We start from the raw sequence: 101,308 nt of genomic DNA, 5'->3' as shown, positions 1-101,308 counted from the left end.
AATGCCTTTTTCCCTGACAAAATATAAACTTGATACCGGTACGTAACATTTTTTTTAATTCAAAACTTTTGAAATAACTGTCTATATGCAACGCTCATTATCACGGTCGAAGCTATTAAATATTGTATGTTTAAATATTCCACAGTCATGGTTTGGCAGTGCAGTATTGATCTCAATGCGCTCCCAGTGAGAGCGAAAGCAGGCCTCGTGCTCGTCGCGCGCGCGTCCGCTGCAGGGGGCGTGAGCGCGCGCGGGGGAGCGTCCCTGCAGCAGAGCTGAGCAAGCGGCGCGCGCCGCGCGTGCCCCGCAGCCGAGAGGAGAGAGGAGCGTGCGAGAGAGCGTCGAGGAGCGTTCACGGAACCAGCGAAGATGGACGGAGTGGGATCGTTCGGAGCGGGCCGCGCCGGGTCCACTGTCGACCCAATCAGCTTCGCCAAACAGCCGCAGACCATCCTCAGAGTTTTGTCGTGGGTGAGACGTGTCTCTTTGGATTTTCAAATTGTGATTTATGATGCTGCTGCTTGTGTGCCCGTGCGCGTGGATTATGTGTTATCGTAGCTGCGCGAGCCTCGTGACGTTCCTACTACAAATGGAGATGATTATAAAAACACCCCCCAAAAAATTATCTGATGAATGTTCTGTTCTGGGGTGTGTTCATGCAGAGGATGAAACCAAGGCCCAGTTATTTTCCAGCATTTTCCCTATTACAGACGTTAAAGGGACACAGATACAACATAATATTATTTTTTTGTTTTTTTTTTTTTTTTTTTTGATCCAGCAAACCATAATTGTGCTGCGTCAGAATGAGCCAAACCATTCATGATTCACTTCTCTTTATTTGTAACCTTTAAATGATCGTATCATCACCATCTCGTTCGGCGAAATTGGCCGCTTTTCTCCCCGAAACGTCGTCTGTCGTCCCGACTGTGATTGGCCAGCGAACGTCGCTGCGCGCGCGCACGCACAGACCCACGAGCTCGCTTCGTGCGTGGGCCCGTCGCTTAAAAGGGAAGCGTCATCTCGGGGGGGGTGGGGGCACAGGTCTTCTCCCTTCCAACACCACCACCACCGATGTAAATATTAAAGTCACGAGGCTGTTTACCTATCTATCTATCTATCTATCTATCTATCTATCTATCTATCTATATCTATCTATCTATCTATCTATCTATCTATCTATCTATCTATCTATCTATCTATCTATCTATCTATCTATCTATCTATCTATCTATCTATCTATCTATCTATCTATCTATCTATCTATCTATCCTGTTGACAAGCCGCAATGTTTGCCACAAAGACAGCTTCCGGATTTTTCTCATGTGTTCCAACAGACAAGTGGAATGAAAGTCACCCCCCCCACCATCCATCCCTCCCTCCGTCCATTATTAGTTGGCGATGCATCACGATGAAGTGCATCTGACGTCGCAGGCAACTCTCCCAAACAATGGCTCCAACGTGTACGAGGTCGTTAAATGGAGCGTTCCCGTCAGTCACGATACACGAGTCCAAAATACCTTCTTGTGAGCCACATAACATTCGTAATAACACAGTCGTTAAAAGTATATCTGGTACAGTTCTTTTTTTATTTTTTTGCAGGTGCATTGCTTTGCTGCAAACGCACCAAGTCACTATAGACCCCCCTACCTGTGTATCTAAGCAGATTAGAAGCACACATGTGATCCCGACTCCGACATTCTCCCTTTTGTGTGTCCTTCCAGCGTCATATGACCCGCGGCGCCATGTGGGTGTGCATGCGTGTCACATGGCCCTGTTCTGCCATCCACTGTTATTCAGGCGAGGGGATGAAAAACACAGTTTAAAAAAAAAGAAAGGACTGTTGCGGATCACTACGAGGAGGAAGATGATTAACGTGATAGAATTTGCGGTGGCAACTTGTTATGCTTTTCAAATACATTCAAGCGCAAACGCACACGCACGCGACGCCTCAGGATTGTTTGATTCTCGAGGAGAAGCGAAGCATCAAAACTCTCCGGTTGGTCGTAGCAGAACGCTGTTTTGCAGTAATAATAATGTATTTATGTTACTTGGCACCAATGGAAAATTAGAAGTTATCTTCCATGAATCAAGACAGAATTGAACGAATCAAACGTTTATACACATCGGACTTGCGATTCTATAATGTGACGAGAAAAACTCATCACGTGATCTTACACTCCTTCTGTATCGCACCTACGTACGTTTTATTTACATTGTCCTCATGTCTCACCCCCCCCCCCTCGTGCAGATCTTCTCGCTGGTGGTCTTCGCCTCCATCGTGAACGAGGGCTACGTGAACATAGGCAGCGAGCGTCTGTACTGCATCTTCAACAAAAACGCAGACGCGTGCAACTACGGCGTGTTCGTGGGCCTGGTGGGCCTGCTGGCCTGCTCCTTCTTCCTGCTCCTCGACTACAAATTCTCTTCTATCAGCTCCGTCAAAGACCGCAAGAAGGCCGTCATGCTCGAGATCGGCTTCTCAGGTGAGGACGCACGGAAAGCCGTCACCTCCGAGAACCCTTGAGGTCAGGACCCGGGCCGGTTCTTCACTTTTACAGTAGATGCCTACAATAGCTTGGGGTTTCCTCTTCAAAGGCACACAAAGCCGTCGTACTTCCTTGTTTCCGATCAGTGAAGTGACACACCACGAGATATCAAGCGAACGGAACGCTTTCAAGTCAGAATGAAGAAACGTCAGCTGACGAGCTCTCCCCGCCGTGTGATCCTCTCACTACAAAGCAGCTCTGTCTGTGTTTTCCTGGCAGGTTTCTGGGCCTTCTTGTACTTTGTAAGTTTCTGCTTCCTGGCCAACCAGTGGTCTCGAACGACGAGCGACGAGCTGCCCCTCAACCAGGGCGCCGACGCAGCTCGGGCCGCGATTGCCTTCTCTTTCTTCTCCATCATCACTTGGGTAAGAATATGAAAGTAGAATCATGCGGGTTTTTTTTCCCCCAACCGCCTACAATTAAGAAAATAAGTATTTGAACACCATGCTATATTGCAAGTTCCCCCGCTTAGAAATCATGGAGGGGTCTGAAATTTTTATTGTAGGTGCATGTCCACTGTGAGAGATCATCTGAAACGAAAAATCCATAAATCACAATGTATGATTTTTTTTAACGATTTATTTGTGTGATACAGCTGCAAATAACTATTTGAACACCTGAGAAAACAAATGTTAATATTTGATACAGTAGCCTTTGTTCGCAATTACAGAGGTCAAATGTTTCCTGTAGTTGCCCACCAGGTTTGCATACACTGCAGGAGGGATTTTGACCCAGTCCTCCACACCGATCTTCTCTAGATCAGACAGGTTTCTGGGCTGTGCCTGAGAAACATGGAGTTTCCACTCCCTCCAAAGATTTTCTCATGGGTCTAGGTCTGGAGACTGACGATGCCATGCCAGAACCTTGATATGCTTCTTACGGAGCCACTCCTTGGTTTTCCTGGCTGTGTGCTTCGGGTCATTGTCATGTTGAAAGACGCAGCCAAGTCCTGTCTTGTAGTCCTGGGCTGATTCCTCACCTTTCTAAGGATCATAGAGACCCCACGAGGTGATATCTTGCATGGGGGTCCACTCCGATTGAGATTGACCGTCATCTTTAGCTTCTTCCATTTTCTAATGATTGCTCCAACAATGGACTTTTTTCCACCAAGTTGCTTGGCAATTTCTCCGTAGCCCTTTCCAGCCGTGTGGAGTTGTGCAATTTTTTCTCTGGTGTCTTTGGACAGCTCTTTGGTCTTGGCCATGTTACAAGTTTGAGTCTTAGATTGTATGGGGTGGACAGGTGTCTTTATGCAGCTAACAACCTCATACAGATGCATCTGATTCAGGATAATACGTGGAGTGGAGGTAGAGTTTTAAAGGCAAACTAACAGGTATTTGAGGGTCAGAATTCTGGATGATAGACAGGTGTTCAAATACTTATTTGCAGCTGTATCACACAAATAAATCGTTTAAAAAAATCATGCATTGTGATTTCTGGATTTTTCTTTTTAAATTCTCTCTCTCACAGTGGACATGCACCTATGATGAAAATTTCAGGCCCATCCATGATTTCTAAGTGGGAGAACTTGCAAAATACTTATTTTCTTCACTTTATGTGTGATGCCTGATCTGAGGTGTGCTGTGGAAACTTAAACAATTTCACTCAAAAGAAGCAGCTATTATTTAACATTATGAAATTATCACTGACATACAAACATCACCCACTTTCAGCACTGCCTAGAATATCCATCTATCCATTTTCTGAGTCACTTATCCTGACGAGGGTCGCGGGTGTGCCTAACCATATGCCAGCTGTCATCGGGCAGGAGGCGGGGTACGCCCTGGACTGGTCGCCGGCCAATCGCTGGGCACGTGGAGACAGACAGCAGGCACACTAATGAACAAAAATAAAATGGATGCAACAAATATCACAGGACTCACGATAATGTAAATATCATAATAATACCGACCCCATTAAAGAGGAGAGTAGACCGTGCTTGGCCCGCGGGCCGCACTCTTCTCACCCCTGCTGTAAATTGCATGTGAACGGTTGTTTTCGTTTTTTTTTTTAATGTTTTTGTGTCCCGCGACTGGCTGTTGAGCACGGAACGCCGTCCCCCGCCTCTCGCCCAAAGTCAGCTCCTTCACGCTCCCAACGAGGAGTTAGACCGCGTCAAGGATCACGAGTGGCACCGGTCCGCCGCTTCTAAGTGTACCCGTCCCACTGTGCTTTCAGGCTGGTCTCACCGTGCGCGCGGTGCAGAAGTACCTGCTGGGTACTGACATGACCCTGTTCACCTCGGAGCACCTGGACGGCGCAGCACCCACCCAGCCGTGCCCATCCAACTCACCGGGGGGAGGGGGCACCACCGAGCCTACGGAGACCTACCAAAACCCTCCGTTTACAGAGAACAATGCGGCGCCCACTTACCAGGTTCCCATTTACTAGATAGGGAAAGGTGACGCGGCGGCTCCCTGCGGTCAGCGCGGGCAGAATTTTCAGTGAGGTTACAAGAATAATCAGGTTTTGTTTCCTCCTCTTGTTGTTTACGTGAACATTCCAGCTTTATCTGCGCTTTTCTAGACTCACCTTCACGCAGATTAGGAAAAGAATAACGACTGAAAACGGGAGGAGGGAGCGTAGAAGACGAGGCCGTTTCGCAGTATTCACACCCAAAATAGGATCTCATCACGTAAAGCGACAAAAAGCACCTTCACTTGAAGTCCAAACTATTCCCTCTCATGCCAAACAGTTCTGGGGAATGTTTTTTTGTTTACTCCATGTCAATGTGTGTGTTTTTTTTTTTTTTTTTACTTTTCCTCCCTCTGCGGTTTAACAGCGACGATGCGTATCCAATCTGCATGTTTCCAAATGTAGAGATAGCAACTCAAGTGCCATATTGTACTGACAGTGACTTAAACCGAGTAGATGTACACAAACCCATCATCATCATCATCATCATCATCATCATCATCATCATCATCATCATCATCATTACCACGACGACAATGTTTTTGTGACTAAGTGCAATATCTCACGTTGTCATGCAGATTGCTGTGTACAATACTGTACTGTGCTTTCAATAGATTTACTTTGCGGTGACGCAACTAAGTGAACCTCCGTTCTGTTCAAATATCACGATGATATTTGGGAGGGGGGCGGGGAGGGGGGGAAATAATGTGACCTGTAATCAGTACAAATTAATACAGTTATTTATGTTTGTTTCAAGCAAGTGCAATCTTGAAATTGTGGAAATTGATTTGGAATTGGCTTATTGTACATTATAGACAGTGGATGTCAAAAGTCAACACACCCCTGTTCAAATGCCAAGTGTTTGTGAGATAATGGACAATGGACCTTTTTGATGGCAACCTTAAGCTCCGCCCCCTTAGCCATGTCCTACAAGCTTCCAAAATGGCGATTGAACACAACATGTTTGAAGTCAATTCTCTATCACGTATTCCAAATAATATTGAGGTATGTTTTTTTTTTTTTTTTGCCAAATGCGTCAGACTTGTCCAAGAGAGTTCTACAGAGAGGTCTCAACTATTTCACGCAAGGACATGTACATGGAATTAAGATTTTGAACAGAGCACGACGCAATGTCAGAGTTACACCGAAACGTTGGCGATCAATGGAAAAAAGTTTGATGCCTCACAAACTTCATATTGAAATCCAACAGGATAAAATAGTGGAATCGTACTTCGCATGTAAAGCAGGGTGAGTACTTTTCACTTGGAAAGATCACGAGTAATATCATTGTAGTCTTTATAAGTGAGCGGGTGTATTCACTTGACTTGGCTCGTAATGGAACCCAGTGCTCTGTCTTAAAAGTCTGATGTAATACAAATGGGCAAATAGACATTTTTCTTGAATGACATGGCGCATTTACGTATCACTAACCCGACTCTTTGACATAAAACATGACACGCTTCATTCAGCAGGGCACTGATACACTAACAAAGTGAAAGTCGTTCTCCTGCAATGTATAAAGCACTGATAATAATTGAATCAAACTCAGGAGAAGATATTTCTCCCTCATGTACCTTCGAACATACAGCCTTGTGTTTGTTGATTTTGTCCACATTTAGTTGTACGTGCGCCCTTCTGCGAACCTGAATCCATCGTAGACACTTCGTCAACTGTGTTTTAGGCTTTGGAAAAGGAATCAACTGGGCTCCTTGTAACCTAGCAGGATATCTTTCGTCAGAATTGTATGTTCCCCAAGCACATATGAGGACCATTTTCTTCGTAACATTAACTTTTCCAAATGCACGCGACTGACAACTGGCATTGCTGCTGGGACAATATGGCGAGAGGAGCTTGTCAAGCCAGGAATTAAGACAATGCGGCTTTCTGATTGGCTATTATTGTACGAATGATTGACAGGTCGGAAAGGTCCAAAGCGTTACAGGTGCAAACATACAGGTTTTAGGTCTAATTTATTTTGGTGTCATTTTTTTCAACAGGGGTGTGTGCACTTTACATCAACTTTAAATAATTTAAATTAAAATAAGCCAAAGTAGATTCGTGATATCACAAGGAAAAAATTATTTCAGTAGTTCAATTCAAAAAAGGAATTTCATGTTATTTAAAATCACAACTCAGTGTAGACTACTTTGTGATTTCAGTTTTTTTTATAATGTTGATGATATACTTATTCTTTTTAATACAAAAATTAGGTATGAATTACTAAAATATTATAGCGACATGTTTCATAAATCTATAATATGAGAGGATTTCATGATTTCACTTTTTGATGTTTTTTTCTTCTATGATCTTCCAATTTTTGGAGCTCTACTTGTACGTAGCCATCGTAACAAAATGGTACGTTTTGAACTGGTTATATGTCACATTACGTTTGGCGTAGAGTTGATTTTTATTTTCACTTTCCACGCATCCATCGTTGCTCAATCACGGGCTCCGTCTCCAATGACACACGCACACTATTCAGCTTTGAATTGTACTCATGAACCTCAGGCAAATTTGACTTGTAGAATTTGAATTCTATTCAAGCTTGATATGAATATTTATTCTTGACGTGGATGTAATGGTGAAAAAAAAATACAAAAAAAAAAAAAACCATCATCCTCCCTGACTGGGATGGACTCCACCCAAATGCACGTGTATGATTTGTTTACCAGCGAATGTACGCGGTGTGTCATTTGAGACGGCGTCCTTTGTTGGATGTTGTCCCGAGTGAGTCGAAAAAAAATCTTTTGTACGTCAGGTGTGTTTGAGTTTACTTTTTAGAAGCTGCCAAACTGCCCTATGTTCTTAAGAATATTTTCTTGATTTTGAACACATTTACTGTTATCTGTTTACGGGGGGGTCGCGAGAGGATGGAGTGTGGTCACATGCCAAATCTCTGTTGGGGTTCTGTTGCCACGGCGAAAGGGTGCTAAAGTCTGACCCTGACCCCTGGCGCGGCCAGAAAATCTGTCCGAGGGTGGCCGCGACCTCTGGCCAACCACGTAGCTCCGCCAGTCATGTGTGTATGCTTGGATGTGAACGAGTTCAATATGTCGCTGCTTTCCACACTTCTTTTCAAGAATAAGTTTTAGGACTACGGAAGGACATTGCTGCAATAATCTTCATGTTCCCCAAACTAGAACCGTTCTCCCAAATTGAAGGTTTTACCCTGCTAGTGCAGAAGCCTTGCCTATGCTGAAGTTGCTCCTGTGAAACAGCGCCCTCTGCTGAACAGTCCTGATAACTGGTACAACTAGGTCTCTAGGTTAAAAGTAACCATAATAGGAAAATGCATGATATTGTATGGAACTAACAATGTAAAATGACAACAAGAGCCATGAATTTACTCATTTTGGTTATGATGCATATGAATTTGCCGCATCCCAAAAATGATGCTGTCAATCACTAGTGCACGACGCTGCTCTGTTAGCTTCAGGGCAGGGAGGGGGGTTACTGTCCCACAGTGGTTTATTTCCTGTAAGGCTCTGCGATGAAAATGGGACACAGACTCTTTTAGTGGCGCAGCCCAATGACTCTTTATTCAATTTTCAGCGTCACTAATGTGACAATCACATCAATTGTGGTCCGAGGAAAGCAAACAAATGACCAGTGAGGTCAACGGCGCACAAAGACGCTCAAGAGGGCATTTATAGTCATGTCAGTTTTTGAGACACATTTAAAAAAAATAATAATAATAATCTGTGGCCTTCGTTCGGTAAATTGCGTCGTGTTCTACTTCCTGGAAGGATTCAGGTCGGACTTTGACATAATGATTCACCAACTTGTCAGGGGAAAGTTCGTTTTTGGTCAAATTATAGGCACTCCTGTATCTACTAGCATTATTTCCCGGCATTGTTAGAAACGGATGAAAGACGCCAAAATGAAAAAGCATTAATTTTCCCAGGTTCTAATGCCATGGCCTGATTTCAACTGCCACGCCCGCAGCATCTCAGAATGGATCGAGTGGCTTTATTTTTCACGATTTTGAAGCCTCAATTTAAATATTAGGCGATTTATTTATTTATTTTATTATTGAAATTGAGCAGGGTTGTTCACAACACTCTTCTCTGTAAAGTGTCAATTTAAAAAGAACACATTTTCCCTTTATAGGGATATAAATTGTTTTAAAAAGAATGTCTATGTCCAAATAAAGGCTTCTGCTTGAAGGGATTCTTTCCTCATCTGCAATTGAGTATATAATTCCCCCGGTTATGATTAATTGATGCCCTAACTTGTCAAACAGCTAGTGTTATCAGTTTTGCTGTTAAAATATCAACGTGCAGTGGCATGATGCTTGAATTTATTAACCTGTGTGGTTCTTTGCAAGATTATTTCCATGCTCACATAGGGTGGAAATTAATTTAGTAGCCAGTGTAGAAGAAGCAGTACAGAAATGCAAAGTGTGTGTGTGTGTGTGTGTGTGAGTGGTGGGGAGGTGGGTGACTAATGCTTGGGTCAGGTTGTATTGTTACTCTCTTTTTCAGTCCATGTGATAGACTAAAAAAAAATAAGTCCAACAGTCTCTGTGTTTTGTGCTCTGGCCCATGGACACTGCTCAAGTGTTGCTTGACAATTCAGTATATTAATTTAAGTAAATACAACATGGATGTAATGCTGTCATGTTTTCCTTTTGAGGAAAAATATACTATACAGTATATATATATATATATATATATATATATATATATATATATATATATATATATATATATATGAAAAATGATTATGAACCAGAATGAGCTCTTATTCAGAAACACTTTCAGCACTCCTAAATGGGCCACGGACACAAAAAATGAAAGTCTGTGATCATGCTGTAGTTTTGTTGGACTGAAACATAATAAAATTAATGATATGTAGTAACGCTGGTGCTGTCAATTGTGAGGGTTGCAGTATAATTCTTTGCATGGATGTTATGATTTTTTTTCCGTCAAATTGATGATAAAATTCAAAAGTCCATAAATTAACAAGTGAGTTTTCATTTTAGCGTGCTGCCCATTTTGATGTCGGGTTCTTTTTTGTTGTTGTTGTTGTTGTTTTGACAGTGTTTGACTTCTTCTGTGTAAAAAAAAAAAAATAAAAAAAATAAGAAAGAAAATGAAAAATGTCGTGTACAGTCAAGTATCACCTGTCTATTTCCGGAATGTCTCTGGACTACAGTCTGAGCATCACTCCCAATAATTAATAATAAAAAAAGACAACTAAAAATATGTTTTGATATTGCTTCTTTCCCCAAGTTAGGTTGCTGCATAAATTGAAGAGTTATATATTGACCAGCCACAACACTGACATAATGATATTCAAAACAAGAGCTATATCAACATATTCGGCCCTTATGAAGATAATGTTCAATTCTGATTGACACTGACAGAAATTGACTCATTTTTTTGACCATTTTTACCGGGTTTTTGGTTGGCGACCAGTTCAGGGTATCTCACATACACAACCAGACTGGAAGTAGTGAAAAAAAAAAAAAAAAAAAGAGTACAAAAGTTAAAAATTTCTGTTGGGAATAAATTAATTCAGTATCATGGGAGACATATTGGAATTTAGTATGGAAGTAAATATAAAAATGCCACTGAAATTTGTATTTTTGTATAGCTATTTTGAGTACATTTAAAAATCCAGTTATTTCAATGTGATCACATTTTTAAAAGCTGTATTTCTTTCTTTTCAATGTTAACAAATTCGACATATAAAAAAAAAAAAAATCAACCTTTTAAAATCCAAATGCAATATTTTCAGTCTCCTGAGAATAAACTGGCTAAAATTTGCTGTTTGAAATTCAAGGTCTAAATTCAGTGTAAAAAAAGGCAAGGTTACTTCAGGTCAGACATTAGCAAAGGATGTCAGAACCCAAGACCCAGCCAATCCAGTTACGCTTTCTTGGTATGTAATGTCACGTGATTAAGAAAGCATAACTGGATTGGCTGGGTGTTGGGTTCTGACCTGAAGTAACCCCGCCTGGTGGCACAGAGTGAATTTTAGACAGCGAATTGGAGCCAGTTGAATATCAGGAGACTGAAAATATTGTTTGAATTTTGAAAGGTAGATTTTTTTTTTTATATGCCAAATTTGTGAACATTGGAAAATTTAACTGAAATACAGCTATTGAATATGTGATCACTTTGAAAAAATAATGCGGATTTTAAAATGTAGTCAAACTATGAATACAAAAATACAATGTAAAACTTTCAGTGGCATTTTTAATTCAAATCCTAGTGGCACATATTTACTTCCATAATTTAGGTAGCCACTGGTAGAAACAAACACAGGAACACGTGTCGAGAGAATGGACTTTAATGGCGCCAGACAGAAAATAAAAAGAGCAGCAGTAGCAGCTCAAGGATGTACTACATAATTTGTCATGAAGTTGTTTAGTTTGACACGCAGCACTGCAAGCTGCAGGTCCTGTGAGAAGATGAACATGAGCACAACGGCACCGGAGGAGGGTAAGTGGCGGAGCGGGGGTCACAGTCCCCGGCCCATCAAGTGTTGAAATAAATATTCACGTGTGAAAAGATGAACCTGAAACAAAACTGTGCTATTATTAACCTTGGTGAGGTATATTATGTACTCATTCAAAAGTAACTCGATAAACCAAAGATGGAGAATAAACAGGCAGAAAACAGTTCATTTGATTTTGTTCGTTTAGATATAAATCTTGTCCAACCCGGGACCAATTTTGTCAATCATTCTCCAAGTACATACAAGAAAAAAGGGGAGCTTGGAATATAAAAAAAAAATAAATTGTCATACTTTTAGTCCGAGTGCACTCAAGTTCATAAACATCATTTAAAAAAAAAAACAGCTATCTCCAGGCCCTATAGTGTGCCTTTTATTTCATATTTAGAACCCACTGCACCTGAGTTAAGAGACAGAAGGCTTGGTTGCATTTGTTGTGCTCTCGCAGGCACGCTAGTAGCAGGTACATCCCACCCCTATGGCCTAACAAAAAATGAAACTTCTAACCAATTACATTTAGTTATATAAACATTCCATCATGTATAAGCTGGGATCAAAATACTGCCGTAGTAGGCGGCTGTGATGGCAGTCGGTGCCTTCTATAAATGTGCCCGTAAGTGAACTCCAAATGGTTATTACACAAGTCAACTAATTTGTCTTGAGATCTTTTTTAAAACTGATTGAGGGTCATTTTGAGGTGCTGAGAAAAATATCACATTGACTTTTTCAGCCGTGACCTCATTAATGATTTTGAATAAGAAATCATTAGTAAAGTTTTTTTTTTTAAGGTACGGTTTGGTAATACACAAATGCTTGCGCTATCTCAATGTTATCATTTATATTGTGACAATGTAAAATTTTGAAACAGATTTTAAGAAGAAACATGGAAGTTATGATTTGCCTTCAAGGGCCACATAAAACCATGTGGTGGGCCAGATCTGGCCCCCGCGCCTTGATTTTGACACCTGTGCTTTAGGTTCAAATTATCAGGTTCATACCCTGAACTTTGAAGATGGAACAATCAATCAACAGGTGCTTATTTTTTTAATCAATATCTAGTACTTAACTGACAGTAAGTAATGTTGGTAAATTTGATTAATAAACTTAACTTGACAAAGACCTCATTTGAAAAAGAAAATTATCATTTTTGGACTCAGCAATGCAAAAACATCCCAAATGTATAGGGGAAAAAAAAAAACAACTTATCCCCAAAGTGTTTTTTTTTTTAAAACCCAGTGCTATATAATCCACAACTCAAATGTACTACTGTTAAGTCATAATGACTTTATTTATGATGACAATTTTTATTTTTTTAATTGCAAACGCCCCCTGTAAATATTTGAACAGAAAAAAAACAACTTTGTTCTGCATATAGTCCAAAGTGTATGAAGCTCAACAGCGACATTAACACAGTGATCTAAATAATTTAAATGAGATCAGCTTTCAATTTTGCACCAGCCATCCCAACTTGAAAATATGAAATGAAAATAATGTGAAAATAGGATCTGTCATGTTCATAAAAAGGAGTAATTCATCTGGGGGGGCTTTTCATTAGCATTAGATTCTTCAAGTAGGTCATCAGGTCGTGTCTGCTGTCCTATTGAAATAAACCAACGGTGGTGGTTTGGAGACTGCCATTGGACAGACAATTGAACTCTGAACCTTTCCGTTGTGGCGTTCATCATGAACTACATCGTCCCTCGTTTGAGCCACGCTCCACTGCTGCCGTCCTCCACGCTAGCAGCTGCCGACAAGAGTCATCAACCGAGTACGCATTGGCATCACAGCGCTAGCTGATAATTCGGCTTATGGACTGCAAAGAAGGGAACTCGTCGTTGTCCCTCATGTGCAGCGTCTTGTGGGAGTTGAAATCCTTGAGTGCGAGCACCTGTCTGCACGTGGGGCACACCTGGCAGTCCAGCTCGACGGCGGCGTTGGTGTTAGCCTGCGTGCTTGGAGTCTGCCATACGCTTTTTTTATTCTTGCTTTTCTTTGCTCCGCCGCCCGTTCCCGACTGTTTCTCCAGAGCCTTGCAGTCCCCGTGCGCCGTCAGGAGCTCCTGCTGCTTGACGGTGTCCGGTAGCAGCACCAGCAGCTCGTTGAAGATGCGGTTGAAGTCGTCACCCAGCAAGTCCTTGCAGCTGCGGTGGTACTGGGCTGCGGGAAGAACCCCCTGGAAACACATTGACGGCGTCGGAAGGTGAACGGGACAGCCAAACACGTGAATATAAACACAAAAGCAGAGTAAATCAGATAAGATAGAATAAGAGAATTGCACTGTAGACCACAGGTGTCAAACTCAAGGCCCGGGGGGCCAGATCTGGCCCGCCACATGATTTTATGTGGCCCGTGAAGCCAAATTGAGGGTGTAAATTTCTACAATTCTTGTAAAAATCTGTACCAATATTTCAATAAGTCACATCATAAATGATAAAGTTGAGATATTACAAGCAATTTTGTATTACCAAGCGTGAATAGTTGAAAAACACATTTCTGGTTCCAAAACTAGTTCATAAATTGATGATGTAAATATGATGACTTAAGGAAACCGGAACAACAATGTGGCCCGCGGCAAAAAACGAGTTTGACACCCCTGCTGTCGACCATCGCTGCAGATTTTCACCTATAGAAGGTTTATCTGGAATGTATCACCCACAGTAAACTGGGGTTAAATGGGGTCACGTGGAACGTCATGTGACCAAACCTTAAAACAGGTCGGCGGACTTCCTGTGTTGCTTACATAAAAACATTCATTTCATTCTTCTTTTATCACTTATGTCACCCATTTTCCTGGTCCGCAGCAAGTTGGCAATTTCCTGCCCTGACTGACAAATATTTGGACTTAGGAGGTTCCATTGTCCTAAATCTTGAGTCACTTCAAGTACCTGTCTAAATTGTGCAGAATAGTTCTTGAACTGATTGAACTTGGACTCATCATCGTGGAGGTACTTCCTAATGGACTGGATCAGCTCCAGATTCCTTTGATGGAAGTCTTCTGGAACCAGGTAACCACTGTTTGATGTTTTCGGGAGGCTGTAGGAAGTGAAGGGGAGGGTGTGGGCAAGATTGTAAAGCGCATTACAATAAAGATGTGACAATGTCTAAAAGGCAGGGTGACAAGGGTGGTCTTACAGGTTTACTGCCAGAGGAGGAGCTTCTACCACATTACTGTTGAGGGGGATCCCAGTGAAGCCTGGAGGAGGCTTAGTGGCCATCAGTCCCAGGCCAGGTGGAGGTGGGGGCACCAAGGATGGAGGAGAAGTTGACTTCGTTGGGAATGATGTCTTGAACCCTGCAAAGCAGAACATTCCGTTTTACTACAAGCCTGAAATACATGTGAATCAACCTCAATTTAGCATCTTTTGGGATTTCATTTTCCTACTGCGATCGCCATACAGGCCTGTCCATTTACATCAGTCCTGACCGACAAAGGTTCAAGGTTCGGAACAGCATGCAATGAACACACTACTTCCTTATCTTTGCTCCAATCTGATTCTCTGCTGAGTTTCCATTTGCTCTTTCATGCTATTTCAACGCAATCAGTCGAGGATGACAGCCAACACAAACAGTCTGAGGTCTGGTTTGAGGTTTCTTCTCTAAATTGAGTTTTTCCCTTGCCTCGCTGATCTAACACTAGCTCATGTGCACTTCAGTTGGTCTCAATGTAGCAAGGTGACAAGCTGCCATTTTTGTGGAATTTGGGGAAAAAAAACATGGAACAAGCACTTCAAATGCCACTAACATCCTACATTAAAACATTCAAAGCCCCCCCCAAAAAATAAAAACATTGCTCTTCACACCACTAATGTTCCATTTGTACTAGTTAAGTGGAGTTTTTAGGGAAAGAGACGCCGTTCGAAACGCCACGGTAATTTTGACGCATCGGAATTTCGGCCCATACAAGTGACTGGTTTGAGATTTGAATGAAATGAGACGGACAGAAGTTTTACTTTAATTTGAAGGCACCCCCGCCCCCCAACATAAAAAAGAAAAATCTCCATTATTTAACTTTCATGCGTTTTACTCGTGGAAGTTGATGTTCCAATCAGACTCATACATTTTGGACAAACTGTCATTTTTGGCTAATCTTGTCATAATTAGTCAAAGTGTTGTTCTCGACCTGCTCCACATGTAAGTTGAATTGAGATAAACTCTTGTGAACTAGCACATGACGTCACGCTTGTTCACCCGGGAACTTGACCGCCATTGTTGCAGACAAGCAGTCAACTGACCATCGTCATCATGCCAGATTTTTTGTTGCGTCTATGGATGTGGAAATCGTGGAAACAGAGACATTGGGAAGCGATTATTCCGTGTTCCAAAGATTAGATTGCATGAAGGAGAAGATACAATGGAGTTAGTGGAAAAAAAACGGCAACAAAAGTGGCTCGCAAATATACGACGTACAGATCTGAACGAAGCTCGAGTACACGAGGCAAATGGTTATTTGAAAGTCTGTTCTGATCATTTTCTAAGCGTCGCTGAGGAGAGTATACGGATCGCTATCTTCACAGAGTTTGATTTTCTCTACATATCTAGCTTTGGCGACATCATCGAGTGAATTAAAGCAGGCAGAAAACATCCGCCGCTCGCCGATTACACAAGGGTCTGTGGACGTTGCCCTGGTGATGTCATCTGCACCGCCTAGCTTGTCTGTAGAAATGGCGGCGATTATCACCTAATTGCAACCCAAGAATAAATAAAATTGAATTCCAACTTTTTTTTCTTTCACAAAATATCAAACAGCAAAGAGTTACTCTTTCATACCAATTATTGTGATATGAATGGGAAAACATTCATCCCTTCCGATCCCAGATAGTGTATCTCAAGAGAATCCACTTTCCATAGATATTCTTCCTAAACTTGGGTGACAAGTTCCATGTAGCAAAGTCAATTGAAACAACTTTTTAATTTAGAAAGCAGTCATGAAAACACATTTTGTACCTGGAGGTGGCTTCTTGGGCTTAAGGGCCGGGAAGTCTTCTTCTTGTTCTGCAGGAGCGTCTATGCTGGGCTGTGGCGGTGTCGTGGCCGTCTCCTTAATAATTGCTGGTTTCTCATTGAAGCCATTGACCAATCGGCTCGGCGCTGAGCCCGCTACAGCACTTGAGGGCTTGTTCCTTGTTTTTTGAGGAACATTCTCTTTTTGGGCTGTCGTTTCCACCGAAAGTGTCTTTGAAGGAGCCGGTGGCCCTGGTGTTGAAGAGTTAGGCGGAGAAGACGTGTTCTTTTGTTTTTTCTTTTTGCTGGCTTTAGTGGGAGGGAGGTCAGCGCTAGGGGACGGGGTGGGAGGGCTGACGATCGCAGGAGAGGGTTTGCCGCCACTTCCCTTAACAGTCAGCAGAGACGAGATGTCGAGCATGGTGGGCACCGAGCGGAACTGCTGCTGCGTCATCCCTTCGCTCTCGTCGTCGTCGTCGGAGGAAAGAGAGGAGAGCATGGAACCGGCTTTTCCGTTCTCCCCTACTTTCTTTCTTCTCCTTGACGAGGAGTTGGAAGAGGTCAGGAGTTGGGGGTGAGAGGACGCAGAGGAGAGCGGAGGGGGCGGTCTGGAGGAAGGAGGGGGCTGAGCTGCGGGCCGGGCTGGAGCGGAGTGAGTGGACCACGCAGAGTTCTTACTCGAAGCAGATTTAAGGGGCTGAATTTTGGATACAAGAGCAGGGAAATCCTCCTCTTGAAAAGAAGATGACTTTTTGGGTTGGGCGGGGTAAGATGGCGTCATGGGGGCTGCCACCTTAACTACTGACAGGCTGGGGAAGTCATCTTCCTTCAAAGTCCTGGGAGCTGAGGGTACCACCGGTGTGGAGGATTTCAAACTGTAACCACAACAAAAACAGTTGAACCCAGTTCACATCGTGGATGCAGTTTGTACTGTGTTGTGTTCTTTTACATGGCCAGCGGAGCGGCAGCTCCCAATGCCGGAAAGTCGTCTTCTTCCTCTGTTGGATTTAAACTCCTCATTGTCCTTACTGCAAAAAGGTGACAACAACTTCACTTATTGTGGATTCAGTGCATTGTTGATTTTTATATGGCTCAGTGCAGTACAGCACAGATGCATTGCACATCTCTACTGCAGTTTCGTTAATTGGCCATTTAATTTTTGGGTGGCAGAAATGACTCGCGTAAGTCAAAGAGGCTTTCGTTCTTTGGAAGAAAAAATAAAAACCCTTACTGAGTAGACTCAACTCATACATTTCGCAAGTCGCCTAATTCCTTGAGTATACAAAGAACATAACTGGAATGCCACACTTTAAAACACAAGACAGTTTAAATAAAATAAGACGAGTAAATTAAAAAATACATTCATTTCTACCATTTATTTTGTCTCATGAATGTCTGAAAGTTTAATGCTAACGCACACCACAACATGCCATAGACAAGCTAACAAAACTAGCTTTGATTCTGTGGGGATTATACACATTGCAACAACGTTCACAGAAGTCTATTATGTTCTGCGAAAAACATCCACATGTAGTGTGTCTGTAAGCACAAAAGTGCTCAATGTTGTCTCTGTGCGCGCTACGATTGGCTGACAGCCAGTACATGTGCCCCTATACGGCACTATATAATGCTGATTTTCTTACTAAAACCCACATTATATAGATAGGGGGGTGTGGGGTTGCTCATCTTAATGGTATTTTCATTTATTTCAATGAGGACTCATTTGAGAGGTCAGTATTTTGATTTGCGACCCTGATTGTGGTATGCATTATACTCCTAAATTAAGGCATCAATGGGATTTAACGCATTTAAAATGGGCATCAATATTTGTGAATTTTCGCTATTAGTGGTCGGGCCCTGTCCCTATGCCCCGCATCCACTGTACTTCTCAAGCCTTGTAAAATGCAACATTAAACAATAATAATTTCAAGCACCGGTGCAAACCCTGTGAATACTTGTAAATAAAGCAAAGGATGTTGTTTACCTGGAGGTTTGCTCGTTGGTTTGATTGGTCCAGTCCTGGGAATTGGCTCATCAGATTCCATTCTCTCCGTCCTTTCTTCCCGATAGTGTTTGGGAGCACTCCTCTCCAGTCCTGCCATTCGGTCCTCTTGTCGACGCATCAGCATGGACGCCCGCATAGCGGCTACCACCTCTCTATCCTCTTCCTCACTACACAGGGGAGCATGATACAAAACAACCCTATGAATGAATGTTCACAAGTAATTTGTTTATATATATATATATGACATGATAGAGAGAGAGAGTGAGAGTGAGAGAGAGAGTGAGAGAGGGAGAGAGAGAGAGAGAGAGAGAGAGAGAGATCATGAAAAATAAAAGTGAGCGATAAAATGCGTGATCTACAGATACGCCTAATTGTATTAACAGTTGTCAATTATATAATATTTGAGAAATTTACATCCAACTTAACCTTTGTGTTTCCTGGTTTGGATATGCGCCTGGATATTTTTTGCTCCTATCGTAACAGAGTGCACAGCACTTTGCCAGGAACGTCCAATTTCTGTATGTGTTCTGTTGGACATGTTGATACAGTTTTCGTTCCTTTCTGCACGGTTACAATTTTTTCAAGCCATACCCATATGAAGCAGTTTTTTACCCCTTATCAATTTCCCTGGCATGATCTTCATCTTTTCGATCCAAGACTTTCGCCATACTGACAAACGTGGAGACCGCTCGATAACATATGCATACGTATGTCTATAAGTTAGAACTATGCCGTAGTAAACAGAATGCTTCTCTATGAAATGATAAAAGCAGAGTGAAAATACCGATGAAATACTGCCAAAATGCTGCCAGAAATCAGAATGTTGTCATTATTATAAACACCAAATTTAATACAAACAGATAGCAATGCCGTTTTCCGCTATCACAGCTGTGACTAATTTCACGACGAGCGTTGCCGATAGATGCTGGCAGCCGGTCTTGATCAGAGCCTTGCCCCGCGTCAAGCCGTACCCTGCCCCCTGTATATACACATTTCACAAAAATGACATTTTCATCTGAAAAAACTCGCAATTCCGCAAATCCATAGAAAATTCTCATCCCTGTTATATACAAAAACCTGCGTCTCAGTTGTGGCTGCCCATCTATCTAGTGTGAAATCAAGCACCCATGTAAATAAATCTTCTGTCCATTTCTTAAAATGCGTCTGAGAGCGAGTTGTTCTGCACTTCCGCCTCACTGATACGTAAACACTTCCGATCGCTTCCAGTGGGTGACACTCATCTCTTATGAACACACCTCACGAGTTTACACTCACCGAGAGTACCGCCAGCTTTTCTGTCCCCCCTGTGGTCTTCCTCTTGCTCCACGTTGATGACGAGCTTCCTCATAATCCTCACCTGTCACAATGCCTGAAAGAAAACATACAGTTTGACTTCACGTACTACCGAAAGTTCCGTTGTATCACAATAGTCCCGGGTCGAACCTTCATTTCTCCTCTGATGTCTTGGGGCCAAGTTGAACTGCAGGTCAATGTGGCGGTTTTGACGGGCCTCGGCGCGGTTCTTGCTGTGCGCCGAAGCCTTGTGTGCCTTGTAGTCGATCTCGGTGCGGAATGCATGGGTGAACTGCTCGGTGGCGCAGAAGCCCTCCTCACACAGGTAGTGACTTTCTCTGAAGTGCTCACTCAAGTACTGGTAATCGCTGTTGACACAGTATTTTAAACTGTAACTTCAACTACAACTTTCAGGATTTTATTCACAAGACAAAGAAGCGATGATGAATTTGCACACTTCACGGCCGGGCAGGCCTGCATGCTGTCCCACCTGTAATATTCTTGGGAGCCGTCAGCGTCGCAGAAGTGGCAGAAGTAGTGATCCTTTCTCAAGTGTTTGAGGAGCTCGTCGTTGTCCAGGTAGCGGTCATCACAGAACTTGCAGAGCGGGTGTCCCCTGTGACTGGTGTCGTCCGGGTCCCCGTGCGCTCGATGACGCGCGAGTTCTTTGCGGTTGTACCACTTGCGCTCGTGGGAAAAGATCTGAGGGACGGCGGGAGTTTAAGGTTCACTGATACCACTGGAAGTTGATAGGGCTTTTACAAACTCTAATGCTTTGCAGTGATGATTCATGGTGTTTTGATAGGAAAAAAAAAAGTACTACAAAGCAAGAGAATTGTACATCTTTTTCGTAGTTATTTTGAAAATTTTCTGTGGGAAGTTTCACAGATAGCAAACAATTCTGTAATTAAGAGCCAAAGTGATTGGATTCTGCCAATTTCTTGAACATATGTAGGCTACTTATAAAGTAAAATAGGCATGAAAATAATGCACTTCAAAATAAAATATTCTTTAAGTTCGACATGACTGTTAAGCTCACGACTACAGTATATTTAAATAGATATACAGTTACACTTTGCACACATGACGCAATACATCAGTTTCATTTCTTTTCTACTGAGGCTATTACAAACTGTCCGAAAAGAATTTCACATCAACATTGTGACAAATATTTTATCTGTGCAGCAATTTTTCTATCTTGAAAACAAGGTTACAAATCTCAGGAGCTTGTTTAACCGCTAAACTGTTGTCAATTTCTAAAATTTGTTATATCAATGGGGCATGTAGAACCATTTGATGTAATATCTTTTATTGTCTAAAATTATTTTAAATACAAATACAAACAATTTAAACTTCCATGTTCTGCCATTGGGCGGCACCGTGGGCTCAGCTCGGAAAGCGTTGGCTTTACAGTTCAGAGGTTTCGGGTTCAATCCCAGATTTCCATGTGTGGAGTTTGCATGTTCTTCCCGTGCCTGCGTGGGTTTCCTCCGGGCACTCCGGTTTCCTCCCACATCCCAAAAACATGCAACATTAATTGCATGTTAATCCTCGGTGTGATTGTGAGTGCGCCTGTCTGTCTCCATGTGCCCTGCGATTTGCTGGCAACCAGTTCAGGGTGTACCCCGGCTCCTGCTTGTTGACAGCTGGGATAGGCTCCAGCACTCCCCGCGACCCTCGTGAGGGTAAGCGGCAAAGAAAATGAATCGATGGATGGATGGATGTTCTGCCACTCGTGATTCTGTACTATTACTGATGTTTTAGCTTTCCACCATAGGATCGTTTCAATGTAAGGGTACTTTGTACAGGTGGAGTAGTCCGGTGTAGTACTGGAGTCCAAATTTTGATTTTGTGACATTGCTTTCCACAACTGTTTTTTTTTTTGGGGGGGGGGTGTAGCTGGTTTACGTCAACATTGAAATCTGGAAATATACAATTATGTTGTTCTTGTGTTATATATATATATGCAGGGAAAAAAAGTTTTCACCAGTATTGCACTTAGCTCGAAATGAAATTTTTGTTGTTGTTTTAAACCAACAAAATGTTTTAAAGTTGCTCTAATCAGTGGGAACTCTTAAAAAAATATACATCAAGAAAATCTAAACGTGTTCTAAATATAACTGTGACCAAAATAATTTATTTTTGAAAACCTTTACTAATAAACTCTTCCCAACTCCACAATCTATTTTAAAACAGAACCTAAAGGTTTCACTCAGTCAGTATTTGTGTCTGGTGGTGCGCCAACAGTGACAATACCTTCAGATGCTTTGTGCAGAGCTTGCAACAGAAAAGCTCGTGCTGCTTTCTCATGTGCTGCTCCAGTTCCACAAACCTGGAGAACACCTTAGCTTCAGGACAGCACGGACACTGAGGCAACAGCAAGTGCCTGAGAAAACACAAATGTGGATAAACCGACACTGCTCAATGTCCCACTTGGCTTAACAAGAAGGAAGCCACGTCGAATCCATCATTAGCAGTCGAAGGAACACAAGCTGACCTGTACTGAGCGTGGATCTTCTCATCGCCAAAGTAGATGTCATGCATCTTTTCACAGGGGAACTGATGATGTGGCAGAGAAGAAAATGCCTGTGCGGACTTCACAAACACCACCTGATAAACATAATCGTTGAGAAATGTACATTTTATATTCACTTTATTGGAAGATTTAATTGACACTGATTTCTAAGCAGTTGCTGAAAATGTATTTCATTAGAGACCTTGTGTGACATATGAGGACTTCACCGTTATGAAAAGGGCCATTTTAGTGTGGCATTGTCCAGCTTGGGGGTGAAAGCCCATTGAGCTGATTGAATAGACAGTGATTGGAGCGAAGAACGGAATGACAGGTTGACAAATTTTGGAAACGCATGCATGCATACACAAACGTCAAGTATGTTTGGCTAGCACGGGACCACCATTTATGCGTACAGTAAAGATACACAAGCAAAGATTGGACTGTCATTGTCAGCGGCGCTAACAGGAGAGGAGAAAACAGCCAGGTTGGCTACTGGTTGTGTTTTCCAAACCACGAGTGGCTAACTGCTAGCAGGCTAACAACATATATAACTTATGACTGTTGTCAACGTAGTTTTGTGTATTGTTCTTCCCCGGTGACAATTATTATCCAAAATGTGTTCTTTCGAATCGTTCGTGACAAGTAGAGGTTTTCAAATATTCACTCGCAGGACGTCACGGCCTTGCTAGCACGACCAAAGCGGCGTCCTGGAGCCACAATAGCGTAGGAATCCGCACCTTGTCGAGCTCCTCCCGGCAGACGGCGCAGTACTTCTGCTCGCACAGAACCCTCATTTTGGTGGAGCAGCGGTAACACACCGGGTGGTCGCATTTTCCGAAGGCGAAGATGTCGATTTCTTGGCAGCAAAGAACGCAGTGCTTTTCAGCCTCCTTGGGGTTTGTTGGATCCATGGTCGTGTAAAAAATGGAAAAATTGCTCAATGGGTCCCTCGGTCGCCGCTTCCTGTAATGCTTACGTAATTGTGAAAGTCTAAGATAGTGACGTGCAACTTTACGTATGATCTGTATGTCATGTGGATGAACTGTTAACCACTCACAGGGGTGGTGCTGTGTGACTTTACATTACGTGTGAATCAGCGCACGCTATTCCACGTGGGAGACAAAATGCTGAGTGCGCCTTCATCCGGGTTTGTGCATTCGCTTTTATTTCTTGGTTCCCCCACCCCGAGCAGAAATAATAATAATAATAATAATAAAAAGACGTAACTGCTATTAAATAAGTATACTTTCGTTCAGTTCAAGTTCAAATTCAGTAGAAATTATAAATGGCATGAAAAGAAAATCATTTATATTGCAAATCATTCCACCCATTCCCCGTTGTGCTGTGGTGGTGCTCTGCAATGGGCATGATCACACGTGATTTGAATCCTGTCCAATCAAAGCGGCTCGTCTCATTCCACTTAAAATGCAGTGTGGTACAAGCACATTGAAAGTCTTTGGCATGGCAGAAGAATAATCCAATTTGCACATGCAAACTACAATTGTATTTATACATACACATACATATTTATACATATACTGTAAACATGTATACCGAACTGCAAACCTCCACATGAGGGGGGTGTAAAGGGGCCCACAAATATCTCTACCTTGAAGTGGGCATTTGGAGATGGCTCCACTCCCACACCAACTAGTGGGATGACTAAAAATATAATAATAATCATGCAATTTTTTCTGATGGTACAAGTATATTGGCTTCCTCCCACATTCTAGAACTGTGTATGTTAGTTTCATTGAATGTTCTAAATTGGCTTGAATGTGAATTGTTCTTTGTGCACATGTGGGTTGTGATTGTCACGTCATTATCCAAGCCGCTTATCCTCACTAGGGTTGTGGGAAAGTTGGATTCTATCCCAGCTAGCTCGTTGGACTACACCCTAAACTGGTCGGCAGTCAGTCACAGGGTAGATATTGACACCATCACTGAGTGGGAATCGATCCCACGCTGGCTGCACCAAAGGCAGGCGTGTGTACCACTTTGGCCTGTCATTGATTGGCGACTAATCCAAAGTGTACCCACCCTCTCGCCCAGTCAGCTCACCCGTGACCCTAATGATTCAAAACGGATGGATGAAACGTACACTAGAAGGTTCTGCCATGTAACTCATCGCAAACCTCTCGACTCCAGGAAGGCACCCATCTTTTCAACAGATGCTGGACGTCAATCTTTGTCCCTCCCCCGCCCAAACAAAAAAATAAAAATCCTTTTATCAATGTTGAAATTCTCAACAGCTTTTTAAAGCACCAAGATGCATACACAGCTCTTTCTTTTTTGGATTTATTTTGCTTTTATGTATGCACAGACGCAGGAGAGGCTCTCCAATTTCATTTCACAGTACAGTTTCGATCATTCATTCCTTCATACACAAGCAACATCTGCTGCGCAAGCATTATGGGTCGCCGTAATGACCTCTACCACAGAGGAAGGGTACGAGTCATTGCGAGGGTACCTTTAGAGATCTGATTTTCAAAATCAAGGCATGGGATTTTTGGTAAATGTAAATTCCCATCTCGTGATCTAGGAGAGGTTGGTTACAATCGTACATCGAGTGCCTAAGTACAGTTATGCGTGAGTGAGGCTCCATGGTTGCAGTTGGATCTTCTTAGCGTTTGCGATGGCTGCTCAGTCCCATGACGCGGAAAGTGCAGCTGGCGATCTTCTCATAGAGAAGGAACATGAGGGCCGCAGTCAGCACCGTCTGCAGCAGCTTGGCCTCCAGGCCTTTAAAGAGACCCAACAGACCAAATTTCCTGTGGAAGGGAACAGTGACTACACCCCAAAAAATCCGAGACTCGTTCATGATTGTAGAAAATTATTGTAGCGTGGTTCTGATTGATGTGTTATTTAACATCATATATCAGGCATGAGGATATCGGCAAGTATGGTAACCGATCTTTCGGTTCCGGTGATTTTTGTCCTGGGAAACGGTGGGAAACGATTTTTCGGTTCCCATGAGAATAAAGCCTTTGAGCATTTTGTCTTTTACGCTTAGCAACCGACATGTTTGACTAGCATTTGAGGGACCCAGATATGAATAACTCGACCTTGCGCATGCGTAGCGCAGAAGCGGAAACCGGTGCTGTTTGTAAACCACATTGACAAAGCTGGGCGTTTTAATCATTAAAAATAAAGGGGTTCATGTAGGTTTGTTTTATACAGATTGTTGTATTTCCTTGAGAACTTGTTTTACATTCCACACATGGGCGAATTTTATTAAAAGTAAGCCCTGAGATCTGGGAAACGGACTTTCAGTTCCGTGTTTTCTCAGGCTGGGTAACGACACGGTAACGGAACGATCGTTTCCGTGAAATGCTCATGCCTGATATACTGTATACTGTGACATTGTTAAATGAAGTCCGCTGTGCTCGCACCTCACTCTGTTGACTAGCAGACACTTGACGGTCATCAGGCTGGACATCAGCGTTGACTTGTTTGTTGATTTGTTGAACTGACCGAACTGTTGAATTAAAAAGAATAAATGGGAATTTGTCTCCTGCAAATAACTATAATCAAGGATCTCAATAGTTTAGACTAGCACTCAACTGATTTCCTTCTGCGTCCAATAAAATAAAATGTATTAAAACCATCCATCCATTTTCTTCGCCGCTTATCCTCATGAGGGTCACGGGGAGTGCTGGAGCCTATCGCAGCTGTCAAGGGGCAGGAGGCGGGGTACACCCTGAACTGGTCGCCAGCCAATCGCAGGGCACATAGAGACAAAGAGCCGCACTCACAATCACACCTAGGGGCAATTTAGAGTGTCCAATTAATGTTGCATGGTTTTGGGATGTGGGAGGAAATCGGAGTGCCCGGAGGAAACCCACGCAGGCACGGGGAGAATGTGGAAACTCCACACAGGCGGGGCTGGTATTGAACTCGGGAGCTCAGAACTGTGAGGTCAACGCTTTACCAGCTGATCCACCGTGCCGGCATAATAAGACCATAAAAAGGGAAATAAATTGGAAACTGAAGTGATGAAATATTTCAACACTTTGATTTCGTAAAAACTAAAATTGTCCAATCTGAATTGTCATAAAATCCATAAACTGGAGGTTTACGCTTGAAATTAAATTTCAAATTTCATAAATGGCAAAGAAGGCGGCACGGTGTGGTCAGCTGGAAAGCAATGGCCTCACAGTTCTGAGGTCCCTGGTGCAATACCGAATCCGCCTGTGTGGAGTTTGCATGTTCTCCTCGTGCCTGCGTGGATTTTCTCCGGGCGCTTCGGTTTCCTCCCACATCCCAAAATCATGCAACATTAATTGGACACTCTAAATTACCCATAGGAGTGATTGTGAGTGCGGCCTTTGTCTGTTTCCATGGAGACATGCATGTGCCCTGCGATTGGCTGGCAACCAGTTCAGGGTGTACCCCGCCTCCTGGCCGTTGAGAGCTGCGACAGGCTCCAGCACTCCCTGCGACCCTCGTGAGGATAAGTGGCGAAGAAGATAGATGGATGGATGGATAAATGCCAAAGAAAAGATATGGATTTTTTTGTCTTTAGATTTCAGCGACTTTGTTCAGCTCTTTTAGTGAGGTCAAAGGTTGAGAAATGTAAACATATCACAAATTTATAGAACTGACAGACGTGCACGACACCTACCCTGAGAATTGACTGTATGGTCTGCAGCGGGTAAGTCAAAGTGGTGGCAACAGCTTTGGCCACTGCGCCAATCATGAAAACTTCAAAAGATGCAAGCTGAGGGGGAAAAGAAAGACAATGGATACAAAGTCTACACACCCTTCTCTAAATGGCAAGTTTTTGTGACACACAAAAAATGACACCATTCAGCCATTAAAGTAACCCCTAAACACCTCTAACTGTAAAAACCTGCATTTTACAAGTCCTGAGTTGATCATGCAGATTTGCAAAAACGACTTATTTCTCACCCTCAGTTTGCGCTTTGATCATAAAAGCTGCGTCTGAGCCACTAGACCAAAAGAGATTTCCACACTCTAGTTTGATCAGAGGTACTACCGACATTCCCCTTGACGTTCGCTTAATCCTCGCAGGGACCACGCGAGCGGAATTAGTAAGGTTCACTTGATGCATCCAGACAATGATGCCCACATTTATTTCATGGTAATGAGGAGGTGCGGCGCTAGTAATTCAGATAATCGCATTCAGACGCAGAAATGGATTGGAAGTGAAAAAGTGAAGCTGTGTTGGTGTGTTCTGTGGTCCCCCACCTCCCTGGGAACTCCTTTCCTCAGTTGCCTCTTCAGACCTTCATAAATCATGAACTGGATGGCAGGGTTGAGGACCAGCAGCAGGGAAGGAAAGGTGCCGTTCCACAGCGCCCCGACACCCTCGTCGTGGAGGATCTGCGCGAATGCATCTGTCGAAACGTTGGTGAAAATCTGTGACAACCGGAGGGTGAAAGTAGCGATGCGTGGCATGATCAGATTTTGTTTACCCAAAATGCCTCGGTAGTTGGTGGGTTGAATGTCTGTGTTGTGAAACTTGGAGCCCTGAAGCTTCAGTCGGGTGTTGACGACCCACAATGGAGTGGTTAGTACTACATTTACAACACCTGAAGGAGACACAAAGAATTAAAGGTCAAGTGTCATCCCTGTAAACATTCTAAAATAGATATTGAAATGCAAAATACATAATATTATTCACTTCAATGTCCATACGAAAAAATAAATATGAGTGGAGAGCGAGTCATCCATGCGCAAAGTGCAAATCTCATTCGACATCCAAGTGGTCGCCATATTGACTGCATCTACTGCCTATGACGTCACCCTGGACATTCGCCATTGAAAACACGCTGTGGCCCCTATTATGGGACACGGCCCTTCAGACACGAAAGCTCTTTTTGAAGAAGAGAACATCTCACAATTGAGTGAAGTTTCCGGGGGAATATTACCCTATTGTTTCGAGCCATATTTAGATGATATGCGGATCGCGGCCAAACCACCACCCCGCCAGATCCACCTATGGGCGGCGGTGGTAAAAACAACGGCGCCCGCCAACGACGACAACGCCGCGGCCAAACCGCCTCCCCGTCCGATCCACTTCCGCGGCGGCGATGAACCACCGCGGCCCTCATCGACAAGACCGGCAGCTGGCTCGGCCCTGTCGACAAGGCCGGTGGGGATCCACAAGGCCTGCTGAGCCCGTCCTTCAGCAGGTGCTGCACGGAAAAATCAGCCATTTCATGACAGTGGCACTTTAAGTACCATAGTTACTCAAATGGTGGTCAAATTACTCAACTGTTGAGTACCACCGAGTCAGTAGAGGCAAGGGTGGGCTTTATTTGTACAAAAACATTTTTTTAAATGGTTAGCACATCTGCCTGGAGGGATGGATTTATTTCACCCTCCGTCATTTACCAAGGCTTTATTTCTTGCCATTTTTATGGGCAGTACTTGTCTTTGCCCAAGGTGTAATAAATGCATTAAAAATATTCTCTCAAATAGCTTGCTAATCATTTTTCTGATTGCAATATTATTGCATTTTTTTGGGAGTTCCTAATTCTTATCAAGTCAAAAATGAAATTAGCTATAGTTAAACAATTTGTGCTCCATGCTGCATAGAGGAGCATGTTCTCATTTGTCTTTTCTCGATTATAAAATGTTCTCATGTAAGCAATCTTGTGGCACTTTTTTTTTTCCTGAGTGTGATTAGTCGAGGCAAAACAGAGGCCACAGATTCAGTGACACGTCATCGTGGCGTACGGATGGAAGAAAATGGCCGATTTGATCCGTTACCTGCAGCAATGCCGAGCAGCAAGTCCGTGCGAGGTGCTGACTGATGGGCCTTCAGCCAGCTTGCCTTGAGGCTGTGGAAGCAGTAGAAGTAGACAAAGTTGGAGCAGCACAGGCTGCAGATGACTGGGAACCAACCTCTGTACGGCGCTAGTCTGCAAAAAAGGGACACAAACAACAACACACAAAACAATCTTCACAGCATATTCCCAGCTTGTGAATCTCTTTGGTAAATCTGAGTTTCTGTACTTGTTTGTTTATAAAGTTTGTGCCCTGCGATTGGCTGGTGACCAATTCCGGGTATGCCCACCTCCCTCCCAAAATCAGACGGGATATTCTATAGCTCACCCGTGACTCTACTGCGGAGAAGCATCACAGAAAATAGATGCTAACCTTATTTGGGTTCATGAGAGCAGTAAAATACTGTAGTATAGATAAATGTAAAAGACGGTAAGCAAGTGGATTGCACAACTGCCACACAGTTGAGGTTCGGATGTCACCTCCTGGCTTCTTGTCGGGAGTTTGCATTTTCTTCCTGTAACTGTATGTGGACTTCCCCCCAAAACATGCACCAGTGCAAGGTGAACAATACCTCACCAAAATTTAGCCGGGACAGGCTCACCCGTGACTCTAATAAGGAAAAACAGTGGAGAAAATGCCTGGATTGGTTGTGCTTCCATTGAGTCACTCACAGTCCTTCCTCCTTGATTATTTCTGCTAGAATGGCTGGAGTTGACAAGGCTCTCCTCTTCTCGTCCACTACAACACAATCAGACAACTTATAAACCAGCACACTAACGGGTTTTAGTCCATTTAAGACTTGCTTACCTTGAAGCCTGAGTCTGGCAGTATCCAGAGGGAAGAATACTGTCATGGCTGTCACACTTCCCTGAAACGAGTTGCTACGAGTGATAAGCATCACGTTGATATTACATTCATACTCTGACTGCATTGAAATGAGTGAAATTAAACACCACCTTGGACATAAACACCCACAAAAACTGCTTTTCGAACGTTTCTCTATCAGTTGCGAGTGGAGAGTAAATTTAAGAATCAGTTTTGTGTGTCAATATGAGTTGCAAATCGCTATACTGTAGTGATTTGCCTTCAGGGGTAGTCAAACGTGTTCGAGCTAACTTACCATCGCTCCGGACACAGCATGCACCAAACCCTCATAGGATAAAACCTCGAAAGTCATTTTCAACGAATTATCAGCGAATTTCCACACACTAACAAAAAGAAACTAGGTAGACACATTCGTCTAAAATAGAGGCGCAACCTCTTGTGCAGTCAACTAACGAGCCACTGCACTGCAGTCCTTCCTGTGGCTTGTCTCGTCCAGCGCAGAGGAACTGTGGGTAATGTAGTTCCGTGACTGAAAGAAAGCCGAATCTTGATACAGTAAAGCCTCGGTTTTCGAACGTCCCCGTTTTCGAACAAATCGGGTTTCGAACGAAAATTTCGAGATTTTTTTTGCTTCTGTTTTCGAACGAAAATCGGTACTCGGAGGCCCCCCAACAAAACTGGGAAATAATAATAATAATAACATGGCCAGACCAGCTGACCCACAACTTGCTTTGTTGTGAATTCCCACGCCGCTGGAAAAAAAACCCGTAAATAACATTGTGTCCGGCACAAGCAGTTGACCCACCCACAACGCGTTTTGTTATTGTCAATTCAAAGGCCCCCTGAAAAAAAAAATGGAAATAACAAAACGCACAGTGCAATCAGCACACTTTTGCTATTCTGTATAATGCAGCCTCTGTACACAGATGTGTCCCAGTAGTGACTGTTTTTCTTCTCATCATCTTGTAATAACCCCCAATCATGGCTCCAAAAAAATGCTTTTTTTCCTCCCCTCATTATTGATTGTTTAAAGTTATTCTGCAGGTATTTTAATAAAAAAAGTTTACAAGGCTACAGATACGGCAATGCACTCCCAGCCTAGCGTACTCTACTATTAAAGCATACATTTTAAGCAAAAAAAAAAATTTCTTAAATAATTTTACTGTATAAAGTATTTAAACTATACATGTATTTCTACTACGCAGTTTATTCTCAGGAAAAGCTTTAAAAAATACTTTAAAAAGCCCAATTTTTTGGGGCTTGGAACGCATGAATTCATTTTCCATTCATTGTATTGGGAAACATCGATTCGGTTTCCGAACAATTCACTTTTAGAACAGTTTTCTGGAACGCATTGTGGCCGAGAACAGAGGCATCACTGTACTTGTTTTTTATTCACACGGAAAAAATAAATATTTTTCAATGTGGTTTATTTTTAGCTCATATTTAATGGTTTTTATGTATATACGACAAGCTGCCGCGGTACTAGCATTTCAGTTAGTAAAAGAAAATACAATATGGTACAATTGTTGCCATAAACAATGGACAAAATGTTAGGATGAAATCAACCAATTGAAATCCACTTCTATGGCTTTCTGTGACTCTCCCAGTCCAATGTTTTCAAAAGTTTAAGTTTACAGGCTGTCGGTTCTCCAACCTCACATCGATATATGCACTAACTTCTCTGATTTCATCATGCTTATTTCTTAAAATCAAATTTTAAAAATATTATTTTTATACTTGGGGGTTATTTGAATTGGGTGTGGAAAATGCATACATGCTCAACGGGGTTTCTCCAGGATGAAGAACTGGAATGAAGAAATAAATACTTGATGATAAGAAACAACACTATGAGACTCCAGCCCAATCCCGGAGCCATTCTTCACACTGCCGCTTCTGCTCCTCACTCTCCTCTTTCTGTCTCTTGTTCCTCCTCTCCTCTTCCTTCTGTCTCTCTTGGTCTCTTTGCGTCTCCTTCACCCGTCTGCGCTCGTCCAGCTTGCCCTCCAGCAGGGCGTCCAGGGTGGCCTTCAGGGGTCGCATGGAGCGCTGCGGCAGCCACTTTGGGTCCACCGACGGCAGAAAAGGGTCTCCCGCGCGCACGATCACGGGTTCAGGGTCCAGGGGGATGTGGAGGAGGTGGGCGTGCAACATCATGCGGAAGGGGCCGTCGTCGGCTCCCGAGCTGTAGGTGAAGTCCCCGACTATGGGGTGGCCTATTGCACTGCAGTGGACCCTTAGCTGGTGAGTTCGACCTGCCGCACGCATCCATATGAGTTACAACACATCTTTCACTGGTACTTTACAAAGTTCATTATGTCAGCAAGGAAATTATTATTTGACCTGTGAGCGGCTGCAGCAGCACTTTGGTGACACGGTCTCCGTCATACAAGCCGTACTCCAAGACTGTCAGCGCAGTCTGGCATGGTTTTGCATTCTCACAACCTGATAAGAGACAGATAAGGGAATATTTAACAAAAAAAAAAAAAAAACAACAACATGAATACTGTATCGCCTCTATATAATGTCTTTTGTAAAATCACCTGAAAGAGGTAGCGACATTTAGTGGAGCAAAGTGGCAGCAACTAAATATTTTTCCTTGCAGATTATTTACATATGTCACTAACCCGTAACCCGTGTCCATCCATCCATTTTATTTGCTGCTTATCCTCACGAGGGTCGCGGGGAGTGCTGGAGCCTAACCCAGCAGTCAACGGGCAGGAGGCGGGGTAACACCCTGAACTGGTTGCCAGCCAATCGCAGGGCCGATAGAGACAAACAGCCGCACTCACAATCACACCTCGGGGCAATTTAGTGTCCAATTAATGTTGCATGTTTTTGAGATGTGGGAGGAAACTGGAGTGCCCAGAGAAAACCCACGCTAGCACGGGGAGAACATGCAAACTCCACATAGGCGGGGCCAGGATCAAACCCGGGTCCTCAGAACTGTGAGTCCAATCCCCACCGTGCCGCTTAATGAACCTTTTATGAGACGAAAATAACTTTGCAGTGTTGGAAAAAATATATCATTGCATGGCTTATAACTAGTAGTAATAGTCGTAGTATTTGGCAAAGAATCTACTTATTCATGTACAGGTTGCAATGCACCTCTGCAAAAACCCTGCATAGCATTTATTATTCATGTGTGTTAATATATAGGATACACAGATAGTGATGGGATTTTTTACCCGTATGGGCTATTTTACCAGAACTCTCTCTTAAAGGCACTTGACTTAAAATGTAGTAGCAATTTGATACTTTTCATATTATCATAGGTGGCACAGTGGATCAGCTGGCAAAGCGTTGACCTCACAGTTCTAAGGTCCCAGTTTCGATCCTGGATCCACCTGTGTGGGGTTTGCATGTACTCTCCGTGCCTGCGTGGGTTTCCTCCGGGCACTCCAGTTTCCTCCCACATCCCAAAAACACGCAACATTAATTGGACACTCGAAATTGCCCCTTGGTGTGATTGTGAGTGTGGCTGTTTGTCTCCATGTGCCCTGCGATTGGCTGGCAACCAGTTCAGGGTGTACCCCACCTCCTGCCCGTTGACAGCTGGGATAGGCTCCAGCACTGCCCGCGACCCTCGTGAGGATAAGCGGTGAAGAAAATGGATGGATGGATGATATTATTATTGTAATGCAGCTACTGTCTACTTGCTGTGGCTAAAAAACAAAAACAAAAAAACCCACGACAGGACAAATAAACTCTTTTTTATGGTGTTATTATACTATGCCATAAAGGATCAAGCAGCAATACTTTTTTAAAAAATAATAATTTCCATTTACTCATCTTCCAAGCATACCATCTGTTCCCTCAATACACATCATATGTGTTTTTCCCTCTGAAGTGTTCTTGCCAATGGAAAAGTTCAGGGTTTGTATCTCTTCTTCCACGAATCCACGAACCTACAAACACAACAAAGGTACATAGAGACAGCCGTACGACAAAGTGCGATGCGAAAGTGTAAAATACTGCGTGTGTACCAGAGCGAGGTAGGCCTTGGTGACCGTGCGCTCCTTAAAGCAGCGATACGCCTGGCCAGCTGCAGCCTTATTGAGGGCCACGCAGAGGACTCCGCTGGTCGAGAAATCCAACTGGTGACAGAATCTGGTCAGGAGAGAAGTAAAATGTTAATTCTAACAACCAAACATTCATTTGCAGTGTGACTGGACACATTTGGCTATACATTCAGACTCCTGTCATTGTTTCTAATGCTTTACCTGAATCCATAGTAGGTGTTGGGATCTGCCAGTTCAGGAAAGTGATGGCGAAGTTGAGCCTGAACTGTGGTTTTTTCATACCACATCTTGCTATCAATGCGGATGTCCCAATGCTTGTCCACCACGATGTAGTCATCACTTTTAAAGAGGACGCGGAGACTCTCCACACTGGCCGGCTCCATGATGGAGCTTCACAAAGCACACCACACAAACACTCTTGTGTACCTCTGCCACATTCTTGTGTTACAAATACGTACATACTGTACGATGATGTCGAGGTTAGCTTTTTATGTGCGTGTATTTCGCTAACTTGTTAAATTTTCTGCTGTAAAATTACCTATAGAACAAATAAAGAAATTTTTGGGATATTTTGAGAATTACATACCTAAAAACTAAAAAAAAAAAAAAAAATTCAAAGTACCGGCTGTGAAATGAAGTTTAACGTGAAGAACAAAAAATAATTTTAAAGCAATCAACAAATTCAAATATGCGGGACATAACATTTCCGAACAATGAAAAACTATATGAATTTTACAGCCCTGTTTAGGAACTACTGGAAGCAGGAGTGAGCTAACATCATTTGATAAAGTATCAAAAGATATAATGTATTGGTATTACGCCACAAACTAATGTAAATCGTGTTTTTAAAATTGCATTTACCAAACTTGAAATCCTCACGGCATCGTTACTAGCACGGGTGGACGCTGGTGGATGTATTGTACTGTACTTCCGTTTGTGATTCTACTCTAGCTAACGTGACTAAGCGATGTGGCGCCACCTAGTGTACTGGAAAGCAGGATAATTTAAAATTTCCACTTCCGCAAAAATTAATATAAAATACAAAAATAAGGGAATTTTGATTAAATGTAATTGTTGATTAAGAAAGAGGTTTTTTGTTTGTAATATATTTACAATAGTTTATTTTAGTCACAAGCACATTGGAGTATTCACTCCAGGATCACGAAAACGCTCTTCTATGAGTGCATGGTAGTGCAAATGATTGGGTTTGTCTAGATGTGCCCTATGACTAGCTGAGAACCAGTCCACGGTGTACACCACCGCAACTCTTGTCCACAGTCAGTTTGAATAGGCTCCAACTCACCAATAACACTGAAGAGGACAAATGCTTACAAAATGGATAGTAGCTCCTGATTACTTCATCGAGGCTACGCAATCAAGGCTTCAGGTTCACCTTTTATCCACTTGAAAAAAAGCCACCATTGAATTACATCCATCCATCCATTTTCTTAGCCGCTTATTCTCACGAGGGTCGCAGGGAGTGTTGGATCATATCCCAGCTGTCAATGGGTAGGAGGCGGGGTACACCCCAAACTGCTTGCCAGTCAAACGCAGGGCACATAAGAGACAAACAGCCACACTCACAATCACACATAGGGGGAATTAAAAGTGTCCAATTAATGTTGCATGTTTTTTGGGATGTGGGAGGAAACCGGAGTGCCCGGAGAAAAACCATGCAAGCACGGGGAGAACATGCAATCTCCACACAGGCGGTGCCGGGATCGTACCTGGGTCTTCAGAACTGTGAGGCCAATGCTTTCCAGCTGAGCACACCGTGCCGCCTTCTTTGCCATTTATGAAATTTGAAATTTAATTTCAAGCGTAAACGTACTGAAGATTATCCCGTCACTCAGTATGACCTTGTACATGTTGCATAACATTTCAGAGGAAATTAATTAATGCAATAAGCAGGAAGGTAACCTCTAAACCTGGGCACATGCACATGCACGAGAGTGCATGTGACAATACAGAGCCAAATCGCTTTTATTTTTTTGTGAGATGACACTGACACAGAGATCTAACTGTTTCAGGTGATCCTTTTCAAGTGCATTTTAACATCTTTCCACAGATTGATGCTTAAGGAGGGGTTAAAAGAACAATTTTCTCCTTTTTCTGATGGTTTTCCTGGATTTCGCTGACTTCCATATGCACTTGGACTGGGAATTGGAATCCTTTGTTTTTTGCAGTTCCAAGACTTTAAAAAAAAGTCACATTTTGTCCTTGTCGACCAAAGATTAATAAGCAAGGGTTTCCGCAACATTGCAAAGACCACGATATCTTAAAGCTCTCATGCCTTTGGCGATGCTTGTCATCATGTTGAATGCATAACAAGTCCTTCCTGCAGGCTCGCTGCGAGGGGCCTATCATGACTTCAGACTGGGGACTCCTGCTGCTATTGGCTCGACGCTTTCCTCCATTTGGCCGTGCTTGCCCACCGCAGCCATCCGCAGCAACAACGCCACTGCACAGAAGCAGCCCAAAAAGGAGTTCTGGGTCACTGGAGAGTAGGACGTCACTTTACTTGTATACTTGCTGTACAGTAAGATCATCTGAAGTGTGTCAGTATGAGGTAGATTATCATGTGACAAGACAGCAATAATTACATGAATGTTATTTGCATATAATTATAGCCTAATAGAGAATTTCTACATTTTTTGCTATCGTATTTTGTGATGTTTACTATTTGTTCTTTAATATGTTATCTTAAGATAGCTAATAAGATATTGTCGGAGACCTTGAGTGTGTCTTTTGGCGTCATGCAAATACATAAATGTGTTTGTTGTTTTCACTTGCCTTTATTAAAAGATACAGCATACAAGATTTGACACCAATATTGAACATATCAGCGACCAATACAGTTGACTTGAGCGCTGCTGTTCATCTTGCCCTGCTTTAAAGAAGATCCATTTGAGTACTGCACCATATCTGTAGTCAACCTTCAACTTCTGGATATGCCACAGTGTTTGTTTTTTTTTCAACCACATTTTTTACAATTAAATTGTATAAAAACAAAGAGATTCTCTCTCATTAAACCATGCAACAACAAAACATGTCCACGTTTACAGTAATTATTTCGATGACACCAAGTTGAATGAGTTCATTGGTCATTATGTGCATCAAAAATGACAACATCCCAACACATCAGTCAGTTTTTATACTGGGAATGAATAAATCACACCTAAATCTATGTCTCCTATATACAGTACATAATCTCATTTTTTTCATCCTCCATACTCACCAATATTATGTACATCAGTAGAATCAAACAAGATCTAATTGCCTTTCACACACTGCAACCTACAAGCACAACATAATACATTGTAGTGTTAAATTAATACCACCATATGAAGTGAATTTATCTTTTTTTCTCTTATTAAAAGCAGGATTTTGGATGCAGCTCTTACATTGGACACCCTTTTGATAATGTCCGTGTAACTTCACAGCAAACGTTCACATCTTGTGTCCTAACTTACACATCGGCTCTCTTACTTGAATGGGGAATAAGCATCAAATCCTAAAACATGCGTTTCTTTCGACAGTAAACATAGTCCAACTTTTTTCGTTTTAGTCTTTCAATGGTCCAAAAAGCTTTGAAAACACCTGAAAGAACAGCTTTAAAAGCAAAACATCTTGCAAAAAAAAGTGTACATTGTGAGGGGAGCTCATCCTGAAAATGTTCAGCACTAGTCATTCCTACTACACATAATGTGGTAGATCAAATTTTATACTAATCTACTGTATATTAAATATAATTTTAAGAATAATTACCTTTAATGAGTGTAATTAATTATAAAAGTATTTAATATTTTAGCACAATGTTGAGACAGAGGTATTTGTGCATGTCTCTACATTTTGCGTGTTTCTTTTTTGGATGCTGTTAAATGTTTTATGTGGTATTTTGTGCTGCACCCCGGTGCACCAAACCTGGATATTACGACTTATAAAATTTATGACGTAATAAAGAGACCGTATAGGCCGCTGAAAACAAGCGCAACAATAGCGTCTTTTCATTTTTCATGGACTTTCTTTTTTTGCTCGCAGTTTGGTAACATTCGCTGTTGCTAGGTGATGGGGAAAAAGGACCATGGCTTTTCATAGTCTTACCATATGGATATTTCACAATATTTTGAATGCAAAGACAAAAGCAAACCGAAGGAGCTACAGTTCTCTTAGTGTCCCTTTGAGAGTTGCGTACGTTTACGCGGATAAGAGAACAAGAAGAAAAGCATCCTGTTTTACAAAGATGCTCTTTGGGTGACAAGAGAGGAGGAAAGGGAGGAGAGTCGAGGAGTGAGAATAAAGAAGAAGAGCGGCCCTACTCATCCAAGTCCTTCTTGATCTCGAGGTTCCAGTCCCAGGCCGAGTAGACGTTCTTGTCGTCGTCAGTGAAGTGCGACTTGATCTGATAGAGACCACGTGACACCAGGCCTTGAGGCGTCTCTTCAGCAGGGAACACAAACTCATGTTCGTTCTCACGAGGGCAGTAACTGCCCATCATGTAGGACACCTTGTCGACTGCAGGCACATCGAAAGTGGAAAGTCAGAAAAAAAAAATGCCACAGAGAACATGTGGATTCTGCGCTTGGACGACACGCACAAATCACATATCCTGGATCTCACTTAAAGACCCTAGAAAGTGAATTCAGAAGAGGAAAACTGAAAACGTGCCAAGACTGAAAACTATTTAGTACTCAGGTGTGGAGATACAGCAATAAATAGCTTTTCACCATTTCAGTCTTACAAATTATTGGGGTGTGGTATGCACTGGTATACACACACTTTGGCTCAGGAATGAGTTGTCCTCTCCCCTAACAGGTAAAAACTTGTCTTTGTTCATATAAGTTGTTAACCAGCAAAATTGTAAATTACCGTAATTTCCGGCCTACAGAGTGCATCTATTTACAAGCCGTCGAGTACTTTTGTAAAGGAAATACCTTTTCGTACATACATATGCCGCAACTGTCTAAAATCCACAAGTGCCCATTTTGAAACCCACACTGAAACACAAAATATTTACAAAGATGGTACACATAAAAATGCTAACAGTGCCGTTTAAAATAAAATTTACCAGTAAATATCACGGAGACACGCCATTAACACAGCAGCAACATGCTAGCACAGTGCTAACGCTAACGCAGTGCTAACAGGTCCGGTAAAAGTTACTTCCTCGGCACATATATTCCACCGGTCTCATTCTTACCTGTTCCACTCGAGTGCACCTTTGCGGCCATTAGGAAAAAAGCACAAATTAGCCGCATCACCTCATAAACCGCAGGGTTGAAAGAGTGGGAAAAAAGTTGCGGCTTGTAGGCCGGAAATTGCGGTAAACGCATTGAACATTGAGGGACAGAGCCAAAAATGAGTGTATTGGACCATCGGGGGGGAGGAATCACCACACAAAAAGTGATTAAGTATTAATGCGCTGGGATGGAAAAACTCTAAGCCTTCAGTGAGTTGTGAGGCATACAATATCCTGCATTGTATTATTTTTAATATTGACCCACAAAAACATGGTGCAATTGTCACGAGAGAATCAGCTGGCTCCAGAGAAGAGGAAATATGCACAATAAAGAGTGAGTGTGGTTTTTTGGAAAGCCTGGAGGCAATGATAAGATTTTTTTAGGGAACATTTCCTCCATTCCTCACCAAATATCTCCTCTATTCTGTTTTTGCACTCAGGCTAACGCTTTAAAAGTATCACTCTGTTGGAATTGTCATGTTGTTTTTGGGTTTTATTCACTGAGTGTTCTTTTTTTGCCCGTGTTTGAAATGAGCTGTTTTGTTGCTGATACTCAAAGAGTCAAAAGTGAATGTGGAAAGTATGGTTCTGCTTTTCTCCTAATGAAGCCACATTTAGCACACATTACAATTTGTCTGCATTCCCTAACGTTCATTGTGTGAAAATGCCAAAAAGTGATTTGAATGAGTAAATATTGTCTGTGTAAAGCGCTAGTGCGCATTTTTCTTCTCCCTTGTGAGATGTCACATCAGTTTTGCTTCGAATATTATTCAGACTTGTTTGAGTTAAAGGGCAAAATCACGAGTGAAGTGAACTTACTTTTTAGTCCTTTTCTGAAACTCACATGATGGTACTTCAAGCCAGCGACAATTTCTTTGTTTACCTGCAAAACCATACATTGTATACATATTTTACTTGACTTCATCACTCATAATTTCAAATTAACAAGAAATAGCCTGAACATAATCGTTGTGGAAATTGCTTTTGTGTTCATTGAGCAATGGATAAAAAGCTTATCTTTCAAAGGCAGACTACTCATTGATGTTGAGCGCTGCACGAGTATTTGTAGATAAATTGTTTTGGAGGTCTTGTAACAGTTCCTCTGGTGTCTTTTTGTTTGTTAATGTTTTTTTTTTCTTTTTTTTAGAATTGTGTAGCGTGCCAGATCAAATACTATTACGGTGCATTCATAGGTTACTCACCGGAGCCGACTCAATGTTTTTTGGCACAACATGGACCAACGGGAGGATGCATACACAAAAAAAGTTGTATTATATGTGCAAAAACTAGAAGAAATAAACACTTAAAATCCAACTGACACCACAAGCAAGATTTTTAGTATGTTTTTAATTTAAAAAAAAAAAAAAAGACAGCCGGAATGGACCCATCCGTTTTTTCACCACACAACATGATTCTGACGTATATGGTTTTTTGTAACTCTCGCCATGAAAATCCTCTCGAGGGATGTGTTTTGGAGAAGAAGCAGGAAGTGACATTATTTGCAGATACCCACTCTGGCGGGTTTGTGTGTTTATGCCAGTTTTACTTGCGGGAAGGTAGCTCTTTGTTCCTTTGTGTTGGCCAAAAAAACGGCTTGTTGTATTGCTGGATCTTGCTCAAACACTCGGAAGGATGCATTCACTCTTCACACTTTTCAAAAAGACCCGGTTTGTCGTGGAAAATAGATTGCACGGGTGCAAAGGATGAGAACTTTTTTAGTTCCAAATGACAGGTTGATGTGTAAAGCTATGAAAAAAAATGGTTTGGGGGGACAATGTAATGTAATACTTCTTTCAGCAAGCGACTACAACGCTCGGGGTGGCTCGTCGTGGCGCCAGGCTGCGGTGGCTTGTTGTGGCCGGGCCGCTTTACGGCGTTGTTGTCGCTCGCGGCTGAGTGCGCCGCATACTGTCATACATACTGTCGGGGAGTCTGTTGTTAGTTAGAAGTGATCCGCATATCAACTAAACATGGCTCGAAACAATAAAGTAATATTGCCCCGGTCACTTCACTCGACTGTGAGATGTTCTCTTCTTCCGTGTCAGAAGGGGCGTCGGGAAAAATCCCAAAATCTCTGTTGTTCCTCTCCCATAGCAGGTGCCACTATGTGTTTTCAATGGCGAATGTTCCAGGATGACATCTGTTGATGACGTTGCAGGCAATATGGGTACCATTCCGATGTCGAGTGAGACTTCCGCAACTTTGCACATGGATGACACGCTCTCCGCTCATATGTATTTTTTTCGCATAGGCATTGAAGTGAATAACGTTATATATATTTTTCATTACAATATCCATTTTACAATGTTTATAAGCATGTCAGTTGGACTTTAAGTATCCAGAGCAGGCTTTACCTTGGTATTTTACACAAAAAAAAACATAAAGACCTGAGACCACTTGTGACAATAAATTGTGATTGCAGCAGTTCATCTGATTTTTTTTAGAATGATGTCACACAAATTGAGCTCGAGAAATTTGTATTCTTTTCCATCATTTTTTTTAAATTGGTTTTTGAGTGGCATGTGCTCCACAAAAATGGGATGAAATTCAGTCTCTGAAATCCCGTCAATACAATGCAAACATAAGACGCTGAGGTCCAGCAGGTGTCGTCACAGGCGTGCAGCTCGGTGCTTGTGTTAAAGTCCACAACGTTAGGAACATTTAGAGCCGCGGTACGTCATCAATTTGGGCCTACCTGGCTCTCAAGTATGTCTTTCCTCTTACCTTAAAGTGTATTTTGAGCCTGTATTTGACTGCTTCCTTTAAGGCAAAGGTCTTCTCCTTCTGGCTGGTCACATCCCCTGGACAAACACATGACATCAGCTGTAAAAAGTGTCTCACTCATGTAGAAAAGTGTGATCGCATCATAGTGACAACATGCTGGTGACTCACTGTGTGATCACACTGCCGCTGAGTAAAGGCCTCATAAATGCTTTGACTTGGCATCCAACCACCTACTGTACAACTGGGCTACATACTGCAACATTTCATGTCAATTGATTTTTTCTTCAGTCCAATTTCATTTAAATTCATGGCCAAAGTTTGATGTGTGTAGTACTGTATTTATTTATAGCCTTGCTCTAGTCCCATCTACCATATGTGTTATTCACTACTCCTCTTTTGTTCTGCATAAAAGGGGAAGTTAACTTTGTTTCACCATGGCCTTCAACTGGCTTCATGCTGATGCAGGGAGGAAGTTTTAGAAGCCATCAGAAATGGATTCACTGCTTAATTCTTTTATATCTCAGTTTAAATCGGAGCATTGGTCCTGAGTGCTTCCTAATGGAGAGTGAAGCAGGAAGTATGATCGCGGAATGAGGCGAATAAAAACAGCGGGGATGTGTTGAGAACACATGCACACACACACACACACACACACACACACCACACACACACACACACACACACACACACACACACACATCCAGACACACACTCTCTCTCTCTCTCTCATAAATTGCACAGGGTCGTGCATGTTAAAGGTTTCATATTAAAAATAGATCTCCTAGTGACACATCCATCTATTTAAGTAAAATTATACACACACTATTCTTCTGCGATTTCATGCCAAACCTGCTGAATCACTGCTCCAATTGTTCTCATTCCAAAGTATTGAATGATTGGAGGCTGAGGTGAATTCTGGCACATTTACCGTATCCCTTCGCCTCCCTTCAATTCTCTCCCTCTCTCCATACATTACTTCTCTCAGGAGACACAGAGAGAGCTGCTGTGAAAATAGGTCACACTGTCTACCCGATCTCTTCAGACATAACTGTACACTACATACAAACACAAATGCATACTGGTCGTGTGCACTTCATATACAGTCCCCCCCAAAAGTATTGGAACACCTTTGTTTTTGTTGTATAGTGAAGAAAATTTGGGTTTCAGACCAAAAGATGAATATGAGGGAGTAGGTTACATCTAGATGTGTTAAACCAGTGATTCCCAAGCAGTGTGCCGGTGTAGATTAGTGTGCAGTGAGTGCTCTCCAGGTGTGCCGTGGGAAGTTATCCAATTTTATGTAATTGTTAAAAAAACATTTATTTCCAAGAAATAATGTATCTTTATTCATCTATTCATTCCAGTGAGGCACAATGACAGATAGAACAAAACAATCATCTTCTATTAGATGGCAGGAAGTACATACAGTAATTAATTGATCCATTTTTGGTGACATGTACTTTTGTTGGTGTGTCGGGATTTTTCCATTGTAAAATATGTGCCTTGGCTCTAGAAAGGTTGGAAATCACTGTGTTAAACAACTTAGGACAGAGCACCTTTTGTTTGAAGCCACCCACTTTTCAAGTGAGCAAAAGTATTGGAACAGACATTATTAAATTAACTTAACGTGCATAACATTTAACCCCTTTACTTACAATAACTGCATCAAGCCTACAATCCATTCATTGAGTTCACCAGGGTGTTGCATTCTTCATTCCAAATGATTTTCCAGGCAGGAAAAACTGCAGCCCTTTTCAGTTCTCGTTTGTTTCAGGGGGTTTCTCCCTTCAGTCTGCATGCTCAATTTGGTTAAGGTCCAGTGATTGACTTGGCCATTCCAAGACCTTCTAATTTTTCAGCCCTGATGAAGTCGTTTGCTGTGTTGGCAGTTTGTTTTGGGTCATTGTCTTGTAGCATAATGAAGCTTCTGCCGCTTAATTTGGAGAGGTTTTTTCGGTAAACTGGCACACAAAATGGTTTTATAGACTTCAGAATCCATTCTGCTCCTACCATTATGAGTTCCATCATCAATAAAGACAGGTGAGGCCCTTCTGAAAGAAGTCATGGAGTCTTTTAAGTCTTCTCTGCCCTATGGAGATTGGCAAACCGTTTGGCGATAAAAAAAAAATGCATCCAAACTAATCATGACAAGCTGCATCAGTCAACAAGACAATGACCTAAGAGCCAACACAACAAAGGACTTGATCGGGTGGGAAAAGTGGGAGGTCTTAGACTGGCCTAGTCAATCAGCAGACCTTAACCTAATAGAGCATGCATTTTACCTCCTACAGAGGAGACTGAAGGTTAAACCCCCAGAAACAAACATGAAGCGAAAAAGGCTGCAGTAAGGGCCTGGAAAAGCCCATTTGGTGAAGTCGGTGGGTCACAGGGTTGATGCAATTACTGCAATTAAGGGTTATGCCACCAAACATTAAATGTTCTCCACTTTAACTTAATCATGTCTGTTATATGGCGGTGCAGTGTCCGACTGGTTAGCACGTCTGCCTCACAGTTTTGAGGACCTGGTTTTAAACACCTGGAGCTGGTCGAAAGTTCTCAGTAAGCTACAGTAGTATTAGTTGTTCTTTGAACAAGATAAATAAAATATGCTCGTGAGAGTTGCTATGTTTCTGTCTACGTGTTGCTCCATCATTTCTGTTCAATAGCACCGCAACACCAATGTGATATTTTCGCTCTTCTATGGCGTTTTGCAGTATTTGTTAGTATTAGGTTCATCTAACTTACCTAAAGCAGACATATTTGTTTTGAATACAATAAACATAATCATCTAAGTTAAATGTTTAGGTTGACAGTAAACTTCAATAGGGTGGTAACAAACACCTTGAAGCCTCTTTTGTGAGGAATTACTTACTCTCTGCTAAGCTGCTGCTTGTTGTTGTGAAGTGAGCTTAGTTGAGTTGAGTACACAACCACCAAACAGCACTCATTTCAAATTATTGCTTGCAAGTGAATGTTGCTGGGATAGGCTCCAGCACGCCCACAACCCTAGTGAGCCTAAGCGGTACAGAAAATGGATGGATGGAAAAAAACAAAACCAAAAAAATATATATATATTTATATATAGGCTAAACAACAGCTTGTAAGTCAAAAACTCCCAAGTTAGACCACTCATACAGTAAGTATCCGAAGACATTACCGGATCTAATTTCTTACGCTGAATCAATTTTTACAGAAACATGTGTACTTCAAAATATATTTCATGCCCAACCTCTATGTGTGAATTACCTCGTATTGAGAGTCGCACCGCCGTAACATTTGCATCTAGATGTGCAGTGCAATAATTTCCAGATTGTACAATTTAGCAAACGTTACATTGCACATGACAGGATGCATGTTTGGAAGCATCAATGTGCATGACAGGAAATTGTTTAATACAAAGTCGTTATTGCTTTGCAAATACAACTGAGGAAATGTGTGAATGTAAAAAATCCTATTTCAAGCAAATCCATACACTTGTACAGTTCATGAATACATGCATGAATGCAACACAAACACAAACCTTACACTACCTCCCTGGCTGCTGCCTCTGCTTGTGCCCAGGGGAAAATGTCAATAATGCCCTCTAAGCAAACATTTAGCTCTCTCAGTAGCTCTCCGTCTCCCTCTCTTTCTCGTTCTCTGGACACACCCAATGCAGACATTCGGCTAATGAACACAGCATAATTTGGTGAGATGCCTTGCCCTACGGCAGCCAAATGATTTGTGCATCCATGTTGCCAGCAGAGTGTAGCAAAGGTAACTAATCAGAAAAGCCAGTATTGAGGAAGGGAAGGACTTCATAGTTCACCTGTTAGGTTGATGGTGATCGGTCCAGGAGCCTCATCCAATAATAGGGTCAGTTTGGTCACCTGGACATTCGGGCCTGACAAGTCTGCAGAATATCACATGTTGTACATTAAATCAATATTTTCCTCATACTTTGGAGTTGTAATACAAACACCAATTCCAGTGAAATTAGGGCATTGAGTAAAACGGAAATAAAAACTGAATTCAATGATTTGCAAATTATTTTCAACTTATAGTCAATTGAATACACTGCAAGGACAAGATATTAAATGTTCAAAACTGATGAGCATTTTAATTTATTTATTTTGAAAATATTCTCTCATTTTGAATTTGATCCCTGAAACACATTCCCCAAAAAGTTGAGACAGGGGCAACAAAAGAGGAATGCGTCAAAGAAATACATGTTTAGAAGATTCCATAGATGAAATGTTTAACTGGAAACAGGTGAGTGTGATGGTCCAGTATGAAAAGAGCATCCCCAAAATGCTTTAGTTGTACACAATCAAGGATTGGGCGAGGGTCATCAGTTTTTGAACAACTGCAAAGAAAATAGTCTAACAGATAAAGAAGATTTTTCAATGTATATTTGCAAGAAATGTAGGGATTTCATCATCTATGGCTCATATGATCATCATCAAAACTTTCAGAGAATCTGAAGAAATCTCTGCATGTACTTGTGAGTGGCATGACCGAAAACCAATATTGAATGGCTCTGACCTTTTCTCTCTCAGGCGGCACTGCATCAAAAACAGGCATCATTGTGTAAAGGATATCGGCATGCGGGCTCGGGAAAAATTCAGAAAACCATTGTTATTTAATACAGCTTGTCGCTACATGTACAAATCCACCTCAAAACTCCACAATGGAAAACGAAAGCCATATACCAACAACACCCAAAAACATCTTCTCTTCCTTCTCTTGGTCCGAGTTCATCTAAAATGGACTGATGCAGAGTGGAAACATGTGCTGTGGTCTGAAGAGTCCACATTTGAAATTCTTTTTGAGATCATGTCTGTCATGTCCTCACAAAGACAGGAAAAGGACCATCTGGATTGTTTTCAGCACAAAGTTCAAAAGGCATCATCTGTAAAGGTATGCGGGTGTGTTAGTGCCAATGGCATTGGTAACTCGCACATCTGTGAATGCACCATTAATGGTGAAAGGTACATAAAGATTTTGGAGCAACATATACTGGCATCCCATCCGAGCAATGTTTTTTTTTTCTCCAGAGATGTCCTTGCTTATTTGAGCAAGACAATGCCAGGGCACATTCAGCTCTTGTTTCAAGAGCATGGCTTTGAATAAAAGAGTGCGAGTACTCGACTGACCTCCCAGCAGTCCCGACTCGTCTCAACGAGAAAATGTGTGAATACGACCAGATCTCCTGGACTGCTGAGGAACTTGATTTGTACATCAAGCAAGAATGAGAAAGAATTCCACCAACAAAACAGTTTGAACAATAAATATCTCAACTTTGTTTTGCTTTTAATTGGATATCATAAAAAATAAAGGATTTGCAATCCAAGTACACTGCATACTGAGCGTTGTGTTTGGTTATGTTGCAGTCGGTGATCTTCTTCTGATATCAGTTGTCAGCCTGACTGTGCATTATGAAATGCTGCTGAGCTAGCAGATCTCTGTGGATGTGTGTGTGTAATCAGAACTTGATGACTTCAACTGTATCTATGCATGCGAGTTATTGGATTGATTGAATTAGAGCTGCAGAAACTTGGCCACAGGGATGACGCATGCTTTCCTCGTGTAACGACACATGCGTACTCCACACGTAACACACACCTGCCATGAGTGGCCGGACCCCCAGCAGTGTCTGCTTGTATTTCACCAGACTCTCATCATCTTTGTCCAAATCCTGAATCTCCTGCAAAGTCTTCTGAGCTGGAGGATTGTAGTTGAGGTTCCTGTCATCTTCTTCCTCCTCCAACTGCAATTCCCTCTTGTCCACCAGGAATCCTTTCACAAACGAGGACGGCAATTAGGGCAAAGATCAATGAATGGCATTGGAGGAAAACTAAAATCAAATTTCCCCTAGTAACAGAAACACTTTCACACGAGCAATGCAGTATGTGAGAGGATTTCAGTATATAGATTTTAGAGCATTTCAGTATGCGTGAGAGCATTTCGGGATACCGAATTTTCCTAGAGGATTTAACTATGATATATGAGAGGATTTTATTATGACGTATGTAAGTAGAGTGTTATACTTGTGTATAAAAAAAAAGCATCCCCATGAGGCACAGTTGTTCACAAGCAAGAATGGGGCAAGGTTCACCACTTGTGAAAAACTACATGAGCAAATAGTCCAACAGTTTAAGAGCATTAGTCAAAGAGGTATATAAGGATTTGTTTTAGCAGTAATGGGCGTTTCAGTACTGTGTGTGAGTGAAAAACAAGATCAGTAGCGTATGTGTTTCATTATTGTCTGCGAGTATTGTTCAGTAGTGTGTAAGAGCGTAATATGTGTGACCGGTAGAAATATGTGTGTGAGGTAATCCTGAATTGTAACTCACATTCCCTTTGACATTTGCTTCACATGGTGTATTTGTCTTCTCCCTCGTACATTCTCAACTGTAAAAACATTATATTACATCTGGAGTTTGCATGTTCTCCTCGTGCCTGCGTGGGTTTTCTCCAGGGACTCCGGTTTCCTCCCACATACAAAAACATGAATTAATTGGAGACTCGAAATTGGGCTGTATTCAAATCTCGCTAGAGTTTTGAACACTTTGCAAACCCTTCCATTAAAATATGACCCACTAAAATATGGATTCATTTCAAAACTTGTCATGTGTGTCTTGTTATTCCTTAGCTATTCATTGGAATATGTTATATATTTATGGAAATATTAGGAGAGAAAAGATTAGTTGTTATATTTCTAAATTTCCAACATTTTATTTATCCCCAATGGACAACATAGATATTGTGATGTATTGTAGTTAGTTTTCTTACAATGTTTCAGTTATTACCATGTTACCATGGGTGTATTATGACACCATCATTAGTGTTTGTAGAAAAAAAAAATCCTGTAATATTCGTATTGTATTGTGTTTCTCTGAGATCCCATTGCAGTGAAGCAATGAGTCTGTGTGATCATTTGAGGCAATAAAGCGTGACATAAATTCACACATTCCCTATACTGCGTGCACAACAGGATTGAGACAACGTGCTGTTTACTCTTGTGTCTCAGTTGTGATGTCATCACACATCAGCTCAGTTTGTAGAGGTAGATGGATGACGGTAAGAAAACACACATCCACATACGCACGTGCAACTCTGCAGTGCCTGCTTACAGCAGCACCACACCCATTCTGAGCCAAACACGCTAGCCTTTGTCCGTCGCCATGGCAACCCTTTCAACTCCCTTCACGGTGACATCATCGCTTTCGTTTCACTTCTCTTGAGATGTGACTGTATGTACACAGTGGCGACATTAATTCTCACTTGAAGTCAAAGTCACGCAGCCATCATTTATATCGATACCATGAGTCATGTGCAGGGTCGCTGGGAGGAGGGGGAGGGGTGGTAAGGACAAGAGGTGGGAAAGCCCACCTGCCTATCAAATGGCTGACACAAAAAACACACCCAAGATGATTGACATTTCTTGGTCATAGTGTGAGGAAGCAGACTGAATTCCTGATTTCTAGCTAAATTTACACATATTCATTTGAATTTATTTTAAAGGATAAATTTTTACGTGCTTTCAAACAGAACCCAGACAAATTGATTTAAAAAGGTATCCATTTGGTTTGGGAATGTCTATTTTGGGAAAACCATCTAAAAACACACCTGAGGGAAAAGGATGGGGTTCAGAATCTGTCAGACATATTTAATCACCCAAGTATGTGTTTTATTCCTATCCATCCATCAATCTTCTGAGCCGCTTGTCCTCACAAAGGGTGCTTGAGCGCTGGAGCCTATCCCAGCTATCAATGGGCAGGAGGAGGACTACACCCTGAACTGGTTGTCAGCCAATCGCAGGGGACATGGAGACAGACGACAGTCACACTCACAATCACACCTAGGGGCAATTTAGAGTCTCCAGTTTATCCATGACTTTGGGATGTGGAGGAGGAAACTAGAGCACCTGGAGTAAACCCACACAGCCAAGGAGAAAACACGCTAACTCACAAAAATCACAAAATCACCCTGGGTAACAGAAGACTTAAGGATCAAAATACATATGAGACCGCGAGTCTGTTACATCAATATTTTATAGATTAAATGCAGTTAATTGGATATGAATCTAATGTTACCTTTACATTGAATTACATACCAAACTTTTCCACCCATCTGTACCTATTCATACACGTTCTCTGCAGAGTTAATGTGTTTTGGGTTTTAAAATCATGTTCTCCTATTTGGTCTCCGGGCTGCTGACCTGGCACACTGACTTTACCACTTCTCATTTATTTTTAAAAAGCAGGCTTTTACAGAAATTCTGTCTGGTGTATTTTTATATTGCATTTACTAAATCATACACTTTTAATCTTTGTCATGCCTAAAAAATATTCCAACATTTTCCCATTTGGAAAAATCCATCAAAGTTGTGTATTCATAACTTTACGAAGTTTTTGTTATACAACGGTTGCATGAGATTCCTTTGACTGTGTAAGTGAACCAAATTAAGTGTCCAATCGCTTGTATGTGTTCAATCAGTTACGGTTAACGGTAGAAAGTAAAGTTGTGTAATTTACACATTTCTACACCAAGAAAAGATACAATGAAAAGCACAGACAAAACACTTGTATGAATTATTTAGGTGGTGATTTGGCCATCTTTGGGTACTTTCTAAGCGCAGAAAACATAATTACTGAAGTAGAGGTCACTCACAGTAATTCTTTGTCACCCGCAGAATGGGGGTCGGAATTTCCAAGTGCCCACGTGTACCAAAATGACTGTTTCGAATTGCAGCAACACTGTTCACTTGCTGCCGTTCTTGCCAAATCAAGTCATCCAAGCCAAGAAGGGGGAGTGCTTGGTTGCATGACAAATTAGGAGACTGAGTGAGTGCTGCTGCCGGCATTTCTACTTAAATCAACATCTTGTGGAAAGTCAACACACAGTTTGGCAGGCAACAGATGGCTTTAGGGGGAGGAGTGTGAGAGATGGTGCTCAAGAGAAAGCAGAAACACAGAACACTAATTGCAATGATACACGTTAAAAGTATTCTCGGTATCAATGCATTATATATATCACTAGCTCAGATAATAGGTCCATAATCTAATGAACATACAATGAAGCCGGCAAGGCGGAACACGATGCCATTACTCGTCACTCGTTGACTTTTAAACTGTTTTATTCCAACACAAATGTCCTCATACGAAATAATGTAAAGTTAATTAATTTGCTTCGGGGTAAATCTTTAACCATCATAAACCACTAATTATGTGTGTGGAGGATACTTTAATTAAAATTTGAAATCATTGTGTGAAGAGACGTTCAGCATTGTAAAAGACAAAGTAAAACTGCTCATCCTTTGCAAGCGTTTGAGAAACAGTAATGGCGAGACAGCAGGAAAGTATTTGAAGAGCAATAATGTTATTTAGTTGTGTTTTATAGACATCGCTGCTATTAATATGAAAATAAATCCAACACTCCTGTGATCCTTGTGAGGATAAGTGGTCCAGATGATGGATGGATAAATCATGAATCAACATGGCGTCTGTTTGATAAAATCTAGGCATGTAAATTGATTAACTGCAGTGCTCTTTCATACTGAGTAGCCAGAAATGGTCCTAGAAAATGATGTTAATTGAGGCTGAAATGTTTATCATCAAGTGTATCTTTCCATCAGTGGTGGCATCAAACTGTCAAACTATCTTTCAAAAGAATTACTAGGTGACATGAAGATGAGATGATGAAGTAAGCAGAACATATGTTTCCCAATTTGTATTTGTACGTGATTTTTTTTTCTCCAGTTTATGATGTTTTGAGGCCGAGGCAACATCACTGCTCATTTCTAAATCCATAACAAGGCCTTTGGGGAAAATCTACTGCTTACTACACATTGAAACGATGCAAAAGAGGAATCAAAAAGCATTCAAAGCAAATAGTAACAGCTCGTAGCACAATAAGGATCAGATTAAGAGGAGACAACAATCATTGGAACCAGTGTACTTCCTGGCAATGTGGCCTTCCCTGAAACAAGAACACCACAGTGAAGCTGCTGAATGCCAGCCTGTAGATGCCTTATCAGCCTTTCCATCTACATGCTTCTGAGCTGAGTGACATACAACTCACTCACATGGCATGATTGACATACAGTACTCCGGCCTCTCTTTATTACACAAACCCCAAACACACGCACGCAGTTCAATAGGCTGTTATTGTTATGGGCGCACTTGTCGATACTGTTTACGACTAGGAGGGAAATGCAGCCGGTTCTTGCTTGGTGTTTAAATTAGTTTTTAGCAGCGATACATAAGACTGGTATGAGACAAAGCTAGTGCCTGGGGACAGTGTAGTTAAAATTTTGCATTTGATAGAGTTGAATGAGTCCCTCATGGTCTCAGGGCTGGATCTGTTTATGAATTTTAAATTGAAACTAAGTGTTGCTTTTAGATTTCACAGACGTTAAGCAAACATTGGATGTGATGTCTGTACGTGTTTCGTCTGAGTGATGTACTTTGGGAAAGGATTAATGAGTAAAATATGCAGGTTATGCACTGTAATCCAACAATATAGGTGATAGCGAGGGAAAGATAAGCGGGAATAGGAAAGAAAATGAGGCCAAGAAAAATCATGGAGAATGGGGAAAAAATGTGGGTGGGGATTTTCTTCATAATTATCATGTAAAATGATTGAGGGAGGTAGTGGGGAGGCAAAAAAAGGGTGGGGCTCAATGTGATAAAAGAAATTGAAGGGGGAGAAAAGGAGGAATTGAATACACTTCAGGATGCTTGGGTGAAAAATAGCAACTATATAACTCTTATAATAACTCTCCTTTTTTTGCTGCATCATGCTAGTTATAACCACCGAATGAATGATCTGTGCTTCAGTCTCAAAAGTGCCATCTTCTAAAGCATGTCTGTGGTTTTTACTGCAAGCTAATGTCTTTAGTGGCTCCGTGCGGCCGCACAAAGCCTTATGGGTACAGAGCATTAAATGCAAACATCAGTATGCAAAGATGCTCACAATAACTCTGGCAATATGATGACCAGATGGCACAATATAACGAGACTTTTCAGCTATAGGTTTTATTAAAGCTGAAGTCCAGTCATCCATTTTCGATGCCAGTGGTCTTAATTAGGCTCACACAGGAGGGCTGACGCTTATCCCAGTTGACTTTGGGCATACAACCTTGCCAATCACAGGGCACACACAGAAAAACATTCACATGGAAATTTACAGCTTATAATGTTCATGTTTATGAAATGTGGAGGAAGCTGGAGTACCTGGGGTAAACCTGCGTAAGCACGGCCACGGAGAGAACATGCAATTACTACATACTAAAGCTGGAGTTCTGATTCGAACCCTGAACGTCAAAATGTGCTGACCATGATTCAGCTGCCTGAAGCTGAAGTCCATCAGCCAAATTAAAATCCAGGTCGTCGGCCACTGAAACTATTAGCACTGTAGCATAGTAAAATACTCATTCGTTGTCAGTTAGCAGATATTTTGGTTGTGTCCCAGTCACCTATTGAATTGATTACTTTATTGTTGTTTTATGATAAATGACAGGAGGAAAAAAAATACACTACAGTAATACTCTAAATTCAGCATGTTATTCAACAACCAGCATGAAGATACATGTAGTAGGCCCTGAGATGAGTATTAGATGCCTCATTAGTGTCAATGAATGTCTAAAAATAAAGCATGATACAACAAAAGAAATATATGAATATACTAGTGGAACTACCATTGGTGGAACTATAGTACGTTTGTTAGCAAGCTCGCAACTGCTTCAAAGTTTTGAGGTTCCGATCCGGTATCAGTCTTTCTGCTGTGGAGTTACCATTTTTTCCCCTTGTGCTTTTGAAGGTTTTCTCCAGGTACTCCCTTTTTCCAACACATTCCACCCCAAAAAGCATGAAAGTAAATTGAAGACTTGATTCCTAAATTGATTCAAAACTCCTGCAACCCTAGTGGGTTAGGAAATAGCTTAATGAATGGAAATACATTGAAAGTTGAAACAAAAGATTGAGTCTGACAAGAGCAGATTGACTGAAGAACAAAGCTTGTGGAAATATTAAAAATACCAGTATAGGATTTTTTTGTATTGGACTCTACATAATATGTACATAATTCACAAAGGGCTACATAACAAAAACCAACACAAGGCATGGAACTTCCATCCATCCATTTTCTTTGCCGCTTATCCTCACAAGGGTCGCAGGGAGTATTGGAGCCTATCCCAGCTGTTAACGGGCAGGAGGCGGGGCACACCCTGAACTGGTTGTCAGTCAATCGCAGGGCATATTGAGACAAACAGCTGCACTCACAATCACACCTAGGGACAATTTAGAGTGTCCAATTAATGTTGCATGTTTTTGGGATCTGGGAGGAAACCGGAGTGCTTGGAGAAAACCCACCTAGGAGGAAAACAAGCTTGGCGGGTCCGGGATTGAACCCGGGACCTCAGAACTGTGAGGCCAACGCCTTCCAGCTGAGCCACTGTGGGCATGGAATTTATTTAAATTGAGTCTCCTTTGATCAATTTCTCTTCTAGGGTCTGAGCTTTCTCTGTCGTACTTTTGACATAACCAGATGCGTTCATTCACTTTCTCTTTTTTTTTTTTTTACTTCACATACACCTTCGCGTCCCTTACTCACACTTTTGAATGGGGGAAACCCCAGAACCTTTCGCCATCTGTCACAGTTCAGCACTACTGCAGAGAGGCCATCAAACACACACGCATACACAAAAACACAAGAGTGGCTTCAGAAGTTGGTGACATCATTTGTGTGGTGGATACGCTGTGTCATCACATTCACACACACACGAAAAAGAATGATTTACACCCAAAACAAGTTCCATTCAGAGGAAAAAAAAATGCAACTTCCCATACATACATTTCAAGACGATTCAATGTTGGTCTGAAGTGACGGAAACATAAATGTGGCTGTGTAGGCAGAACCACAATGATGCAGGGAGACAAACACATTCACACACGTGATCAATAGCTATTGATTTGCTATCTTTGGCTTGTCTTGGCAGCGTTTCATGTCGGACATAAAAATGTCCACACCCGCCACGATTGAGACATATGGCGCTGCGCGTGCACACGCTCCCACGGAGAGCATACATGCACGCCCTTTAAACATGGACAAGAGCGCATGGTACACAACAGATACAACATAATTAGGAAGTTGTCTTTAATAAATAGCTTGAATCACTTTGAATCTGGGAAGTTTACTATACTAGTTAGAGACCACACACACACACACACACACACACACCCTGTCGCCACCCCCCCCTTCCCCCCACCCATACACACACGCATGCACCCTCACACTTCCATGGCCTCACCTCTGTAGCACATAGTTAGCCACAGCAGCTCCAGCATCTGACCCCCAAACTCACACGCGTCCAATCCCAGCATGTTGCCTGCCTGCGGGGGCTTCTCTCAATGTGAAAAACTGGCTTGGGAAGAACCGGAGAAAGATGGGAACCTCCACAGGTAGCCCGACAAAAAGTAAAGCATCCGCTGAAGTGTTGGAAGGAAAAGAACGGGGTCAGGCGAGCACCCCCCCCCCCCCCTGAGTCGAATACAACAAAGGGTAGGTTTTGGAGAGGAAAACGGATAGATGTAAGAGAGAGCGAGAGACAGGCAGAGTGAGAAAGGGAGAGCGGAAGCAAGAGAGCGAGAGAGAGAGAGAGAGAGAGAGAGAGAGAGAGAGAGAGAGAGGCATGGAGGTTATCCTTGGGTGTGGATTCGATGGGATGTGTGTGTGAGAGAGCGAGCGAGAGAGAAAGAAAGAGAGAGTGGAAGAAGGGGGGTGAGGCAGCTTTCCACACTTCTTTCCATTGGTTCTTTCCGTGTGTGCAGCTCAGTGACAAAAATGAAAGAAATACATCCAGTATCAAAAGTGGTAGATGATTTTTAGTGTGTGTATACTGCGGTACTATGTGTAAATGTGTGATATTCAGACGCTGGCTATCGATTCGTAGCTGTGCAACCACCTCCACCCCACCCCCACCCCCTCTGCATGCCTCCCACCCCCCATCGTTCACGGTACCTCTGTCATGAGCCCCGAGACTGCAATGAGCTCATCCTTTAACCCCCCCTCCCCTCACCTCTTTACACCTCATTCCCTCTCACGCACTCTTCCATTCTTCTGACTTCCTTCTTCATATTTTATTATCACGCAAGGTGTCCTCTCCCTCCGTCCACCCATTTGTCACCCCGTCATCACAGTCTCTTTTCATCCCACAGCTTCTTTATCTCCTTCTGGGTGACCACACCCTGGTGCACCCACAACTCTTGAGTCTTTCCTCATCCTCCGATTTTCATCCACAAAGACGGAAGGGGTTACATCTGGGATAAGATTCTGGGTATTGCTGAACAATATCGGTCTAAAACAATAAGTACTCTTCATAACATTAATTTTTGTAACATAAAATAAGGCAAACTCAGCCCCAATAAATTCTTATACATACTATATTGTTTCTACTTGTAAAACAGCACAATACTATAGGCTCACCAGGCAGATTACAAAAACAGGAACAGGGCTGCAGTGGCTATAAAAAGTATACACACCCTGTTCAAACGCCAGGTTTTTGTGGTATAAAAGACCTTTGACCGAGATACATGAAAAAAAATATATATATATCCACCATTAATGATACCTACAATGTATAAAACTCAACTGATTCACCTTTTTCCAGTTTTAAGCAGGAAGGTCAAAATAAGTGAAATAAACTTGTATGTAATTGACTAAGACCATCCATCCATCTTCTTAGCTGCTAATCCTCACAAGGGTCACAGGCAGTGCTGGAGCCTATCCCTGCTGTCAATGGGCAGGAGGCAGGGTACACTTTGAACTGGTTGCTAGCCAATCACAGGGCACATAGAGACAAACAACAGACGCACTCACAATCACACCTATGGGCAATTTTGAGTGTCCGATTGAATGTTGCATGATTTTGGGATGTGGGAGGAAACCAGAGTGCCCAGAGAAAACCCACGCAGGCACGGTGAGAACATGAAAACTCCACACAGGTGGGACCGGGATCGAAACCTGACCTCACAACTGTGAGGCCAACGCTTTAGATTGACTAAGTCTTGATGTTTAAATTGCTGCCTTCTTGGCCAGGTCTCTGTTCCAAAAGAGATGATCTGTTGTAGTGGTCCTTTACCTGGCTAGTCAAAATTAAATAAATCTAAAAAAATAGATCTGTTGGCACAACAATGCACTCACTCTTTAAAGTGACACGTGACCCTGTCCAACTTTTAGGTGAATAAAAACAAAATACAGGTATGCCTTAGAGAAACATTATTTGCACTAGCCAGTAAAATAACTAAATAAAGAAGCCGTTTGATGACCTGACTTATTGGTAAAGTGTGTGTGTGTGTGTGTGTGTGTGTGAGAGTGAGAGGGAGCGTTTCAGGGTGTAGTCCACCTTTCACCCGAAGTCAGATGGGGTAGGCTTGAGCCCCTCACGACTAACTCGGATAAGTGGTGTTGAGAATGGATGGATGAATAGCAGCGTTTTTTTAAATGATTGTAAGAGCGTCAGATAAGTGCTGGCCACTCAGGTCTTCCAAATGCAATCCCTTGCTCAATTTTGGATGAGATTCACGAGTTCATACCTCAGACAATGACAAAGGTCCATATTCGGCCCAGACTGCATTCTTCCACCAAATTATTTTAAAATGCATCTTGCGGTATCAACGTGATCTTTATCACATTGCCTTACCCTGTAAAACGACAATAACAATGGTGAAACACCCTATTAGTGGTAGAAATACAACTGCATTGTGAGGTGCAAAGCAAACATAAACCTAGCTCTGGATCTGAAGACCACAGCAGATTCCGCCAATGAAAAACATTCCCCCCAAAACCTATGTGTGCCAAATCAATATCTTAAAAATAGTTCACGACAATGAAAATTGTGATAGAACAGCCTCTCTCCATCAATTGCCCTTTCAGTGGCAGCAGTGACTTTCTCTCCTGTCTGTTTTAAAGCAAGCAGACCATAAAACTATTATATTCCTATTACTTTATGGAAATATAAATCAGAGGCAGCAGTGGTCCCAGGTGGGGGGCCCCCCCATCTATAAAAATGTGTGCCTGAACTCAGGAGCCTGGATAGTGTCATAAAGAGTGTGTCAGTGTAAAGGGCCCTGGGGCTTACCAGTACATTATCAGAATTTTCTTCATCAAACAGGACAAAACGGTTAAAGTACCAGAACGGGGCGAAACTTGCCATTGCTCTTAACTCGAGAATAAAAATTTAACAGCTGACTAAAATAGACCATCGGATGTGAAAAATCTTACTGGGAATAAATGCAAACAGTGGATATTTCCATAGACCATTGGTTCTATAGGGCCAGGGTGGGGCCCACGTTTCTATTGTGGCAAATTTATCACACACACTTATTGAAATTAAGAACAATAAATATTTATTTCATTTAAAAATAACTGCTGAATATATTATACTTTTAATCGCTATTCGAAATGGGTATGCCTTACCGCCAAAAGCATATTGCTAACACTGATGTCCACTAGCCAGAGGGTGCGATACGCTGTTTACTGAGCAATCCTGTAGCTTTCGTCCAAGTCGGATTTCCTGTCGCCTAGCTAATATGTTTTATGTGGGAACTTGGTAAACCCCTGCACTATACCGAAATAATTTGAATACACAAATGTTTATACTATGGAGAATGTTGAGTTTCAGTTAATCTAACGTGAACGTTTTTGGAATCTGGGCAGAAAATGGAGGACTCAACATGTTAAGTATGCTAATGTATTTTGTTAGCGTTTACAAAATAATGCCCCCCCCCCAAAAAAAAAATTGAGGTACAAAGTAATTAGTTACCTCAACGGAGCACAGGTTTTTGTTGACAGAATTCATTCTCAAATAATTATTCATACGTCTAAAATATTTGACTGTATTAGTACTTTCATGAATATCCAAACATTTTTAGTGAGACGAACGTTTCTTTATTGTACCTGTTTCACTCAGGCGAATCTAAGGACACCCCCTGAACCCAGTCCTGGAGTGGACCCCAATTTATATCCCCATTGACAACACAGCATATAAAAGAAAATTACCTGTACGTGTATTGTTTTAGTTTTATCTTGCAATAAACATGGATATTGTTCTTGATGAAATTTGGATTTCTCAGTGATTCCTTTCAACCCAAGTCACATTGTGTAAACCATTCGGTTCTTTACCGACACCTAGTGGAGACGACGGATAGTGATTGAGAAACGTTCACAATTTACCACGCCTCAACATTGGACGCCACGCAAATAATGCTTCTTGGCGTTGATCCTTCTCCAAACTAAATAAAAGGTGTACTGACTTTGAGCTGCTGTGTCAATGTCATGTTGTACGACTGGCACTCGACCACTGACCATGTGAAAGTTGCAATGAAAATTGCATTGTGGTCATAAAGGGATACTTTGCAGGAAAGCTGTGAGGTTTAAGTGGCATGGGGGTGTGGGATGATGCACCAACAGCGGCCGGAATGGAGACGCAGAGGGATCAATTCATTCTGTTGTTCATAAGTATTATAAAACAAATCACTTACAATATATAATTTTATTACACAAAGCCTAATCCAGTAGTTATAAAATAAAACGTGGCCTTTATTTTGAATACAGAGAACTGTACAACTCAAAAGTCATAATCATAAAAATAAAGGAGCTAACAGTGATGACAGACAATGGAGGAACAATATTTACTAACGAGGGTAAATATTAAAAATGAAGATGGATATTTGCATTGTGCACAGTATCAATAGACAAGGATTGCTTAGGTAATAAACTAAGATAACATTCATTTTGGGCTTCCTGTGTCACAATTTTTCAGTAGTAGCCACAGTACAAACATCTGTTGGTGATAAAAAAAAAAAAAATTATAAATCAAACGTAAGGGTGATTTTTTTTTCTTCTCCCCCTCTCCTCCCCAAAGACAGAATTACATGGAAAACAGAAGGGCAAAAAGATTAAAGAAGGAGCGCATACCTGATCTCAAGCGAAGACTGCATCACAAACCAGGCAGAAAAGGGGCAAATAATCAATTAGCTACACTTTTCTTTAAAAACACATATTACATAGATTTGTTATTTTTCTCGCTTTTGCACAAAAGTAAAACAAGAAATAAATAACAGAATTCTTTCAGTGCAAACAACAGAACAGAGTGAATTGCGCAACAAAATGAAATGAACAACTATTGTATGTCCTTTCCGTACCATGTAACTTCAGAATTTCAACATCTAAAATGAATGTAGTGCACATAAGCATTGGAATAAATTACTCGACCTGTATTTAGTCTGCATCACGACCACTTTGTCATCATCCCTTCACTACAGATTTACCAAATGTGGAAATATTATGAAGAATTTACTTCAAGCAAAATCGTCTGTGTATGGTGAAAACAAACGTCAACTATATTGAACATGTTGGACCAAAACAGAAGATCCGACCAATCTAGTGCGAGGCTGAGCGTGACGACAACTCAAAGCATGTGCAGAGGGAGTTACTGTATTATTTTAACTCAGAGTTCAAGGAAGACACACGGGGCTCTTTGGTGATCAAGCCCCTGCTTGTTTGTAGATATATTTGGTTGTTGTGGTAATCTTCATTGACCATCACATTAGGCACTTGTCATGGTTGGGCTACGGGAATGCGTTATGGCACTATTCTTTGTGTTTGTGTGTGCGCGCACTATGTCTGAGCCAGTTGAAGCTCTTCGAGTCCATGTTTGCCCAGGTGGTATCTGGCTAAGTCTTTCCTGGTCACCAAGCCAACCACCTGCAGATGGCAAATGAACAAACATTCCGGTCAATCAGTAACCCAAATAAATATATATATATATATCCTGACACGGGCACTGTTACCAAGAGCGAAAATAAACACATTAGAGAATAAGAGGACATTCAGTGGCATTCAAACCTCCAAGGCCAAACAATCATGCGAGAGGGCACTAAATTCTTCTCTCCTGTGTAAAACTTTAGATGTTTGTAAAAATATTCCTTATAATCAGTAAATAAACCAGCAAACCAAATTGTAAATTTCAACAATTGTTGACAGGATAATGCTGTATTCTAGTCCTGTGGGTGGCAGTCAAGTGCAGTGCGTAGTGGTTGACAACTGCTAAATAACAAATTTATTGCTTTTTATGTTAATTGTGAATTGACATGTTTTATCCTTCACACTAGATGCTCGCATTGGTGTCAACACCATTGCAAACGACGTGTGACTGTATAAAAGCGCACACAGTTGTGGCAAGAGCCTGCTTCATTGTGTTCTGTGAAAAATGCAAAGAGATCAAAAAAAAAAAAAGTCAGGTCAGGTAATTTTTTTTCCCCCCCTTGCAATTTGGCTGGCAACCAGGCCAGGGTGTTCACGGCCTCTTATCCAAATTCAGCTGGGATAAACTCCAGCTCAGGGATAACGGTTACAGAAAATGGCTCCAAGGACGTTTTTACACCAGGCCACGAAACACTTTGATTGGATGAGTTTTTTTTTATTATTATTGTTAGCATACAAACCGCATCCGAACACACATGAAAACAGCCACTCACATTTGAAAAATGTACGGGTGTCGTCAGTCATGCCCACAGATATAATGTTACGCGTGTGGTCCACCAGTCATGCCCGCAGATATAAAGTTGCATGTGTGTGTTCTGTTTGGAACTATGAGTGTACCCCTTTAAGAGCGGAGGGGGGGGGGGTGTCAGGTAAACTCGGAAGTAGAAGTAGGCTGAGCAGCATAGACCGTGTACTTCCGTGTTTAAAAAAAAAAAAAAAAAAGTCAGGCTGTGGTTCACTGCGCTGGATCGGTTTTCATGTGCACTGAGAGTGTGCGAGAATTGCGCGGTGGCGTAGCTTAGAGGGAAAATTGGTCAAGACTACACAAAATAAGCAATGTCTTTCAATATCTATAGATTTCCACTTGTACCAAATTTTACGTGCATGATTTTTCGTGCTCGACTGTGCAGATTTGCGACTACGATGGTCCGCAGGCGCATACATTCCCATCAAATCCCAGTGACGGTGAAAATATAATAATAATAATATAAGGGAAAATTCTCTATGCTTACCCTGTTCTCATCATCCACCACAACCAGGTGCCTGAGACCAAGCGCTCTGACCAATTTAAAAACACGAGGAAGAGATGTTTCCTGCAAATAAAACCAACTCTCTAAATCCCACTGCATTAATTAACTCAGTGTAGCAGCAAACTAACACACATGCCACACAATATGCAGTTGTGTGTGTTACCTGTGGAACAGTGTAGGGTGTTGGGTTCATGAACTCGGAGAGATCCATCATACACTCTCGTTCATCCTGGGAGACGTGGATGCTCTGGATGGGGGGGAATCGGGGGTAGGCGTCCCTGAAGTCCTTCAGCTGAAGCCTTCTCTGGGTCAGCCGTGAGCGAGCCAGCTCCACAAACACCTGCGAAAAAAGAGCGGGAATTAGCAACAGTCAATTCTCCACAATGCTGATGCCTGTGAAAATATGTCCCGGTTAAGAAGCAAACCACCTGCCTGCCTCCTGCCACTGACCTTGTGCTTGAGGAGAACGATGAGCTGCGAGCGAAGGATGAGTCCGCAGAGCTTTGCTGGCTAAAAAGAGAGAAGTCAAAGAATTCATTTTGAGAGCCAGCAGCCACATTGGAAATACTGTCCTGGGATTATGTGTCACGAGTGACTAGTTGATGTTTTGCTCCATGCAAGGATTAGCAAGGGAATAGCAGCAACGTGCCCGTTTTAGTGGACCCTGGGAAGTCAAACACAACGTATTCCAGATGCTGTTCAACCTTTGATTTGTTCAAACGTTAATGTTATTTATAATAATAGTAACAGAATTTAACAAGTCCAGATGTTGAACTTTAGCCACCACATGACTTAAATACTGTAGTGGTATATGTTTAAACTAACATTTTAATATGACTATGACTATTATGTAAGTGCAAAATGGAGTTACCATACGTCTTCCAATCATGGCCAGAAGCATTTTGTTAATCAATTGGAGAGAGTAATGTTTAGTGGTATGGCATTTATTAGCCAGGATGCATTTGCACAAATACATTTTTAAAGTAATATTTAACCTTTTCCACAAAAACATGATTGAATGGTAATATTGCACATTTAATATGCATAGGAAAATATTTATATATCATATAAAAGTTTCATAATGACATGACTGGTACACTGTGATGATGCAGAATCATCATATTGAAGTGGCATCCATAAGTATGGCAGTCACTATTTAAGAAAAGCCATACACATACGCAATTGATAATCCTAATTTAAAAAAAAAAAATAAACACACTAACTCAAAGGGGGAACATATCAGAAGCTCCCATACCTCTTCACCGGAATCCCCTTCCATCACCACCACAGGGAAACCATTGTGATTGGTCGATGTGTTGCTAAGGATGTCAACAATGGTTCCAACCTTCTCAACCTTGTTTAAACAGGTGACAGGAGAACTCATGACTTCTCTAAAATAATTTGAAAAAAAGTCAGGTGAGATCATTTAGGACTGACGGTGTGAACTTAGCATCGTTTATTCGTCATTATAGTAACAGGAAGTTACCGAGCTGTTAGCCAGTGTGAAGTGGCAGGAGCCTCCCAGTGAAGGAAGGGAATGCTCTGCAGCTTAATGTGGATATCATAAAGGCCCTAAAGGGGAAAAAAAGCTGAATATTCCATCAACTGCGTTCCATAAACACACAATAGTAATTGTGCATTTTTGAGTCTCACAGTACAATTAACAGCATGTATACAAACAGACATCAAGCTAACTTTGAAACTGGAAAAAATGTAACTTACAAAAAAAAGCACAAGTGATGGTAAGGCACTAAGTCTTTGCATACCTCCACAAAGTAGTCTCCCACGATCTTGGCCGTCATCAATACTAGCATGATGGGAAGGCCGTATGTGACGTTTCCTGTTGCCTCCACCATGATGACGGTCAAACTGAGAGTCATCCTCACAATGCCACCTGCACAACACAACGCTACCTGGTCAAGTGAAGACACTTTTGCATTCAACATTAAGACAACAATTGCAGATCAAGTGGAACTTGTGCGTGCTTGCTACTCTCGCTCATTAAAAGTTACATTTCCTCACCTAACTGAGCTGCAGCTCCAATCAAGGCATATTTACCAGGATCAGCCCAGATCTAAACAAACACATTAGTATTATAAAGAGAGTACTGTTTTCTGTAACCACAAAGAATTTTAATTTGGAAAAAAAAAGTATGGATTAATTTGTAGTTATCTGATTTAATATTATTGGTCACTGCGGAAAAAGAGGTCCTTTGTAGACGTGCACATACCGATCCAGAGGCTGAAATGGCAGACAGCAGAATTCCGCACAGTCTTCCCCAAGCTGCCCCGATAAGCAGAGATGGAATGAAAACTCCGGCAGACACAGTGAGGCCGTACGTCCAACAGGCCAGGAAGAAGTATGTGAGCGTGAACAAGCCTAGCGTCAGCGGGTTGTAGGACCCTTTAATTGAGAGAGAAGAATATTCAAAACTTTCTTTTGTCACATATTAGTGAAGCCTTAGTAACAGCCATCACAACTATTTACCTGGCTGGTTGTGGAAAAGGCTACGGACACTTCTCTCTGGAGTGTTAAAGAAGGCTGTTGCCATGGCGTTATATTCCCCATCTGCACAAAAGAGCTGCAGGGAATATGAGAAGACAAAAACGACAACAGCTTTTTTTTTGTCCTCTGTTTGAGCTTCATCCCCCATTAAAACACACAGTTGCTTTGTTATTTGACCGCACGAATTGCAACTCCATACTGGTTAGTTGAGAGCTTTGTTGCACGGTTAGTAATGAAATTTCTTTGATGTTAACATTGGATAAGAAATAAATCTAAAGGATACAAACAGTTAAGTAAATAGCGTGGTTACTTCTCTAAGGCTTATGATGACTTAGAGAGTGAAAGACAAAAAGACTAAAATGATGAGAAAATCTGATTGAAGCAAACAAGATGCATATTCAATGTCTTAACATGCAGAGGAAATTAATAAAATCCTGAAAATTACAAATGTGTAAAAAAAAAAAAAGACGTTACATTAGATGTCTGATTTCGTAATCATCTTGTGAATCTGATTCTGCATGTGTCATTTTATTTTTGTGGCAAAAACACTTTTTGGGGATTTTAGAACAATCAGTGATGGAATGTCGAAATGTCTGCGTGTGCGCATTCACCTGCAAAGGGTACTCCTCCGTGTGCTCAGGGCCGAGAGGCTGGCAATCGTTGGAGAAGTAAATCATCGTGAATGACACTGTCGCGGTCACCGCAGCGACCAACATAGCCTCCATCACTTGCAGACAAGGCCGATGGACGTACCTGATGCGCATACACACGCGCACAGAAGATCATGCTGTGGTTTTTATACACAAATGTATTTATTGATGCTTGTCTGTTAGCATTGATGAATTCTTAGATCATTCTTTTATTGCGTCTTATAACTGGGACAACTCAATTGACAAAAAATATTTTTTCACTTTTTCAGTCTTTTTTATTTTAATAGAGGCAAGTTTATTGACAGATTTAGAAAGAGATCGATTGTGACAAATTTATTCTAAATGGCAACATGCCAGTTATATGAGTGTGCACACTTTTGGAATCCCATTATCTATTGTTGTTTATTTTTATTCTCTTTTCAATAAGGTACTAATGGTCAAGGCACAATCATGGTGGAAAAACGTTTGAAATGTCTTATCTTGGTCTCATTTTTATAAACAAAAAAACCTGGCATTTGAACAAGGGTGTACAGGTTTTTTATAACCATTGAACATAATGAGCGGTTATGATTGTTCTTCCCAGGAATTACCATACCTAAATACCACACCTTGTTTGCAATTAAAGATAAATACACAGTGCCCTGGGTTTCACCAGTTTTGCTCCAATGGCTGCAGCGTAACCCAAATTTGTACACCAGTCTATCAATAATCTATGATAACATGCGTGATACTGTATTCTTACAAGGCTGCCCAAACTACAGTAGCTCAATGCGCTCTATCCGTAATATCATATATGTCAGGACTGTCATACAATGAAGAACCCAGAATTAATTAACTTTTATGTGAAAAATTTATTTTTATGTGTGTTAGGTTTGTTCTCTGTTGTGTTTCAAAATACCTCCTTAAATTGTCTTTTGTAATTGATGAGAATTATATTTAAGATCACCATAGATAGCGTAGGGTTACATGGACAAAATAGTACCGTAATGTACCTTTACATATCTTATATTTGCTGCCAAGTCAACAGCACAGCACAAGAAGTGTTTTTCCAGAACTCCTTTCCCATCCAGAATGAGCTTTTCTGTTCTTAGACTGCAACTACTATTTTACACTTAAAGGTACAAGATTCCAAATGATGTATGTGTGAACAACAAAAACTGCTCTGCACAGGGACATATTTTTTATTACTCCTGTCAAGACACAAAACAATAATACATGCGTCATCTGCCATTTTGGTGTTGCCTAATGCAATATCATTTATATTTCTCACCTTATCCTGAAGATGGTCAGCCAGTAGTTGAGAACGTTGAACAGCGCTCCCAGAAGCCCACCTGCATGGGAAAACGTCACAATGAAATACTTTACAAACTTGAGACTTCACACATGAAAAGGTTAAGAGGAGTGTTACACACCAAAGTACAAAAAAAGATTGTTGCAAAGCAGGAATACAACATTTTTACCTATAGCACCCATAGCGATGAACAATGGAATTTCATAGAGGTAGTAGGCCACACTCTGAGAAAATAACAAAATCATATTATTTACTCTAATGCAACAACATAAAGCTGAAAAAAAACATATAAAATTTAGATTTTTGACATTTAGGTGCTTACATCATTCTCAAATCGTCCAAAGTTGATAAGACCGGGATTGGAAAGATCACCTGGGTTGTTGTGATAGATACTGAGGAAGAAGTTCAGGGTGAAGGTGGAGATCATGGAGGCAAAGAACTGCAGATGAAAAGGGAAGATGTCACAAAAATGAAGATAAACAGAACAGGATATATTTGCTAAGTGCAGACGCTGTTCTAATCTACCCATGAAGACTTACAGTGCTGTGAAAAAGTATGGTAAATTCACTTGGATTACATTTGTCTGATAGTTCCATTTCTTTGATGATCTTGAACATTAAAGTCTGGAAACTAAACAAAAACGGAAAATTTGAGAAGGGGGTCGGGCTATACTTTTTTAACGGCACTGTATATCCAGCTTTATTTGCGGAAAAATATTTGTGAGAATGCTAACTGATTGTTTTAGAGATGACTGCCAAGTGTGAGCATTTGAAATATGTTGGTATTTTTTACTTTGTTCATACTTCACTGCACTATTGGGAAATCTTGATCTTTGTGTGACTTACTATCCTCCATGTGAGCATCTGGTTCCAGAAAGAAGCTCCTTCTTCAAGAGAGAAGAGAACCCCACCTGGCGACCCAAGAAAGAAAATCTCATTGATTTTGTCAAATCATTTCCACCCACTGCTAAAGTGTGGTTGTGAAGCATTTTGGTTACTTAAAGGGGAACTCCACTAATTGAGAATAACAATGTATCAGATAGGGCATGTCATTGGTGCTTTAACTTTAAAATAAAGATTTTCATCAGATATCATTTAAGGTTGTTTATATCGGCAATTTTCAAAGTTCCTGGTTTCTGAGATTTTAGGAGTCAGATGAGCGGATGTGATGTGTCATGTGCTTGGTTACGCTCCTACACAGTTATTGTGAGCGCTGATTTCACGGATTTATCCTCATCTGATGAAGAAATATAAGTACTGGAGTACGGGAAGACGGAGGAATATGTCCATACAGATTTCAACCTGTGGCTGTAAATAATGTTGAATATTCAGATGGGTCTTCGGACGGGAATGACATGGAGTCTGAGTACTCGGAGGCCTACGCACGGGACATAAGTCCGTAAACCAAGGCCCCCGGAACTCCAGGCCGGCAGCCGCGGATGGTTGTCCGGACGGGAATGACGCGGAGTCTGACGGGCGAGGTCCCTGCAGCAGGCTGCAAGCTGAGCTTCGGCGACCGGGCAGGTCGTTAGCCGAGCTTCGGCGGCCGGGGAAGCCGTCAGCTGAGCTTTGGCAGTGGAGCTCACTCGTCAGACTCTTTGTCATTACCATTGTGACTCTACTGATTCTCACTAGATGGCTCAGAGAGCTAATATTTATTAATATTGAGATGGCTCCTTTTTAATATGAACCACGCCCATTTCGGTTAGCTTGATTTTACCAACTGGTGCTCCAAAAGCAGCCGAGACTCCAGCAGCAGCTCCGGCAGAAACAAAGTCTCGTTTTTCTGTATCTCTGCGGAAGTATTCAAATATCTGCAATCACACATGAAAATATTTCCAACACACACTCAAATTAAAACATAAGTTGTGGCATGGCGTAAAAACAAAAACATACGCTTTCATGCCCACACACTCACCTTGAAGTCTTTTTTTAAAGAGGTGCTTCGGCCCTGGGAGACTCCTGCAGCTACAACTGCACCAGAGTGGATCATTGGCCCTTCCTAAAGGATTGTGGGTAAAAGTGACAGGCCATCACTATACAGTTGACGGTATACATATTAAACACAAATAAGGTACTACGAAGGAAGTGTGTACCAACTCTAAGTGAGCCAATGCATTTTTTTAATGTTTGGCCCCCCCAAGACTAAAAACATAACTGTGGTTTATCATACCAGATTCAATTTCTCTAGCCACACCCACCCCTGATACTTCCAAACCTGCTCTCAATCAAATGACTTAAATAGAACTTGTCTGGCTGACAAAGGAAGTAGTCCAAAAGATCCTCAAAAGCTAGACGCAATGCCAAGATCTAAAAAAAAATTGGGATTAAACGAGGAAAGAAATTGAAATCAATGTGAAAAAGGATATAAAGCCAATTTTAGAGCATTGGGATACCGGCTAACTGGAGTGATACTTTTGAAGAAAATATATCTTGGAAAATTTGTCATCAAGACAGGCCTAGAAAATAGCATTACAGTAATACATTCATTTAAAACAACCTTAGTAACAATGATGTGTCAGAGGAAGAAAGAGGAGACCATCTCAAGATGTTAAATTGTTCATTAATTTTAAGAGACTATCCATCCATCCATTTTCTTTGCCACTTATCCTCACGAGGGTCGCAGGGAATGCTGGAGCCTAACCCAGCTGTCAACGGGTAGGAGGCGGGGTACACCGTGAAGTGGTCGCCAGCCAATCGCAGGCCATATAGAGACAAACAGTCGCACTCACAATAACATAAAATAAGGGAAACTCAGCCCCAATAAATTCTTATACATACTATATTGTAAAACAGCACAATACTATAGGCTCACCAGGCAGATTACAAAAACAGGAACAGGGCCGCAGTCGCTATAAAAAGTATACACACCCAGTTCAAATGCCAGGTTTTTGTGGTATAAAAGACCTTTGACTGAGATACATGAAAAATAAATAAATAAATAAATAAATAAAAAATTATATATATATATATATATATATATATATATATATATCTCCACCATTAATGATACCTACAATGTATAAAAGTCAACTGATTCACCTTTTTCCAGTTTTAAGCAGGAAGGTCAAAATAAGTGAAATAAACTTGTATGTAATTGACTAAGACCATCCATCCATCTTCTTAGCTGCTAATCCTCACAAGGGTCACAGGCAGTGCTGGAGCCTATCCCTGCTGTCAATGGGCAGGAGGCAGGGTACACTTTGAACTGGTTGCAATCAATCACAGGGCACATAGAGACAAACAACAGACGCACTCACAATCACACCTATGGGCAATTTCGAGTGTCCAATTAATGTTGCATGTTTTTGGGGTGTTGGAGGAAACCGGAGTGCCTGGAGAAAACCCACACAGGCACGGGGACAACATGCAAACTCCACACAGGTGGGACCGGGATCGAACCCGGGTCCTCAGAACTGCCAATGCTTTACCAGCTGCCGCCTTTTTAGGGGCTAGAGTGACTAAAATCTTTATTAACAACATGCATAAATGTTTTGATGTTACATTCACAAACGGTAATTGACCTTTTCGGGTGAGTTCTGTGGAGTGTTAATGACTATGATGTCTCGTTCATGTGACAAACATTTACATTTTCACATGGTTTCCTACTTCTGAAGGTTTCTTACCTTTCCAACAGCAAGTCCACCCACTACTGAGCAAATGACACCACACACTTTCACCACCAGAGTCTGACAAAGAAAACACAACAAATTACATAAAATGTTTGCTTGTCTTTTAGCTTTCTTTTTTAAAACGGTTCTCAAAACTGCTCGTGTGTGTACCTTGAGTCGAACCACTCGAGGGACCTTGACTCCGTTTAGGTAACATTTTATTTGTGGAATACCACTTCCAGCTGCTATAGGCTTCATATAGTGAATAGAAGAATGTGATTAGATGAGTTATCATTTCATCTCTTATTTTTAATCCCACGCTTACCTCAAAAAATGCAACTATGATTGCTCCCACCATGACAAAGACGGAGTTTAGGACTGCCCAAAGGATGAGAGAGAGAGACAGCCCGCCCACTTCTGTAAATCTATCAATATCTGTAAAGGTCAACGGTCAAGGAATGATGTGCTTGAACTTGAGCTGAGAACTCAATGCCTATCAAAATGAGTAGTAACCAGTCACTCACATTTGAAAAATGTAAGGGTGTGGTCAGTTATGTCCACAGAAATAAAGTTACAGGTGTGGTCCACCAGTCATGCACGCAGATATAAAGTTACGGATGTGTGTCCTGTTTGTAATTATGAGTGTACCCCTTTAAGAGCGTAGGGGGGCGGTGTCACTTAAAGAAGTAGAAACGGGGGAACGTCAGGCTGTGGTTCAATGTCCTGGATCGGTTTTCATGTACGCTGAGAGTGTGCGACAAGTGCGCAATGTCGCAGATTAGAGGAAACATTGGTCAAGACTACACAAAATAAGCAATATCTTTCAATATCTATGTATTTCTACTCATAACAAATTTTACACACGTGATTTTTCGTGCTTGACTGTGCAGATTTGCAAGTGCGATGGCGCGCCCGTCAAATCACAGTGACTGAGTAACCATCAAATCTTAACCACTGAATTGATCAAAATGTATCTTTTACAAAGTATTAGGATACTTTCTTTAACAACTTGGTATTTGATTCCAGCCAGCTGCTCTACGACGATGTCAATAAAACAGGCAATGAGGCCTGTCAAAAACCCGATCAGACCGCAGACCACCCAGCGGCTGATCTCCAAACACCGAAAACCCTTGAACGAGACGAGAAAATTAGGGTAGATTCACACATCATGAGCTACGTCACCAAAAATAAGGAGACAAATGCACAAATGTTTGAAAAAATGTCTAATTCAGCAACTGGTGTATCAAAATTTAATTGATTGTGCGCGTGTGCCTAATGAAGTGACATCATTCTAAGAGGGGTTCCAACCCACTCACCAAGTAACTCATACGCCTTTCCTCCTCCAGAAAGAGCTGGTTCTCTATGTTATCGTAGTCAAGACTCTAAAAACACGAATAAATGTCAATAAACTATTATACAAGTGAAAACAAATGAATAGACTACAATTTTGTCTTATTCCTATACCATGTCATGAAATGAAGTCACACAAAAATTACTTTAATCCTACTAAATGGTGATTACATCAAAAAGTCAATTTTGCAAAAATCCTGATGACTTCTGCAAGAATTCTTAAAAAAAACAAAAAAAAAAAACACCTTACCTCATATTTGAGTGATAGCAGCTTCTCATTGTGAGGGATTTCTTTGGGACGCTCCCGATAGGACCCCTACAAGGGACAGGGGAGAATTAATTATCTTTCGGTGATGTCCCCCTTTAGGTTCATTATTCATGTACTATCTGGGGATTTCTTTGATATGCTGTAATGTATTTTGCGGTTAAGATTAAAAATATATTATAAAAAGACATTTATAAAAATTCAACTACTGAGCCCATCAGGGGGCCAAAATAGTCACCTGGTAATCTTTGCATTGATTAAATCAATGAAAAACATACAAATTTAAGGTAGAAAAATGTGAATTTTGACAAAAGCAGTAGACAGGAGTCTCACAAATTTGTGACTGAGAAACATGAAGCTAAGAATCTCATGCATCTATTATCTTCACTCTTTGAAGTATACGACTGATGTTCTACTCCACTAAATGATCAAGTCACGCCTCAGGACAGTCATGTGACCCTCAAATGCAACTCGCTGTATCAGGCGCTCATATCCATGTATTTTTAAATTATATTCCTCCATTTCTGCATTACAATAAACAAGGTATCTGCTGGTTTAAGAAAGCCCAATTTATGGCCACTTTGATCAAATTCAAGCCATTCACAAAATATCCCCACATTACAAACCATTTTTGCCCACAACATACCGTTCAACTCCTCATTATTCCATGCAACAAAAAAAAAACATTTATCAATCAATATTTGATTTTGTTTCAAAAGATAATTGACACTTTAATTTTCTGTCTATGTAGAAAAAAATATATAGATTGTGTCCTCAATGTACTGGGATAAAAGTACTTAAGTCATAAAAATTGACTACCTTACTCATATGATCACATTTTCAAATACATTTTAGGCGCACACTTGAAAACCCCCTTACCAGATTTAAATGTTCTCAACACACGATCAAAAAGATTTCATGTTACTTGAGACCAATAAAAGAGTGAGAGAGAGATGCTACAGGATAGACCAAGTGACATTTTACCTCATCTGATGTGATCTCTTCTTCCAAATCCACATTGCTGAGTCTTCCTATTTGAAAAACAGTGCCTCTTCCAGACAGCTACACAGCAAAGACATCAGAAATAAATAGTAAATGGACTACTCTTTTACAGCACTTTATCTAAGAAATACATCTATGCATGAATGGGTTACAAACACACACACACACACACACACACACACACACACATCTCAGGGCATCTCAAAACATCACGATAATAATACAATACATGCCTTTTCTTCTGTAGTTTGCTATTTGATTGCATATTTTAAGCAATGATGGTCGTATTCAAGTTGAGCCTCACTGACAGACGTACGAATTTGAACGGAAAAACGCTGAAATAGTTGAGTTCAGTGTGGTTCCACCTTTAGTGAGGTCAACGCGTGACATGAATAGCTCTGGTCGAAGTACGTCTCATTTTCCAGTGTTGAGACGTAAGAGGAACCGATGACTACAATGGAGCAGATCAGCAATGACAATGAATTAAATGCCGACAATTATGCACCATTTAATTTTATCATTAATTGAGCTGAGTAATCATCTCAATGCCTCTTACTCTCACTCTTATGTTGATAGAAAAACTGACATATCAAGACCATCTGCAACACTTTGGAAAGATTTTAACAGTATTATACTGCTCATTTACAATAAAGGATCAACCCAAGCAGACATGATAACCACTAGAAACCATAAAAATTCTTTCACCAAAAACATTTTAAGAAAATTTATTTTCCAGATTTTTGTCAATAGAAAACCCTTTCCGAATTAAAGAATATATCCAACCATCCATTTTCTTAGCCGCTTATCCTCACAAGGGTCAAAAGAATATATCCAACCATCCATTTTCTTAGCCGCTTATCCTCACAAGGGTCATGGGGAGTGCCGGAGCCAATCCCACCTGTCAACGGGCAGGAGGCAGGGTACACCCTGAACTGGTTGCCAGCCAATCGCAGGGCACATTGAGACAAATACCCACCTCACAATCACACCTTGGGGCAATTTAGAGTGTCCAATTAATATTGCAAGTTTTTGGGATGCGGGATGAAACTGGAGTGCCCAGAAAAAAACCCACGCAGGCACAGGGGAGAACATGCAAACTCCACACAGGCGGGTCCGGGATTGAACCCAGGACCTCAGAAGTGTGAGGCCAACGCTTCACCAGCTGATTCACCGTGCCGCCGTAAAGAATATAAACACAGATTTTTTTTTTTTATCATGAAAGCAATTACATTTTAAAGTTTTACACAAGATTAACAGACACCAAAATATTTACAGATGGCATTGGAGTGTGCAATTTAATGTTGCATCATTTAATGATAAACAAATTTGGGTATTAATTGTGGTTACAGTAATCTATAAAAGCGCTCATTTTTTGGAATGGTGAAAAAAATCCTATACTGTATATGTAACAGGTGAATAAAAATCCAAATTTGGTCCGGATTTATTTTTGTTTTCGTGGGTCACAGATAATGATGCCACGGCCTGGATCTGGACCCCGGGCCAGGAGATTGACCCCGGTGGACTACGCAGTCAAAAACATTTTCTCATTTGAACAACTCTGAAGATAAACGAGGCTAAAAGAACAATTCAAAGTATAATCAGTGTTAAAAAAAAAAATCCTCTTCTGACATCGGTGTCACGCTATCGTTTTGGAATTCATAAAGCTTAATAGACAGCCCCATCCAACGATGTATAATTCGGTTTGGGTACCACGCTTACGGCGTTGAAGGCACACAAAACGCTGACAAAATTGTCCAGATACGTTGCGGAATCACATCATGTGTGTCCGCAAATCCTGTCAGCTGTTAGCTTAGCATGCGAGCTGTTGTGTACGAACCTCTCTGGAGTGTTGACGCTTGTCGGAACCGTTGAGCAGCGGCGTCTCTTCGCCAGCGGCACCGGACTCGTCAGCTCGGCTCGACCACGACACTTTCTTTGTAATGTTCGCCATGGCGGCTCCCCCGGTACCTCCGACGGTTGTTGCGCTACTTCATGAATCGCAATAAACGGCAAACGAGAGCCATTTTCCTCTTTAGTTCCCCATGACCATCATTCCTGTAACTCGTGAGTCGTGACGCTTTACTAAGGGTCGCGTGCCGGACCAAAAATGTCCATTACTCGCAGTGGATGAGGGATCTTGTAGTTCACTAAAATGAGGAAAAACAAGTCCGTCAGTCACCTTTTTTTAAAAATTATTTTACATACCTGTGACATTTTCCCAAAGGAAATGAAGTTAAGTGAATCAATCTGCTACACCCCGAAAAAAATGAAATTATTTTGTATTTTTAAAATATTAAAATACTATTGTATACATTCTGAAACCGATAATAAGGAAATCTACACATATCACAAAATGCAATTACAGTATTTTGTATGTACTGTAGCAGGAACGCGCAAACATACACCCCAAGTGGTGCTCAAACACTTCCCCTTTTGTGATTTAGTTGCAGCAACCCTAAACTGAAGGATGGTGACTCCAAGGCCACCCTCGACCAAAGGGTGTCCACCCCCCACGTGTCGGTAATACTGTAATCGGGAAAATACACTCTGGTTGAAGTTTGAGTATCCTAGTCTTTAAAGATTATTATTATTATATATATTTTTTTTACAATTCCTCTCAACATCCAGCTGCAGAGGCCCCGTAGCTCAGTGGTTAGAGCACTGGTTTGGTAAACCAGGGGTTGTGGGTTCATATCCCACTGGGGCCTCCACTCCCTGAGAAGGGTTGCGTCAGGAAGGGCATCCGGCGTAAAAATTGTGCCAAACGTATATATGCGTCCATCTGAGATGATACGCTGTGGCGACCCCGAAAGGGACAAGCCGAAAGAAACACACACACCTCTCAACATCCAGCTCATTTTCCTCACTTTAGCATTGCAATTTCCCCTTTAATTTGCTGGATTTTTAATGTTCTTTCTGTGACCTCTTTAATTAATCCCCCGGATATCGTAGCACTCCCCTTGGCATTTATTCCCAACATTTTAGTGTGTAATCCAAACTGTTTTCACATGGTTATTATTCTTTTTCCCTCCTATCAACCGCAATCATCTCTTCCAGAATACACGTGAGTTCCTTTTCAATGTGTGAACGTTTCCCAGTCATGAGTGTAAATGTGGTAATGTGGTGGTAAAAATGATTTAGTGGATTTAGCAACTGTACTTTTTGCCCCTTGGCTCGACCAGGGGAATTTGCTTCTTTCACTTTCAATTTGAATGGCTCTATTTTTTTGGAATGGCACAATTCCATGCCATTTCTTCCACTTTTAGAGCACATATTTGTTAGGATACATACACAAAACAAGCATCACACACTGGAGCAGGAGTGAAGAACTGTTGCTGTTTAAACTGTATTTTTTACCTTTTTTGTGTGTGTAGTTTTTGCTTTGTTTGTATTATTTTTTTTTTATGAAAAAACAACAAAGTCAGTGTGATTGGCCCAAGGTCAGCCATGGAATATCATGGGCTGTTGACATAAATGGATGCAAGGAACAACAGAAATAATTAACCTAGTAAAAATGAAAAACATTTTCCTTTTTAAAATATTATACATTTACCCCCTAGAAGGCATACACTGAGTCAGAGTTTGGTGATTGAGAAATTGGCGGCACAAATTCCACTTGGTTGTCATTTCCAAAAGTCCAGTGTTGACTGACTTCCTACTTTCAGTTTTAATCTGCCTGCTTCACCAGGAGCCGGTGTGTTCTCATTTCTTCGCAAACTGTACACTGCACACCTCTCAACAAGTTCTTTACTTGTAAATATTGCTAATTTTTATACAATTTATATTGGCTACTTCATCATATTTGTGATTAAGTCTACAGTTGTGCAGTCCTCCTGTGCCGACATGGATGAAGAAAGTCCTCTCCTGAACACAAGAAACTCATCACTGGAGCCCACGGTAAGAGATACAAAACTCACAACTATTAAAAATATTAAGTGAAAAATGCTCATTCAAAGTAGGCTAAAATACAGCATCCTATATAAATCTTATTCATATGGGAACAGGTCTTCATGGATAGGTGCCAAAGTGCTCATGTCTAATGATAATAGATGAAAAAGGCTAAAATGCATCTACTATGTTGACAACCTGCATAAGTCCTTAGAGGTCCACTGCCATGAAATGCATGATTTTTAGTATGTTATTAATGGGGGGGAAAAAGGCAGCAGGAATGGACCCATCCGTTTTTTTCACAAAACATGATTTTGACGTATATGGCTTTTTTGTCACTACCGCCATGAAAATCCTCTCAAGGGATTGGTTTTCGAGAAGAAGCAGGAAGTGACGTTAGTAGCAGACGCCCACTCAGGCGGTCTGGTATGTTTCTAATAGTTTTACTTGATGGAAGGTAGCTCTTTGTTCCTTTGTGTTATCCAAAATGCTGGCTCGTTGTATTGCTGGCTATTGTTTGAACACTCGGGAGGATGGATTCATTCTTCATACTTTTTAAAAAGATGCGGTTCACCGTGAAAAATGGACTGTATGGGTGCAAAGGACGAGATCTACCCGTCGGCACCGAGCACGGCTGTCTGGGAGTCTGTTGTTAGTTAGATATGAGCCGCATATCATCTAAATATGGCTCGGTCACTTCACTCGATTGTGAGATGTTCTCTTCTTTGAAAAGAACTTCCTTGTCCCACGGTAGGTGGCACAGCGTGTTTTCAATGGCGAATGTCCCAGTGTGACGTAATGGACAGATGCTGCAGGCAATATGGGTACCACTTGGATATCGAATAACACTTCCGCAAGTTTGCGCACGGATGACGCGCTCTCCAACATTTTGTTCCTCAGTAGAATGGTACCAAAAAAATGCTTCAACTGCTAACAGCAAGTGTAATGAATGTCATCAAAGTTTTAACTCATCCACTTCTCTCCGTTCCAGATGAGCAAATCCAAACTGTTACTGGCTGTTTTTGCGGCCGTCTTGGGGAACTTCAATTTTGGCTATTCCCTGGTCTATCCGTCCCCCGTCCTGCCAGTGCTCCAGGGTCCTGATGCGGATCCCAGGCTGAGGATGGACACCTCCCAGGCTGCATTGTTTGGCTCAGTCTACATGCTGGGCATGGCCGTAGGCGGCCTCGGGGCCATGCTGCTTAACGACCTCATTGGGAGAAAGTTAAGCATAATGGTGTCAGCCGTGCCTTCTGCTATTGGGTTAGATATTACATTTGTATTTGAAAGGATAGGATAGTTGAGGCACATTTGAATGTAGAACTGGAGAGAGCAGAGTACCAAATCATATACACCCTACTCCATTTTTTAATGTGGGCCCAGAACATTTACATGATTAATTTATACTCGCTTTCCCAAAAATGCAATTTCGTTTTCTATTAACCTAACATTTTTTGGTACCGAAAAAAAACATGAAAACTCCTCAGAACACTGACGCTGTTGTGCTCACCACTCACTTAACAAGTTGCTATATTTATTCATATTTATCATTATTTTTCATTAATTTATATAATGATGAATTTGGTTGATTTTATTTATTATAAATACTTTTGACATGCGTTATACATTTAACACTTTTTTGTATTTATTGTATTGGATAAATGGTTGGTGGCTTAAACGAATGCAATATAATAATCTTAATAGTAATACTGCACCCATTTATCTCTACTATACTGCTTATCCTTATCAAGTTCATGGGTGAGTAAATTAATATTTTACTATTAAAATCAAGTCATGTATTTTACAAGTATTTTTATTTCATTTTTAAATTAATCCAATTCATGATTGCCTCATTGACCTTTTGATTTAAAAACATATTTTGTATAACACTTTAATAGTTGGTTGGTTAAATTTTATTAAATTAATCATAAATAATACAATTCAGAGGTCCCGTAGCTCAGTGGTTAGAGCACTGGTTTGGTAAACCAGGGGTTGTGGATTCGTATCCCACTGGGGCCTCCACTCCCTGAGAAGGGTTGCGTCAGGAAGGGCATCCGGTGTAAAAATTGTGCCAAATATATATTTGCGTTCATCTGAGATGACACGCTGTGGCGACCCCAAAAGGGACAAGCCGAAAGAAACTTTATAAATAATACAATTCAAGCAGTGTCATATTTTTATTAAAATTAACAATTTCATCTGTTTTACCTTCACATTGTAATTTTTTTTAACCTTGTTGATAAATGACTGAGATGTCCCTTCATTTAAAAATTCGAATGTGGCCTTTGCGTATAAACGTTTGCCCACATCTGCTTCAGAACATGAACATATTTTATTTTCACTTTTCCATGACAAAACATGAACATATTTTATTTTCACTTTTCCATGACAAATCAGAACCTTTCTCCAGCTTCACCATGTTGCATGTTATGTTAATCGAACACGCAGACACATTTCATGAATATGTAGCCATCATGGCATATGTGATTGAATTGTTAACGTGTCTTTCAGCTCCCTGCTGCTGGGAGGGGCTGTGGAATTATGGATGCTCCACCTTGGCCGTTTCCTCACAGGTCTCGCCGGGGGGGTGACAGCGGCATCCATTCCTGTAGGTTACCATGGTTACATTGGCTTCATTTTCACCCCATTCATGCAGTTTGGTAAATGTTTGACCCCAGTAATGATGCGCATGCATGGGCATCATTGTTGCTTCCCCACAGCAAAACAAACAGATTATTCATGTGATCACATGCAGTCGTGTGTTCTGGTGAATTTCCATCACAGTGATTTGTAAATGTGTGCATTTCTGTTCCAGGTTTACATCTCAGAGATCTCCCATAAATCACTGAGAGGAGCACTCGGAACCTGCCCTCAGATTACTGCTGTATTTGGAGCCCTGGCACTCTACGCTTTGGGTAAAGCTTTACATAAAAGTATCCAATGCAAATTAAAAAAAAAAAGTTTCTATAGTGCACTAGAACTTCATCGGACATCTTTATACGTACTTGTCTAACTATTCAACGTTTTCCCACTGCTGTTCAAGGATCTTAACGGCAAAAAGTTCGTTTGTACCTTAAATGGACCAAAACAATTCCAAGGACGTTTACTTCGATGCCTTTCTGTGACTCTTTCAGCCTCTCTTTGTCTCTGTTGCAACCTGCTGATGACACTCTGTTGATCGGCTTTTCTTCTTGGATGGGACAATGTATTTTAATAAAACACTCTACCCAAAGTATATGATTAATTTCCATACCATAGTCTCCCAAAGAATAAAGATATAGCACGTTGGCAATAACCCATTAAATACGAAAGTATCTAAAAGCAAATACGATACAGGTGAAGTAAAAAAAAAAAAAAAAAAAAAAAAAAAAAAATCACAATTTTCACCAGGGTCAAAGTGTGACCAAAGTTTGGTTCAAATCAGTTACTGTCTATTTCTTCAAAAATGTGATTAATTGCAAGAAAAAGAGTAATAATAATAATTCTCATGATAACATGGTCTTTTGCAGTGGTGGCTATTCTGGGCCTAAAAATAATGTTGTCAAAAGGTGAACAGCATGATGAAGAGAATCATTAAATACCAACTCTAGTTGAATTGGGAAATGTATTACAATTTATTTTATCTATTACCTTTTTGTAAATTTTGCCATTCAGCTCTATTAAAAAAACAAGGTGTGCAAAAAGTACAGAAACATTGAAGAGCTACAGGATGGACATTCATCCGGAAGTTTAGATAAGGTCAAACTGCATTCCCCCCTAAAAGTTGTCATGCATTTCAGGTTCATCCTGAAATTTTACACGAAAGGTATTTATTTTATGGTGTACTGTACAGGTCTGGTGTTACCGTGGCGGTGGCTTGCAGTGGCAGGAGGCGTGCCAGCATTGCTGATGGTTGTGCTGCTATTCTTCATGCCCTACTCCCCCCGGAGGCTCCTCTCCCTGGGCAGAGAGGAGCAGGCCGAGTCTACTCTTCGCTGGCTGAGGGGCGCTGACTATGACATCCAGAGCGAGCTCGACACCATCAAGGTGAGAAGTAGAATAACAATGTCCAAGGGGACCAGAAGCAAGATAAGCTGTATAGAAAATGGATGGATAAATGATTCAGAACCAAGGTATCTTCCATTTAAAAAATTATAATTGAAAAAACATGTGAAACGAGTCGCTGATGGTGTAGTGGTACACAGGCCTGACTTTGGTGCGGGGAGCGTGGGTTCAGTGATGGTGTCACTATGTCCCCTATAACTTGACTGGGGACATGCTCAGGGTGTAGTCAGCGCTACACCTTCAGTTAGCCGGGATAGGCTCCTGTGACCCTTGTGTGGATAAGCGGCTTGGAATATTTAATAGAGCTATCCATCAGCTTTATTAAATCTGTCCTTTTTTTTTTAGCCATTAATACATACATTTCACAGTATTTTTCAAAGCCTCTACAGGTGCACAAAAAACTTAATTTGTATATAATGAATAAGGCAGATTGAGGGTTGTCAGACTAATTTTCTTTTTGACAATATCAATATTAAAGTCCTCACATACCTTTTCATTCCATGTTGAATAAAGTAATCTGCAGCTAAAAGACAAAATTTGAGTTAACACACACGAAAAAATTAAATTGTTCAGGAAAAAAATTAGGGTGATACAGTAAATTTAAAAAAAACAATAATATTAAAAACAAAGTCATGGTATAATGCAGTTTTCTAATTTTAAGACAAAAAAGTTGTATGAGAATATGTGTAATTTTATGAAAATATGTATACGTGAGGTGGCACGGTAGCTCAGCTGGTAAAGCGTTGGCCTTACAGTTCTGAGGACCCGGGTTCAATTCCGGCCCCACCTGTGTGGAGTTTGCATGTTCTCCCCGTGCCTGCATGGGTTTTCTCCGGGCACTCCGGTTTCCTCCCACATCCCAAAAACATGCAACATTAACTGGACACTCTAAATTGCCCCTAGATGTGATTGTGAGTGCGGTTGTTTGTCTCTATGTGCCCTGCGATTGGCTGGCAACCTCCTGCCCGTTGATAGGCTCCAGCACTCCCCCCGACCCTCGTGAGGATAAGCAGCAAAGAAAATGGCTGGATGGATGTATACGTGAGGGAATCATAGCAAGAAAAACCTCAGTTCCCCAGAATAAAGTTGGATTGCGAGCAGCATGAGAATAAGAGACACAATCGCATTTGGATCAGTTCTTGACTTTCAGCATTCCCAAGCACTCACCGTATATGTACTTGCATGTGTTCTTCAATGCAGCGCAGCATCAGTCTGCAGAGCCGCGTCACGTGGTCCCAGCTGGCCATGCCCATCTATTACCGGCCAATCCTCATCTCTGTGGGGATGCGTTTCCTGCAACAGCTGACTGGCATCAGCCCCATTCTGGTCTACCTGGAGCCCATCTTTTCTCAGAGTAATGTTTCCCTCGAGCCCAGGTGTGAAATGTTACCTGACTCGTTCGCTCTGCGCGACATATCATTATCCTTAATTAGTGACCATTTTTCACATACTGTAATTAGTCACAACCTGCCCCTTTTCTGTGTGTGTCAGGTATGATGCCGCAATTGTGGGATTGGTTCGCCTTGTGTCTGTCAGCTTGGCGGCAGTTTTGATGGACAAGGCAGGGCGCAAAGCTCTGCTGTACGCCTCCAGCTTCCTGATGTTCCTGTCCACACTGACTCTGACCATGACCTCCCTTGCCACAGCTTACCTTCCAGGACCCGCCCCTACGAACTTCACCGCAAATATTCAACACGACGTTCACTCTGACGTGGTTTTGATGGCTAGCAACCAAATGGCCGCAGGCCCCATTCCACTTATCAGCGTTGTGGTATTTATATTTGGTGAGTGATATACTTTGATTGTCTGGCTTCAATGTCACACTGACACCATAAATTAGCCTTCAATGGATGTTGTATAACTATGGAGTCAAATGATTCCTGCAGAAAATCCCTTCCATTGCGTATCTCGGGGATCCCCTTCAAGTTGTCCCTTCGGCTCAAAACTAAAGCACAAGTTTTTCCAATATCTGATATAGGTTTTCTTTAGAGCCCTTGTCCAATAAAAGTTGGGATATAGTGTAAAACATAAAAACAGAATACAGTGATTGACAAACTAAGGCACATTCAATTAAAAAAAAACCAGCAAAGATCAAACTAATAAAAGTCATCATTTTTATTTTTGGCAAATATTCACAGATTTAACCAGATTATTTGAATCTTTCAGATATTATGGAACATAGGTGATGAAATGACCTAAATTCCTTGCAATTGTATGTTGAGAAACTTTGTTCTTGAACTTCTGAACAATTTGGTCATGCAATTGTTCGTAAAATGGCGAACCTCGCCCCAACCTTGCTTGCGAACAACTGAACAACTTTGATAGCCAAGCACGTCACTCGCCTGTTTCCTATTAATTTGTTTACCTGTGGAATCTTCCAAAAATCCATCCACCCATCAATTTTCTTCGCCGCTTATCCTCACGAGGGTCGCGGGGAAAGCTGGAGCCAATCCCAGCTGTCAACGGGCAGGAGGCGGGGTACATCCTTAACTAGTACCCGGCCAATCGCAGATCTTCCAAACAGGTATTTTTTTTTTGTGTTAAAACATTCCCAATCTTTTGGGAAGATCCTGCAGGTATCAAATTCAAAATGGGCGAATATTTCAAAAAATATATATTTATTAATATTCATCAGTTTGAAGATTAAAGCTCCTGTTTTTTGGCCTATTTACACCTAGACAGAGTGACTATTATGGAAAAAAATAGATATATCAAGGTGTGTGTGTTTTTTTTTTTTTTAAACAGAATACTCTGCTGGATTTGTGTTTCAATTAGTCATCCAATCTACAAATGTAAATTTCAACTTCAAATTATCCATCTAAAAGTCACCTATGCTTCAATGCATCACTGCACACCCATTTCTTGTTTCCTAGGATACGCTATGGGATGGGGGCCAATCACATGGCTGCTGATGTCAGAGGTGTTGCCTCTGGCTGTCCGGGGCGTCGCCTCGGGCCTGTGCGTGACTGTGAGCTGGGTGACAGCCTTCGTGCTCACAGACGCCTTCACTCACCTGGTCGACAGGTACGGCCTGTACGTGCCGTACTTTTTTTTTACCGTGGTGTGCGTCGTGTGTCTGCTCTTCACCGCCATGTGCGTCCCGGAAACCCGTGGCCGATCTCTGGAGGAAATTGAGAACTATTTCAGGACACGCAGATTTACTATTAATCATGATCACACTACCGAAGATTCGCTAGAAAGAGCAGAGGCCTGATGTGCGCAATTTCGTGTGGATTCTAGAAAGTTAAACCACACAATTCCTATCTTGTGGACTTTTCTGTGTGGCACATTCTCCCACTGTCCTTCATGTTAAAAATATAATTTTCCATGTGGCACTTTCAACAGTCGGGATGCACAACACATGGCCCGGAACAGATAAATTTAACCCCCTAAATGTAGTTAGTCCGATTGTTGCAACATATTTTGTGCAGACGTTTTCTATGGCCCACAGAGGAAATAAAAAAAAAAAAAAAGAAGACTGAAATGGCAACTGATGGGGGGGGGGGACATTTTCACTAATTTTTTAGTCATTTAGACTAACACTCATACTGCATATGGCCATATTGGATCCTAGACTACTACAGTAATCCCTTGTTTTTCCACAGTTAATTGGTACCAGACCCACCCACGAAAAGTGAAAAACAGCAAAGTAGGGGTAAATTGCGTTTTTTTTTACCCCCTCTTCATTCATAGGTCCTTGTCATCTTGCTGGGGATGCTGCATTATACCCTATCAATGCGGCTTCCCAATACAGTACTGTACTAATGTATGCTGGCGTTTTTTTTTGTTTTTTTTTTAATCTATTTTGCTTTATTGGTCCATGTCGTTGCACCGGGCATGGCGCATTAGTATGTAGCAATCCGTCTGATGTACTGAATCTGTAATAGGTTATCCACAAAGTAGAGAGGGATTACTGTACAACTCGTGGAATAATGTTTTACAATGAACATCTTATAATAGACTATTATGGATAAATAGTTCAGAAAGTGTAAATACTTGACCATACATGTTGGCTAGTAGACAAACAGTGGATAACTAAATGAAAATGTTGAAAAGAAAAAAAAACATTTAAACAATTTCATATAATTACAACAATAAATTCACGATATTATGAAAATGCTCTTATCTTGTGAGAATTAAAGTGTAATCTGAAGTAAATTGTAATTTTACACTAAATTACACAAAACAACAGGACAACTCAGGGTTCTTGTGGTGATCATGCTTGCAGCACAGTTCTGAGGTTCAGGGTTTGAACGTTTGAGTGCGTACTGCTCTCAGACTGTTGCATTTAGGTTGGAGTAGGAATTTTGAAACTTTATTCTCGAACAAATACATTTTCCTTCTTGTAATATTACACAATTCAGGGTGGGCCTAATATTCCTTTGTAGATTACACACATACCGTAAACCAGCAACACATTTTAAAATGTTTGCATGACAGATATGTCAGTCCTGAGAGCAAATATGTTGGCACCTGTTTTTTTGATTAACCACAGACGGGCCATGTGGTGCAGGCTTGCATTCCAGCTTTGTGTATGGATGCCTGTGTGTGACTTCAAAATGATTTTATTAAAGTTAGTGAGGTTTTGGATGGTTTGTCAAGAGTTTTAAAAAAATATGTACGACACTTGAAATTGAAAAACAAAAAGATGAATTGAGAGTTGATAAATACATTTTAATGGGCTTCCTTCCGTATTCTATTAAAACAGGATGACAATTGATGTAAATAAATGGAGAGGAAGGTCCACAGGCAGAACGGTTCAGTGTCTCTGTACAGGTTTATCGTGGTAGGGAAAGAGCTGAGGCGAAAGGCAAAGCTCTCGATTTACCGTTCGAGCTATGGTCCAACCCACACCTGTGGTCACTACCTATGTGTCACGAGCAAAAGAACGTGATAGTGGGTACAAGTGACCGAAATCAGTTTCCTGTGCACGGTGCCTAGGCTCTGCCTTAGAACTGGGGTGAGAAGCTTGGTCAGTCTGTAAGGGCTCAGAATCAAGGGGCTACTTCTCCGAATCAAGAGCAGCCAGGTGAGGTGGCTCAGGAATCTCGTTAGGATGCCCACGTGGTGAGGTGGCACGTCCTACCAGGAGCAGGCCCCGGAGATGATCAAGTACAATCTGGGGATACTACAGCTCCCGACTGGCCCGGGAACGCTCCGGGATCCCCCTGGAAGCGTTGGATGAGATGGCAGGGGAAGGGAAATCTGGGTTTCACTGCTTGAGCAGCTGCCCCTGTGACCTGAGCGCAGGTAAGCGGAGGAAAATGGATGGATAGATGAATGAATGGACGGACCGACAATTTGGATCTCTGGGACTCATTTTAAGTTTCCATGAACTGATTTGTAGTCGTGATAAAACATTCATTCAAAAGCAGATGGCAAACCATACCAATCCAAATTCTGGTTTCAGGAACCGACTTGATGTCAGATCAATTTTCATTGATTTCCAAAGACAATGACCGACTGACTAATCTGCGTAAGAACGGCAGTGGAAAAGAGTCAATGAGGAAAGGAATGGCTCGTCAAACAGGTCACGCTTCAGATATACCGGTAACGACAAAAATGCATGACGTAAAGAAGACAGTCATTGTTTGTTAGATTGACGTAAATACTGATGTTATTTTTCCTACAAAAAACCCTAATAACTCTTGCTTTGAAGAACAGATGTACGAAGTGTTGCGCTAAGATGTGGCTTGTGAGGTTTTTTTTTTCGAGATACAAGCAACCGTACGGCCGTATTTTTGCTTGAAATAGAAGCACTTTAAAACACCAGTGAGCTCAACTAACTTTACAGCAAGCTCCCCCACGATATAAAAAAAAAAAGTTAACTTGAGTGGCTTTATTCGCATCAGTGGTTATTCAGTACAATTTTGCCTATTATTATTAGGCTCATTTTTTCCCAGTACAGCATGCAGTGAGATGGTGATGCCTGTTAACTCATGAGCTCACTGGAAAGCCTTGAGACGAGCCAGTGATATATATAATATATATATAGTCCTTCTTCTTGTGGCTGACTGGAGGGTTTCCATAGGTATATTTTTGCAGCTTGGCTATATAGTAATGTCTAAACTCTCGATAATTATTAGACAACGTCGCATCCATTTTTTCAGCAAGGCTTGATTTCACATTCAGCCGACATGTCCGCAGCGTTTGAGGGCAGAAGCAACCACTTGATGAATTTCATCATTTCATTTCCTGGCTTAATTCATGCAAATATCCATCATGAGAGTCTTGGTACTGGTGTAAGATTATGTGTGCAAGTTTGTGCTTTACTTTGTTCAAACCATTACAAAGCGTCAAATGAAAATCTGTATGAGGAAGAAGTCAGAAGTGCGTGTAGTCGTCTTATGAAGGATGCAATCTCTCTAGTAAGAGTTCAGTTACGTGCTGAGTCAGAGTCTATTTTTGCATTCATCACTCCACCCACTTTGTGCATTCCTAAATTGCTTCCATCTTACCACCAACCTGCTGCTACATTTTGACCTTTTTTTTGTATTCTCTAAGCAACAACAACAACAACCCCCCCCCCCCCAAAAAAAAAAGAAAAAAAATTCTAATCGTCATTGCAAATTACTGTTGTGCATATTTATAAACAGATTTGGACACTTAGAGAAAAAAATATGTCAAATGATTTGGGTACAGCTGTTTAAATAGTTTTTGTCTTGTTCATTGGAGTCTACTGTACATTTGTAACCTTTGCAAATAAATCTAATTTGTAATGGCTGTCGCTGAATAATTTTGAATGGAATATCAATCTTTATATCTCATAAATGTGTCGCCACTTGGTTGTGATCATGTCTTTTTGCTTTCATTTTCTGGTATTTCGACTTTTGGCAGGGTGTGAAAAGTGTGTATCTTGTCGGAATCTGTTACGACACATTTATCGTCGGTCACGGTGGTAATTGTGACAAAACATTCTTACACTTTTTCTTTCTTCTGTAGTTTAAGGGAGATGTAACAATGAACTAATGTGCTCATGTGATGTCTATTTTCCATGGGCAGGTGAAGTTTTGCAACAAAACTGAGCAAGAGAAACACTCACAAGCTACACCATTAGGTACGCCTCCACAATCTAGTTCAGAGATTCCAAATCAGCAGGCTGTGAGAAATTATCCATATTCACTCTTTGTTCAAAAATTTTTGTTTATTTTCCACAAATCATGTCTTTGTTCATCTAGTAAAGCCAGTTCACAGATTTCATAAATGCAACAGTAATTTTTTTACACATACATATTTTTAAAGATGACTTAAGATCTTTTTTTGTTTGTGGGTGACCATGCAAATGGCTCTGAGTATTTAAAGTAGCTAACCCCTAGTGTAAATAGTTTTAACCACTGTTGATTAAAAAAGCTCCCCAAAGGCCAACATCTGCTGAAATTAAATGCAAGGATAAATTAAATCCAAGATTATACCATATTTTTCCTTCAACTTGAACTAAGTTGATCCTTCTATTTCTTTCATTTAATTTGACCTATTTTACTTCTCACATTTTGAATACATATAGTACATGTTAAAATCCACTTTAGCCCTTCATAGCAAAGTACTTGCTTTGGATTTGTTAAATAACTATGGGACATTTATCTTTGTTGGATTTTTTTGGGGGGTAGAATCTATTAGAAAGTTTGATAAAGTATTCTCAGCATTGACCCCCCCGGCAAAAAAAAAAGAGCATCATCCTGCGTGTGTAAGTAAACACTCGATTAATGCAACAGTTGCAGTATAATGTACAGTGTTTTAAGGATGGCTCCAATGTCAGGAATGTTGTTGATCAGGACAGACGAAACAGGAACGCACATACCGCCACCTCACCCATCTGACATCATGCACAGGCAACACCCTCTCACACCTTTACCTACAGTGTGTGGATATCGCTGCTGAGAAATGGAACGTTTTTGTGTGAGGGTGTTTAAATTTCTCCTGAGAATCAAAAATCACTAACAAATCTGAACAAGCCCCTAGCATTAGTCGGTAGTGCAGGCAAAAAAATAAATAAAAAAGTGCCATACACACTGATCCAGTGATCAATGGTTGAAAAATGTGGTTGAACAGGGATACAATCCTCCAAAGATGTATTTTGAGAAGAGAGGCCAAGAGACAGTCATACAACACAATAAAGAGCATAGCAAATGCCTTTTTGTTCACGTGTGTTAGTTGAAGAATTTTTTGAAAAAAATGTGAAGAGAATTCCAAAAGTTTAGAATGGAGCCAGTCACATGTTCATGTCATTTACAGGCTCCCAGCGTCTTTGCCGATGTTACACTGTCGTTATCTGTAACTTTTAGCATTCCTTATAGTGTGGTGCATTGTGAAGAAATATATTATTAGTTTACACCTTTCCCAGGTATTTTATCCTAAATATATACATACATATATATATAGATTTTTTTTTTTTTATTTAAATTGACATCAATGGCAGGTCATCCCTGTTTTTATTCTTCAGTCCTTGCGTTGAGCTTGCAGTAATTATTTAAAGCAAAGCTGTCAAACTTGCATTCATCGCGTGGCACATTGTAGTTTCCCCCAAGTGGACTTTATGACTGTGAAAATCACAAATGAATAATCACCCCTGCTATATTATTATGCATGCAAAATGTACTTTCCATTTCATTGTTGATAGTAGTGGAGTGCAAGGAACAATATTTCAAGTGTCGTAGGCTGCATGGGGAAAAGCATTGAGAAACTTGAAGCCTGAGCCCGAAGTAGACCTGGAAGCGGTCTCCAGCGGTCTCCGCCGTAGCTGACGGACGAGCCTGAACGCCGAGATCCTGCCATGCTTTGCCTTTACAATCACATGAACCCATTCCCTTTTTCTGCTGTCACTTATCGTTTCCTCCGGCCCGGACTTTTGTTATAACGGTGGCAAAATCATGTTGCCAGTGTGGCAGTCTGCTTCACGACAAAGGCATTCAACTTTTTCTTGTTTGGTCGCTTAGAAATCAGAGACAAATATGGCGAGCTTGAACGCCGTATAAAACAGGTGTGGCGTGAAAGCTCCTGTAGGGATCAGCTTCATTAGCCATTATTAACAAATACACTAATTTATAACTTGCTTAAGAATCATTGTGAATGCTCTTGCTACATTGGTCCCACTCATTTCTTGACTGAATAAATAACTTTCACAAAATGTATTTCGGCAGCAGGAAAGAAAAAGACTGTAGGAAAAAATTTGTTGAAACTTCACGATGGTGTTACGTAGAGTGTCCTTAAAAGATCTGAAAGGCGATGACTTAAGTGTTAAGTGTTCATGGTGAACATTTGGCTTTTGGTGAATTTTCAGAAGCAACAAGATTTTACTTTTCACTGTACATAGTTCATTAACATGAGGAGAATACACAGTCGTAAGTAATATTTTAAGTCGTCTAAATCTGTGCACCCATAACGTCATTCGGGCCTTTCAACCTTTCGGTTAACTCTTTTTGGAATTTTTAATTATTTCCAACCATAGGCAGCATGAGGAGCTAGTGGTTGACCCATCTGCCTCACAGTGCTGAGGTTCAGCTTTCAAATCCCAGCTCCAGCCTTCCTGGTTAGAGTTTGAATTTGCATACTCGTGATTTTTCTTTTTATCAGTAATGTGACTACCTTGCCAATGACCCCAATAGATGTTTGTTCATGACACAATGGTGCCTTGAGATACTAGTGGCCTAACTCATGAGCCGTTGTCAGCCGAATGATAGAAGCGGCGAACTCACTTCACTTTATAATAAGCAGCAGCTTTGCTAATTGTGAACTTCCATTTTCCAAAATGAGACATCAATCTGTTTAATGCCACTCCCAGTTGAGGTTTGCTGACAAACAGAACAAAGAGAATTACACAATGTGTATCTTAAATTACCATGTCGCCTTTGGAAAATCCGCTTATTTTAATGCGAGCAAAAAATGCAAAAAGCCACTGACATGCCAATATTAGCATCCATAGTGGTGAGTTTAGAACCCTTTAAGCGACAGATATTTGAACACAAAGCAACACCCTTTGAAGGTGCTGAATGGTAGCCCATAATCTGGTGCTACGCCTCCTCCTCATAGGCATATATAGTTTATCCTCGATGAAAAAAAAAAAAATTTTAGACTATATTTATGTAGAGCGTGACCATATTCGTAGGATAGTGCCCCAGGAAGCAAAGATGCTTATCCTAGAAGCAGCAGCGCAATGTCCATCAAATTGAGGCAAACAAATGTGGTAAAAACAATTGCATTTCTTTACACTTTAATTATTAGGGAATGTTTGTAATAAGTACAATATTATCGAGTTAAAGATGATCTGAGTTCCCGAGAGTTTTGAGTTCCGAGTATGGCCACAGAACAAATTTAACCCATTGCACTGCATTATTTATGTATACATACTTGAAATTTATTTAACAAAACAGTCCCGCTCCAATAGCAAGGTCAGCTGAAATGATACGCTCAAGTGTCCTTAAAAATGCTCACTTTCGATTTCAATTTTCCACATCTTGTGCTGTCTATACAGTGTCCTTGATGTTCAACATTGCCGTTTTGATCGTATCACTGATGTGAGACTGTTGTTTTGGACTGCCTACTAATTATTGTCCTCGGCTCATACCTTCCAGACATGGTCTTTTTTTTATTGAAATGAACACTTCCTATTGGCTTGCTGTCATGTGTTAAGAGTCCATTAATGCCCACACCAAACAAGACTCTGCTTCAATGTGTTCTTGCCTGACACCTGAATAATGCTGGCCTATTTTCAGTGACTCCCATTAATGTGCCTGAAAGATTGTAAGGCGTGTCATGAGAAATCGCCCAGTTTCTCTTAATTGGTTTGAAAATAATTATTAAGGACCTCTGTGAGTGTCTGTCTTCAACTCCTGCAAGTATATCAGCTTTGTATTCAATTAAACAGGCCCATATTTCACATAAAAGACGAAGACAAGATCGTCATTTTTTGCATATGAATACTTCTTGTGCCATTTTCATCTGGTGGTGTGCCGTAAAATTCTTAAAATGTAAAATAAGTGCCTGGGCTCAATAAGACCAGAGAAAACGTGTTCATTTATTTAGTGCCTACATTTATAGATGCAGCAGCTAACTATGTAAGCGTATCACTAAAAGAATAAAAACTTAATAGTCAAGGATCCTGTTGATTTTAACCACCCTTTTATTATCCAGTGATGGGTTTTTTCCCCCCAGAATATTATGTCGACAGACGCACTTCAGTCTCCTCTGAACATATTTGCCACGCCTGTGGACATGACTGAATGTCAATGACATTCCAAATATTCCCCTGCAGGGTGGTTATACGAGGGCCCGTGAACTGTGACTTTCCCTTGTTCATGCTGCACTTAAACATCTGTGTTAGCGGGTGGTGTCACTAAGCATCCGAAATTTTATGGACTTCAGCTTGTATCAGCAGTGAAGGGTAGAAGAAAGATTGGCTTGGCAGCATATGTCAGATTCAAATCTGGGTCATGGTTCCATTTGTATTGGGTTGCTGATGGTCAAGTAAAAGGCTCTGTTATCAACAGATACTTTGAATTATTGAGTTAATTTGTGTTTGGTGTAATGACTACATGTCTCTTGCGTATCACATTGACGACTGGTTACTACATCTGACACACAGTTTGAAGTTCTGTGTTTGAATCTAAGCTCTGGCCTTCCTCGTTGGAACTCGCATGTTATCCCCGTGTTTACATGTTTTCTTTTCCTCCGAAAACAAACATGTTCGGTTAATTGAAGGCTCAAAATTGTCCATAGGTGTAAATGGTTGCTTTTCTTTGTGTGCCCTGCAATTGGTTGGCAACTATGCAGCGCAGGGCGTACACCACCAAACATCCAAAGTCATATCCGTCGACTCCTGCTTACCTGCTATACTAAGTTTTCATTGACAAGGTCAGAGAGCTTTTAATTTAACTATATGCTCACGATTGAGATAGTAATTTGCAGTGGTCTAAAACTGTGTTCGATCAGCAAAAATTTATTCCCCCTTAAATGGTTTCCCTTTTTTTAATTGGCATAGTGAAGAAGTGAGAAAAAAAAATGGACACGCTGTCAAAATGTGCACACATAACTGACTAAACGTTCCAAAATTAGCTAATGATCTCCAATGTACAAATAAATTTGTATTTGTCCGTGCCCCTGAGATAATATTTTTGCGCCCCGAAGACCTTCAAATCCGCCGGTTTAGACGAAGTGTTTTCTCCAGCACACCTCAGCTGGAGTGGAACAGGTTTGACTCCTTTTTGGTGAGTGACATACACACGTCTTCAAAAATCTGCGAGTGACAAAGAACAAAGTAGAATTCTTTGAGTTACACCTAGCGAGAACGACTCATGCATAGCGGCGTCTTGGCAAAGAGGGCGGGGCCTGTGGGCGTGTTGGGGGCGTGGCCGGTGCTTAGAGGTACAGGTGATACGGGTCACGCTGACAGTGGGATCGCGTCTGGATCGGAGATTGTGGTCTTGGCCCACAGCTTTGCACAGTGACACCAGCACCTGGACCAGGTGAGATGCTCACTTATGGATCATTCGCTCTTTGTAGGGACATAAAGATATAGAGTCAAAGGATTTGTAATGATACAGCTTCAGAAAAAAACATTATTATTGACTATTGAATAATAACAATTATTATTATTATATTGATAAGCAAGAATTGCAGGATGTTCTCCATTTTTTATTCTCAAGCGAAGCAACCATAAAAATTAACCTGGCGAGCAAAATCTGAAAATCACTCGGGATGCTTTATTTTCCTGTAATGTACAACTTTTGGTTGTTATGCATAACCGGGAGGCATCTCATTTTATTTCAATTTCACTTTGCAATTGTGGCTATTTCAGCTATTTTGAATACTAAACATATACCCAATTTTGCCCACGACTTGGACGGTCCCCAAATACTTCATTTTTTTAATCAGAATGTACTACTTCTGCTTCAACGTGACGGATCTAAATTAGTCCAGATTTGACTTCAATAGTGATACGAAAGAAGTAAGGCAATATTTTATCTTTTTGAAGACTTCGATTGGTCCATAAGGCCACTACTGAACTCCAATAGAGGGTTCAATTACTCAGTAGATTAATTGGAATGCATGAATATTATTAAAGGTGGGATTCCGTCTATGAAGACCCTCTTCAAATTCATTTGGGTTTTTTTCACAATTATTATTGTTCAATCAAATAAAATGCATATTTAAGGGGATTCACAGACTCAAACATTGATGTAGAAAAACCGGTAGCCGTGAACAACGATTGATCGAGAACTAAACAGATGGGTGATGTATATTTGCAATATTGCTGTCATTGTTGGTCAAAGCAGTGAGAAAAAGTGACGATGATTTTAATTGCCCATTCCTGATTCCCTATAAAATTGTATCTTTAATTTGTGACATTTAAGTGGTGGGGGGTAAAAGTGACATGTGTTCATTTTCATAGGCCCACTGGCGGTGAAGTTTGTGGCCTCCCCATAAAACTTGACCCAATGTATCATGTGATGAATTTCCCGTTCTGATAAAATGTATACATGCTCCCTACTCGCTGAAATGTAAGGATGCAATAAGTCAGCTTTGAAATTTCCTTTTAAACTCTAGTTATGGGACTTTAATCCTGGTACACCCTACAAATTTTGTGCTGCAAATTCTTTTGCACTTTACTCTTTTTAAAGGACATCATCAGTCATCATTCAAAAACTAAAAATCCAAAAAATATTAAATATATGAAATCAAGACAAAGTATTCTTGCTGTTTGTCTGCCAGCATAATTCTTCTTCGAACATACCAGATATTTCTTCTTTTGTACGTCAGTTGCTTCATGCGTTTATTTTCCTGTAACTTGGTATCATCATTGATGATAGTTATAAATACACTTATCTAAAAATGAGTTGATTTTCTATTATATTCTTATTGAGAATCCTTAATTTATTGAAAAGACAGAGCACTTATAAGGCTAGCTAAATGTACTTGTTTAAAAGAAATCCAGTCATACTGCCAGACATTTTTGCTTAAATTAAGTTATATAATAATAATATAATATAAGTCATGTTATTTTTCCACCTTATTTTTTTAAGAGCAGTTTTTGTTGTGAAGTTAGCTCTGAGATGTTAAATGTCACATTATTAATCTGGTAATTGATGGTAGATGCCTGCACCTTCGTGAGATGGTTAAAGGGAAGGCAGAGGATGAATAACATTCCTTTGTCAGTCAGGTTAGACCAGCAGAGATGTCACACGCAGTTAGACCACACCTTTGGCTCAGATGTGACGTGTTTGGGTGGCACGCTGACGCAGGCGGGAAGCTTTGTCTTTTGTTGCCGTGACCACAGAATGCAGTCTGACCTATTCATCAATCTTTACTTATCCAAGTCACCCGCATGTTAACAGTGACTCGGCTGGTTACACTGACTGTGTATGTGAATGCCAACATCCACGCCAATGCGTATTCAATTGGATTTAATCAAAAAGACCCCGATAAGATGGGCTGTGAAGTATAGAAAAGGGATGAGGCTTCGAAGGGCCAATAACAGACAAGTCCACCTAGAAAATTGTATTTTCAATGTTTCTTTCAGGGGCTGAGAAATATTTTTATCACATGAGTCCCATATCACTATCCAATTGCAGTCACTGTGACTTGACGGGGGTGTACGTACCCGCGCGCCATTGCACTCGCAAATCTGCAGTCGAACACAAAAAAAATAATGCGCGTAAAATTTGTTACTAATTGAAATACATAGGTCTTGAAATACGTTGCTTATTTTGTGTAGTCTTGACCAATGTTCCCTCTAAGATGCGCCACTGCGCAATTGGGCACTTGTCGCAGACATGAAAACCAATCCGGCGCAGTGAACCGCAGCCTGACGTCTTCTTTAAAAAAAAAAAAAAAATTAACACTGAAGCACACGGTCTCTGCTCAGCCTACTTCTAGTTCCTAGTTTACCTGACACCGCTCCCCTCCGCTCTTAAAGGGGTACACTCCTAAATACAAACAGAACACGCACCCACAACTTTATATCTGCGGGCATGACTGACCACACCCGTACATTTTTCAAATGTGAGTGACTGCTATTGATCAATGTGTGTTTCTAACAATGTGGCAGATGAATGGCTGTGGAAGCCAAATCATAGTCATTATGGTCAGCTCCGTAAATCATCAGGTGACGGGCCTCATGCAAGTGCGCATCTCCATTCAAAGCCCACCATTTTCTCTTACATGTTATGGAATCTCAGCAAAACGATACTCGTCACGCCGCTATGCTTTGCTTTGCTTTGATGAGTGAAGGCGCAACCAGTTAGCCCAGATGAGCTGTGTCTGTCACAATTCACACCAACACACACAGTCTAATAAGATGAAAGGAGCACTTAATGGAAATTTCTTTTTCTCTCTCACTTTGTCTCCATGGTTACAAATGGTTTCAACTGGTAAAACTCAAAACAATCTTTTTTTTTTTGTCTCATAGCATCCAAGTTTCAGTGTGCCTGTTAATGTGGTGACACAATTCTATCCTCTCTGAAGCTGAAAATTTAAACAAAACTCAAAACAGAGCACTTTTATTATTATTATTATTATAGGAATTTCTTTATGTGGAGCACCCAAAAACGTCCACGTGAAGACTGATTCTCACTTGAAAAAGCAGAGACATTCAGCCGTGGTGCCGCACAAAAACAAAAACACAAGAAACACCCATCTTGCCGCTAAACAGAACCAGTTCAAGTTGTGCTTCTGAATTGGATATGTATTGATGCCACGATCAGAGCAGTCAAATCAATCTCGCACACATTTAAGCCAGCGCATTTTAGTTTATCAGCATATGGCTGGACACACCTATCCTCCCATTTGCGACAAGCATGCCACTCAGCCGCATTCCTTTTCCGGAATATGTGCATATGTCCGCTCTCTCAGGTGTTAAGCATCCACTGGACCATGTGTGTGTTTATGTGGATTTCAATGTTTACAGAAAGACAAAAAAGGCGCATGAAACTTTTTTTTTTCCTTGTTGTGGCTCATTTGTTTCCAGGGTACAATAAGGAAGAACTAACATATTTAAATTTGAAAACTCCTATGAATCATAAGAGTAGTAAATCTGAAGAATACATTGAAGCTTCCATTCTGTACTTCCTCAGGTACTCTATCTGTTGATATCAACTATATAATAGCGATGAATGCAACAATTTGCAAATCTAACCATATCAATATCATATTCCACGTTGTGAGCTATGCTGTTCATCTTTAATTGAATGTGTAATCGATGTGATTTTTAAAATTTGTGTCAGTTCTTATTATACTATTAATCATACAACCCAAATAAAGGTGCAGATTATGCAAAATAAATCAAAGTATTGCCATAAAATCCACATGAAAATTAATAACATAAATGTGAATGTATAAATCAAAAAGCCCTGAAACTTTCCAAAGTATTATGAAATCATCTTCTGTCCAATAATTATTAAAAATTATTTTATTTTTACGATACTTCATATGCAAAACACACTATAATGACCTTTAACAGGGTTGCAAACTACTTTTCTTGCTGCAGGAAGAAGTTTTAGTATTAAAAAGTGTGTGTTTGGGGATGACGGCAGTGCTAAACACAAGACTGCAATTAAAACCACTTGATCAGTAAATGGTAGCCTGCTACACCCAAAAGGAAGAACGCCAAGTGGGGAGCACACCCGGGCGTCCCCTCTAGGCTGGTAAAAGTAAATATGCGCACAATACATCATCATCATTATCATCATCATCGCAGCTGATTGACACCTCAAGATCCACCACTCAGGGCTTGTACACCCTCTCTAGGCGTGGATGTATTAAATGCCATATTTACTAAAAGTTGAACTCTCTCTTCTCTTGTAGCGCCATGGCCGACGTTAAACATCCTCCTCCCTACATCACTCCAGGTATGTTACTCATCATCATCATCATCATCTTTATCAGAATTTCTCTTTAATGTGCCGTTTTCTCACTGCTTTAGAGGATGGTAAGAGTGATGTGAAAGGCTACCATGTGCACACTCCGTTCAACCCTGCCACCCAACGCCAGGATCCCCCACAGAATTTACCAGGTAAATACACCTTCACTTATACTATGACCTCCAGAAAATGTAGTTGTCAATGAATACACTTGAGAAAGTGTTTTGGGGGCAGAGGTGGCATGATTGCATGGTCCTTTGTGAATTTTATTTAATTTTGGATATATGTATATACATGTAGATGACAACAAAGTAGCAAAAACTGTAAATTCTATAATTATTAACTATAATCCATCCATACAAAAAGTATGGAATAATTATTGACTAAAATTCAATGTCCAAAACTATTGACACGCTGCATTCAATGTTTATAATTCCATGTTGTGATGCTGTTGTTTCACACCAAGCACCACCTAATAATATACTTCACTCTCCAACTACAACATTAAAATACAGTAGCAATCGTCTTGCACGTATAGCTATGACAAATTAATAATTCCACTTCTTTGGCCTTTCCCATCAGTGTACACCATCAGCGGAGGCGGCGGCTTGAACTCGGGCTTCGACGATGGCAAAAAGAAGTTCACGAGCTACGACACGGCGCTGGGCTATAATTCTGGCATGACCACATGCCCCTCCTGCCAGCAGCAGGTCATGACCAACGTCAGTTACAAACCCGGGACGTACGCCTGGCTCATGGTTCTACTCTTTATCTGTCTCGGGTGAGTGACAGCCGCCTGATTCCTGTCATAGCCGCTTCACTCACGGTTACTAACCAACCAACTAACAGTAACTACCAGTACGGGGTTTAGTCCGCTTTTCGCCTCAAATTGGCTGGGGTGTGCTTCGGCACTCCTGCCACACTTCTGAGGATAAGCAGCTTGGAAAATTGATGTCTGGAGGAATTTTGAAGCAAATCAGAATTCACAACAGTAATCCTTCGTTTATCACGGGATTAGGTTCCTGACCACTTCTGGAATAGATGAAATGTACTGTATATGGTAATGACTCCATATTTGGGGTGAATATAATACATATCCTGACTCGAGACTCATTTTTGGCTCCACCAATCACCACACTTCTATTAACCTCTACTACTCTCTTATAAACATTTTCCATACTTTTAAACATAAAGCACAGTAGTACTGCACACAACGTACGTTTTGTTCCATGTAATGTGTGTTTTACTATTTTTTTAAATTCCAGTTTGAATGTTTAACATAGTAGGCAGCAATTTTTTTCAAGTGAACTTTAAATTTTTTTTTAATTACGGCCCATACAAAAAATTCTGCAAGATGCTGAATTATGTGTGCCATAAACATGAAAAAAAAAAATCCACAATGCACAGAATCCGCAACAGGTGAACACAACATGGCAAGGGAACACTGTATTATTATTATTATTATTATTGAGTGTGTTGCTGCCTTGTATGGTCAAACATAATACACAAGGCAGAAACTCCCACTAAATCGGGCTGACATTATATCCCAATAAGGTGATCAGGCATTGCCATGGGAACAACAAAGGCAGTATACTCCCTTTTACTGTGTTTGGAATCATTATCTATGCAACATATACTGATAAAAACAGAAAAAGGAATGCAAGGAAATAAACTGTTTTCGAACACACAAAAATCATTGAACGTAAATCTTTCAGCCACGCTTTCCTCAATTTGTTTCGATGTAAATAAAAAAAATGTGTAGATTTCATGCTTTGAGCCTCATCCACTTCTTCTTCTCAACCCATGGTTAGAAATTTTAATTTGGCAAAATGCTCGGATTAAATGCTGAGGTAACCACTTGAACTAATGCTGGCCACATTTGTGAAGCTCGCTGCCGCTATCCAGCGGCGGAACGTCTGACACTCACTCAAAAAGTGATAGCTTGTAACTTGAAAACACAAAAATTGGCGCAATCGTCAGTCAAGGTACCGCTACAGTATATGCAAAAACGGCTATACAGTACTCTACAGTGATTAGGGAGTATGAAATGAGTTAATGTCTCCAAACACACCACGAAAGAAAAGATACTTTGTTTTTGTCCAAATCAGATGACATTTGAACCTCCACTCCTGTAAGGACATACAGTAAAGTAACTACTTTGATAACATTTTCTTAAATTGCTCTTCTGTAAATCACCTACCACTACAGAAAATTAACGTGTCGTGCTCTGTTTTTGTGTGTGTGTATCTTTCTTCGCTAGCAAGAATTCAATAATCTTCCCCTTGAGTCTCTTGAGAGTGAGCGTTGTAAACTGCTAGCATTAGCAATGGCTAATAGCTGCTACATTGAAAGTAGCACTTGCTCGTTATGGAGTGTTCCTACAAAACTAAATGGGTTTTAAGGTAGTTGTTTTTTTTTTTTCTCGAAAGAACAATCAAATATATAAAAACAAATTAAGGGGATACATTTACCAGTCTAACAGGTGTTGGTAATTCCGCGTCGCTTCTGAATACTCTCAGCTGGCAGGAAGGGAAAAACAAAAAGCATTCCGGTTTACAGAAAAAGGTGCAAAATGTGTTCCAGGTTGGTGTTGTGCTGCTGCCTGCTACCCCTGCTCTTTAAAAAGTTCAAGGACGCTCACCACACCTGCCCCCGCTGCAACAGACTGCTGCATGTGGAGAAGAGAAAATGCTGTGAATGAGCCCCGCCCGTCCCGCACACGAAAGTCACGAACAAGGAGCCCCGCGTCTAATCGACAACAATGACAAAGTCACTTATTTCTATGGCGGAGCCTGCTTGAGCCGGCATGGCTCCCATGTTAAACATGTTAATGAGCAAACACACTGGGAGCAAGCGCCCCCATCCACCCCATCACATGCGCGTCTTCTTCGTGTTAACAAATATCTACCGTTCAGCTCTGACACCGTTGATTATAGTTAGATAGTTCCAATGAAATCTTGTACATACATTTAAAACTAGTTTCAAGGGCTCGATCATTGAAATTGAATAGGATTGTTTTGGCCACAATGTACTAGAGTAAGCTATTCGATGAGTGCCTGTTTATGAAGGAATTAAAGCTGATAAAGATATGTACAGCACATCGTTTCAAACTTAAAAGAACGACTTAGGAAAAGTTATATCTTGAATTTTTTTTCAAATGAATCATATTGCAAATAAGGAAATCTCTGTGCTATATTCTTGAAAATAAAAACGACAACACTGGAATAGGGGGAAAAATGTAATTGCCTGTTTAAAACCCGTAGTGTGACATTTCTAATGTACTCACTATTTCAGAACAATATTTGTCAAATAAAAAAAATACTATGAATCATACACATTTGTTTATTTTCTTATCGTTTCCCTCTTGCAACACAGTGACAAGTAGTTATAGCATATGTGCCTCCCAACTCTGAGGGCGTGGGTTCAAATCCGGCATCCAATGTGGAGTTTCCATGTTCTTTGTGTCTACGTGGCTTTTCTCCAAGGTATTGCTTTGGCCACAGGACGAATCTTGGTGCCACCGGTGTATAGAGCTCGTGCACCTACGTCACCGAAGTCACGTGACTGGCCATGCTGCCGGTCAAGCATTGCTCAATGCTAAGTCAGTTGGAGACGACACGAAAACACGTCTTGTGTACGACGCCCATAGTCTTGTCCGATACCGTCAGACATTTAGAAGGTGAAAAAAAAAAAACCCAACGGTACGTGGAAAAATGAGAGACACCTTGCATAGAGGACCCATATTTCATGCCGAAGTTGATGTTTTCGTCAATAAAATATTGGACTGTTAACCCGCTTCCACTCGTCTTGGACAACTGGATATACACATGGATCTGGTGAGTAAGTCGTCGAGATTTACACGGAAGAGTTTGAAAGCGTAGAAAAGTCTGGACGCATACAAATACTTCATTGCTGGATCTGTTCTCAACCAAGAATTAATCCCACATAGTGATGGAGCCACTCAGATTTTTTCAATACAAATGCCAATATTGAAATAAATGTCACCTGGTTTTACACAAACTTGCATTCATTAATGATGATTTGGGAAAA

At 41.1% G+C, this 101,308-nt stretch overlaps 8 protein-coding genes and 1 long non-coding RNA gene across 10 annotated transcripts; 3 read left to right on the top strand and 6 right to left on the bottom strand.

The window, feature by feature from the left end:
* The first annotated feature begins 260 nt into the window (after positions 1-260).
* On the top strand, positions 261-5,462 carry syngr3a (synaptogyrin 3a). The gene is made up of 4 exons (XM_061846124.1): positions 261-471; positions 2,249-2,483; positions 2,766-2,911; positions 4,725-5,462. The coding sequence occupies exons 1-4, from the start codon at positions 370-372 to the stop codon at positions 4,935-4,937; spliced, it is 696 nt and encodes a 231-aa protein (XP_061702108.1). The 5' UTR covers positions 261-369; the 3' UTR covers positions 4,938-5,462.
* A 5,780-nt stretch (positions 5,463-11,242) lies between these two features.
* On the bottom strand, positions 11,243-23,511 carry znf598 (zinc finger protein 598). The gene is made up of 12 exons (XM_061847137.1): positions 22,915-23,511; positions 22,160-22,272; positions 21,919-22,048; positions 20,153-20,364; positions 19,813-20,030; positions 19,645-19,738; positions 18,349-18,536; positions 17,314-17,392; positions 16,368-17,239; positions 14,556-14,715; positions 14,309-14,456; positions 11,243-13,596 (listed from the first exon to the last, which is right to left on the bottom strand). Exons 1-12 carry the CDS (start codon positions 23,086-23,088, stop codon positions 13,213-13,215), a joined length of 2,772 nt encoding a protein of 923 aa, XP_061703121.1. The 5' UTR covers positions 23,089-23,511; the 3' UTR covers positions 11,243-13,212.
* A 948-nt stretch (positions 23,512-24,459) lies between these two features.
* On the bottom strand, positions 24,460-30,230 carry slc25a17 (solute carrier family 25 member 17). Of its 2 annotated transcripts, none has more exons than XM_061847141.1 (9): positions 30,054-30,230; positions 29,741-29,814; positions 29,605-29,671; positions 28,916-29,067; positions 27,616-27,732; positions 27,389-27,537; positions 26,802-26,897; positions 25,570-25,655; positions 24,460-24,948 (listed from the first exon to the last, which is right to left on the bottom strand). In XM_061847141.1, exons 1-9 carry the CDS (start codon positions 30,086-30,088, stop codon positions 24,801-24,803), a joined length of 924 nt encoding a protein of 307 aa, XP_061703125.1. In that variant the 5' UTR covers positions 30,089-30,230; the 3' UTR covers positions 24,460-24,800. The 2 variants fall into 2 exon arrangements, with proteins under 2 accessions (XP_061703125.1, XP_061703126.1); XM_061847142.1 differs by having other exon boundaries at positions 24,461-24,948; positions 29,741-29,801; positions 30,054-30,145.
* A 901-nt stretch (positions 30,231-31,131) lies between these two features.
* Positions 31,132-34,779, bottom strand: rpusd1 (RNA pseudouridine synthase domain containing 1). Its single transcript, XM_061847143.1, has 6 exons — positions 34,642-34,779; positions 33,982-34,170; positions 33,745-33,868; positions 33,564-33,666; positions 32,102-32,203; positions 31,132-32,013 (listed from the first exon to the last, which is right to left on the bottom strand). Exons 2-6 carry the CDS (start codon positions 34,161-34,163, stop codon positions 31,607-31,609), a joined length of 918 nt encoding a protein of 305 aa, XP_061703127.1. The 5' UTR covers positions 34,164-34,170; positions 34,642-34,779; the 3' UTR covers positions 31,132-31,606.
* Positions 34,780-36,574: 1,795 nt separating this feature from the next.
* Positions 36,575-55,215, bottom strand: arhgdig (Rho GDP dissociation inhibitor (GDI) gamma). The gene is made up of 8 exons (XM_061847144.1): positions 55,038-55,215; positions 47,348-47,521; positions 45,552-45,635; positions 41,744-41,820; positions 39,839-39,902; positions 38,100-38,295; positions 37,019-37,077; positions 36,575-36,670 (listed from the first exon to the last, which is right to left on the bottom strand). The coding sequence occupies exons 1-7, from the start codon at positions 55,108-55,110 to the stop codon at positions 37,053-37,055; spliced, it is 693 nt and encodes a 230-aa protein (XP_061703128.1). The 5' UTR covers positions 55,111-55,215; the 3' UTR covers positions 36,575-36,670; positions 37,019-37,052.
* Positions 55,216-59,264: 4,049 nt separating this feature from the next.
* Positions 59,265-74,623, bottom strand: clcn7 (chloride channel 7). Its single transcript, XM_061847138.1, has 25 exons — positions 74,314-74,623; positions 72,459-72,536; positions 71,460-71,525; positions 71,176-71,241; positions 70,856-70,988; positions 70,185-70,294; positions 70,031-70,111; positions 69,875-69,937; positions 68,167-68,250; positions 67,969-68,062; positions 67,095-67,159; positions 66,572-66,688; positions 66,419-66,473; positions 66,229-66,289; positions 64,920-65,061; positions 64,291-64,384; positions 64,034-64,206; positions 63,826-63,877; positions 63,570-63,697; positions 63,290-63,375; positions 63,059-63,194; positions 62,254-62,313; positions 61,967-62,143; positions 61,786-61,866; positions 59,265-60,493 (listed from the first exon to the last, which is right to left on the bottom strand). The coding sequence occupies exons 1-25, from the start codon at positions 74,425-74,427 to the stop codon at positions 60,407-60,409; spliced, it is 2,403 nt and encodes an 800-aa protein (XP_061703122.1). The 5' UTR covers positions 74,428-74,623; the 3' UTR covers positions 59,265-60,406.
* A 1,650-nt stretch (positions 74,624-76,273) lies between these two features.
* On the top strand, positions 76,274-87,088 carry slc2a6 (solute carrier family 2 member 6). The gene is made up of 9 exons (XM_061847140.1): positions 76,274-76,373; positions 77,119-77,271; positions 77,356-77,627; positions 78,876-78,972; positions 79,180-79,279; positions 80,197-80,390; positions 81,609-81,784; positions 81,900-82,192; positions 83,282-87,088. The coding sequence occupies exons 2-9, from the start codon at positions 77,185-77,187 to the stop codon at positions 83,620-83,622; spliced, it is 1,560 nt and encodes a 519-aa protein (XP_061703124.1). The 5' UTR covers positions 76,274-76,373; positions 77,119-77,184; the 3' UTR covers positions 83,623-87,088.
* LOC133514979 (uncharacterized) lies at positions 78,847-81,715 on the bottom strand. Its single transcript, XR_009798935.1, has 5 exons — positions 81,576-81,715; positions 80,898-80,931; positions 80,209-80,437; positions 79,437-79,521; positions 78,847-78,970 (listed from the first exon to the last, which is right to left on the bottom strand). It is a non-coding gene; the product is annotated as an uncharacterized LOC133514979 (long non-coding RNA).
* Positions 87,089-92,674: 5,586 nt separating the features above from the next.
* Positions 92,675-100,540, top strand: si:ch211-157c3.4 (Lipopolysaccharide-induced tumor necrosis factor-alpha factor homolog-like). The gene is made up of 5 exons (XM_061847145.1): positions 92,675-92,866; positions 97,203-97,246; positions 97,321-97,410; positions 97,841-98,039; positions 99,842-100,540. The coding sequence occupies exons 2-5, from the start codon at positions 97,207-97,209 to the stop codon at positions 99,957-99,959; spliced, it is 447 nt and encodes a 148-aa protein (XP_061703129.1). The 5' UTR covers positions 92,675-92,866; positions 97,203-97,206; the 3' UTR covers positions 99,960-100,540.
* Positions 100,541-101,308: the final 768 nt, after the last annotated feature.

The sequence above is a fragment of the Syngnathoides biaculeatus genome, chromosome 16 (assembly GCF_019802595.1).
Source record: "Syngnathoides biaculeatus isolate LvHL_M chromosome 16, ASM1980259v1, whole genome shotgun sequence".
NCBI lineage: Eukaryota > Metazoa > Chordata > Actinopteri > Syngnathiformes > Syngnathidae > Syngnathoides > Syngnathoides biaculeatus.
The sequence above is the reverse complement of the archived record's forward strand: the minus strand, read 5'-3'. Positions and strand labels throughout refer to the sequence as shown.

Bases quoted from the DNA above. Each gene is read 5' to 3' on its own strand.
- rpusd1 (XM_061847143.1), bottom strand. From the start codon at position 34,163: ATGGAGCCGGCCAGTGTGGAGAGTCTCCGCGTCCTCTTTAAAAGTGAT. The intron at 33,869-33,981 runs GTAAAGCATTAG...TCTCCTGACCAG, and splicing joins AACACCTACTATGGATTCAG to ATTCTGTCACCAGTTGGATT. The intron at 32,014-32,101 runs GTCAAATAATAA...TGCGTGCGGCAG, and splicing joins GCTGCTGCAGCCGCTCACAG to GTCGAACTCACCAGCTAAGG.
- arhgdig (XM_061847144.1), bottom strand. From the start codon at position 55,110: ATGCTGGGATTGGACGCGTGTGAGTTTGGGGGTCAGATGCTGGAGCTG. The intron at 38,296-39,838 runs GTAAGTTCACTT...ATGTGCCTGCAG, and splicing joins TTTCAGAAAAGGACTAAAAA to TCGACAAGGTGTCCTACATG. The intron at 37,078-38,099 runs GTAGGGCCGCTC...TTGTGCTTGTAG, and splicing joins ATCAAGAAGGACTTGGATGA to GTTGCAGTGTGTGAAAGGCA.
- clcn7 (XM_061847138.1), bottom strand. From the start codon at position 74,427: ATGGCGAACATTACAAAGAAAGTGTCGTGGTCGAGCCGAGCTGACGAG. The intron at 71,242-71,459 runs GTAAGGTGTTTT...TCGTGTTTTTAG, and splicing joins TGCTATCACTCAAATATGAG to AGTCTTGACTACGATAACAT. The intron at 63,376-63,569 runs GTATGCAAAGAC...TTTCCCCTTTAG, and splicing joins TGGGAGACTACTTTGTGGAG to GGCCTTTATGATATCCACAT.
- syngr3a (XM_061846124.1), top strand. From the start codon at position 370: ATGGACGGAGTGGGATCGTTCGGAGCGGGCCGCGCCGGGTCCACTGTC. The intron at 472-2,248 runs GTGAGACGTGTC...CCCCTCGTGCAG, and splicing joins TCCTCAGAGTTTTGTCGTGG to ATCTTCTCGCTGGTGGTCTT. The intron at 2,912-4,724 runs GTAAGAATATGA...CTGTGCTTTCAG, and splicing joins TCTTCTCCATCATCACTTGG to GCTGGTCTCACCGTGCGCGC.
- slc2a6 (XM_061847140.1), top strand. From the start codon at position 77,185: ATGGGTACCACTTGGATATCGAATAACACTTCCGCAAGTTTGCGCACG. The intron at 78,973-79,179 runs GTAGGTTACCAT...TTTCTGTTCCAG, and splicing joins TGACAGCGGCATCCATTCCT to GTTTACATCTCAGAGATCTC. The intron at 79,280-80,196 runs GTAAAGCTTTAC...TGTACTGTACAG, and splicing joins CCTGGCACTCTACGCTTTGG to GTCTGGTGTTACCGTGGCGG.
- si:ch211-157c3.4 (XM_061847145.1), top strand. From the start codon at position 97,207: ATGGCCGACGTTAAACATCCTCCTCCCTACATCACTCCAG. The intron at 97,247-97,320 runs GTATGTTACTCA...TCACTGCTTTAG, and splicing joins TCCTCCCTACATCACTCCAG to AGGATGGTAAGAGTGATGTG. The intron at 98,040-99,841 runs GTGAGTGACAGC...AATGTGTTCCAG, and splicing joins CTACTCTTTATCTGTCTCGG to GTTGGTGTTGTGCTGCTGCC.
- znf598 (XM_061847137.1), bottom strand. From the start codon at position 23,088: ATGGATCCAACAAACCCCAAGGAGGCTGAAAAGCACTGCGTTCTTTGC. The intron at 19,739-19,812 runs GTTCGACCCGGG...GTTTTCTTTCAG, and splicing joins ACATCAGAGGAGAAATGAAG to GCATTGTGACAGGTGAGGAT. The intron at 18,537-19,644 runs GTGAGTGTAAAC...TCCCCTGTGTAG, and splicing joins AAAAGCTGGCGGTACTCTCG to TGAGGAAGAGGATAGAGAGG.
- slc25a17 (XM_061847142.1), bottom strand. From the start codon at position 30,110: ATGACTTTCGAGGTTTTATCCTATGAGGGTTTGGTGCATGCTGTGTCC. The intron at 27,733-28,915 runs GTAACGGATCAA...TGTCTCCTTCAG, and splicing joins GCTGCTCGGCATTGCTGCAG to GTGTTGTAAATGTAGTACTA. The intron at 27,538-27,615 runs GTAAACAAAATC...ACGTTTCGACAG, and splicing joins CAACTACCGAGGCATTTTGG to ATGCATTCGCGCAGATCCTC.